At 45.3% G+C, this 144,179-nt stretch overlaps 1 protein-coding gene across 3 annotated transcripts; it reads right to left on the bottom strand.

Moving 5' to 3' along the window:
• Positions 1-73,393: 73,393 nt before the first annotated feature.
• On the bottom strand, positions 73,394-133,236 carry ATP6V1H (ATPase H+ transporting V1 subunit H). 3 transcript variants are annotated; one of them, XM_047783924.1, is made up of 14 exons: positions 133,098-133,236; positions 131,594-131,741; positions 127,233-127,335; positions 126,209-126,298; positions 123,650-123,763; positions 121,340-121,444; positions 118,076-118,129; positions 110,212-110,309; positions 107,121-107,313; positions 97,651-97,829; positions 94,041-94,166; positions 86,648-86,749; positions 80,744-80,857; positions 73,394-73,738 (listed from the first exon to the last, which is right to left on the bottom strand). In XM_047783924.1, the coding sequence occupies exons 2-14, from the start codon at positions 131,704-131,706 to the stop codon at positions 73,678-73,680; spliced, it is 1,452 nt and encodes a 483-aa protein (XP_047639880.1). In that variant the 5' UTR covers positions 131,707-131,741; positions 133,098-133,236; the 3' UTR covers positions 73,394-73,677. The 3 variants fall into 3 exon arrangements, with proteins under 3 accessions (XP_047639880.1, XP_047639881.1, XP_047639882.1); XM_047783925.1 differs by having other exon boundaries at positions 133,068-133,138; XM_047783926.1 differs by lacking the exon at positions 118,076-118,129.
• Between the last annotated feature and the right edge of the window lie 10,943 nt (positions 133,237-144,179).

Genomic DNA, 144,179 nt, shown 5'->3' with positions numbered 1-144,179 from the left:
AACTCTAAGGAAATTTTTTGCTAAAACTCATTCCCTTACCCTTTGGCTTAGAGGTTGTTCAGGACGAGACTCAGCAAGCACAGAACAGAAGGTTAAGCAGGTAACAAATGTTCACTTTCCCTCATTTCAGGGCCAAATATGGAAAATCAAGTTCATATTTGGCCAGGTGTTGGAAAACTCTAGACACAAAACTTTAATATACACCCTTGGCATACACCACATGATTTGTCTTTTAGAAGCTCTCCTAGTTTCTGGAAGCATTGGGGGTACATAAGGTCACTGTTTTTAAGAAGATTTTAGAAGAAAGACATTCCACTAAAAGTAGGTAAGAGAAGATCATCAGACAGGCTCGCAACGTACAGGCACCAAACAGAATTTCTGCTTCTATTTAGTGTGTGACTGTAGAGTAAATGACAATGACAAGAAATGTATGACATTTGCTTAATCAGGAGTGGCTTAAATGAGGAAAGTTTTGTTTAATCTCATTGTAATGACATGAAGAAAAGAGAGGTAAAGATTAAGGATAAATTTTATTTATTTATTTATTTTGTCTCTTTGCCTCTTCTAGGGCCACTCCCGCGGCATATGGAGGTTCCCAGGCTAGGGGTCTAATGGGAGCTGTAGCCGCCGGCCTACACCACAGCCACAACAAACCCTCAACCTCATGGTTCCTAGTTGGATTCGTTAACCACTGAGCCACAATGGGAACTCCAAGGGTAAATTTTAATGTCCAATTATTAAGGGTATAGTTGTTTTCATACTAGTTTGATGTACAGTGACAATAAACTAAATTTGTATTGTTCATCAGCTGATTATTACTGGTTTGGATTTCCCAGATTTTCCTTCAGGAGCTCATTTTTCTTTTGCTTTCCATGGATCCTAAAATAGCTAATGAATCCGCATGCCTAATTGGAGAGTAAGCGACATAATGGTAAAGATGAAACACAAATGAGATCAAGCCGGCCCATGACTAGACATAGATCAAAATGTTTTTGAAGAAAAAAGCAAACACAAACATTATAGAAAGACTAAGGAAGGCCTGAAATCTACTGGGAACATACAGAAACACAAATGTTTGTCCTGATTTCCTTAGACAACAATGTTTAGAAACATATTTGCTAGTGAATGAAACTGATATAAGATTTTCATCTCAGGAGTTCCCACTGTGGTTCAGCGATAACAAACCCGACTAGCATCCATGAGGATGCAGGTTCGATCCCTGGCCTCGTTCAGTGGGTTAAGAATCCAGCATTGCCGTGAGCTGTGGGGTAGGTCACAGATGCAGCTCGGATCCTGCATTGCTGTGGCTGTGGTGTAGGCAGGCAGCTATAGCTCCTATCCGACCCCTAGCCTGGGAACTTCTATATGCCGTGGGTGTGGCCCTAAAAAGACAGGGGGAAAAAAGTGTTGCTCTTTCAGATGGTGACATAACTCAAACTCGGAACCTCTCCCTGGCCTGAGATAAACTAAGAAGCTGTTCTGCAGCTCCAGAGTGTTTTTAACAACATATAAAGTCCGGCTGATATGAAATGTCTCCTAAATAGCATGATGCAAAAACTGACATCTGTTAACCCTTGGAAAGCTGGCCCTGCCAAGCCCCAACTTCACAGCTCAGCTCGTGGGTGTGCTGACGGGTGGATGGCAAGTGAGGACAGCCTCCTTTTAGAAATTTTTCATTTCAATAAAAAAAATAAATCCAGGAGTTCCCATCGTGGCTCAGTGGTTAACAAATCTGACTAGGAACCATGAGGATTCAGGTTCGATCCCCGGCCTTGCTCAGTGGGTTAAGGATCTGCCGTTGCTGTGAGCTGTGGTGTAGGTTGCAGATGCAGCTCGGATCCCGTGTTGCTGTGGCCCTGGCGTAGGCTGGCAGCTACAGCTCCAATTGGACCCCTGGCCTGGGAACCTCCACATGCCGCAGGAGCAGGAGTGGCCCTAGAAAAGGCAAAAAGGAAAAAAAAAAATCAATCCAATTTTCTAAAATAAAGGAAGCTCAGAAGGGCTGAACTGCTCTATGGTCCACCATGAACGTGGACAAGCCATCCATGGCTCTGACCACCGCATCCTCATCAGGTAAGTTAGGATGTTATTATTGGATGGAGGAAATAACAGGCCAGACACTGCAGGAATGGACCTGCGCCCAGGGTTGCAGAGGCAGACCAGCTGCTCCTGCCACGGTCGGTCTCAGTGGCCTTGGGTTGCTTTGCTGTCATTGTCATCCCCTGGGTGCGGAGCACAGGTCAGAGTCACAGGCACAACAAGAAAGGTGAGTGGGGGACACTGGCCCTGGGGTGGTCCTGCATCCAGACACCTCTTCCACCACCACCGGGGCTCAGGGGACAGCAGCTTCGCAGCAACATCCTATGCTAGTTTCCACCTTACCCTTCCATTTCCCTGAGCTTGCCCACATCTTCTACCCCTTCTTGCCCTTTTCTCTGACACAGCCTGGCTGTCTGGGCGCCTGGGAGTCCAGAACAGAGAGAAAAGACAGCGTGGACACGACAGCAGCCGTGTATGTTCCACGTATAAAGAAAGTTAGGGAGTTCCCGTCATGGCGCAGTGGTTAACAAATCTGACTAGGAACCATGAGGTTGCGGGTTCGATCCCCGCCCTTGCTCAGTGGGTTAATGATCCGGTATTGCTGTGAGCTGAGGTGTAGGTCGCAGACAGGGCTCAGATCCTGCGTTGCTGTGGCTCTGGCGTAGGCCGGCAGCTACAACTCTGATTAGACCCCTACCCTGGGAACCTCCATATGCAGCGGGAGCAGCCCAAGAAATGGCAAAAAGACCAAAAAAAAAGAAAGTTAGGTAACTTCTTATGGGAATAAAAATTTATTCACAACCGTCATCATAACAATACGGTACTGGCACAAAACAGTGCTAGAGAGCAATGGAACAGAATAGAGAACCCCAAAATAAACCCACGCATTTATGGTCAATTAATCTATGACAAAGTATGTAGGCACATAGGGTGGAGAAAAGAGAGTCTCATTTAGGTGGCACTGGGAAATGTGGAAAGGTATATGTGAAAAAGTAAATTAGAACATTTTCTAACACAATGTACAAAAATAAAATGGATTCAAGATTTTGTTAAGTTTATAAAAAAAATTTACTCAATATAAGAAAGGCATTTCAAACCTTCAGTCTGAACTATTTTATTCTGCTTAGAGTGGGGAGACAGAGATCTTTTACTTCTTTGAGTCTTAAAACGTTAAAAAAAAGGAAAAGAAAAGAATAAAAGGACGTAAAGGGAGAGAAAGAAAGAAAAGGAAGGAAGGAAGGAAGGAAGAAGGATGGAGGGAGGGAGGGAGGAGGGAAGGAGGGAAGGGAGGGAGGGCAGGAGAAGAAAAGCCAAGAAAAAATTGACCATAAAAAATGAGCCAACGCCCAGCAAGGAGAAATTTGCCAAAAGAGCCAACTGAAGAGATTGTATTTGCTTGCCATTGGCTTTTGTTTGCTTCCATTTACCATTTTTAATTTAATTTAATTTTTATACAATTCTTAAAAGTTATCCTCCCTTTACAGTTCCTAGAAAATACTGGCTAGGTTCCCAGCGTTATACCGCACATCCTTGGAGCCTATCCCACACCAAAAGAATCTGCACGTCCCACCTTCCCGCCCCTCCCCCACCACCGTGACCTCTCACTTGTTGTCTGCGTCTGTGAGTCTGGCTCGCCACTGGCTTTTGGAAACAGAGTGGCCACTTGCGATCTGGGCGGAGGTGGAACCGCAGAGCACGCCCCCGCCCCCGCCCCCACTCCCACCAAAAGGAGAACGAAGGCTGCGCCTTCCCCTGCCTGCGGGCATCTTCCTAAGTCTTCCTCACCAATCAGACTGGCACAGCCAGAGCTCAGCAATCTTTCCAATTAAAAAAAAAAAAAAACCTACTGTACCATGTTTTTGCCAAACTAGCATCTGTTCCCATGGAAACATACAAGACTGGAGTCGGTATAGCAGAAAACACCGGGGTCCGGATCCACTTTGCCTTTGGTGTCACCTGATGTCATCACAGGATCTGGACGTGTCTGGACCACTGGGCCCTGCTTGTTATTAGACAGAAACAGTTCACGACTTTTATACTTGGATCTAGAAAAGCCAACACGTTTGTTTAGGCTGAATGCTAAGCACACGGGGTTCTAACATAGAACACGCAGGGAAAGGGAGCCAGGACAGACTTGTGGTTGCCAAGGAGGTGGGGGGAGAGGGGAAGGAGAGAGATGGACGGGTAGTTTGGAGTGAGTACATGCAAATGATGACATTGAGAATTGATAAGCAATGAGGTCCTGCTGTACAGCACAGGGAACTATGTCCAGTCTCCTGGAATAGACCATGATGGAAAAGAATATAGAAGAATGTATATATACATATTAAAAATTGAAGTGTGGTTTCTATTAAATATTTATGACTCCCACACTATGTCAAAAATGCTGAGTCAAAGCATGTCAATCGGGGCATCTGTGCAAGTCTCTTCTTGTCCTGCTCCTGTGGCTCCAGGGATGGTTCCCTCCACCCCTTTCAGCTCGTCGGCCCTCCTCTGAGCTCTCTTCCAGGGCAAGATGAGGTCTCACGCGTGCACAGCTGTCTCCTTAGACCCTGGTCCATCCTGGTCCCTCCCGAGACTCCCCAGGCACCCTCCCGAGACACCTGTGCCCCCAGTGGTTGGCCTGCCCTCACCTCCCAACCCCCCCCAACCCTCCCTCTCCTGAGGGCTTCCCCCAACCCAGCTCCTCCCTGCCCTAATCCATCTGCCAGAATGATTTCTTCAAAGTGAAATCTAATGACTGCTACACGTCGGCTTAAAATCTTTCAATGGCTTTAAAATTTTTGAGTCTGTTTCTGTTACCAAAGGGGAAACTCAGGGGGAGGGATAAACGAGGAGGCTGGGACTGACGTATACACGTCGACATATAAGCTAGATAAGGAAAAAGGACCCGCTGCCTAGCACGGGGGACCATTCTCAGTACTCTGTAATAATCTGTATGGGAGGAGTTCCCGTCGTGGCACAGTGGTTAACGAATCCGACTAGGAACCATGAGGTTGCGGGTTCGGTCCCTGCCCTTGCTCAGTGGGTTAATGATCCGGCATTGCCGTGAGCTGTGGTATAGGTTGCAGACGCGGTTTGGATCCCGAGTTGCTGTGGCTCTGGCTTAGGCCGGTGGCTACAGCTCCGATTCGACCCCTAGCCTGGGAAACTCCATATGCCGCGGGAGCGGCCCAAGAAATAGCAACAACAACAACAAAAAAAAAGACAAAAGACAAAAAAAAATAATCTGTATGGGAAAAAAATCTGAAAAGGAATAGATATATGTGTATGTATAACTGATCACTTTGCTGTATACCTGACATGACATTGTTAAGTCAACTATACTCCAATAAAACTTTTTAAAAAAATCTTTCAGGAGTTCCCATTGTGGTGCAACAGAAAAGAATCCCACTAGTAACCATGAGGTTGCAGGTTCGATCCCTGACCTCACTCAGTGGGGTAAGGATCAGGTGTTGCCGTGAGCTATGGCTCAGGTCACAGATATGGCTCCAGTCCCTCATTGCTGGGCTGTGGCATAGGCCTGCAGCTACAGCCCCAATTCAACCCCTAGCCTGGGAACGTCCATGTGCCATAGGTATGGCCCTAAAACAACAACAACAAAAAAATATTAAATCCAAATCCAAGCTTGAAACACAAAGAATTTCTCATCTCATCTCAAGCTGCTGACATCTCTGGGCTCATTCTTTCATGACCTTTACAAAGTCTCAGCTTCAAAGAATTCTCCCTGCCCCAGAACTGCCCAGGCCTCACCTGTGTTCAAGGTGCCTCCATACTAATCACACTGCCTTAATTACACATCAATCTCTACCGCCAAGTTCTTACCCTCCTGTGGACAGAGGGCGTTATGCTATTCACCTTCCAACCTCCAAGGCCTGTAACAGCATCTGCTACTTAGCAACCCCTCCCTGAGTGTTAACTAAATGAGGGGGGAAATCAAGTATTTGTTTTTGAACCTTTATAGAAGAGGAAAGTGGTATCTTGGAAAAGGATCTTGAACAGAAAAGATAATCCCTATTTCATCACAGTCTCAGGAAACAAACTTGTGTTTCCATTAAAACACCAACACAAGTAATGACACTTTCTTAATGGCTTTACTAGACAGCTTATGTGGCTCAGAAATATTCAAGGTCCTACTGTCCCTCAGACCTCTTCCTATATTTCCCCTGAATAACATAAAATAAATAAACTTCTCCCCATGCACCAGGTACTTCCAGAGCATAATCACTGAGATGCTCTAAAAACAGCATCTGGCTTTTCCATCCACTGAGATGTTATTTAGAACTTTGACATTGCTGAGGGTCCTCAGCCCTGAAAAACACCTCCTTACTTCCAAAAGACACCACCATTCTTCGGGATTTGCCTGTGAGTCAGGATAACTTGGTCTATTCTGTACAGCCAACCAAGAACAGCTTGGTCTGTAAAATTTCCATCACAGGCTGAATGTGACTCTGTTCCAGTTGACCTCAAAGTTGACTTTAATTTAGATGGTGCAGAAACAACGTATTGACCAGCCGGGCACTCGGTTGGACAGGACTCACCAGGAGACATCCGTTAAACCTGGCACTGTCTCCAGCAGATTATGAATTGAACGGAGCTTATTAAAGAGGAAGAATAACTGGAATGAGAAATTGAATCGAAGGTGTTTTGGGCGCAAGACAGGAACACAAATCCTACAAATGGATATTTCGGCCCAGCACGAAAGTCATTTAATTTGGAGACTCTAGTTTGCTAGAAAGTCTGCAGGTGGAACACGCAGCTCACCCGTCTCAGCCTGACGCTAAGAGCTAGAGCGATCCTGGCGGGTACCACGTTCAGACCCAGAAAACAAGCCCAATTGCGCGGCGATGCTCAAAAGGCCCGCAGACACCTCCGGTTGGATAAAAAAGGAAAGGGGAAAAGAACATCAAGTCAAACGATTTGATCTAAAACTTAAAACTTAGGCGTAGAAAGTGCATTTTTTAAGTGAAGAGGGCCCATCCCACTGTAATTCCTGATGAGCTACACCACGTCAGAAACGCAGGAAGCAGGTGATAACCAGCTCTGCTCGATGCCAACGGGTAGGACGCGGGGTCCGTGGGCACATGGTGCTGAGAAGAGGTGCACGTGTGCCTCGAAGCTGGGGCAGGGGGGCCACCGGGGAGGGCACAGAGCTGCAGTACCCCAGTGTTCCAAGACTGGGCAGGTGGAACCCCCCACCAGGCAGGTGCAGAGGGCTGAGAGAGGTGGTGGGGGCGGGGTGAGGCAGCTGGAGGTGGTGGCCAGCGGTGCAGTAGGGCAGGAAGGGTGCCGGCTCCAGGATTTCTCCTATCCCAGCAGGGTACCACTGGTGCTGTGGGGGAGGGGCAGCCCAGGCCCGCAGAGGAGGAAGCAGCCAGGCAGGGCCAGGAGAGTTCTGGCAGGACTGGGAATTCAGGGATTGAGACGCTCTCTGCTGCACAGGCCCCCAGGGCTTCCTCCTGCCCTCGGGGGACCAGGTCTGCTTCCTGGCCAGGCGAAAGAGTTGCCTTCTCATCCAGGCAGACAGCCAGGCAGGACCCTCAGGAGCCTGGAGGACTGATGAGGAGGACACACCAGGCATGGCTGGCCCACACCAGGAAGAGTGGATGTCACTTTGGGAGAGAGAAAGGCCCCCGCAGAGCTGAGCCAGGACTGCGTTCAAAGAAGCTTTCTGACTGGGCCAGAGGTTTGGTTGGTAAGGAGAGGGGAGGCTTGGGAAGAGTGAAAGCATCAGAAATACAACATCCAGGAGTTTCTGTTGTAGCTCAGAGGTAAAGAATCCCGCTAGTATCCGTGAGGATATGGGTTCAATCCCTAGCCTCGCTCAGTGAGTTAAGGATCCAGCGTTGCTGAGAGCTGTGGTGTAGATCTCAGTTTGAGGACAGAGTCACCAGACGGAGCCACCGAGGGGTCCCGCCCAGATCTGGTAGGCTGGCAGTAGATGCACCTCCGATTCAGCCACTAGCTTGGGAACTTCCATATGCCACAGGTGTGGCCCTAAAAATGAAGCATAAAATAAAATACAGCATCCGATCATAGTTCTGAAAGATCATTTCAATATGGGTCGTGGATTGTAAGGAGGAGAAAGCCATTGCTAACTCTCAGAGCAACTGTTACACAAGAAATAGTCGGAGGTAGTCTATCTGTTGGGGAAGTTGGGTGATAATTCGTCGAGTGTGTTTCGAGCCTCATGACCGTGCACTGCTAGGTGTTACCCTGACGAAACAAAGGAAGGAGATCAACTCAAGTTTCCTTTGTGCTGGACAGTGTCATGATGAGCACAGTGGAGTCCACGGCAGGTCACAGAGACACAAGCACATCCTCTGAAATGGCCCCATCTGGGAAGATTGGCTTTGTTTACTTAAGGCTCTTGAGGCTGCATGTGTTCAGTGAAACAGGCAGCAGGAAGCAAGACAGCAAACTCCCAGCGCTTGGGGTTTTGATTCTTTGCAAAATGTAGAAAATTCATCTGAGAATAGAATTAAAAGCATACAACAAATGTCATCCAAACTCCACAAAGGCCTGAGTAGGGCAAAAATATGGGGGGGGGGGGGTGTAAGGAAGGATTGTGTGTCCTCCTAAAACCACAATACTTTCACTATAAATAAAACCATAAATAGGCTTACCTAATTTTTGGTTGTCTGTATCACTTCCGGTTGTCCTGCAAGTCCTTTCTGTTTCATCAGCATGCTCAGAAGTCCTCACACCCTGCACCCCATCGCTTGATTTCAGGCTTAGCCCAGGCCCAGGGTGAGCATGCAGGGCCCCGCCAGTGAGGCATTGGTGCTCCACGAGGTCTGGAGAGAGGGGTCTGCCTCCAGCACCACTGGACATTTTCACAGGATCGCACACTCAGGAGTCGCTTAGAAAAGGGCACAAACAAATATGACGCTGGGTTACTCTTCATGCTGCTGAAGCACTTGAGGCACCTGTTATTTGCTGACCCAGAGGGTTAGCTTTCTAAAGACAGGGATGGGAGCCTTCATGTCCACATCTCCGGGTCCAGTGCAAGCAGGCACCCAGCAACGCCTGATGACTGGATAAAGGAATTCTCTCAACAATGTCTCAGATCCATCTCTGCAAACCTAACTTAGAAATCCTTTTCAGACCTGTCAGTGGCTACCAGGGATTCCACAGGAGTCAGAGTTCACTGTATCAATGAATATATTCTATATATTTACAAATGTTTTATTTAAATGGCCAGACGATTATGCAGGCAGAAACTGACGTAGAGCCTTTTTTAAAAGATATCATTATGTTCTTGGAGTTCACTTTGGAGTTTTATTTGGAATCTATGAGCTCTGATCAGTGGACCCTTCTCTAGCATCACAGTAAGCACATATCATGGTGCAGTGGTTAATGAATCCGACTAGGAACCATGAGGATGTGGGCTCAATCCCTGGCCTTGCTCAGTGGGTTAAGGATCCGGCGTTGCCGTGAGCTGTGGTGTAGGTTGAAGACATGGCTCGGATCCCGAGTTGCTGTGGCTCTGGCGTAGGCCGGTGGCTACAGCTCCAATTCGACCCCTAGCCTGGGAACCTCACATATGCTGCGGAGCAGCCCAAAAAAAGGCAAAAAGACAAAAAAAAGAAAGAAAGAAAGAAAAAAAAAGATATCATTATGTTCTAGCTTGACACTAATCAAAAAGGCTTTTAAAGTGAACATTTTTATTTTCCTGAAGTTTCTTTTGAACATCTTTTTAGTGACAGTCTCATTTATATGTCAACTGATTCAACCTCTTCCTGACATTGTCATTAAACCAATTTGGATTCTCCCTTTCTTTCTCTGTAGACAGAATATACACTTAAAACTTAAAGAGAACGCATCCTTAAGCTAGGTTTATTTGGAATCTATGAGCTCTGATCAGTGGACCCTTCTCTAGCATCATAGTAAGCACAGATCATATATTTTGTTTTCTAACCATATGCTGAAGATATATATAAATGTTAAAAAAAATTATATATCAGATCGGCCTTTATGATTTCACTGCCATTCATTGTTATTCTTTAGAAATCTAGGTTTTCCTGCAAATTAATGCAGAAATTCCAAAGGTTATTTCTCCTGTTCCCCACTCAGATAAACAGAAAGGATGGCATTCTGGACTAGAGGCAAACTTTAAAGCCCTTTCTAATAAGCCAGGCACCGTGTAACAAGAATCTAACCCTTAGAGGCTCAGGTGGTAATGATGAAAGAGCCCTTAGAAACAGACAAAGCACTATGCAAATGCCAGTCCCAGGAAAACCCACTTCTCCTGGGCTGTTCCCTGGAGTGCTTGTCTTGCTGGTTTACACGGCTGCCTTCGTGTCCTAGATGTTACCCCCAGAGAGTTCTACCCTGACCCCCAGTCTACCCCCTTATTTTACCCTCCGCGTTGTTTGGGTCACTCTCTGGGATTTTGTTCATCAGTTACTAGCTGGTGCCAAGCTTCCCATCGGAATGTCAGCAGGGTCACTAGATTCCCATTTCCTGAAGGATCATCTCCAACTGTGAAGTCTTTCCAGAAATACCTGCCGGGTGACTGAATACACCCACCAAACAGATGATGTTGAAGAGGTTTTGTTTTTTTTTTTTTTATCGCGCCACTCCCTGCACTTGTTGATTCTTCAATAAATACTTATTGAGTGTCTAACCCCCAAGAACCATTCTAGGTTTTACATTAAACAAAATGGAAAACCGAAATCCCTTCTCTCGTAGGATTTGCATTTTGGTGCAGTGACAGACAATAAATTAACGCAATGAGTAAATAAAGAATGTTAGCAGACGAGGTCTCCAGAGAACAAGAGAGCAGAATAAAGAGCCAGGGACCGAGACAGAGCACGATGGTCCAGCTCTGATGTTATAAGCTTATTTTATGTCTTGCTTTCAGCTTCCTGAGGGATGTTTAAACTTACCTCATTTGAATCTCAGTGACTCTGTGTCTTCACGAAATTTATGAGAACAGTCCTGAGTGTCAAGAACCCTCCGGCCTGGGTTGTCCTTGACTTTTTTTTTTTTTTGTCTTTTTGCCTCTTCTAGGGCCGCTTCCTGCGGCATATGGAGGTTCCCAGGCTAGGGGTCCAGTCGGAGCTGTAGCCACTGGCCTACGCCAGAGCCACAGCAACTCGGGATCCGAGCCGCATCTGCAACCTACACCACAGCTCACGGCAGCGCCAGATCCTTAACCCACTGAGCAAGGCCAGGGACTGAACCCGCAACCTCATGGTTCCTAGTCGGATTCCTTAACCACTGCGCCACGACGGGAACTCCCCCTTTTTTTTTTTTTTTTTTTTTGGCGCTTGACCTAACCACTCTTATGAGATTGGTGGAAAAATCTTTCTGGGCCCTAGTGTCTTCATTTGTAAAAATGAGAGGTGAAACCAAACTCTCAAATCCTTTCATGCCTGGAAGTATTTTGATGACAAGGTGCAACTTTACTTGGGTCCTGTGATCCTGGAAAACAAAGTCCGCCTCTTTTGTGTTCCTCTTTTGAGGAAATGGCTTTACCTCAAAGACCCCCCCCACCCATGTGACTTCGATAAGATTCGTAAATGCCGGCCTTGTTTTCCTATGATGGGCACGGCCAGACAGACCCTCCAAATGCCCATCTTTGCCTCATAAATGATTAGCTGAACATTTGTCCTCCCTGATCCATCAGAACAGAATGCCTGTTGCCCAAACTTGGGTTCAGACCCTGGACTCTGGCTCGTCCACAGCCTGAGCAGCAGGCAGACTCTGTGAAAGTGGGCTGGGCTCCAGAGAAGACCCCCTCTCATCTGCTATCCAACCAAGCCCCCTCCCACATGCCCCGAGACTGGCTCTGTCTAGCCTTGTTTCCTCCCCCTTATGAAGGAAAAATCCCCTGTCTAACCCTTGAGACACTTGCAGACTCATGCTCAGAACGTTGTCCCTGTTGCAACAGCCCTCTCCGGCAATTGCAGCAACCCCCTGCCCCGTTACAGCGCCCACCCCTCCCCCTGCCCAAAGCAGATGGGAAATAGAGGGGCTGTTCACATCACAAGACACAGAACAAAGTGTCCTAAAATCCTCCTCCCCAGATTTGCTCCCCAGATCACATTTTCCAGGTCTCTCATCCCCCCAACAAACGCCCAGTCCTCTGTCTACTGTTCTCTTACGAAAATCAATTCCTGCCTTTTATAAAGTCAGACATTTGTTCCACCTAAGCTTCTTCTCCACATGCCTCTCCACCCCTTACCCATCAGCTGAACTTAAGACTCAGTGAAGGAAAGCGTCCTGGGAGCCAAGCAGCAAAACCTGGAAGCTCCCAGGAAGGTGGGGAGGGAGGAGGGGCCGTGAGGCTGTGTGAGCGGCAGGTGCAGCTGCTTCAGCTCTCACCTGGGTGAAGGGGCTGCCTGTTCACCCACTGAACATAGACACCCCCCCCCCCAGACCCTCCCACAACCTCAGCTCCTCGACTGTGATTCTGCTGTTGGAAGACCTGTTGTTCTGTCAACATCCTCCATAATCCCGAAACGATTCCATCAGACGATCAACTGGATAAAAAGATACAAAAACCCCCACAGGGCTGGACCTTGAGAGGCAGCATTGGTCCCCAACACAGCTCTTCCTCAGAGATTTCAAGGGCAATCTGTCTCCTGAGACCTTGAGTAATTTTATATGCAGATTTGAGGATCTAATCTCCAAATGAGAAGATAGGACATCTTTGTAAATTAACTGAAATTTCTGTTCTATCACTATAATATACAGAAACCGCCAGGTGGGCTTTTTGGATTTGAGGGGTATTTTTAAACTAAATTTGGAGGGTTCCTTTGCATCAACGTGGGCATGGCAGAGGGCTCTGAGGGGGTCATTACCCTCAAAGCAGAAGCCAGCACAAGTAGGGGGAACATGGCATAAGCATTAAGAAGTTACAGCCAAAGACAAGCCACAGGGGCTTTCAATACTAAGCTCAAGTCCAAAGTCACAAGAGCTGATGGTCTGTGTTGCAGCTGTTAGTTTGCTGCTGGGCAGCTTTCACCGTAGTGACCACACAGCGACCTGCTCCCCTGCCTTGGAGCAGAGGCATTTATCTGTGTGCAGACAGCCCCTCAGTGTCCCAGCAACCCAGCCAGGACAGCCGCCAAGGCAGCGTCACACCAGGACCACCTGGGAATTGCTGCAGACCTGTGAGTGGCCGTTTGCCTTGAACTTCACAGCTCATAGAGCATCGCAAGCTCCATTAAGCTCCAGGAAGGCAGAAACTGTGTCCATTTTTTCCAATGTCATATCTCCAGTGCCTAGAACAGAAACCAACGTGAGAGGTGATGCTCCATAAATGTGCTGAGGGAATCTCAGCCCAGTCCACTGAGACAGTGTCCCTACTCCAGAGTCAGGAACATACGGAGCTTTGGGACTTGGTGCTGCTGGTCCCAGGCGACTGTAGCAGAGACGGACAAGTTTGGAGGGCTGTGGATGGGTCACTTCGGGTCATGTGGAATTCAGGGTACCTTAGATACTTCCGGTTGGAGATAGGCTTCCCTGTATCCAGGAGGGGATTTTCCTCTCTCACCAAGTCCTAAAAGCCTTTTTGATATCATTTTCCCACTTTGGGCAATTAACACGAAGTGCCTGCTTTCAGGATGATCTCTGTGTGGGTCCTCTTCTACCTAGCTTGTAAACGTGGTGATCAGATGAATAGTGTGGAATTCTTTTTGTTACCATTACAGGACCTGCCCCACACAAAGGCTATCGCAAGTGCCAGGTGCTTAACCCAGGCAACTGACCCAAGACCCCTCTAGCAGTGACCATCCGTATACTTGCCAACCCATTTCCTTTTCTCCCTGGACACACAGCACAGATACTTCCTAATCTCCTTGGATGTTAGCTGTGATCATGGGACTGAGTTTGGGATAGAAAGTGGGCAGAAGAGACACTCAGATCTCCCGGCCATAAAAGTCCTGCTTAATCCTCTATGTTCAGTTTTCCCTTGTCCTCCCCAATCAGATTCAGTGCATCCAGGGGTGAACTTCAAGGCCTGGAGGGATGGCAGAGACTGAAGAAGCGCAGCCTTGCCAGGAGCATATCTGAGCCTCTGTGGATTATGACATGAACAAAAAATACATCTTTCATTGTTAAGCCAGCGAGATTTGGGGATTGTTTGTTACAGCAGCTAGGCTTTCCTGACTAATACGGTTACCAAACCAGGAAATCCCAGATCTGGGTTCATATTTTGTGATTCCTGGGCAACTGTTCCTTCCTCTTTTTTTTTTTTGTCTTTTTGCCTTTTCTAGGGCCGCTTCTGCAGCAAATGGAGGTTCTCAGGCTAAGAGTCTAATCGGAGCTGTAGCCACCAGCCTACACCAGAGCCACAGCAACGCAGAATCCAAGCCGCGTCTGCAACCTACACCACAGCTGACGGCAATGCCAGATCCTTAACCCACTGAGTGAGGCCAGGGATTGAACCTGCAACCTCATGATTCCTAGTCGGATTCATTAACCACTGAGCCACGACAGGAACTCCCAAGTGTCCCTTTCTATCAGTTGTCGTGGCAGCTTTGCATGTAAGTGGAGACCCCGCTGGTTGCATATGCAGTTGGAGCAGGAAGGACTTGACATTAGGAGCTGGACTCCTAAGGCACATGCAGCTCTGCTTGTAAACAGCCTTTTCAGTCACGTTAGATGGTAAATGCCTTAACGCAGGATCCTTCCCTGCTTCCTCTTGTACCTTAGCTCTGGCACAGTGGAGTCAAGAGATGTGTGTTGGATCAGTTAACCCACCTTTACTGTCTTCCAACCCATTATTTGGAATAACTGGAAATTTAAAGCAGTTTGGAAAAAAACATGCTTTGTTCCCTCCCTCCAAGTAGCAACAGCACTTACATTTAGGGGAAAAAATCTTCATGCACCTGATGAAAATGAATTTTCCAAGAGTCTTTTTTTTTTAAAGGCTGCACCCACAGCACATGGAAGTTTCTGGGCCAGGGATTGAATCCAAGCCGCAGATGTGACCCACGCCACAGCTGAAGCAATGACGGCCCTTTGAGCCACTGTGGCTGGCTGGAGATTGAACCCATCTCCTCCACAGCAACCTGAGCCATTGCGGTCTCATTCTTTTTTTTTCTTTTTTTTTTTTTTTTTTTTGGCTTTTTGCCATTTCTTGGGCCACTCCCATGGCATATGGAGGTTCCCAAGCTAAGGGTCCAATTGGAGCTGTAGCCACCGGCCTACGCCAGAGCCACAGCAACTAGGGACCCGAGCCGTGTCTGCGACCTACACCACAGCTCACGGCAACGCCGGATCATTAACCCACTGAGCTAGGGCAGGGATCGAACCGGCAACCTCATGGTTCCTAGTTGGATTCGTTAACCACTGCACCACGACGGGAACTCCACGGTCTCATTCTTATCCCATGCACCACATTCAGGAACTCCAATTTTCCAAGTCTTTCGTGTGCCTTGGCCAGCAGAAGGTCCAGCCCTGCTTCCATCTGCAAGCTCTCCCCTCGCCGGTGGCAGAGGCTCTAGCTGCAGTGTCTGATCTGCATTCCACTGTGCAAAGCCAAGAGTGGTTTTGGTCTCCAGGTGAAGCCAGACAATTAAGACTTAAGAATAAAATTGATCAGTTAGCATCAGTGTCTGTGAGTTTCATTATCAGCCCAAACCAGGCATGTGTGTGAACAGGAAAACATTTCAATCCCTGAGACCAGAAAAGAACTCTCAGTGGCCACTTGATCACTCCCTCCGGAAATGAGGTGGCGGGAATGCAGCTGAGAAGGTGAGGACTATTTGAGGGGCCGTCTGCTGGCACCTCAGCTCCATCGGAGACTGCCTTTAGCACAAGGCACTGTCCTCACTCTGAGAAAGGTCAGAAAAGCACCATTATCCCCTAAAGGGAAGGAAGCGCCGCCCCCATGGTCTGCATAGCCACGCAGCCTGGCCCCCTCCTGAGGTCAAGTGGCTTGTGATACCTTCTGATGTGAACGTCCTGCCTCATTGTCACACTGCCCGTCCTAAGATCCAAAGGAGCAGCAACGTTATCACCTCTCCAGCACGTAGATCGGTGCCAATAGGTACTCAATAAATACATTTTGAGTGAACCAGTTCATAAGTGAATGAATTTGCTCACCAGCCTTTGACACTCTGGCTCAGAGCTGAAGGGGCCTGTTTCTGACGTCTGCCCTCCTGTTTTTACTCCCTGGTGTTGTTATCCCACAACACATTAAGCAACCGTGTCACAATCCACGACTTTATTAGGCAGCTGGAATCCACCACCCTATTTCAACACGCTGCCCAGCTTTGAAACTGTCATCACGGAAAGATGTTGGAACTCCAGGGAGAGGGGAAGAAACAATTAGGTCCTTAGTCTGTACAGCGTGTGAGGTTGTCTGTGAAGCGCCCCACAACTCCAAGGAGCCCAGCTCATGCTGATGGAGCCATAGGGGGGATGGTCCCCCAAACCCCCAACCCGATGCGTGATCAGGACAGGAACACATACTCCGGATGAGGCAGATGTTTTCAAGATTTGGGGGCCGCTGTTTTAATTCTGCCCACACCCAGGAGAGACGTCTCATAAATGATGAGGTTTCTCTGTCACAAGACTTTAAAACAAAACTCTCCTGTGATGTTCTAAGACAGATAGGAGAAATTAAAGGATCAAATAGTCTTGGGGAAGCTGCAGTTCCGTTAAGCTCATTGTTCTTTTGTTCCTGTTTTTAGCAGCCCTGTGAGTCTAGATGTTTTATGATAAGTTACTGATTTCTCTCCAGGTCAAGTCCTTACCGAACAGGGGGCCCGTCTGTACCCTGGGAGCCCCTGGGGAGGGGTTGAATACAGACTACATTCCCAGTTCCATCAAAACGGAATGATCCTGATGTCCACATCTATCAGCCCCAGTGCAGTTGGAAGAGGCAGAGAAGAGGGTGATCAGGAGAAAGAAACGCCTGCCCCCTTGTGTGGGAAGTGCTCTGAGGTCCATCCTAAATCCCGCTGCCACCTGGCACTATCACTAGGACCCATCATCACCTGCACCTTTGGCTCAATGATTCTTCCCCAGGACCTGAGACTGACATCAGCAAAGATGCGGTATTAACTGAAACAGAAAAAGAAGGAGACAACCTGAACATCCATCGCCATGGGAACGGTTAGGTTAGATGGTGTGCCCACCTTAGGCCATATCATTCGGTCACGAATATCTACAATCATGGGAGTTTATTTTAATCGTGTTGAAGAGCTTGTGGGAGAAAAACTCTGGTGTAGGTGTGTGTGTTTGGAGAAACACAAATCAGATTGTGATTTCCTTCTGAGAGTGAAAGGTTGGGGATGAAATTAAAATGGAGAACTTTTATTTTTCACTTTAAATAAACCTATATTGCCAGAATTTTTCACATAGGTGTATATCATTTATTATTAAATTGAAATTAAAATGTAGGAGTTCCCGTCGTGGCGCAGTGGTTAACGAATCCGACTAGGAACCATGAGGTTGCGGGTTCGGTCCTTGCCCTTGCTCAGTGGGTTAACGATCCAGCGTTGCCGTGAGCTGTGGTGTAGGTTGCAGATGCGGCTCGGATCCAGCGTTGCTGTGGCTCTGGCGTAGGTCGGAGGCTACAGCTCTGGTTCGACCCCTAGCCTGGGAACCTCCATATGCCGAGGGAGTGGCCCTAGAAGAGGCCCTAGAAGAGGCAAAAAGACAAAAAAATAAAATAAAATTAAAATGTAAAACTATGTAAGTGGTAAGTGTTCCCCAAAAAAATCCCTAAATGTAGATAGATAGACAGATGGATGGATAGGTAGATAGATAGATAGATAGATAGATAGATAGATAGATAGATAGATAGATAGATAGATAGATAGATAATAGATAATAGATAGATAACTTTGTATTCATTCCTAAGATGAATCTACTGAGAGCTGGAAGTTCAGGATTTGACTGTCATCACAAGGACTCAAAGAAAACTGTTCCCTTAGGATTAAAAGAAAAAAGCCACTGGTCCTACCTCCTCTGGGGTACAGTGACCTAATACACCCAGTGGAAGCCTTCTCCAATGTCACATTGACCCAGGGTTTAGCTCCCCTCTAATTAAAAACGTACAAGCCTTTCAGCGACAGAGAAATTTTGCAGAGCCTGGATTTCAAGAACAGCTGGGACAAAATTTCAGCATCAAGCAATCGCTCCCTGCCGCCTCTGGACACATGGATGCGAAAGGCGATCAATAGTCTCAAGGCACAAAACTCTGCCCTTTGTTCAAAACTGAGTCTGAGCCAGGAAACATCTAGACTGGGACCTCAGGCTGCAGCTTTCGGCACCACAAGACTGTTTCTCCTCGGGACTCAATTTCCACACGCCCTCCACAGACCAGGCAGACAACTTCTGGTTGCACCTCTTCTCTCTTTCTCTCTTTTTGTCTTTTTAGGGCCACACCCTCAGCACTTGATCTGATCTGTGTCCCAGGCTAGGGGTCCAATTGGAGCTATAGCTGCTGGCCTACACCACAGCCACAGCAACACCAGATCCGAGGCACATCTGCAACCTACACCACAGCTCACGGCAACGCCGGATCCTGCCACGGAGTGAGGCCAGGGATCGAACCCACAACCTCATGGTCACTAGTCAGATTTGTTTCTGCTGCGCCATGACGGGAACTCCAAAAGTGATTTTCAATTTCAGAAATTCTAACTTATACAAAGGCTTGAATGAAGAAATCCAGGAGTTATCAAAATAGAGCATAACTTTACATGCAGTAAGTTTTGCGTATTTATTGTTATAACACAACTGTATTCTAAAGGACAATTTATGAAAAAGAACAAGAAGTTCCCATTGTAGCAAAGTGGTTAACGAATCTGACTAGGAACCATGAGGTTTCGGGTTCGATCCCTGGCCTTGCTCAGTGGGTTAAGGATCCAGTGTTGCCGTGAGCTGTGGTGTAGGTTGCAGACTCGGCTCGGATCCTGCGTTGCTGTGGCTCCGGTATAGGCTGGCAGCTACAGCTCTGATTAGACCCCTAGCCTGGGAATCTCCATATGCCACGGGAGCCGCCCTAGAGAAGGCAAAAAGATTTTAAAAATTAAAAGAAATAAAAAATAAATAAATAAAAAAGAACTAAATCTGGCCAGCCCTTCAAAGGCTGGGATGCATTCATCTATGTCATTCTCCTTCTTTCCCCTCAGAAATGGCACTTCGGGTCCTTCGCTATGAACGTGCTCCTGTTTCTTGAGGAGTGACTGGCATCAGGTCCTTACTCCTTGTCATTCTCCAGCACAGACATTTCCAGTGGATCCACAGTGTCATCAGGCTTCATGCCTAGTCTGTAGCGCTGGGGAGCACCAGTCACGCTACTGAAATGTCCCCTGCTACCTATTCAATTAAAACCGTAAGCAACGTGGTAGAATTATTTTCATATGGTCTGAGGTTAAAATTCTTTCGGAGGTCAGATGTCATTCTGGTTCTCAGGGCTGCTGCCCTAACAAGGACCGCAGGCTGCTTGGTCAATGGCAGATACTTAACTTTCTCACAATTCCGGAGGCTCCAAGTGAGCAGTTAGGACGCGGGCAGGGCCGGTTTCTTCCGGGGCTGCTCCCTTTGGCTTGAAGATGTTCCTCACAGGATCTTCCCTCTGTGGGTTTCAGGTCCGAATTCCTCTTCTTATAAGGACACCAGTCCTGTTGGATTAGGATGCACCCTAGTGACCTCATTTTAACATAGCGACCTCTTTGGGTCTTCAAATACAGTCATATTCTGAGTTCCCGTGTTGAAGACGTCAGTGCGGACTTGGGGGGAGAGGGGATGCAGTTCCCATCATAACAGACGGAATATAGTTCATGAGTGTTGGGGTTAAAACTCAAAAGATGAGGGTTCTGATCCAGCTCAGACACTTAAAACGATGTCAGCTTGGACAAGTCCCTTTGCTTCCCAGGGTTTGGGTTTCTGTTTGGCTTTCCTTTGTGCTGAGAAAAGCCCATACCAGCCTCCAGGGGGTGGAGGGAGCCACTGAACCCTGAGGCCACCACGACCTGCGCCAGGGGAGCTTTCCTTCCCCCCCCCCAACCCCCTGCCGCCCGGGAGGGGCGGGGGAGGAAGACAACCTCATAGTGCCCTGTCCAGGACTTGCCCACCTGATCCCTTTGAGATTCCGGCTGGTCAGCATTCTCAGGAACAGTGGTGTGGCTGGACTCAGAGAGACTGACGTATAAAAACCAGAAGAGGCCCTGGGCACAGGGAGGCCAGCCCACTGGGCACACTCACCCGGTGCTCAGCTCCACGCAGAATCAATGAGCCATGAGGAAGACCTGCGGGGTGTTAATGTCAGAGCAAAGGGATGTTGCAGGAGCTGCCAGAGTGTCCCTCAGCTCTGCTGTTGGACACACTCCTATTCATAATATGGATGCTCCTGCTAAGGAGGTAAGGAGTCTGTGCTCTGGCTAGAAAACCCCAGCGAACAGGTCCAGGACACAGGGAGTAAATTCAGGACATCACAGGACATTTAAGCCGGTCATAATTCAATACAATTTAAAAGTCAGTTCATCAGTCACACTAGGCACGTTTCAATTGTTCAGTGACCACGTGTGGCTGGTGGCTACCGTTTTGGACATTTCCATCACTGTTGAAAGTTCCGTTGGGCAGAGCTGTTATAGCCTATACAGAAGTCCAGTTGTTAGAGCTTCTACTTTTTCTTTGCCATGACTTTGAACATGACCATTGACTAATAATCATATTTCCCTAAAACACATCTTTGTCACTCATGTATTAAGTTAATGAGCAGATAACATTAGCATTAACTTCCATAGTACTTAGAAACACTTCATATATGCAATTCATTTCTTTATTACAAAGGCATTCGTGTTATTACTGTCTCAGGTTTACAGAGAAGTGAATGGATGCTCAGAGAGGTTAGACTTCTCTCCACAAGAGGTCACATAGCTATTAAGAGACAGAGTTGGGGGTTCCCATGGCGGCTCAGCAGTAATAAACCTGACTAGCATCCATGAGGACGCAGGTTCAATCCCTGGCCTCACTCAGTGCATTAAGGATCCAGCATTGCCATGAGCTGTGGTGTAGGTTGCATCCAAGACTCAGATCCCACGTTGCTGTGGCTGTGGTGTAGGCTGGCAGCTGCAACTCCTATTGGACCCCTAGCCTGGGAACTTCCATATGCTGCAGGTGTGGCCCTAAAAAGAAAAAAAAGAAAAAAGAAAAGAAAGAGTTGGTTTGAAACCCAGGATCTCTCCGCTGCTCTTACTGTGCTTAAGCAGACCAACAGCTGGGCAAGTGCACAATGACTCAGTTTCTTTAGTTAACAGTCACCTCCATAATCCGTCACTGCCACCTACAAGTATGCAGCAACATAAGCTGAAAATGCTGCAGAACTTGGTTGGACTCTCTCAGACCAGGGCTTATAGCTACACAGCGTCATGAAATCTACCACAGACACCTGGAGTCAGATCATGGAAATTAGAAAATCGGATTCTGGATTTGCAGATTCACTTTTTTTTTTTTTTGGCTTTTTGGCTTTTTAGGGCCACACCCACAACATATGGAGGTTCCCAGGCTAGGGGTCTATTTGGAGCTGTAGATGCCGGCTTACACCACAGCCACAGCAATGCCAGATCTGAGCCTCATCTGCAACCTACACCACAGCTCACAGCAACACCGGATCCTCGACTGGCTGAGTGAGGTCAGGAATCAAACCCACAACCTCATGGTTCTTAGCCAGATTCATTTCTGCTGCACCACAATGGGAACTCCCCAGATTCACCTTCTTGCTAACTTCTGTTTGTCCCTCCAACATCAGCCCTCCCAGAGCCCTCAAGTTCTTTAGCAGACATGCCCAGATAGGGGAAGAATTTGTCACTCCTATAGCATGTGCTCCCAGCAGAGGAGGAGCAAGGCGACACTGCCTTCCCAGTTCAGCTCCTATACTGTCAACAAGTGTCTTTTCCAAGCTCTCTTTAGCCCTCTTTTCACATGTTTGTGTTTCTTGCTGATGTCACTGTTAAAAAGGCCTCCAGCGCAGTGCCCAAGGCTGTCTCAAGTTTCTCCGTGCAAGATGGCAGTGGCGGCCATGACCATAGATAATGCCGAGGCTTTACCTTTTCCCTGTTAAGTATGACACATCCAGGTGGAATTGCTGGCATCTGTCCAGTAGTGATTTCTTTCTCTCAATAAACATTTTACATATATACCCTGCGGTAGTTACCAAAAACTTGCATCTGTTTCATACTTACACATAATGTATATGTTATCTTTGTTTTATTGCTAGATTGCAAATTTGCAAACTTGATGATAGGAGGTATAGTTTGTAATTTATTTTTATAAGCCCTATAGTGCCTGTTGAGCACAAAGCCTTGTGTGTAGTTGGTGCTTAATTCATGCAATGCATTAAAGAGTGCATGGATGGATAGATGGATGGATGGACGGAAAACATGGGTTCTGCTATGTTTTATGTTTGCTTAAACATACAAGCTGAGTGTCTTTCAGAGAATTTACTTTATCAAAGACATAGAAAAGGAGTTCCCGTTATGGCTCATCGGTTAATGAGTCTGACTAGGAACCATGAGGTTGCGGGTTCGATCCTGGCCTTGCTCAGTGGGTTAAGAATCCAGCATTGCCGTGACTCTGGCGTAGGCAGGTGGCTACAGCTCCGATTGGACCCCTAGCCTGGGAACTTCCATATGCCATGGGAGCGGCCCTAGAAAAGTCAAAAAAGCCAAAAAAAAAAAAAAGACATAGAAAGAAGAAAAGGAGTCAAATCATGAAGTAACATAGATTAATGTTGCTGCTAGGAAACATTTCTACTTGTGAAACACGTTAAAGCGGATGCAACATAATTAGCAGTGGTAACAGGGCTAAAGGTGATTTCTATGGAAACTCAGCACATCAATTCTGTGCACATGATTAATTCAGGAGATAAATTTTTCAAACTACAAACCCATAGCTTGTAAAACTTAAAATATCCATGAAGCAAGTCCATTGCCTGTGCTGTGTTATCAGTAGCCAGGCATCCTGAAGGCTGGATGTCCACCTTGCTCTTCCTGATGGCCCTCCTCTTGCCCTTCACCCTTCCAGCAGCTTCAGGTCACACTCAGGATGAGCCCCTCCCCCATATGCATCTACATTTCATCCTAAGGATCTTAACAGACATGATGTTTGAGCTGATTGATCTGTAGGAAATGAATTGCTCATCTTTGGGAATCAATCACCACTTAATACATCAGACAAGCAATTAACCAAATAGCAGCCTAATATCCTGTGACTGCTCATCCACCTCTAAAAGGCAGGTAATTTCTTCCTTTTGACTAATGAAATGAGCCCTAGGGTTATTGCTAAGTATTATTTACAAAGAGAAATGCTTAAATTAAATACAATTAAATGCAATTAAATTAATTAAATGCAATTGTCCCAGCAATTAAATACAACTTGCTGCCCTTGAATGTCGAAGACAATATTTCAAATTAAAATGTTCCTCCCCAATCCCAGACTCTCTTATCTCCTTTTCCAGACACCACATTCAGAACAACTGGGCTTGAATTTTTCAGTCTTTGATCTTAAAAAATTCCCTAACTTCTCTGAACCTCTATTCACATTAAAAAAATAAGCATCCCAGGATACTGCATGTCAATGAGGCAATACGTGCAAAGGCCAACATATAGGTTATCAATAAATGTTACCTCGCTAACAGATTATGAGATTAAATATATGATTTGGCTTGGTTTGGGGGCTTTGGTTTTTTATTTAAAATTTTTATCAAAGTACAGTTGATTTACAACATTTCAGGTGTCCATCAAAGTGATTCGGGTTTTTCAGATTCTTTTCCAGTATAGGTTATTACAATGTATTGAATATAGTTCCCTGTGCTATGCAGTATGTCCTTGCTATTTATCTATTTTATGTATAACAGTCTGTATATGTTAATCCCAAAATCCTAATTTATCCCTCCACCCCCCCTCCTCTTTAGTAACTATATGTTTGTTTTCTATGTCTGTGGGTCTATTTCTGTTTTGTATATAAGCTCGTTTGTATCATTTTTCAGATTCCCATGTAAGTGATATTATATGATATTTGTCTTTCTCTGTCTGACTGACTTCACTTCATATGATAATCTCTAGTTGCATCCGTGTTGCTTCAAATGGCATTATTTCATTCTTTATGGCTGAGTAATATTCCATTGTGTATATGTACCACATCTTCTTTATCCATTCTTCTGTTGATGGACACCTAGGTTGCTTCTTGTCTTGGCTATTGGAAGTAGTTCTGCAATGAACATTGGGGTGCAGGTATCTTTTCAAATTAGAGTCAGATGTTCCTTCATGGATGCTATGCCATATGATTTTTCCACATGGAGCACAATTTCTACATGAAGCACAAAAATGAAGTCTTCAAGCATCCGTTGGTTCTCTGAGGATCAACTAGATTTCCTCATTTGGAATCAACAGCCCCCCTCCCTCCTACGGTGAACACGTAAAACACCAAGTCAGCTATAAAGGGTGAGAAAACTGCAGGCAGTGGCCCAGGAAATGGGCTGAGGGAAGGTCGGAAGGTGGGAGCTGCTCTGCGGGACCCCTTTGCAGATGCTGCATTGCCAGTCTCTGCCAGAACCTAGTCTACTTCATTATTCTTTAATATCCAGTCCCATGACTCTGGTCTTATCACATTTTCTAATAAACCATGTTGTGTTTATCTGCTCTGAAAATGTTTAGCAAGCAGCTGCTTTGGGCCAGGCCCTGAGTAGCTCTGATCCTGCCCTCTAGCTGCTCCCTGTCAGAGGGAGGAGCATCTGAGTAAATAGATCAACAGCACACAGTCTAGACTGCCAGAGGTGCTTCCGGCTGAGGGCTCACGCATCCCCAACCTGAATTACTAGCCAACTTCATAAGTAATCTTGCCTGCCCCCACCCAGCTTGTCCTCACAGAGCTCTGCCCTCCTCAACACCCGAAGCCTCTTGCATCAGCTCTTCAGGGGCCCCTCTCAGCTGTACCACCAGGCCTGGACCACATGGCCTGCTTGTGCTGTCAGTGCCGGTGCTCGGGTCAGAGTTCAGAGCCCTCCTCTCGAGCATCCCCACATGTCTCCCCCCTCCGCCCCGGACCCCGACCCTTTCCTCTGGGTGGAGGGTCTCAAAGATAGCCCACAAATACTGAGGGGTCCCGGAGACCCTTCCAGGTGGGCACCAGATCAAAACGTTTCATGATAACGCTTAGCCCTTTCCCACGCACGGCGTGGGCATCCACAGTGACGGTGCAAAGCCATGCTGGGCAAAATTGCAGTGTTTAGCATGATCCAGGCAGAGGAACCAAACTCTACCGGGAGCCTCATCACCGCAGCTTTTTTAAAAAGCTAGCTTCACTTAAGCACTTCGATTCACTAATGAAGCAGTAACAGCAATGAACTTTATTAAAGCTCAACCCTTGGGTACACACACATCTTTTTACTATTCAGTAGGCTAGAGCTAGGAAGTAGAAAAAGAAATTTGTGCTGCTTCCCAAGTATGATGATTGCCTTAAGGACAAACACTCGTGCAATCATTTGAGTTCTATGCCGAACTAACTGGCTTCATCACAGAAGAGCATTCTTACTGAGAGAAAGCTGGCACATCTTACCGAGAAAGCTGGCACATCAACTGTGGTGATGCAGAGCTATTTGAGAGACTTTTTTTCCCCAAATGAGCCAACTGAGCTAGCTTGTCACTTCAAGGAAAACAACTGGCAGTATTTGTTGCCAATGTAAAATCCGAGCTTTCAAGTGAAAATTAAAATTTTCAAACTTCCCAATACTTAAAAGATTTTTATGATGAGGTCAGTAGTAATAGTAACAAATATAACTTTTTTTTTTGTCTTTTTGCCACTTCATGGGCCGCTCCCTCAGCATATGGAGGTTCCCAGGCTAGGGGGTCTAATCCAAGCTGTAGCCGCCGGCCTACACCAGAGCCACAGCAACGCAGGATCTGAGCCGAGCCGCACCTGCAACCTACACCACAGCTCACGGCAACGTCGGATCCTTAACCCACTGAGCAAGGCCAGGGATCGAACCCGCAACCTCATGGTTCCTAGTCAGATTCGTTAACCACTGAGCCATGATGGGAACTCCAACAAATATAATTTTTATATTGTGTCATGAAATGTGTCAACATTTGAAAGATCTGCATAACATTACTCTCCATAAACCAATGCATAGATGGGTCATTTGGGAACTTACAATTACTTAAGCATCTGTAGTTATTGTCATTTAAGAAAATTTAATAAATGTACATTTTAAATTTTCTTGGGTTTAATTCCTGATCTGGAAAATATGAATAGAGATAACTCACATAAATAAAAGCTATTTGGGCCTCAACCATTTTTTATTTTTGTTGTTGTTTTTATGGCTGTATCCGAGGCATGTGGAAGTTTCCAGGTCAGGGACTGAATCTGAGCCACAGTTGCAGCAACACCAAATCCTTTTTTTTTTTTTTCCCCACTGTACAGCATGGAGACCAAGTTACACATACATATATACATAATTTTTCCTCCCATTGTTGGCAACACCTTTAACCCACTGTGCTGGGAAGGGGATTGAGCCGGTGCCTCTACAGTGACCCAGGCCACCGTGGTTGGATTCTTAACCCACTGTGCCACAGGGCAACTCCCGTCTCAACCATTTTTAAGAATATAAATTGTTTTAAGAAACACTTTTAATGAGTATAAAGAGACTGTGCAAGCAGGCAGGTTGAGAACAGCTGTGCCATGTGTTTCAAGCTTACCCTGCCTGTGAAAAGAGGACACGAGCCTTAATGGGAGCCCGAAGGATGCTGGAGCCTCACAGGAGTCAGGGGAGCCTTCCTAAAGGAGGCCACTTATGAGCTGTCCCCCGAAGGATGTGAAGGAGCTCATCAGTGTCCTCCTGGGAGGGACAGCTCTCTAAGACAGTATAAGGCATGAGAGTAGTGCAGTGGGAGAACCCTGGCCCAAGAATCAGGAAACAGAATTTAACTATTCTGTGATATTAAGCCATTGATTTATCATCTACGGACCTCACTTTCCCGACCTAAATGTGGACGTTAGGTAGGTCCACCCCTGACGTCCCTTTTACACATAGGTTGTACTAGTCAGCACTTAACAATGAATGGCTAAGCCTCGCTTTCAATGCATAGGAAAGTAAAAAGATTTTTTTTTAATTATTTAAAAAAAAAACAAACCTTGGGAGTTCTCATTGTGGTGCAGCAGAAACAAATCCCACTAGCATCCATGAGGACACAGGTTCAATCCCTAGCCTCACTCAGTGGGTTAAGGATCCAGTGTTGCCATGAGCTGTGGTGTATGTAGGTTGCAGACACGTCTCAGATCCCAGATTGCTGTGGCTGTGGCTGTAGCTCCAACTGGACCCCTATCCAGGAAATTTCCATATGCCACAGGTGCAGCCCTAAAAAGCAAAAATATTAAAAAATTTTTTTAAAATGGAAAACATTTATATTGAATGTCACTAAGAAAATCATATTTTCATAGAATTTCTCATGGTATGAATGAAGTTTATAACACAATATTAATGGAAAATGATATACAAAGTTGTAGGCATTGTATGATCTTCAATTTACTAGGAGACATACATGTACACATGTTTTTATTAAGACTGTAAAATAAGCTACCGTTTTCAACCCCCGGGCAAGCATGTTTGATGACAGCAGAACAAATTGCTCATTTTTCTAGCATGTTTCTAGCAGTTAGGGACAGAAGTCTAACTTTTTACGTTCACCCCACCGAGGCACATCACCTTTCCTGGTTGTTCAGCCTCTGAACTCCCAGTATCAGGATCCTCACAGCCTTTCTTAACTGTAAGAAAACAAATTACTTTTTTTTTTTTTTTGGCCGAATCAGCAGCATGCAGAAGTTCCCAGGCTAGGACTGCAGCCCTACACCACAGCAGTGACCTAAGCCACAGCAGAGACAACGCCAGCTCCTTAGGCCACCAGGAAATCCTTTTTCTCTTTCTCTCTTTCTCTCTTCCTTCTTCCTTCCCTTCCTTCCTTCCCTCTGTTTGTTTGTTGTTGTTGTTTTAATTTTTTTTTTGTCTTTTTGCCTTTTCTAGGGCTGCTCCTGCGGCATATAGAGGTTCCCAGGCTAGGGGTCTAATCCGAGCTGTAGCCACCAGCCTACACCAGAGCCACAGCAACGCAGGATCCGAGCCGCGTCTGCAACCTACACCACAGCTCACGGCAGCGCCAGATCCTTAACCCACTGAGCAAGGCCAGGGATCGAATCCACAACCTCATGGTTTCTAGTCGGATTCGTTAACCGCTGCGCCAAGACGGGAACTCCCCCTCTGTTTGTTTTTTAGGGCCGCACCTGCAGCATATGGAAGTTCCCAGGCTAGGGGTAGAAATTGACCTACACCACAGTTCATGGCAACACCAGATCCTTAAACCACTGAGCAGGGCCAGAGATTGAACCCACAATGTCTCGGATACTGGTCCGGTTCTCTTCCGCGGAGCCAAGCCGCAACGGGAGGTCCCATACATCCTTTCTTGATCAAGTTCTCAAAACGCTGTCCAGCTGCAGCAGAGCCTGGTCCCCTTGAGAAGCACGTTCCCTTTGTGGGCACTGATATGTGCAGTCAGGGATGGGTTTTCCAGGTCTGCGTGGAGGTGGGTGTGGCCGAATGACTCATTTAGCGACTGGAAGTCAGGCAGCAAGGCCGCCTGCCGCCCACCATTGGGCGCATCACACCAGGAAGCCACTCCCCACCCCCTTCCCACTTCCTCCCCTGGAAATTGGCAACCTGAAGAAGAAGGCGGCTCGGCCCCGCGGTGACATCTGTCAGCTGAGGATGCAGAGCCACCTCAGGAGCCTGGGTACTAAGACGGCCTCTTGGAGCAAAGCCACTTAATTTTTCCAGGGCCAACGGGCTAGGTCCGGACTGTTAAGTGGGAGAGAAAGAAACTTCTAGGTGAGTGAAACAACTCTCCCTGTGTCTTTTGTTACAATGTTCCTTGTACCAAAGCTAATGCATGGCTGAGGACAGTTTCTTAATAGCTGCATACTGTTTCTACTGTATTCTCCGGTAGGGCTCTCAGAATTTCGAGGGCTAATTCATCATCAGGAAGCAAAATCAATGACTCATTATACCCCATCTCAAAGTCCTGGGAGGCTGTGATCTGCCATTATTCTTCCCCAAGTTGGGAGTGTCAAGGCTCTGAGCCCACTATGTCTGCCATAAATAGACGGTTGCCAGGAGACCGCCCTCATGCCTCTCCCAGGCATCTTACTGCCAGTTTACCAAGTGCCTCAGGGAAGGTGAAATGGGAGTAAAAAGCTTTAGGAAGTCCTCAGAGTGTATCACAGTGAAGATATCCACAATGTTTTATCCATTTCTAAAACACCAAATTTGGGGCTTTGATTTAAGGAATTACATAATTGTTTTTTGTTTTTTAGTGCCACACCTGCAGCACATGGAAGTTCCTGGGCTAGGGGTCAAATCGGAGCTAGAGCTGCCAGCCTACACCACAGCCACAGCAATGTGGGATCTGAGCCACGCCTGCAACTGCACCACAACTCATGGCAACACCAACCCACTGAGCGAGATCAGGGATCAAACCTGAGTCCTCATGGATACTAGTTGGATTCGTTATCGCTGAGACACAATGGGAACTCCCAGGAATTACATAATTTTAAAAGTGGAAAAATTCTTTTACAGATACCTATATGCTATTTTATTTATTTTTTTTTTACTTTTTTTTTGCCTTTTTGCCTTTTTGCTTTTTTGCCTTTTCTAGGGCCGCTCTCACGGCACATGGAGGTTCCCAGGCTAGGGATCGAATCGGAGCTGTAGCCACCGACCTACACCACAGCCACAGCAACACAGGATCCGAGTCACATCTGCAACCTACACCACAGCTCACTGAAATGCCAGATCCTCAATCCACTGAGCAAGGCCAGGGACCAAACCTGCAACCCCATGGTTCCCAGTCGGACTCGTCAAACGCTGTGCCATGAAGGGAACTCCCACTATTTTATTTTTTTAAATAAAATATTTTTATTTAACTATATTTAACAGGGACAATCACAGTTTATGGGAATAGCATCAGCTTGCTGATCAGTACCACCCCTGTGGCCCCACACCCCCCTTCCCATCATCCCTTGCCTGGAGACCAGTCCACAGCCAGGTGGGACCATTCCAGGGCTCTCTCCATGTCCCCACAGTCAAAGCTCACCAGAGTCACATGCTAGGGAAGCTTTGTGGTTGGTATTAGTTCTTATACAAAAGGAAAAACACTCGATGATAACTGGATCACCTGCTATGTGTTTTTCTCACTTAAAGGCACATTCTTGATATCTCTGTAAAGCACTCATCTTTTAATAGCTGTAGAGTCATGTATTGACTATTTTGGAACAAAAATAAAAGAAAGGCATTGCCCTCCAATTACTCTTTTTGTCCCCTCACCCCTGCCACTGGCATCTTGAGCAAATTCCCCAAAGTGCACAGTCTCTTGACCTGCTCATGAACTTGGCAGTAATCACATCAGTAGTTTCATGCAGCTGGAGGACCGGGGTAACCAAGCGGGAATATCCAGCCCAGACATTGCGAGACTAAGGGCAGATTTTCCTTCTCCAGACCCCAGGGAGGGACATCCGCAAAATGTCCTCATGTGCTAACAAACTGTCGCTCTTCACTGTGACAGTTCTGCAGTAGCAGCATGCCAGCTGCCGACTGCATCTCTAGGACATCAGCATCATGTCACAGGCCTGCAGAGAATTTTCAAGGCATCAAAACTTATTTCTCTTTTATTCTTCCAGGTTAAGTAAAGGCCTTTGATAATCTGTGGATGGCAGGCAGTCCTTTAATCAAAATCAAATCATTCTCAAATCCAACTTTACAAACAAGTGATATGAGGTCATTAAAGAAAAATTATGAGATTCAGTTAATGCTTTTGACAGCTCAAACTTGGCCATCTCTAAAGATTTGCAATAGCTTTAGGAAATGATTCAAAATATGGTCTCTCAAGAATTTCACTTATGGGGAGGTTTTGTCCTTCTCCATCCCCTCGTCCATCGAAATTTATCAAGTCTTCAAACACACCTCCTCTGAACATTGCGCCTCCGTAGGATTATTTCCTTAGCCAGTAAAATAGCTGATTGGATTATAAAACACTTCTTGTTCTACTTGCTATCATCTATCCTTCTGAATTGATAGGATATGAGTTGATCGACTGGACGGATGTAAAGATGAGAGCCCAGAGAATTTAGACAATAGAGTAACCATTTTTTTTACAATTGGTTCACAAACTCAAAGGCTCTGGATAATGTATCTCGTGAAGTCACTTTCCTGAGACCAGTATGAACAGAGGCAAGGCTGGAGAAGTAGGACGGGGTACACGTGCACCATCCAGTCCCAAAGTAGAAAAAGACACAAAAGTTTTGACTAAAGGCTTTAAATTGCCTGGGCATGAATACCGATACTTTGAGATGTCACTGTGCCAGAAGAGAACTGACAGAGAATACAGAAGATTACAAAGTGTCCACGCAGTACAAGGAGATGCAGAGAACTATCTGGTTCATTGGATCCGCAGAGAACTCCACATAAGGAAAATCTAAGGGTTTTGGCCTTGGGAGGGAGGTAGCCCTTTAGCTTGCTTCTAACAAAAAGCACATGGCAAAGGGAAAGGGTTTTTACAGCTATATTTAAAACCATTAATCGGAGGTTGCTGTCGTGGTGCAGCGGAAACGAATCCGACTAGGAACCATGAGGGTTCAATTCCTGGCCTCGCTCAGTGGGTTAAGGATCCAGCATTGCTGTGAGCTGTGGTGTAGGTCGCAGATGCGGCTCGGATCTGGCATTGCTGTCACTGCGGTGTAAGCCGGCAGCTGTAGCTCTGATTAGACCCCTAGTCTGGGAACATCCATACGCCATGGGAGAGGCCCTAAAAAGACAAAAGAAAAAAAAAAAAGCACTAATCAGTTGACCAAGTTAATGAAAAGGGAGATGATTACCCTGGGTGGGCCTGAACTAATCAAGCGAGGAAGAGATTGCAGGGTGGGTAGTCACCTTCACCATCTTGATTGTGGGTTGAGATGATGCTGGAACAAGTGGTTACATATGTTAAGATGTAGCTCCTTGTAAACGTCAAATGCGTGCAGTTTGTTTATGTCAAGTATACCTCCAGAAGGTTGCTTTAAAAATTCTCCAGTGGAGTTCGCGTCGTGGCGCAGTGGTTAAAGAATCCGACTAGGAACCATGAGGTTGCGGGTTCGGTCCCTGCCCTTGCTCAGTGGGTTAACGATCCGGCGTTGCCCTGAGCTGTGGTGTAGGTTGCAGACGCGGCTCGGATCCTGCGTTGCTGTGGCTCTGGCGTAGGCCGGTGGCTACAGCTCCGATTTGACCCCTAGCCTGGGAACCTCCATATGCCGTGGGAGCGGCCCAAGAAATGGCAACAACAACAATAACAACAACAACAACAACAAAAAGACAAAAAAAAAAATTCTCCAGTGAGACCCCATCACACTCAGAATAAAATCCAGTCTCTCTCACTTGGCCCACAAAGACTACACAATGTTGTTCTCAAAGCTCGTCTCCTGGGGTTCCCTAGTGGCTCAGCATTATTAAGGATCTGGCATTGTCACTGCTGTGGTGTAGGTTCAATCCCTGGCCTGGGAATTTTTGCATGCTGCAGGCGCAGCCAAAAAAAAAAAGCTCAACCCCTACCACTTTCATCTTTGCTCATGCTTTTACAGCACAACAAAGAGTCCTTCTTCCAGTTATTCAGTAGATGAGATTATTCTCCCTTTTTTTTTTTTTTTTGCATTTGATTTTCTTTTGCCGGGATCACTCTGCCTCTGGCTCTGCTCCTTTCATTGTTCAAATCTCAGCTCAAATGTCCACTTCTCAGAGAAGGCGTCTCTCCATCTCATCTAAAGCAGCCTCCTAAACCACCCTCACTGTTTATCTCCTTTGCAACATGTGGTCCTACCTGTTCTGGTGGCTATAACATTGCCTCTAAGAGTGTTTAGGGAAGGGATCCACTGAGAGGAGTCTGGAAGGATTATTAGATTTTAAGCGTTAGCTGTGGAGGAGGTAAGGAGCGAGGAACTCCTTTTATTTACTTTTTTTTTTTTAGGGCCACACCCATGGCATGTGGAAATTCCCAAGCTAGAGGTCAGATCAGAGCTGCAGCTGATGGCCTACACCACAGCAACACCAGATCTGAGTGGGGTCTGTGACCTACACCACAGCTCACAGTGATGCCAGATCCTGAACCCACTGAGCAAGGCCAGGGATCAAACTCACAGCCTCATGGATACTAGTTGGGTTCGTTACCATTGAACCACCACAGGAACTCCTTTTCGGTAGAAAGAGCATAAGCAGAAAGGAACAAGAAGATCAGTATGGTGAATTTCTGGGACTAAAAGCACTATTTGCATTTGGGAAGCAATAAACATCCAACCTGGGGTGACAGGCATGAAGCAGCCACCAGATCATGCAGAGTCTTGTGGACTGTGCTTGGGAAACAAGACTTAACACTGCAGAGGGTGAAGCAGGACAGCGACAGACTAACTCTGGTTTTCAGTTATGTGCTGTGATGGCAGACAAAACAAGAACCCTGCCAGGCAGGACAGAGAAAAGTGGAATATTTCAAGATGTATTTTTAAGAGATGAAGTAAACAGCACACAGAGATGAACGTTATGAGAAAACGTCAAATCAGTTCCCCACGCGGTTAGATGGCTTGTCTAGACAGAGGCGGGAACAACCCAGCTGACAGACAGAGGAGCTGGTTTGGACAAGTTGTAGGCGTGTGTAATTTGAGGGTTGCCTGTCGTGGCCAGGAAGGGGTCCAGCAGTCAGAACGCACATGAAACAGGAAGCTTGGGGGAGCAGCTGATGTGAAATCACCAACTTGTGAGAGGCAGTTCCACACTATGAGGACAACTGAAATTATCCCAAGAGAGTTTGAGCAGAGGGGCAGTGAGCCAAGAGGGAACCATTGAGAACCCCACTGCCACCCCTAGTATTTATTGCCACTTACTGCATGACACGTACTGTGCTATGTACAAGTTTTAACTGTGTTACCTCATCTAATCTGATGTCATAAATCTGCCTGTCCATCCTTCTTACTGGAACCGTCTGCAACCAATTCATAATTTAAAAAAAAGAAAAACTGAAGAATCCTGAAATAAGTTAAAAGATGTAAGGATTGTTATAATTCTCTTATTTCTCAATGGCATGTTTCTCCTATATGTAAGCATTGAAGGTTTTCATAGGAAGGAACATAAGGATGAAAATATTTGATATTTTAAAAGTAAAGACAAGAGAGAATGCGGGAAAGGAGAGTGTCTAAAACACGAAGGAGATGGGCTGGAAGGTCAGCAGCGAATAATTTGGAACAGAGCCTCCAGGGGCTGTGTGGGTAGTGCCGCTGTCCAAGGTACTGACTGAAAGTGGGCTTATGGAATCTGATGCTTAAGGGACTGGGCAGGAAATAAAAGAATGTTTTGAATTAAGAGCATAACCTGGGGGTTTCAGGGTCAAGAAAATCACTATGATAACAGATCATTTTAATGAGAGAGTATTCAATTACAAAGAGATCCAATAAAACGAGAACTAGGAGGGAATGTTCATTGGAACGAGCAAGTTACCTAAGCAAATTTTAGTAGAAGAGTGGGTATAGTTTTATTTATGTAAAAAAGTATGAAATGTGTACATAAAAGATGCATACCAGCTCAGGGCAGTGGCTCTCTGTGGAGAAAGCGGAACAGGATGGGGAATGGATGTTTTGGCTATACTTAAATAAACTTTTCCTTTCAAAAAACTTGAATCAAGTTTCCCACTGTGGCACAGTGGGTTAATGACCCAGCTTATCTCTTGTGGCATTGCCATTCAATCCTCAGCCCACACAATGGGCTAAGGATCCCACATGGCTGCTGGCATAGGTCACAGATGCAGCTTGAATTGGATCCCTGGCTCAAGAATTTCCCTATGCCATGGATGTGGCCAAAAAAGAAAAGAGAAAGAAAAGAAGAAGAAGAAATGATGGTGAGAATAAATGATAGTGGATTTTGTTACTAAGTCTATATGGTGGGTACACAGATGCCTGGATTACGGTTTTCTACACATTTCTGTACTTTAAATATTTCATAATTTTAATAGTGAACAGGAAATAGGTACATTGAGTTTGAAATACTCCTGCGAGATGACTACTGGAACATGTCCCCAGAGAGAACAGGGAAAGAAAAGAAAGTCCTTGAAGAGCAGGCATCAGGTCACAGAACTGGATCCTAGATAAATCTAGGGCAATTGTGATTACGTCAACATATACATCAGAGAGCATGATATTCAGGCTCTAAAATGGGGCTCTATTCATCCCACAGTCTCCCCCGCTTCCAAAGCTTCCAAAGACATCCGCTAACATGACGGTGTAGTAATCGGAGCCCCCCGCCTGCATGTGTTCAATAGCAGCCTGGTCCTGAAGATGAAGCATTGGTTATCTCCATGGCTACACACTCCGCAATACCCAAACTTCGTTCCATCGCCTGAGCTCACACTCGTATCTGGTTAGGAACCGGCAGCTGCATCTTCTCAGAATATCCTTCTGGGCCTCTTGGCACCAGACCAAGCCAAACAAATGGAAATCTGCTCTACTTCTGACAGCCTGAGCTGGTGATTCCCTTTTTGAAGCAAACACTAAAGCCCTTGAAGAGACAGGTATTACAGTTAGTGGTCCGTGTACGTGGCCCACGTACACCCTGAGCTGAGTGAGAGCAGATCTCTTAGATCTTGGATCCGGGGGCCTGACACATGCCTGGTGTGTTCTAGGCTCTCAGGAGTATTCACTAAACTAACCAAGGAAAGAATGAAAGTACTTAGATTTCCATGAACATCGAGCTTTTATATTTAGTAAGGCAATTTAGGATTGGAATTTCTCCAAATCTTTTAAGCTCTGCAATATGATGCCCATCTTCTAGGATCAGAAATCTGATGCAGTATTAAAGAAATCTATCTTCTTTTTCAGCAACTGTATACATGTAACGAATCAAAACTCACCTTTGAAAATAAGTCTGCCTAGCCATGCTTCTTCTCTAAAACTACGATTTTCTTTCAGTGAGTAACCAGTTTTTAAGTCAACTACTCTATTAAATGATACACATTACAAGGGTTCCTGGGGCTCTGAAATTATGAAACTCATTCTAGTTGGCCTGCTTACTCGAAGAGAGTTATTTTCTTTGAGGGAGAAATTTATTTATACAAACTTAATATTTTACCATAATATTGAGCCTAATTCTGGAAATAGGAAATACTCTATTCCACTTACATGCATTTGTTTCTAGATCTAATTGTTCAGTGTTTAAAGAAGAACTGTTAATTGTATGGTAAGGACTGTTTTTTTCCTCTCAAATCATGACTTAATGAATTTAATTAAGAATGTTATGGCGGCCTGCTGCTTACAAGGACTTTTACAAATTACTCTGAGCTTTAACAAATTAAGAATTTGTTCCGTGAAGTCAGGTTATTACAGAAACATCAAATTAAATTTTGGATGGGTCTGTAGCTTAATCATTCAGGCTGAGTTTCATGATGCTTCTTTTCTCCCGAGTTTGTTTAATTATGAACTTCCAGTACATTTATAATCACCCTGAATCTTAACTTGGCAATTGTGCATATGCTGATTTCTTAAAATACATCATCACAAGACTGTAGCAGACACCCCATATATAGCCGTGCTCCCCTAATGGACTTTGTTGCTTCTTACATCTCAACCACTCTCTACAAAACTATACAAGGACTGGCTAGGTTCTACATTCTACTTTATTAGCACTGATCAAAAACATAAACTAACCAAAATGTCCCTCGGTAAATGGATGGATGAACAAACGGTGGAATCTCCATACCATGGAATAAAAAGAAACCAAATTTTCTAATACACCAGCTTGGGTATATTTCAAGAACGTTATGCTGTTAAAGGAAAAAACTAAAAGCCAATCCAAAAGGTCCTAAAAGGTATAAATCCATTTGTACAGCATTCTCAAAATAAAAAACTTCTAGAGCTAGAAAGCAGATCAGTGGTTGTCAGGGGGTAGGCACGGGGGCTGGGGGCAGTTAGGGTAGGGGGTATAATTATAAAGGGGTGGTGTGAGGGAGAGCTTTATGGATGAAATCATTCTGTACACTGTGGTTATACAAATCTATCCATGTGATAAAATAACCTTTACCAATGTCATATTCCTGCCTTTGATATTGTACTATGATTACATACAATGAAACTATTGGAGGAAACTGAATGATGGGTATATGAAACCTCCTTATACGATGTTTGTAAATTTCTGTGAATCTGTAATTATTTCAAAATAAAAATGTTTTAAAAACTAAAGGGAAAAAAGAAGATTTCTAAAAACTTAAAGCAAAATGAAATAAATGAACCTAGTTGCATGGCAAGTAAGTGACATAATCACACGTAGAGATTTTATTTCAAAGGACTTTACAATCATTCATTTGCATAGTCAAGGATACATCCTAAAGGTAAAAAGATTAGCCAAACAAAATCTCCAATTGTTTCCAATAATCATATTGTTGGTGATAAAGTTATTAAATAATAACTTTAATTATTTTAAAATTTCTGAGACAGAAATTATTTTAAAAATAATTATTTTAAATTATTTAAAAATTGTTTGAAAATTTGAGACAGTTCTGTTTGTATTGTGAAAAAAAAAGCAAATGTGTTATACCAGTAATGTCTTTGGGAATTGATATTTTTGGCATAGGAGAAGAGAAACGGACATTTAATATCAATGAGGTTGAATTAAAATATGTAGTTCTAAATTTGGGTTGGAAACATTTTGTCTTTGATATTATGCTAATAAAGGCATAGAAACAATGAATGAGTCAGTAGCAATAATCACCCCTAGATGCTATTGTGAGCATGAATTTTGGAAGCACTCTCTTCTTTTGGAGATATACCCTTAATTATTTGTGGATGAAATGACATGATGGCTGGGATTTGTTTCAAAAGCACATAGAGGAGGGAGGGGTGGAAGTAGGTAGGAAGGTAAGGGCAGAAGTGGGCGAGGGTATGAAAGAAACAGCCTTGACCAGGTGTTACTGGTTATTGAAGCTCATTTCCAGGTACATAAGGGTTCATGATGCTATTTTTTTCTTTTATATGCATATTTTTAATTTTATATGATGAAAAAAAATAAAAATAAATTGGGTCAATTTCAAAACTTTTTGGTAATAATTGTGTTACCAAAAGTGGAATCCAGCTGCTCGCTGTTCTAAAGGCAATAAAGAGGCAAAGTTGGTGGAAAGTCTGCCTTGTTTTGGATGTCAGCACCCAGGGGGGTGGGAGGTGGAGGGCGGACTCCTGTCCAAAGAGAGGACTCCCCCACTGACAGCCAGGGGGCAAGAGCTTTACGGGAGGGGGGGGGCGGGGGGCTACCTGCAAAAACAGCACGGTCAGCGCTGATCGTCGTCTTGAAATTGGTCATGGGTGGCTTGACCAGTGTCACCTCGATTGTTTTAAGTACAGATGGTTTCAGTTCCAAGGTTGGTTTGTTCCCATTTCCTTGACGCCAGTTCGAAGAACTGTGGCAGCTGATGTCACACCTACAGTGTGGTCGTGATGTCGTTAACTTCTTCCACCTGGCGGGGGTTTCAGTATCGATAACAGCTCAGAGGACATGGCTCAGAACACCATCTATAGCTCTTGAGGAGGACCTGAAGGTCCTTGACTTTTAATTCTTAAAAATGTAAACTGGACACCTGCCTTGTCTTCTACTGTGTAGAAGAGTCTAGCCTGGGGTCATTTAGTATTCCTGCCCTTGACTCAGCCCGTACTCTGTGCCAGAGGGAACAGCAGCACCTAGACCTGCAAAGCCCTGCTCGCCCACAGCACGTGTTCTGGCGATTAGAGCACAGACAAGTATGTCAAACTCCACATTGGCAAAATAACAGTTATGCGACTTAAGGACTGAGACCCTTAGTTCGCAGACTACAGTGTGTGGGAGACATCACACAGATTTGTTTCTCAATAAAAGCATTTCATGTCTACTTTGACCCCCATCCCTACCAAACAGGCAAAAGAAACTAACCTCGGTCACATGGGGGACTTTCCTCTCATCCCTCTGCCCGCCTGGAGTCAGGGGGCCATGAGCTGTCAGCCCCCTGCAGGCCCCCCCACACACGATTCTTCCATCCTTGTAAGTCCCCACTGGTGCACCCAGGGGTCCTGTTTCTTCACATTGATTCTGATTTTTTAAACACTGCATTAAAACAGGATTTATCTTGTGATGGGCGGGGCTTTCCTTAGGTTTCGGCCCTCAAGGCAAGTGCCTCACTCACCTCCCCGAAACCCGACCCTGGGGGGTGGGGAGCAGGCAAGCCAACCTTGGAAGCCCCCTCTGGCTTTGTGGGTGGCAGTGTCTCAGGCTCCCCAAGGCGCTGGTGGGGGAGCTTGGGTCATGAATTTCTGAGAGTTGTTATTTATTCCCACAGGAGAGTTCCTTTCCTTCCAACGGAGCAAAGTATTGTCTTCTTTTTCTCCACTATATGACAGTGACTTACAAAATCACTCCTCCTGAGACAGTGTTTTCTAATTTTTGATGAGGCATCTGGAAACAGGCTGTCTAGATTCTGGGGAGTCTGCCTGCGCCGGGCTCCAACCCTGCTGAGCGGATCCTGGGCGTCCGGCAGAGTCCAGGGCAACTTCATACTTTTCTGGCAAACTGAGTCCAGGGAGTAGCTTAGAGCCAAAATCAGCTGTGAATGACAATTTATTTTCATTCCTGATAAACTGCTAACTCCAATTAACTTCTTCATCCAGAAAATCCTTTTCTCCCAACTAACAGCTTCCTGACAGCAATAAAAAACATTAGAGCCCATCGGCTACACTGGCTGCCATTCAGGGTCACTGTTACTTGAAGTTTATGTTTAAAAGACTCATGGGGAAAAAAAAAATCACTCAAAAAGCACTTGGACCTTCAAATGTGTTCCAGCCTAAGAGGGCACTGCCTCTCATTACTCTGGCAACAGCTTCGCAAATAAAAACTTTTAAAACTCACAAACAGAAAATAAAAACAGGAAAGAGAACAGATAATAGCTTCTGCCATTCAATAGATGAAGCTAAAGAAATGATATGTTTAGAGGAGGATATATTCAAATACTGTATATTTGAAGGGAAAAAATACCCTTAATGAAGCAAGCTTTTTCTTAAGTGACCTGTCTTTTTTTTTTTTTCTGCAAGAAACTTGGAAAAATCCTTCCTAAACCCCTCTCTCAGGGGCATAAACATCCATGGCAGCAAGAGCGTGTGACAATACAATTAGCTTCAGAAACAGAAGAAATAAGAGGCCATTCAAGTACAGAGAGAGAGGTTAGGTGATGATTCAAGACACCGGGATCCCTACAAAACTTTTTAAAAATTATCACTTGCCAGAAAGGATTGAAGATGACCTTAAAAGGATGCATAAAATCTAACCAGTATAAATCAAAACAGGAGTCAAAAAGAGAAAGAAAAATAACATTCCAGACATAAACTAGAGGTAGGAAAGGAGCTAAAACAGGCCCGTGGAGTAACGGGTTATGAGCACAATTGTGTGTCGTGTGTGCGTCGGATCCCTGGTGGCGGAAATGTTGACACAGACTCTGAACGTGAGAGTCGGGGAGCCTGGGTGGCCACTCCACCTGCGGGGACAGATGAGAACCCTGGCGAGGCACCAGAGGAAGAGCCAGTTAAGAGCTGATCTTTCCTTCAAGCATCACCTCCTTTCTGCTTTTGCTGCTTCAACCTGAGACCTTGTCTCTTCTTCTTCCTCTGCCGGAATCCCGGATGGATGACCAACGACGAAGAGGATGAAGATTCAGATGCAAAACACTCACAGGTGCTGACAGAAGCTGGTTAACTGACTGTTCACCCGTCCCTGTGCTGCAGGCCGGAATTCAAACAATGCAAAGCATGTGAGCAGGAAAGTCAGACGCACCTTCACTTCGCTGCTGACGCCCATCTCACCAAACACACCAAATTTCTAAATCTTTACAGATCTATTGGTGTTTTTTAAATGCCATTAAGTGTTTCTTCTATAACCCTGGTAAGAAAACTAAAGGCTCGATCTAAGCATTAAAACTTTATCATCAGAACACATGTGTGCTTAGCACGTTTAGAAAGAGACTTATGCTGGATCTAGAAAAGGATGTTAACGTAACTTGCTCAAGCAGACCCCCTGACCATATCACATGATCCCCACCTGATGAAGGGGTGATGAAAATGCATTTTTTAAAGTTTCTTACTCTTTCCTTTGCACACATAGTCCCAAAATTGCGGTGTGGGGGGGTGCATCTTGCTTGTTTGTAGAAGAGGCAGCAGCCACCCATAAAAAAACAACCCCACTGTTACCATAGTGATCAAGAATAATGGAGCCATTCCGCCAGGAATCTCATTCACTTGAAAATTGAAGTCCCTAGGTGACAATGAGCTGAGGACACTGTCATATCAGGTGGGATGAGAAGAAAGGCGCACAGTCTAAGACACAGCAAGGCACCCAGACAAGAAATGAAGTCCTCCATTCACTTCACCACCAGTCACAGGAAGGGCGGCTGTGGACACAGCCCCAATAATCTAGTGATAGAGGTCAGATAGTCTCCGCAGCTGAAAAGGACACCCGCTACCTTAAAAAAAAAAAAAAAAAAAACTGAAAGAGAAACTAGGAGTTCTCATCGTGGCTCAGCATAACAAACCCACCTAGTATCCATGAGGACTCGGTTTTGATCCCTGGCCTCCCTCAGTGGATTAAGGAACCGGTGTTGCGCAGGTGAGCTGCAGTGGAGGTCACAGACGTGGCTCAGATCTGGCGTGGCTGTGGCTGTGGTGTAGGCTGGCAGCTGTAGCTTTGATTTGACCCCTAGCCTGGGAACCTCCATATGCCATGGGTGTGGCCCTGAAGACAAAAAAGAATAAAAGAAAAACTGTATATATATATATATACATAGAGAGAGAGAGAATATATAGTTTGTATATATATATATAAGTGTACACACACACTTCTAGGACTGTGACGAAACCATGAAGACATGAAGACAAAGGCATGTTGCCAAGACAATGAAGTTGATCTTCCATAGAATTGACCGGCTTACTCAAATGACTTTACCCCAAAAAAGCAATCTACTTAAGATGGTTAATTGTATATTGATTTAAACCCATACCGTCTGTAGATAAAGAGGCAGCGTTACACTCAGGAGGCACATGAGCAGGCCTCGATGGAGTGGTCCTTTCCACACAGCACATCTCCTCTAAGCCCTGGGGTTGGTTTCTCTCCACCATGTTGCTCTCCTGTGACTTCCACGCCCTTGGTGACTGCCTGGACTGAGAGAAGAATGTGAGAGTCACCAGCACGTGGCCATGGGAGCTGCTGTTGGCCACCTTCCTCCATCAAGTCAGCTGAAAAGAGGAGGCCTTTCTGCTGCGTGAGCATCCTGAACAAAAGCAGAGAGAGGAGCAGACCAGAGACAGAGAAAGCCACCCCCCACCGCCCCATCCCCTGTCGCGGCCTCCTGAGATGCAGCTGGATTCCCACCCTTGGGCTTCACAAGTCGTCCCCAATTTTTATAGTTGATTCCCTGTTTCATCTACACTAGCTGACACTTGAACTAAAACAACCATAAATAACAAACTCCATCATCACGGAGACAAGGGACGCCCCCAGTCCTTGTCAACTTCATCATGCTCTGAAGCCACCATCTCTTCCTCCTCCTTCCCTGGCACTCAGGAAAGTTCCATCAATACTGGCATTTTCTGTCACCTGGTCATATCTCATGATGGTTCCTGCCCTACAGAATACATGCCATCCCCTTTGTTGTTAAGCTGGTCGTCGGCTTTAAGCTTTGTCTCTTTGTACCGCCTGCCTGATCTTTCTCAGTAAAAATAATACTGTTAGCTTTTCATTCTGAGCACTAACTGTATGCCGCACACTGTATAAATACTTCATACTCATTAATGGATGCAGTCAATTAGTCCTCACAACAACCCTATTGGGGAGGTACTATAACATGCCCATTTGACATCTGGGGGAAGCGAGGAAGCGGGAGGATGAGCCATCTTCCCAAGGTCACGGTGCAAGTAAGTTGGTACCCGCTGGAGCGGGTGTGCAATTCCGGGCAGTCCGGCTCCCACACCCACCGGCCAGCAGCCTCCCTGGAAGATTCAAGTCCATAAGTACAATGAAACACAATCAGCCACAAGCCCCAGGAGGTGCCACAGTTTGAAAGTGTCCCTAGCTTTTTGGGGAGGCAGCTTTGGGCATCCACACACATAAATATACAAACACACATGTGCATGCAGGCAAAGACACACACAGGTATACACAGCTCAACTCGAGGCCAGAACTGAATTGGGTGATAGCGTCAGCCTGAGGACACTGGTAAAGGACCAGAGGGGAGGGGTGCCAGGGAAGCAGGGAGGGGCGGGAGGGATGGACCAGGGGTTCTGGGACTGGCACGTGCACACGCTGGTCTCTGGAATGGAGGGTCAGCGGGGAGCTGCTGTCTAGCAGGGGGACTCTATTCAGTATTCTGGGATAACCTATATGAGAATGTGTATGACTGAATGAGTTCGCCACACAGCAGAAATTAATACAACATCGTCAATCAACTCTACTTCAATACAATTCAATTTAAAAAATAATCATAGGGAAAAAAAAGAGCTCTGAGTCAGGAAAATGAGGTTTGCAGCCAGAAATGTGCAGCATTTATGGGGGCAGTTGAGGCATGGATGGAGCCGTGGTAGATTTTCTTCTTAGAATCACTGGAAATAAACAGCTTCCCATCTAATCCAGCCCCAGCCTCTCTACCATTACAGATGCTCCCCCCTGACCCCCACCCCTCCCCGGGCTCTCTTTTAGGTCAAAGCTGTTAACAGGCTAATTTTCGTATATTGTACAATCCTGAAAATAAGAACAAAATGTTTATCACCCACAAAATCTTCCTCTCTCTTGGCCTAAATACAGAGAGTTAGAGAAATGAAATATATGGGAGCTCCTGTTGTGGCTCAGTGGGTTAAGAACCCAACACAGTGTCTGTGAGGATGCAGGTTTGATCCCTAGCCTTGCTCTGTGGGTTAAGGATCCAGCATTGCTGTGGCTGTGGTGTAGGTCAGCAGCTGCAGCTCTGATTTGACCCCTAGCCTGGGATCTTCTATATGCCTTTGGTGTGGCCCTAAAAAGAAAAAAAAATTAATCCTTAACCCACTGAGTGAGGCCAGGGATCAAACCCAAATCCTCACAGACACTATGTCGGGTTCTTAACCACTGAGCCACAAAGAAAGATTCACCCGGGGCCACAGCCTCAGCCTCACGGACTGTATTGTTTCAGAAGAACCCTTCTCAGCTCCTGGGGGTGGTCAGGAGGGTATCTGGTCACGTGTGGTCACCACGTGGTCATGTCACATGTCTCATCCAGATGCCTTTGTCAGCTTGTGGCTTCCTGATCCCTGGGCCAAGACTGTCTTTGGTCATCACCCCTGCTCTCCATGAAACAGCATTAAACAGCTAAGCTCTCCTTGTGAGGATTTTGCAATAAAAGCACTACAGTTGCATTTTTAAATGATTATTATTAAAGTGTAGTTGATTTATAATGTTTTGCCAATTTCTGCTATACAGCAAAGTGACCCATTCATACATATACATACATTCCTTTTTTTTTTTTTAGGGCTGCACCCGAGGCATATGGAGGTTCCCAGGCTAGAGGTCTAGTCAGAGCTACAGTTGCCAACCTACACCACAGCCACAGCCACGCCAGATCCGAGCCATGTCTGCGACCTATACCACAGCTCACAGCAATGTTGGATCCTTAACCCACTGAACAAGCTCAGGGATCGAACCTGCAACCTCATGGTTCCTAGTCAGATTCATTTCCGCTGCACCACGACGGAAACTCCTACATTCCTTTCTTTTATTATCTTCCATCATGTTCTATCCCAAGAGATTGGATATAGTTCCCTGTGCTATACAGCAGGACCTCATTGCTTATCCATTCTAAATGGAATAGTTTGCATCTACTAACCCCAAATTCCCTGTCCATCCCACTCCCTCCCCCTTTGAAACCCCCAGTCTGTTATCAAGGTGTCTGTTTCTTCTTTTTTTTTTTTTTTTGGTCTTTTTCCCATTTCTTGGGCTGCTCCTATGGCATATGGAGGTTCCAGGCCAGGGGTCCAATTGGAGCTACAGCCGCCGGCCCACACCAGAGCCACAGCAACGCGGGATCCAAGCCGCGTCTGCAACCTACACCACAGCCCACGGCAACGCCGGATTGTCAACCCACTGAGCAAGGGGAGGGATCGAACCCGCAACCTCATGGTTCCTAGTCAGATTCCTTAACCACTGTGCCCACGACAGGAACTCCCAAGGTGTCTGTTTCTGTTGTGTACAGATAGGTCCATCTGTGCCATATTTTAGATTCCGCCCATAAGTGATGTCATATGGTATTTGTCTCTCTCTGACTTTCTAACTTCTACTACAGCCACTGTAAAAGGAGAAACAGTTGGAAAACAGTAATTTAGAGAAGATTTTTTAAGTTTAGAGGCTGTTTTGCACTTGGAGATGTTGGGGAAAGGAGGGCAGTGGGACGAGGAGGGGACCTGTGGGAAAGGACCCCCCCCAAGCCCTTTGTTTCTAACTCAGACACACACGTGAGCTGTCCTGGGGACACCGCCCTTCAGGGCACGTGACGATACTGCAGAATGCCACCGCAGCTACACAAAAGTCAAGCATGTAAAGGCCATCCATTCATTTTACTGATAGGGAAACTGAGGCCCAGTGAGGCCAGGGGACTTGTCCAAGGTCATAGAAGTAATTAGTACAGACCATGGACGTGGTTCCATCTGTACCAGAGTTGTTGGCAGTAGCTTCTAGCCGTCTAATCTTTGCCAAGTGGAGTTAATTTCAGTTGAGCGTCAGCCCAGCTAGATCTTTAGCAGCAATACAGTAGCACCAGGGAGAAATGGAGGGAAATGGGCAGAGACTCCAGTCACACCCTCGCCTGCCAAAGTCAGCCAGATTCTCAGAAAGCCAGAGGAGAACAGAGCCCAGAAGATCGCACCTGTTTCTTTTTTTTCGGACACCCACTGTTTGGCCTGCTGCTTTCCCGCTCTGTGCTGTATTTCACCTCTGTCCTGTTTGATTCTGCACAGTGGGGTCACGGAGGCGTCACCTGGATCACAGCATCTTTTTCCTGGACCAGTCAGTGTATGGAGGGAGGATGGGGGCCATGGCATCTGGGGCTCTGAGGCACCCTCGTGAGACCGGGAATCCAGAAGGCAGTGCCACCTGAGGCTTGCAGTGGCCCAGGAGAGGGACAGCCAGGACTGGAAAGAAGGGGCCAGGGACTCGGGGCTGGGAGAGCGCTGGGCTGTGCTGAGATATGGGGACTGAGGAGAGCCCAGAAAGCTCTCCAAGATGCTTCAGGTACTCACGAGAAGCTCCCTCCACAGAGAGACAGAGATGACAGGAAACATACCCGTCTCACTGGATGGCAGTCGGTTAAACATGGGATCCAAAGAAAGGGCTTGGAACAGAGTCTGGGGCATTGAAAGTGCTGGAGGCGGGTAGCTGAGGCTTGGTGGACATATCAGCGGAACAACCAGGAAGGAGGGGCTCTGAGCAGCACATGGAAGTTCCCAGGCTAGGGGGGAGTCAAATCAGAGCTGCAGCTGCAGGCCTACACCACAGCCCTGGCAACACCAGATCCGAGCTGCATCTGTGACATACAGGGCAGCTTTCAGCAACACTAGATCCTTAACCCACTGAGCAAGGCCAGGGATGGAACCCACATCCTCACAGACATTATGTTGGGTTCGTAACCTTCTGAGCCACAAGGAGAACTCCTCAACCAGTATCTTGACACTGATGGAATCCATGACCTTATTCCCCAGATTTATCTGTTTGCCGTGTGTGGACTGAGCTCTCTCTAGTTGTATCACCAGTGTATCAACAGCCAAGGTCAGGGTACCAAACAGCTCCAGCTCCACAAGCATCCCTCCCATTGTGCTTTAACAACCGCTGATCTGGTTTCCATTTCTAAAACTCTGCCGTTTCAGGTTCTCTGGTGGTCTAGTGGTTGGGATTCTGCGCTTTCACCCCTGCAGACTGAGTTCAATCCCTGGTCTGGGAACTGAGATCCCATATCAAGCTGCTGCACACCATGGCCAAAAATGAAAACAAAATAAAATTCAGCCATCTCAAAAAAGTTATATAAATGGACTGTTACAGTAGGTAACTTTTGGAGACTGGACTTTTGCTCTCTGTAATTCTGGGTGGGTCATCCGTGCCATTGAATGTATCTGCACTTTGTCCCTTTTCCCTGTGGGACAACATCCCATGGTGTGGCTGTACCACCAGGCACCTAGACATTCCCCCGCTGAAGGACATCCAGGCTGATTCCAGTTTGGGCGCTTACAAATAAAGCTGCTGTAAACACTCGTGTGTAGGCTTTCGTGTAAAAAATGGGCTTCCTTTCTCTGCAATAAAAGCCCAGACATGTAATCGCTGAGTCAGATGGTAGTTGCATGTCTAGTTTGTTAAGAAGCTGCCAAATTGTTTTCCAGGGTGGCTGTACCATTTCACACACCCCGCCCCCCCAGCAGCGGGGGTGACCCAGTTCCTCCTGCTACTGATTTTTATTACCCAGATTCCCGTTTTGACTGACTGAAGACGGTCCTTACAAGACACCTCCAAGCCATGTTACACATCTTGACAACTTGCCTAAGTGGTTAGAAATCTGCCTCTAAAGAGGTTAAACTCCATTTAAAGCACACTATAGTCTTTCTCCCTCCTTGCCTGGTGCAAACACCATCTGCCCATCTCCTGTCCACAAAGCTTCAACCATTGCCTCCTACAGGGAGCTGCCCAGGACCCCCCACCCCCGCCCCCACCGCAGTCCCCTGCCCACCCCTGTCCTCCCACAGCACTGCCATGCCCACTGGAATCAAGGCTTGGACTCCCTCACTAGGCTCTCAGTTCCCCAAGACAGGAACGGGGACAGTCTTACCTGCCATCCCATCCTCAGTATCTGACACACTACCTGCCCATAGTGCAGATGCTCAATTCAACACTTGCTGTTAAACAAGCAATCCTAGTCTCAAAAGCCCATCCAATACAGTAGTCTATGCAGCCTTTCCCAGTCCGTTCAGGCTGAAGGAGTAGCTGAAATCTCTCTACCACTGGGAGTTAGGAAGCCTAAGTCAATGAGGAGGCAGCCCTCACTAACTGTGCTTGACGGAAATTCACATCTTTTAAGTATTTCCAAATAATACACATGCTGATGAATTCACTTGTTCTAGAAGAGCAAATGGTTTATTGTCCATCTCATTTTGCTTGCCATGAGAAAACCAACTCTTTTTTTTTTTTTTTCTTTTTATGGCTGCACCTGCAGCATATGGAAGTTCCCAGACTGGGGGTCGAATCAGAGCTGCAGTTTCTGGCCTACACCATAGCCACAGCCACACCAGATCCAAGCCACATCTGTGACCTACAGCATCTTGCAGCAACACTGGGTTCTTAACCCATGGATCGAGGCTAGGGATCAAATCCACATCCTCATGGATACTAGTTGGGTTCTTAACCCATTGAGCCACAACAGGAACTCCCAGGAAACCCACTCTTTATTACAGTTGTAGATGCAGAGATAAGGTAAATCCATTCACAGGTTCCCCTGTAATATTTAACCACCAGACACAGGTTCTAACTCATAACCTGGTTTAACGGCTTATTAAAAGTGTCTAGAATTACTAATTTCTAATACAAGGACTGCCTGGACTTTCAAATCCTGCTTTATGCTACTAAATTCCTTTAAATGGTAGGAGACATTTTCATATTTCCAAAGAAAAAATTCAATACTACCATCTAGCCAATACCACTCCATACATACATGTGGAGGAAGGTGTACTTAAAAATTATTCAAATTTGGGGGAGGGGCTGACTGGGGGCTGGGATCGGCACATGCGCACTGGGGTCTATGGGATGACTGGCCAACCAGGACCTGCCGTATCGCACAGGCACCTCTACCCGATATTCTGTGATCACTTATATGGGAAAAGACTCTGAGAGCAAATGCATGTGTGTGCATGTATAACTGAACCACTTCCACAGCAGAAATGATCGCAACATTGTAAACCAACTCTCCTTCCATAAAACTTTTTTAAATGGTTAAAATGGTAAATTTAAAATTATTCGCCTCAAGGGAAAAAGCAGACTCTGGGCAGAAGAGTTCAGCATCCGTTCAGTCTGCCTTGTTGCCTAAATCGGAGTCCAGTCCTGTGAAAACCTAGAGCCTCTGTTCCTTCCTCGGTAAGCCGCTCACCCTCGTGCCAGACTCACAGCTGAGGGGAGATTATGTAATTGGATGCACGATCTGATTTTTGCCCAGGGACTTGGGCTTCTGATGAATCTGGCGGCTCCTCCCAGGGCCAGGAATTCCTCTAATACGGGAGCGTCCCAGGAAGCTGCGTCCTCCAGTTCCCCACCCGTCCCGGGTTTCAGAGCCCCGTGAAAGTAACACGAGTTAGTAGGCAGAAACCCCTTAGGAAAACGCCTGGAAAATAGTCCACCTGTGCATTAGTCAGGGTTCCCAAGAAAAACAGAACCTATAGGTTGTATTTCCAGGTAAATACAGGTGCTGAGGGGGCAGGGGGCAGACTTTAAGGAGAGGATTCAGGAGATCACAGGGTGTAAGTCTGAAATCTACAAGGCAGGCCAGCGGGCGGGGACCCAGGACAGCGCTGAGTCCAAGGGTCGTCTGCTGGCTGAATTCCTTCCTCCTCAGGCACCTCTGTCTTTGCCCTTAAGGCTTCAACGCATGGGACGGGGCTCACACTCGCTGTGAAGGGCCATCTGTTTTACTCAAAAATCTACTGATTTAAGTGTGAATCTCATCCAAAAATTACCTTCCCAGTGACACCAAGACTGATGTTTGACCAAAAGCTGGGTGCCACAGCCTGGCTAAGTTAACATAAGCTTGACTGTCCCCACATGGTACAGGTGGAGGCAGCTGCTATGAGTCCTGGTGGGATTCACTGGACCTAAGCTTTGCTATGGGGCTCAGAAATCCTGACACTTATCCCACTAACTCAGCCTCCCCCAGTCCCTTCATCTCCAAGACCCTTCCACTGAGCTCTGCCCTGCTCCATGGCAAACAAACCTCAATAAATCTGTTCTCCGGACTCTGGCATCCACACTCCGTTTCTACCAGACAAGTCTTCCGGGACTTCACTCCAGCTGGGACACTCTTGAGTCACTTTTGCTTGTGCTCTGGCGCCCTGTACACCTCGGGGAGTCAGGGGGAGGGTGCAAGCCTGGGTCCCTTCTCCCTGATTCCTGTCCCAAATATAGCTCCCCACCCTCAGGGGAAAACTTCATTTCTTTTAGGTCCCTGCCCTTCAGCAATGCCACCTCTGGTCCCACCCCAAAGAGAGAGACACTTTCTGTCCACCCCAGCCCCACCATCACCCTGGTGTGTGGCGTGGGCATGAGGCTGGCCACCCAACACTCTGGCTTCTCAGAACCTAACCTCCTACTTCCCATGCCCTTCGCCCTTCCTCCCCACTCACCTTCACACCTGTGCAGGTGCCTCAGCACTGCACGGCTTGAAGCCTAAGTTGGACCATGCCTCCCTCTGACTGTGTGGACCCTCCATTATTTCCACTCCCCAACTGGATTATCACCTTCCAACCTGCAGGCTGTTAAGCACTTTGACTTGATTCACGCTATGAACCCCCTCCCAGCTCTGCCTCCTTCTCAGGCTGTCTGCATCCATATCTCCATCCTTCTGTGGAACCTCCTCCCACTCCTCCTCCCCTCCTTTCCTCACCACTGCTGGAGAAAACCACAGCTGCCTACCTCCTCCACCTGCCAAGATGGAGCCATGACAGTGACACATTCTCACCTCACTTGACCAAAACACTGCCTGTTTGGGCTGCTATGATGCCCCTGTTTTCATAATGACTTGTTCAAACGCTTGCCTCTGGCTTCATTCTCCATTTGCAAAGACTCTTTGTTGATGTATTGTTTAAAAGTCCTGTTATTCTCATTCTGAAAAGTTTGATTTATCTGGTTATCAGTGTCTATTGTTTATTGATGGGTTTTGTGCCCAACAGAAACAGTTGACAATTCTAAGTTAATTATCAATCCCACATGAGAGGTGACAAACATCTGCCACGCTCCATGGGCAAGTTTTCATTTTAATGCAGGATTGAGTTACCACATAGGCTTGGACAGCTGGCACTTTCTCTGATTGACCCCACTTGTGAAAAATGAAGTTCTCTATGGAAATTGGAAGGAAGAGAGAGCAAAATGCATTGCAAAGTTGCATGAGATACAAAGCACGGGGCTGTCCCAAGCATTACAGTTATTCTTCTGCTGTTGTCTCCATTGACCTCACTGTGGTCTTTGGAGAAATAATTAACCTTGTGAACTCAAATAAACTCACAAAAGATGGAAAAGCTCACAGTTGGTATATCAAGCAGCACGGGTATTTAAAGATAAGCACTGCAGAACTATTGTAACTACAGCTATCAAAAGAGAAAACCATCTGCAGGGAGAAAGAATGATCCTGTATGCTTCAAGTGCATTGGAAATATTCAGCTAATCGATTGTAAGAGGAGCCCCCCACCCTGGATTTTTCAGCCTAAAATCACATCTTCTTTGTGCAGAAGCCAAAGGAACTTGCACCTGCTAAAGTTTTCTCTCCACTCTTTCTGTTAAAATGGGTGCACAATTTACTCCCAATGTAGGAAGTCACCTGTCCTGAATCAAGAGGTTGCTGAGAGGATGCAGAATTCTCATGTGTCCCCCTAACTGGAGACCAGACTCCTGCCTTTACATTTCAGTTATAAATCACTCCCAGCAGCCAGGCTCTCTTCTCCATAACCACATTCACCCCCCTCTGTGTGGCTCCCCAGCTGCATTTTCATCAGCTCATACTTCAGTCTTTGTCTATGGGTTCTGTGTCTAATACACAGACACCCATAGAAGCAAGTTCAATATATCACCAACAATTTTCAGGCTCACTTTCATATGACCTCCTGAATCAGTTGGAAATTATGGAAATAAATGTTCACTAATTCAGTGGGAATTTAGCAAACGATATTGAGTTATTTGAAGTTATCTCTTGGGGCTGGAGAACCAGTGGTTGAGGTCACACAGCTGAACAATTCAAAATTATGCCACAAACTGGTCCTGCAGACACCTCCCCTCTGCCACTGCCTTCCTAGCTGCTCTAGACCCTCTGCTGGGGCCACCCCCCCTCCCGTATCACCACTGCCCATGCTGATGCCCTCACCAGGAAGAAGTCTGTTGACCCTGCTTCTTTGGGACACCAGATTCTGAACCAAATGTTGGCTCAAGTGTTTGTGATGCAAAGAGCCAAAGTCATGCGATGGTTAATTTTGTTTGTAACTTAGGTAGGCAACAGTGCCAAGTTGTTTGATCCAACACCAATCTAGTTGTTTCTCTGAAGTTATTTGTTAGATGTGACTAACACTGAAATCAGTAGACTGTGAATAAAGCAGATTACCCTCACAATGGTGGGCCTCGTCCAATCAGGTGAAGGTCTGGTTCCCTAAGGAAGGGAGATTTGGTCTCCAGGCTACAACACATGAATCCTGCCTAAGTTTCTAGCCTTTGGGCTCAAGACTGTAACATCAACTCTTATGTGAATCTCTGACCAGTCTGAGAATTTGGAGCTCACCAACCTCCACCATCCCATGAACCAATCACTTAAATTAATGACTTTCTGCTTCTCTCTCTTTCTCTCCCCTTCCTTTTCTCCCTCCCTCTCTTTCTATCTCTTTATCTCTCTATCTCCTCCTGCACTCTCTCCCTCTTGCCCCACCTGCAGCATGTGGAAGCTCCTGGGCCAGGGATCAAACCTGCGCCAAAGCAGCAACCAGTTGTTGTCAACTGCTGCAGTGACAACATCAGATCCTTAACCCACTGTGCCACCAGAGAACTCTTCCCTTCTATTTTCCTCTTTTTTCTCTCTCTCTTTCTTCCTCTCTCTTCATCATTTCTCTCTCCCCCCTCTGTGTACACATGCATATGTATATATGGATTCTCCCACCAAGATTCTAGAAGAATGTGCTAAGCAGCCAGAGGAAATAGCAAATTACATTTTTATTTCTCATATACATTTTATAGCAAAAAAAAAGACCTAATTATCTTCCACTTTGAAAAGTTTGCAGCTGTAACTATTTTTTAATTTTGTATTGAACAATATAGTTGATTTACAGTGTTGTGTTAGTTTCAGATGTATAGCAAAGTGACTGAGTTCCTTTTAAGATTATATATATATTTATATAATCTTTTTAAGGTTTTGAATATGGCTCCCTGTGCTGTGTCATAGGCCTTATTGTGCATCTATTTTATATATAGTAGAATGTATGTATTAGTCCCAAATTCCTAATTTACCTCTCCCCTCTTTTTCCCTTTGGTAACCATAAGGTTTTTTCCTACATCAGTGAGTCTAATTCTGTTTTTTAAATTAGTTCATTTATATCATTTTTTTTTTAGATTCCACCAATAATTGATATTATATATTCGTCTTTGTCTGACTTCACTTAGTGTGATGATTTCTAGGCTGCAGCTATAACTATTAACAAAGCTTCCTGAGTATCCAAAAATGGCGAATTGTCATCTTTTTTGAAGCTGGGTTTAAACTGCCACAAGGCTGCAGGACTCACTCCTCTAGTGACAGCATGGACCTGGCCCATGAGGACACCCCCATCGCTCTTTGCAAGTCACCAGATTTAGCAATTTTTGTGAAGGGAGATTTGGTTTCCTTGTGAAATAGCCTCCAAAGAAAGTCAGCTTTTAGGCCATTGATGAAAAAGATGAGGTCTAGTAGTGAGATGACTCATAGTTTGGAGCCAAAACATGGAAGGCTTAGTTTAAAAAAAAAATTGTTTATTCAAAAAAATCACTGCTATCCAAGTTAACATCAAAGCTAATTAGTTGAGCTTTGATCCCAAGTCATGTGTGGTTTCTGCAGAACATCTCAGCATGTGACAAAGCATACTCTGCTGCCAAAGGTTTCTACTGTTATAGGTAGAGCTTATTATTTACAGAGAGATATGCCTTCACTACATGGATGGATAGATGGGAGGCAGATAAACATTCCCTCCGAAATGGGCTATTTTTAAAATGCCACTCATTTGTGTATCAGGATAGAAGATGCAATTTATCCCTGAGGGGACTTGACCCTGGGAGAGGCTATTTTTCTCTACAGATGCAGGCTGGGTCTTGAACGTTGGTGAAGGGATCCAAACACAGATGCTTCCAATTATGGTCACTTTATTATAATTAAATGTGGGAAAAGTGAGCTCTGTGGTGGTGGACTGCATCTCTGTAGGGATGATGACAAGCTAAGAGATTGGGTTCCCACTGCCAGGCCTGTAATCAGGGATCCGGGGCCCTGGTGGTCTGTGGGGGGAAGACATGGTTAGGAGAGCTGTCACCATCCCTGCTGCCCCTGAGGAGGCGTTGGAGGAACTGGGGGGGTGGGGTGGGGGGGTGCATAGGGAAGGAAGGATTCCAAGATGCAGCAGTGACTGAGGGGACAGAAGCATACACTGCCTCCTGTTCCGGGTTATTGTTGAGCTGTGTCCCTCCCGGCTCCACACAGGCCTGATGCTCACCTGCTCTGTTTTGGGGACTAAGAGGGTGGGACCGGACCGGTTCAGCATTTGGGGTGGGGTGGGTATAAAATGCATGGAGGATTCAGAGATAGTGACCGGAGATGGAAGGCAAACAACCACAAGCCACCGGAAGTAAGAGGGAATAGGTAACAAATAGGAAAAATCCCAACAACTAGGAAAAATCCCAGCAAATAGGTAACGACTAGGAAAAATCCCAGCCGCAACCCAGGACCTTCGGTGACACACCCACCAGGACCTCGGGATGGAGCTTGCTGCCATCGTGTTAGACAAAGGTTCAGTCATTTCATGTGGACACTAAAGGCGAAAGTCCTTCCCGAGGGCTGAAGAGGCCAAGGACAGAGACACCAGGTATGTAAGAAGCACACGTTTTAGGGAGAAGGCCAATAATAGCAATAATTAAAAGCTGATGACCAAATTGGAGAAAAAAAGCAATAAGGATAAACATATTTTCAGATATGTGAATGAGAAACAAGATTTTTAGAACTGAATTTTCTCTAAAGCAATAATACTACAGCAAAATTCAGCGCCATAACAAATGCTCATAAGTTACTGCTTCATTAAAGCATCATGTGTACCCCCGAGGAACTCGACAATGGGATTATGTTGAAAATCCCCATTTAGCCCTCATTTCATTTGGCATTAATGACTACAGCTATGAGATATATACTTTATAACGTGCAAAGATTATGATTCGTCACTCTGGACTGGTTTATTGACGTGCCAGGACGCTGGGTCCTTGAAGCTGATTGGCTCTTTGCCTTATCTCCTCCCAACCCCAGATCCCTCAAGGCCCGGGGCTTTGCCAGAAAGAGCACGATTTAAATGATGGACAGCTCACCCCACATCCTCCTAGAGCCAGAGGCTGTGAGTATGAAAGCACAGCAAAGGGAGAGAAAAAGAATCCGAAGCCAACACCATGTTTTCAGACGGCAAGGCATGCATGCCTGAGAAAACAGACAAATGTCCCTCACACTGTGACCGTGCAGTCACTTGGAACACACCATATGGCTTTTGGAAAAGAGCTAAATCTTCATTCAGGAAGGTCTTTGAAGCCAGGACAGGAAAGGTCTTGGAGGATGACTGATCTAGGATTTTAAATGGAAGAAGACAGCGTTGCCATTTTCCTGTTTGCTGCTTATCTACACATCAGTCTCCGAGGCCCCTATTCTCCTGGTCTCTCCCGCTCTGCCTGCCCTGCTGAAGGCAGACATGCTGAAGGTCCCTGGTCCAAGCCCTAGTTTAAAATAGTTCTCCCCCAGAAGTTCCTGTTGTGGTTCATTGGGTTAAAAACCCAACGTGATCTCCCTGAGGATGCGGGTTTGATCCCTGGCTTCACTCAGCAGGTTAAGGATCCGGTAGAGGGGTTCTGTTGGTTCTCAGCATTTTGGCTACATTATTGGGAAGGCAGAAACCTTGACTGTGGATACTTCTGGCCGCTAGTTCACAGGAGAGGGACGGGTCAGGCGGGGCTCCAAGAACAAGGTCAGCCCTGGGGATGCAAACCCATCTTCCCTGGAACCGAGGATGCTGAGTGAGTCCCCGGGGGAGCTCCTGATAGGGAAGACAAACCTTAGAACAGTTCTGACCTCTAGCAGCCTGTTTTGGCAGAAAAGCAGTCCTGCCATGCCCTGAAAAGAGGAGCTGGCTCGCCTGCAGGTGGAGGCTGGCGAGTGCAGGATGGGAGGCTCAGAGCTGGGACAGAACCAGGAGGAAATGATTGTCTTGAGGTATCTGAGCTGAGGCCACACCAGTTCCCTGGGCCAAAAAGCTTTTCACACATTAATCAAATGACCCTTACCTCACTCGCAACTGGGGCCCAGGACAGGAGAGGAGGTGGTGGAGGGGACGGACAAATGGACGGAGAAGGGCTACAACAGCTGTGGGCATCGCAGGGCGACGGGCAGCTGTCCGCCTGGGCATTCTCAGCTGGATGTTGTCTGGACACGCAGAAGCTCAGGGCCTCCCAGTGGGGCCTGCACAGCTCACTCCCCGGCCTCTTTTATTTGCTTTTGTGAATGAACTTTGCTGTACTAGGTTCAGAGCTCCTTACAGAGGCTGATGGGGAGGAACAGAAAGGACATAGGGAAGCGTTGCCTAGCAGCAAGAATCCAAACTGGCCCTGTGATGAGAATAAATTCCCAGGGAGAAAGCGGAGCATCCTTCCGAGATTAAGGAGGCAGATAATGGTGTGGACCCCGGCGGAGGCAGGCGGGCTTAAAAGCAGGGGACTGAATGAAATGGCTGACGAGAATTGAGCCCTGTGTCCTGGGACTGAATGAAAAAAGAACAGAGCCTTATCTCCTGGTTCAAGTCCTCAGATTTTCAGTCCCAGGCTCTCCACAACAAGCATGATGCAAGTGACAGAATATTAAGGACCTTGTGTGTTTGGTGATGCTTCAAAGAACCCCCAAACTGGCAGGGGCATCAAGCACTAACGGAAGGGGTTTAACACAGGCTCTATTGAGGGGCATGCGACTATCATTGCACGTGTTCCCAATAATAGCCCTGTCAGCTGTTCTTAACACCGTTTTGCAGAAACAGGGACACCGAGAAGTTAAGTCACTTGCCCAAGGTCCCAGAGCTCGTGAGGGGCAGATCCAGGACACAGGTCCAGGCTGCCAGGCTCCACGCCCACTTTGGGAAAGGATAGAAAGTGTGAGGGGGGACGGGGAGAAAATTCCCTGTGCAACAGCCCTGGGGTTGTTACTATTGTGGGAACTCAGCCTCTGTCCACCGGTGCCCAGTAGAAATGCAGAGGCAGAATTTTAGGAAAGGGAGGAAAACAGCATTACTGCTTTGCCAGGTAAAGGGAATTACAGCAGGCTAATGCCCTACAGGCTGTGTCCTCCCTTGGCAGAGAACAGGAGGTGGTTTCATAGCTTGGGGAGTGGAAACCAGAGCCACAGATAAGGATCAAGGTAGAGGCAAGCTTGCATTCTTTTTCAAAGCTGGTGTCTGGTGGTCCCAGGATGAGTTCTGGTGCCCCTTGAGGCTATGACACCGAGCCCTCCCTAAGTCGTTTTAACATCTTCCCATGTATGGGGCAGGGAGGGGGTTAGTTCAGCAGAAGAGCTAAAAGATTTTGTTCTGTGTGTCTCTGAGGGGGGACCTGCCCCCAGGCTGCCCTCTGGTCTCCTGCCGGCTCCTCCCTGGTCTCTGCATCCCCTCCCTTTCCTGATCCACACCTGTTTGAACCTACCCTTTGGAAATCAGGGAAGGTCATGGAGGCTGAATGAGGCCTATTTCTTGAAAAAAATAAATAGATGGAGTTCCCGTCATGGCTCAGTGGTTAACGAATCTGACTAGGAACCATGAGGTTGTGAGTACCATCCCTGGCCTCGCTCATTGGGTTAAGGCCCCACCCTGGCTTTGACCATAGCACACTCACCCCCACCCCCCTCGCTGCTGGGAGCCTGAAGCAACCCCCACAGGCAACGCCGGATCCCAGGCTCCTGTGTCTCCATCCTGGTTCTCACTCAGTCTCTTGGCTTCAGAACTTGAATTTTCTATATGTCCTCCTGGCCTTTTATTTTAAAGATCCATTTAGACTTCCCTACCTTTTGTGATCTGTCTCCCTCCACACACACACACACACACACACACACACACCCCAACTTTACATAATCTCCTGACCGAGGCAGCACCTACCAAACCAGGTAGCACACACCCATCCACACCTCCAGCTCAGCCACTGCTGGCCTGGGCTCCCCACCCAAGGGAGCAGGTAGGAGGACCACCAGCTACCAGTGACATGTCATCCAGACTGCCCAGTGTCAAGCATGGGTGTGATGGCCTAGTTTTGCTTAGGCTAGAAATTGTCACTAAAATGCAATGTGTGCTTACTAATTGGCCCTAAGTATTTATCAGCACAAATCATTTGTCTCCATGAGTGGTTTGTTTATTTGTGAAACTGAAGAATGGGGAGTGGTAAGAACTTAATCAAGAGTCACAAGCCAGGGATGGAAGTTCCATCCTGGCTCAGTGGTAATAAACCCAACGAGCATCCAGGAGGACTCGGGTTCGATCCCTGGCCTCACTCACTGGGTTAAGGATCCAGTGATGCCGTGAGCTGTGGTGTAGGTCGCAGATGCAGCTCGGATCTGGTGTTGCTGTGGCTGTGGTATTATAGGCTGGCAATGTGGTGCAGCTCAGCTCTGATTCGACCCCTAGTCTGGGAACTTCCATGTGCCTCAGGTGTGGCCCTAAAAAGACCAAAAAAAAAAAAAGAGTCACAAGCCAGAAACTCAGGATTGGACCCAGAACCTGCGGTCTTTACCTCCACTTTGTCTGCCCTCGTGCTTTTCACATGAGAACCCGGAAGCGGAGACAGGACTCAGCCACACACACGCTCTCGTCTGTTTGCTCCAGCTTTCCCCCTGCACTGCTCACAATTTCTCTCCCTCTATGTGAAGACTGACTTGACAATCCAAATGCCGTGTATCTTCACTGCACCTTTGAAAAGCCTAAGAAAGTGCTGCTTCCTGCTTTCCATTTGACCAGACATGCACAAAAAAGCAAGCAAGCAGGAGCACAGAGTGTCACTCCTATTGTCGCCCTCCCTGAAAGGAAGAGCAGCAGCTTCACTATGGGCCAAGGTTCCAGAAAAAAAAAAAAACAAAAAAAAAACCTGCTATTAGAAAGGACACCTCACCACATTAGCCCGTGAACCAGTGACCAAAACAAGGCCATGATACTCACCTTGCAAAGGGACCTATTTGCATTAATGGAAATTTTTAAGAGAACCCATCTGTTTTATTCACCTAAATTCGTGCAGCCGTGGTAACTGCTGAGTGATATTCAAACAGCAGATATTGGCAGGTAACTAGAAAAATAACCACTCAGCTTGAAAATTTAGGTCATGAGAAACTATAGGACAGACAATTACAGGCCAGTGAGTGCTTCAGATAAAGGCTCCCAAGTGCAATTCTAAACTGGATTGTACGGTGGTGGAGGGCATCCAACATGGCAAGCCTCGCTCTTACCAGGAGTCCATCCCACAGACTTGTTCCCAGTTACCGGAGTAAGTAATTAGCATCAACTCTGTGTCAGGACCCCTCATAAGCCCTTAGCGCAAATCCCTGGCCTCGAGCCAGCCTCATAACAACACTATCAAACAGGCGCTATTTTTTTATTTTTATTTTTTTAATTTTTTAAAATTTTTTTTATTTTTTTGTCCTTTTGCCTTTTCTAGGGCCGCTTCCCGCAGCATATGGAGGTTTCCAGGCTAGGGGTCTAATCAGAGCTGTGAGCCACCGGCCTACACCACAGCCACAGCAATGCCAAATCCAAGCCTCAGCTCACGGCAACACCGGATCCTTAACCCACTAAGCAAGGCCAGGGATCGAACCTGCAAACTCACGGTTTCTAGTCGGATTCGTTAACCACTGCACCATGACGGGAACTCCTCAAACAGGCACTATTAACATCACACTATTGACAGAAAACTGCTGCTCTAAAAAGTGCTGTGCCCCTCGACATGCAAGGCCAACTATTACTTTTACAGGAGGCCCCCACCCCCCAGCCCTCCTCAGGTACCCCCAGCCCTCCTGCCTGAGGAAGGAAGACAGCCACTCATTTCCAACCTCTGGACCACTTAAAAAAGAGGCTGATTTCATCCTGAAATGTCCCTTCTTTTCACGGCTCAAATTCTGCCATTCAACAGCTGAACACAACCTGCTCACCAAGGCCAAGGGCTGGGGCCAGCGAGGTGGCCCAGCACAGCCCCTCGTGTCACCCCACACTGCACCTTCAAGTCTCACCCTCCAGGGACCCACCCCCACCAAGGCCTTTCCCTGTCCCCTCAAGTAAATGCTGCGGAACATGGGTTTCTTTTACTGGATATTATTCCACTTGCAAATTGAGGACCTCCTGTTTACTGGGCGCTGCTGCGTGAGGGGCTGAGTGCAGGGCAGTGAGTCAGACGCCCCCTGCTTTGGGGAGAGACCAGAAAAGACCACAACAAAAACATGATTATAAACTGGCCTCATGTTCCTGAAGGAAAGCAGACATTCTGGGAACGAGAGCAAAGAGGGGATCCTAATGCATCTGAGTCAGGGAGCCTCTTGGAGGAAACCCCGAGGCACTGAGGAGTCAGTTAGGAGCCGAGGGACACAACAGTTGTCAAGGGGGGAAGACAGAGCACCAGGGGGAAGCTCTGGGGACCAGGCTGGGAAGGGAGGCCAGTGTCGGGCCAACTCAGCTTTGGAACTGGACCCCGTGAAGCAGGGGATGGGCGTGGCCTCAGGAGAGGCTAGGATCCGGGATGCCCTGTGTAGGTAAAGGCAGGAGAGACGCAGACCTGTGTACCGATGGGGGGCATGGCCACTACACTCTTATTCAGCCTTCAAGTCATCATTTAAATCTGTAAATTAATCAAAAAAAGGAGCCATCAGACTTGAAGATGTGCTAGTGCCCTAGCGGCCTAGGAAAGCAAACCCAGACCTAGGCCTGCCATGCCTCATAGGAAATCACACCTAAGGACCAGCAGGTTGAGCTCCCACCAGTGAACAGCGTCTGTTCTCTGCTGCTACTGCAGCCTTCTTTCCAAGTGCTTTTTTTTTTTTTTTTGGTCTTTTTGCCATTTCTTGGGCAGATCCTGCAGCATATGGAGGTTCCCAGGCTAGGGGTCCTATCGGAGCTGTGGCCGCCGGCCTACGCCACAGCCACAGCAACGCGGGATCTGACCAAGTCTGCAACCTACACCACAGCTCACGGCAAGGCCAGATCCTCAACCCACTGAGAAAGGCCAGGGATCAAACCCGCAACCTCATGGTTCCTAGTTGGATTCGTTAACCACTGAGCCACGAGGGGAACTTCTCCAGGTGCGATTTTTAACAGGTGCATCCTGGCAAGACGCTCTCAAGCGCGGGGGTGCGTGGCCACACCCTGAGATGGTGACTCTCTCTCTCCTGAGTGGGTGGGAAAGGTCTCACACCTCGGGGACAAGCCAGCGCTGAGAACCGATCATTATCGGAGACAGCAGCGCTGGCTAAGAACCACCTGCGCGGTGAAGTGGGCTAGGTAAGAACGGACAGGTGCCTCTCCATCCAGCGACAAGGATGGCAGCAGTAAGGTGTGGATTGAGAGCAGTCACTCTGGGGGTGGGGAGGGAGCCAAGAGGCTGTGAGCCGAGAAAAGGAAAAGCTGCACAGACCTCAAGTCTCATCTTTTCCTCTGCAATTCTTTTTCCCTTTAATACATCACTCCCACAACCAGAAGAAACATTTTTCTTATAGTACGCATCACATGTGCCTTACATTAAAGCTGTGATTCCACTCTCTCCCTACGTTACAAACTCTTCAAAGACAGGAAGTGGCATCTCTTACACAGCCCCTTATATGCACACCTGGGCACACATACCTAGACACACACTCACACCTGGACACAATAAGTCCTTAGGTCAGTCTTACACACAATAGTTTTTTTTAATAACTTAGTTGATTTGAATTGAATTAGTTTATTATACATCAAAACATTTGCTAAGATTATTTAAAATAAATATTCTATTTCACTGATGGATGGTCAGATTATAGAGCAATGATACAGGAACTCTGTTAATCATTTGATTTATTTCCATCTCAGTGTCCTATTTTCCCACTTCAAAATAAAACTTCATTGGAGTAAATCTGCACAGACATTAATCATATGTTTATTAAATATCCCTTTGAAGCTTGGCTATGCATGACATGTCTTTTATAGCTCCGCACTTGGGTTAGTTTTCACTGGGGACGTCGGCTGAATTTTAATATGCTTGGCAGAGAGAGCTTCCAGATGCAACAGAAGATTCATCCTGCGTGGCTCGGCTCAAAGCTGTGCTGGTCCAGGCAGAAGGGAGAAGGCACAGCCATAGCCCGAAGGAGCGCCTCTCAGGCCCCACGTTCCAAACCCCTCCTAGACCTTTCAGCACAGACCCCAACTTTTTACCAAAACGGAGGAAGCTGCTCAGTCTATGGATACTCGGCAAACAGAGAACCGCCTGCAGGCAGATGACTAAATCGCCAGGGGAGGCCCAGGGTGGTGTCCAGGGCCCAGATGTCTCAGTGCCTGAGCAGACTCTGGTGTGACTTGAACTCAGACTCCAGGATGATCAACCCAGCAGCAAGCACACCCTGAACTTAGAGGGGGCTGAGGGCCCTGTCAGCAGACACCCCTGAAGGCAGAGGGGCTGGAGTCCCCATCAGCAGACTGCAAAGTGGACCAGTGTCCAGCCGGCTGGTGAAGCCTCACCTCCCTGGCTGTGCAGGAAAGAAACCAGACAGAGGGCATCCATTGCTTCAGACGTTGCTAGGAGGGTCCTGTCTCAGTGCCCCTGTCTGTCTAGCCTTCCCCTGGATGCCTTGGAGGACCCTGATGAGTAGGGGACCCTACTCCCTTTCCCCACCGATTCTAGAGAGGCCATGTGGAGTCTTTATGACAAACACAGCTGCCCCTGGACGGTTCCGCAACATAAGCCCAGCCCCTGGCAGACCCACCCATCCACCCGCACGGCAGGGACAAGGACGGGCACCGGCCAGGTGCCCCCCTACCCCTTCGACCACGCAGACCTCCTGCACTCCCTGCGGAAACAGAGGAGGGACAGTGATCCTCGTCCCCAGGTCACCACCAGCACTGTCACTCCCCATCCTGGACAAAGTGAGAGAGGGCCCGAGAGGCCAGGTGGGCTGCATGCCGGGGATCTCTGCACCTAAGGGCACATGGGGACACAGAGGGAACGTGCAGGACACGCTCCTTTCATTTTCCTCCAGCGCTTTGCAAAACTAGCACCAACCTTCACCCAACGCCAGCTCTCATCTCTCCCTGAACTGAGAGCTGTGTGAAGACGGGGCCCGCTGTCCAGTACAGGACACGCGGAGCAGAGGTTGGTAAAAATGGGCTGAGTGGATTCACTCCCTGTGAGAGGGTCCACCCTCAACTCACAGACACCCACTGACCAGGGACATAAGCCCGGGACCCTGGGTTTTACATTTAGGTCTATGATCCAGTTTGCAATCCCCTTTTAATATGGTGCAGGCTGTAGACAGACATCTGTTTTCCGCACATGGAAATCCAGTTACTCCGGTAACAGTTGCTGAAAGGACGATTCTTTCTCCACTGAACTGCCTTTGCACATTGACATATCAGGAACCAGTTGTTACAGACGTGGAGTTAGTTTTGAACTTGAAGGACAAAGATTCGTACACCCATTGATTTACATGTTTGTTCTTACACCAGCACCAGCCTGACTTGATTATGGCATCTTTAGAGCGACTCTTTAAACCGGGAGCTAGAAGTCTCCAACTCTGTGCTTTCTTTTCAAAACAGCTTGGACTGTTCGAGAGCCTCTGCATTTTCATATAAATTTTAGAATCTGGTAGTCACGAGTTTACTGGAATTCTTTTCCTAACCTCACCTATTGTGTGTGAGCCCTGCCTTTCTCACAGTCTGCAGGTTCATTGATTGCTAGGACATTGGCATTGACGGCTCAGATGTTGTCATGAGTTATGTCAAGGAGCTGACGCACTCCGAGGCCATGTGCCATGATTCAAAATGCTGCAAGCACAGTATTTATCTTTTAAATGCCTGGTATTCAAAATCCAATTCGCCAAGCATGTATCGGGGATCGATCGATTCTATGCCGGACATTCTGCATATACTTTATCTCCTCAATCTTCAGAATAACCTTGAGAAGCTAGCTTGATGGACTGTTGTTCAGAGGTTGTGCCACAAATCCACCTGCAGCATGGCTGTGGCAGTGACTGGTTCAGAGCCAGTGTCTGCAGTTGTCCGTGTGCTCAAGGCAGAGCCGGCTTGTGCTCTGTGGCTACACTCACAGCCCCACGTCTCTTCTTGTGCCCCTGAACCTGCTGCCAGTCATGACCAGCCAGGACATTTTAAAAAACAAAACAAAACAAACCCCCACGATTTCGTAGGCCTCAGGCCAAATCTACTAAATCTGCATTTCTGAAGATGGGATCTGGGACTTTGTTTTATAAAGCCCAGAAAGTCCTTCAGGAATGACTGTTCTAATCACAGCGCCATAGAGAATCGCGCCTGTCACTCTTTTCATCACCTGCAAGCTTGTTTTCTCATGTTCTAATCCCTTTTTAGGCCAAACAGCACACTTCAGAGAGGTCTCACTGCCCCCAAACTGATTATCAGGGATGCAATTTTTAAATCAAACACCAACACCACTCATCTGGTTCCTTCCATGACTTTTTAACATTACATGTTGACGTGACAACTAAGTGTAATTCCTGATCTAATCTAGATCCTGTACCAAAGGGGGAAATGTTGCTATAAAGGACAGTAAACCAACTAGAAAAAGCTGGAATATGAGTAATAAATCAGATAAAAGTAAATGCACCCCTATGTGGGTGATAATTGTACTGAGGCTGTATAAGAACATCTCCATTAGGGAGTTCCCGTCATGGTGCAGCAAAAACGAATCCGACTAGGATCCATGAGGATGCAGGTTCCATCCCTGGCCTCATTCAGGGGGTCAGGGATCTGGCATTGCCATGAGCTGTGGTGTAGGTCACAGATGTGGTTCAGATCTGGCATTGCTGTGGCTGTGGTGTAGGCCGGCAGCTGTAGCTCCAACTCAACCCCTAGCCTGGGAACTTCCATATGCTGTGGGTGTGGCTCTAAAAAGGAATAAGGTGGGGGGGGTAAAATATCAGCAAAAGGTGAATTTGTCTATACATTTTTTTTACCATTTTTGTTTTTGCAACTTTTTGTAAATATGAAATTATTTCCAAACTAAAATTAAGGGGAAACGTTTTAAGCATACGTTGACTTTTCACAGCCTTTGTATCAGACAGGCTGATGCAGACTGGTCGTCCGGCACTTTCGAGGCCCCAAAGGATACGACTGACCCGTGGATTCCTGCACAACTTGCCAGGTACACGAACAGTGCGAGGTTACCAGCAACCCCGGGGCCTTTGCAGACTCTATTTAAAGAGTCAGATATTCCTTTTTAAAACCTATTTAAAGAGAAATGGAACTGCTTCACGCACTTCCATTCCTTTTTTTCTTTTCTACTTCTTAGCCAGGTGCTGTGCTGCCTGTGACCCGGGGCAGCTCGATGCCTCCTCCAGCGGGGTATATTCTGAGTTCCAGCCTAATCCTTACAAGAGACTACCCCTCCAGGACCTATAGTGGGGAGGGGGCAGGGCCCTCAAAGGGAAGGCAACACACACTGGTGGCATCTGTGTGCCAATGCGCAGTTCTGCAGTAATGTAGCATAACCTACATCCATGGGCGGAGGCGCATCTATAGCTGTCTGTTCAAAATTTATAGTGTACCTGATAAGAGGGACAAAGAAACTTAGGAAAACAAGTGGGATGTGTAAGGCAGAGGCCCGCTGCGTCCTGGGCTTAGCCTCCAGATACCAATCCGCTAAGCCAGTGCTGTCCCGAATAAACGCTGCTTCCTGGTAAAAAGCCTTGGTGTCCACACATTTGTTCTGTGCTGAGTCCTGCAGCAGAATGAAAACACAGACAATGCCAGAGCAATCACTGCCACTGAGAGGGAGAGAGGTAAATGACCAGAGAAGAAGGTCGCACAGCAATTTCAAGGAGCAGGATTATTAATCTGGTGCAGAGCTAACAGATGGAATCTGTGTGAAAGCACATTTGCTCTCTTCTTTGAAACCAAGTCCATTGACCTTGAGCTTGAGAAACTGATGAGTCTTACCTGATTAAATGAATCTCCTTAACAACAAACAACCCAAGATCCTTCAACTCTTTTTCTTACATTCAAATCCTCCAAAATCCTTAGCGAGGGTTGATTTACAGAGAAGCATCTCAAAAAAGCCACCAGTACTTAACCAGTGACTACTCTGTAGGAGGCAGCTAGGCACTGGGAACAGAGGCCTGTTGGTGGTACCACTGCGCCAAGGGGTTGGGAGCACAGGCTGCTGCCTGCAGAAGGCACCCGTCCCACCTGGAGGACAGGAGCACGCATGTGCACATGCACACACACACACACGCACACGCACACATGCACACACACATTGCATCTGAGAGCACACTTGTGTGCTCTCCTTTCTTTCACTAAAGATCCTGGAAGGAACTTGGCAACTCAGAAAGCAGCCCTGGGCCTGTGCAGAAAATAGCAGGTGACATGGGGACACTGCCTGGCGATCTGTCTTCACTGAGTCTGAGCCAGGTTCTGAGCCACTCTTGTTGATCTCACTGACCCTTTCAACAACCTCAAAACAGGCATCATTACACTTCTGGAAACTAAGCACAAGCCGTGAGTGGTGGACCTGAGATGGCAGCTGCTGACCTGAACAGTCAGTCAGTCAGACAGTCATTTATCCAGCAAAGATGGGTGTACTTGGGATTAGCAGAGAATTGCAATTCTAGGTCTGCAACCACGGCAGCCACAGCCTGTCCCCACAGGGCAAGAGGAGCCGCTTTTATAGATGGAAAAGGAAGTGGGAGGCATGTAGTGACAGAGCCCAAGGCTTGTCATTGGCTAAGTCCTGGCCAGGGACAAGGGGCTGTCATTCCTGGAAAGCTTGAGAGCGCCTTCTGCTGGCCTCCTGGCTCTACTGCATGGGGTTTGTGTTCATAAATTTTTTTAGTTTATGCCTCTCTCACCTCTACAGCCATGGCTTGTTGCTAATATAATTTTGAGTTACCTTTAAATATATCACCATGAATATCTGACTTATAAAACTTGAAAGTTGGAGTTCCCGTCGTGGCTCAGTGGTTAACGAACCCGACTAGGAACCCTGAGGTTGTGGGTTCAATCCCTGGCCTTGCTCAGTGGGTTAAGGATCTGGTGTTGCTCTGAGCTGTGGTGTAGGTCGCAGACGCGGCTCAGATCCCGCGTTGCTGTGGCTCTGGCGTAGGCCAGCAGCTACAGCTCTGATTCAACCCCTAGCCTGGAAACCTCCACATGCCACGAGTGCGGTCCTAAAAAGCAAAGAAAAAATAAAAATAAAAAACTTCAAAGCTAAGCAATATATTTTTCCTCCTCCCAAGTAAAGCAAGGACCTAAGAACACAAACTCTGATCACAATCCTCACAAATCACATGCTCTTATGTACAAAATTTTTGTTCTATTTTGTTTTCATTTTAACCCCTCAAATTAGGCCACATTTGTTGAGTTTTATTCCAACAAGCTCTATTTCTGGACAATCTTCTGTCCTGGTTTATACACTGATTTGTATACCAGTACACCCTGGCTCTATTTATGGCCAAGTACTGTTAAGGCCTCCTGCTTGCTTGCTTTCCTTCTTTCCTTTCTTTCATTTTTTGGCTCTTTAGGGCTGCACCTGCAGCATATGAAGTTCTCAGGCTAGGAGTTGAATCTGAGCTGCAGCTACCGACCTATACCACAGCTCACAGGAACGCAGGATCCTTAACTCACCGATCGAGGCCAGGGATCCAACCTGCGTCTTCATGGATACTAGTCAGCTTCATTACTGCTGAGCCACAACGGGAACTCCAAGGCCTCCAACTTCCAATTCTCTGAAAACTGTTTCAGCTCTGGGAGTTTCCTGGTGGCTCAGAGGGTTAAGGACCCAATGTTGTTGCTGCTGTGGCTGAGGTTTGATTCCTGGCCTGGGAAATTCCACATGTCGTGGGCATAGTCAAAAAAAAAAAAAAATCATTTCAGTTCTTCTAGATCTTTTGCATTCCCACAGCAAGGCCTGCCGGTGCTGCTGTTGGGACTATATGGATGCTATGGACCTAGTGGGGAGAAGTGACACTGTAAGCAGAGATCATGACCATCTCCGCATTAAGTTTATCTGCCTTCATTTGTCTCAGTGCTGTCATGGTTTTCAGTGAGCAGATCTTACACATTCTTTGTTAAATGTTTAAAGTAATTTTTGTAGTTTTTACCATTTTTTTTATGGCCATACCATGGCATATAGAAGTTCTCAAGCCAGGAATTGAACCTGAGCTGCAGGTGAGGCCCTGCCAGATCGTTTAACCCACTATATCGGGCTGGGATTGAGCCCGTGCTTCAGCAGTGACATGAACTGCTACAGTCAGATTCTTAACCCACTGGGCCACGGTGGGAACTCCATACACTATTTTAAATTTCAATTTCCAGTTGTTGGTTGCTAGCACAGAATTTTTTTTTTTTTTTTTGGTCTTTTGTCTTTTTTAGGGCCATGCCCGTGGGATATGGAGTTTCTCAGGCCAGAGCCCAATCAGAGCTATAGCCACCAGTCTACACCACAGCCACAGCAACATGGGATCTAAGCCACGTCTGCAACCTACTCCACAGCTCATGGCAACGCCAGATCCTTAACCCACTGAGCAAGGCCAAGGATCAAACCCGAGTCCTCATGGATACTAGTCAGGTTTGTTAACCACTGAGCTGTGACGGGAACTCCAAAACATGTTTTTATATATGGACCTTGTATTCTGTGATCACCCGGAACTCCCCACCTATTTGATCGTGGCAGCTTTGATCCTGGGCGGCCCAGTCCTCAGGGATGCTGGCCTCCCACGGGGCTGACAACTGCGCTCGGCTGGCCCAGCTCTTCCCCCGCTGCCGTCACCAGACTCGCGCCCCCTCTCCCCTGCTTCAGGGGTTCTTGCTGAGGGTTTATGACCTCTTCATCTCTCTAGGTATCTCTTCCAACGGTTGTCATCTCACTGCCCATTACTGTCATCTAAGCTTCATGCCAGCATCTCATCATCTCAAATGGGAGCTCTGGGTCAGCGTGACTGTCCTGCACCCACTCCTGGACTGGGCCTCCCCACCCAGGACTGGCTACCCCTGAGGTGCTGCCTGCGGGTGCCCCATGCCAGTTGCCAGCTGTGCTGGTGCAGAGGGTCACAGGGCGCCATGCAGGCAACTCCCTGCCCAAAGCCAAAGTAAGGACCTCTGCTTTGAGAGGGTCAAGGGCACGGCTACCTCTTAGAGAGCCGGCCCTCAGAGACCCATGTCTCATGTGAGCAATTGCCTTCTTTTAAAGCGGTTTTGTGACAACCAACCAACTTAAAACCTCACTTCTGCAACCCTTTCTCCCAACAGCTTCTCCTGATGGCTGGGCCACCAGGGAGGAGGGTCACAGCCTCACTGCTAACACATCACATGACACACTGGCTTCACCTTGCTCTAGCAAAACGTGCTCTGAGACGTTCAGCATTCAAACAGAAACATTTTCAATGACAAAAATAAGGAATCATTATTCTAGAATAAACTTTCTTTTTTTTGGTCTTTTCAGGACCACACCTGTGGCACACGTAAGTTCCCAGGCTAGGGGTTGAATCAGAGCTGCACCTGCCGGCCTACACCACAGCCACTCGGGATCCAAGCCACCTCTGGGAACTACACACCAGCTCAGGGCAACACCAGATCCTTAACCCGCCCTGACCAAGGCCAGGGATCAAACCCGTGTCTTCATTGATACTAGTCACATTCATAACCTGCTGAGCCACAATGGGAACTCCCTAACCAAACATTTGTAAAAGAAAGTAGAATCTTAAGGATAAGATTTGTTCTGCATGATTCCAAAAGCAGATCTTGGCCCCGCTATTGAAAATTACTAGAAACTGATACTGGCTCAAAGCAAGTAAATACTCTTAACTAGAGCTGTTTGCAATAAAACAGGTAGCCAATCCCTGGCATAAAGTGAGAAGAGGCAGGATATCTATCACACTACCTAAAATAATCACATGTAATAATTACAATCTGTTCTCAATCCTTCACATATACTAATTTCAATTCTCAAAACTTTAAACATTTGAATGGACAGACCCTAAAATCCTCCCAAGTTTCCTGATATTTTCTTCTTTCCTTTGAGAGGGTAAAGAGACAAAAGCATAAACAGTTACTGGAAGGTAAAATCATCTTAGACCCAGCATTCCTTCACTCACAGACGTGCTTCTTCCACTTTTATTCTATTTTTGGAAGAGTAATCAACACTCTTTCTCTTTTAAGAACGGAAAGAGAGGAATTCCCGTCATGGCGCAGCGGAAACAAATCCGACTAGGAACCATGAGGTTGTGGGTTCGATCCCTGGCCTTGCTCAGTGGGTCAAGGATCGGGCGTTGCTCTGAGCTGTGGTGTAGGCTGGTAGCTGCAGCTCCGATTAGACCCCTAGCCTGGAAACCTCCATATGGCATGGGTGTGGCCCTCAAAAGGCAAAAATGACAACAACAAAAAAAAAGACAAAAAAGAACAGAAAGAGAATGTGACCTCGGTATTGGATTTGCAGAAATGTTTAAGTAACATAACATTTGCAGCTCAGTCTTCTTTCCAACTGACTTTTCCACTGGAAACTTGCTCAGAAAGCTATTAAAGGAGCCACATTTTTAACCAGAACAGAACATTCTGTAACAGTAAAGTAAGGGAGAAATTTCTAACTAAAAGGTTCAGGTTTGGAAAGTAACTTTGACAACTACTAATGTCAGTGGTTTCAAATTTTAGTCTCAAATATTCTCAATTTCTAAAGGCAAAGACCGAGAACAGAGAACTTTCTAAGCAATTAGCAAATAAATCCAAAGCATCAAAACTGGGCTCTGTGTTTTCCAAGATTCGACAGCAAGAAGGTATGAAGTTATTTAAATTATATTTAAAAATAACCTCAATTACTCTGATGTGGCTAAATAAGAAGTGAGGTTTTTTTTCAATTGGATATATTCTATAAATCTGGTATTTGTTTCCAGCCAGGTGCAATGCGTGGGAACAAGCTTTACCTGCCAGTGGGAAAACCCAGTTCACACATCTTTTAAAATATGAGGGTTAATAGACTCAAAAAAGTTTTCCCAAAAAGCAAAATATGATTTCATTCTCCCTTTAATGTGAATGTATGTGCCACCCCAGATTTGAAAATCAGAATTTGGTAGGTTTGGTTTGTTTGTTTTTGTAAAATTACTAGGCATACCAACTCAGGTTAATTTGACTACAAGTGATTAACAGATATTTTAGAAATCGGTTTGTTTAATTGGGTCTTCTGTCCAACTTTGCAGAACCTATTATGCCCTCAACAAGAAAACCAATGAAGCAATACCTAAATTCTATACTGTTTTTTTCTAATATATTTCAATGTTTAGTGAAATTACTTCTGACAAACTGAGAACAGACTGAATGTCAAGAGGGTTTTTTAAAAGAAATATATAAAAATAAGTACAGAAAAAATGAAGTTATTCAGTCCTATAATGTTGATTTTGTGTAAATTGTTTATGTAGCTGCAGTAGCAAATTTTGTAATCATTGTGCTTTGTTTAGGCTGCTTTTTAAGATGCTTAAAATGCTTAACAAGATTTGTTCTACTAAATGCATGCTTAATTATATTTAAAAGTATTTACTTAGAATTTGTCAGATTTATAAGTTTACTCTGATAGTGTCAATCAATGTGGTACCCATATTAACAAACTGAGGAATAAAAATCCTATGATCATAGCAATAGATGTAAAAAAAGCTCTTTAGGAGTTTCCATCGTGGCTCAGTGGTTAACGAATCCAACTAGGAACCATGAGGTTGTGGGTTCGATCCCTGGCCTTGCTCAGTGGGTTGAGAATCTGGCATTGCCGTGAGCTGTGGTGTAGGTTGCAGACGCGGCTCGGATCCCCTGTTGCTGTGGCTGTGGTGTAGGCTGGCGGCTACAGCTTCGATTAGACCTCCATATGCCACGGAAGTGGCCCTAGAAAAGGCAAAAAGACAAAAAAAAAAAAAAGCTCTTTATAAAAATTTAGCATCCATTTACAATTATAAACACTCAACAAAGTGGGCATGAAGGGAACATACCTCAACTAATGAGGGCCACATACTCAATGGTGAAAAGCTGAAAGCATTTCCTCTACATTCAGGAACAAGGCAAGGATGACCACTCTCACCACTTTCATTCAACACAGTATTAGAAGTCCTTGCCAGAGCAATCAGACAAGAAAAAGAAATAAGAGAAATCCAAATTGGAAAGAAAGAAGTAAAACTGTCACTGTTTGCAGGTGACATGACCCTATATAGAGAAAATTCTGAAGATCTCAAACACTGATGAATTTGGTAAAGTTTCAGGACACAAAATTAATATATGTAAATCTGTTACACTGCCATACACTAACAATGAACTATCAGAAAGAGAACTTAAGAAAACAATCTCATTTACAATTGCATCAAAAAGAATGAAATACCTAGGAACAAACCTAATTAATTTTTAACTAACTTTTCCCTCAGGGTCTCCATACTGAAAATGAGACAATCTTTGATCCGTATGCAGGTGAAGGACCCTATGAGTGTCTTTCTACAGAAGAAAAACTTATCAAATACATTGTTTATTAGCTTTACCACCTTGACTCAACAACTCAAACTTGGGAACTTCTAGGAATGAAAAGGGAAAATAAAAAAGTGAATGAAAAATGAGACTTAGATCAGGCAATGAGGTTAAAAACAAAAGGCTCAGATCTGAAGGTACGGGGTGAACCTAGATCGCTGAAGGCCTGGGTTCCAGCATAAAGGGAGGGGGAGGAAATATAATATCTACTGACAACAGTTAAACCAAAAACTATTAAAAGAAAATAGACTTGAGGTGCTAAAAAGCCAATGAAAATAATCTAAAGCTAAATTTCTTCAGCAAACCTTCTGGGCCATAGGATCACGTGAAAGGTAATTTAACAATCTTAAGTTCTCTAAATACTAGCAGGAGAAAGCTGCAATGCATATGTGTGGATGAAGGGATGGAGGGATGGAAGACAGATACAGATATATATATAATTTCAAAACACTTATTTACCATTCGCTACTTTGCAAATACAATTCTCCCAATTTGTTGGGGACAACAGGTATTTTTGACAAAGTTCCAGTAAGGAACAAGGAAAGAGAAAAAAGTATTGGGAGTGAGAATCCTTTAATAACTCTATATTCATTTCCAGAGAACAATAAATAAGAAATTACAAGCAGCGTATGTAACAGTATTATTTTCTTTAGATACGGAAAGCATCTATTTTAATACAACTTAACAGGCAAACACTTGTATGGGAAATCAGTACTAGGAAAAGCTACACAACAGAAGAAAATGACACGTAACATGAGAAATCATTTGTTCTCGACCCCAACTGCTGAGATTCACACTCTAGGTTTTCAGCCCCAGGGAGGGGAGGGCTGGGGGGCCCATTCAGCTCCGGGCAGCTGCTGTCTGAGGTTGCTCGGATTGGAGCTGTTTACCGAGATACTCCCTAAAAAACAGGAATGCAAAAGCAAGGGAGTTAGAATTTAATCAACAAAGAATCCCTTTCAAAAATGAAGCACAAAACACAGTCATTTATACTTACTTTACTTTTTAAAAACTAGTAAGAGAGCCCCAGAAGAGTCCTCTTGTTCCAATTTCCAAAGTATCTGTACTGTATGAATTTCAAACACTCTATTTACCTCGTACAAACAGGACATGACATATAAACGAGCACTTCTGCGTCTGATCACGGGCAAGGTCTGCTTCCCCATTTAAATAAAAGTCTTTGCTGTGGTTGCACTTCTGCAACCTAAGACGTTCAAACCCAACCTATGTATGATTCCCAGGAAGGGGATGCATAAGTGGTGCTGGAGAAACAAAGTCCGTGACGTTCCTGAGGAGGAGTGTCTCTATCCCTAGGCGTGAACACGTGACCTTGAAAACTATCCCTGACACGAACATCACAACACTGAACTGGGGTCACGTGTTCTGCGGCACCTGTTCTGGCTGTACTGGTGCAGTCTGAAACCTTCACCAAGACGCTCCCACCAAATCCAGAACTTCACAAGAGCCGAGAAGCAGTGTCCTCATCCTACAGATGCGGCAACTGGGGCCTGGAGCCATGGTCGCGAAAGGTTTTAGATGATGTGCTCCTTCAGAAAGTTACCTAAACGGGGACCCAGGTCTGTGTGTACTTGGCTCCAGACGGAATGCAGGCACCACTGCTGATTCCAGGACAGAAAAAAAAAAACCCTGTCTCTATTCTCCGATGAAGGATTTGCCTAAACTTTTGTTTCTGAACTACCTAATAAGGACAAGAAAAAGAGATTTGTACAGAATATTTAAAAGATTGCCTCCTATAAAAAGGGAAAAGCTTGAGTCTGGGAACAGACTTGGGTTCACATTCCAGCTGCACCACATGGCAGATGTGTGAGTTCAGGCTGTTACCTCAAGGGCTGATGGGACCGAGCATGAAGGCATCTGGCTGGGGCGGAGCGGCAGGGGCATGGGCAGGTCCTCTCCTGCCTGGTCCTGGCACCTCAGGAAAGGGCCAGCAAACGTGCCCTGACTTTCTGCCCCCGCAGAAGCCAGGGCAGAGGGATGAGCTCAGGGCTTCACTGCCCTGCTCTCCACCACCATCTCAGCCTTGGCCCAAAGCCATCAAGCTCGTGAAGAAGCCTGAGAAACAACACAGCACCTGCAAGAGGAAAGTGCGGGAGGCCCAGGAACCAGTCGGTGAGGCTCATGAGTGCGATGGTTTAAACACCGTGAGACTGACCGAGCTCCCTGCGGCGTGAGAAACTTATCCTGCAAGGAAAGTTCTGGTCACTGACTCACTTGTCTTGGGTGTCACATTAAAGCATATGACATGTTCCTGTGTTAATGACGAACTACTCTGGGGTCTTATTTTCAATTTTCAGTAAGTGAATAGTTCTAACGTATGCAGAGGCCAAAACAGAAGCCTATGAATTTTATTAGACAGAAAAAGAAGAGTTCATGGCCACTGCCAAGGCCACCACTCTGGGGAGGCCACCGACTAGGGAGCATTTATGACGGTGCAGCTGTGTTCCATCTGGGTGGAGGGGGGTGGGGAGTACAAGGTCTGTCACCAAATTTCCATTCTCATCTGCAGAGTCAACCACCTGCGAAGGAAAGCACATGCTCGGCAATCCTCACTGGCTGAACCCCAGATGTGGGCCTGCGTGGAAGCACCAGGGATTTCTTAACCACTGTGGGTCTTATGACCGACACCCTGAGACACAGTGGAGCCACTGTGTGTGCATTTCCCACACACCTAAGAAATCAAGCCTGAAGGGGGATGTGCTTCTGTCCATCAGGCCTTGAAATACTCCCATTGCGAGCGCTCGACTGCTTAGCGTCAAGGGCAGTGGAATGTGCCACCTCGACAATGTCCCTGCAGCGTACTATTCTGAGCTGCAGGCACTTGAGAAACAGCAGATGCAGGGAGAGGCTTTCCCTGAAGTCATTTACCTAAAGACAGACTGCCCAAAAAAGAGCCCAGCCGTCACACATCCCACGTCATGCATCCCCTCATCGGCATCCAGGTGGGCACTCTTGCTCCAGTAAAAAGCCGTGTGCCCGGAGTCCCCCCCGACTCCTATGGACCCCAGAAGAGTTGTCTATTCTTCAGGCTGTTCAGCTTTTTACTTGTTATTCGGATGAAGTGGCAACTTCCAAGCTCCTTACATGCAGAACCGGAACAAGAAGTCCCCCTTCTCCTTTTAAATTCTGGTTCCAGATCAGCAAGCAGTGATGCCACAGCCATCCGTACAAGACAGAGCACGCCCCGAAAGCCCACAGCACCACCAACCAGCACATAACCTGCTGTGTGGGAGAAACATCTGGGCTATTACGAGGACTCTTAAGAAGAAAGTTTATTTTTTTATTAGTTACAAAGACAGCACGTAAGCAAAGTCCACATTTAAGGTCACTATGGACTCCTTTCTTTGAATTATATTTGGAACGTAAGATTTTTACGTGAGAATTCCTCCACTAAAAATGTCATAAGAATAACGTGGAAAACTCCAAGCACCCAAAGAGACTGTAATCTTCTACACTAATTTTGGAAAATGTTAAATCTGGAAATGTGTTTACTTTTAATCACATGGAATGTTTTAGAAACATGATAATGCTAAAAAGTTAAAATTACATAGGAGTTTTTTTTCCTTCAACTCCGTTTATGAGTCACTGTTTTAATCACTACACTCACTGCTGGGCCCTTCCAGAAGCGCTAAAACATCCCAGGTAGACACAAACATCAGAGGGAGGAGAACGCAGTGTCACCGGTACCCTTGGCTTGGTGAGCTCCTCTCTGTAACCTTATCACCTCCACATAAAAGATCTAGAGACGGGAGCACGCATAACTTATTATTCTGCTGGAAAATAGGTTGAAAAAGAGTCTAGAAACAAAGAAAAAATTCTACACGAGATCCTCTACCTACAAAATTCAGTGTTTCTTTCCTGAAGTCCTGAGCTGTCCACATGCACATTTTGCTGCTTCTGAATTAGAGGCTGACTACATTCAAAGTCATTCTGTAGGAGAAAAATGATGACATCTTATGATGTTAAACTATAAACTGAGGGTCTATATAAAAGTTCTCTAGAATAAGTTGTCATTGTTTATATATTTTGCCAAATTAATGCATGTAAAAGTCCAGCCCTGCTCAAGAGAACGAGGGACACAGCAGGAATGGCCCAGAGGGTCTGGGGAGGTCTGGGGAGGTCAGAGGCCACACAGGCTGTCAGGAGGCTGCAGGGGGGACCCGAGGCCCCTGAACTGCAGAGACCCCAGTGTGTGGCCACTGGCCTCTCACCCCAGCAACTCCAACATGCCCCCCATCCCTGCCCACATCAGCCAGGGTTCCAGATAAACACAGGTGTCAAGAAGAGGAAGAAACACCAGCGAATCCAAGTCCTGCAATTCACGGAAATAATTCTGCAATCAGTCATAAAACCATGAGAAAGAATGAAGCAGTATTTGCACATGATACATAACTCTATACTCCATGTTACATAAACCAGGGATAAATCCATCTCTGCATTAACAAGCATTGTAATGTTTAAGTCCTTGGAGCAGAATCTAAATCAAGACCTGCCGACAATCCGGTCCATGATTTTGTACGCATGCAATTTACACTTAAAATGTAATTTTAAACTTAAAACCCATTCCCTGCAACTTTACTATATCCAAAATTATGATTTAGTCTAATCAACAGAAACCTTGGGATTAATGCCACACCAAAAAAGCTAAAAATCACTTGTGGTGGAAAAGTAAAAGAAAACCAAGAGTGTGCTGGCAATCTGGAGCAGGGCCTCGGAGCGAAACGGCGACAGAGAAGATGAGCAAACTGTCAGGAAACGGTGCTGCTGCTGCTCGGACTGTTACTCTACTTCCACCCAGGGCTGTATTTGAATGATTTTCAATGATTTGTTTCACTGTGTAGTAATAAAATAGACCGATTCTAAAAATTCATTTTAGTTAAATCAAAACAAAATGCTGAAAGGAAACCAAGTCAACTGTGTTTGCAGGTTTTCTCTGGTGTGAAACATCTTTTGGAACCAGTACCATAGTTTAGGTTAAAAAACCTCTATTTTAAGGAAGAAGAAAGGCAAAGTTTACCAGCATGATTTACTAAAGATGACTTGGTTACCTATATAAATATACTGATTTAAAATCCTTTTACATTTGGGGATAACTCTGCTGAAGACTTACTTGCCAAATGGCATTCTAGTTGGTCTCACACTAATCTGATGGTGAAATAAAGTGCTACTACTTGAACAATTTTCATTCTCTGGCACAAACAGCCACAGAAATGAATATGCCACAACAAAAAGATATAGGTCACATATGAAATCTAACCTGTCTTCACACAAAAATTCCTTTATAAAGACAGGGCAGGAAAAGAATGACAGCACGCTTCTCCATTAAAGAGGGCTTATCATAATTAGATATTAAAGCTGAAACAGCTTGGCACATAATTAGACCAGAGGAGGAAAAGATCTTCTCTCGTGCTGGTCAGTGATAAAGAGCAAATAACCCTTTTGTGGCGATACAGACACCACTGACTTTTCCTTTTGTAATCATACACCAACAATTTACTCTGAGACTAAATCCAAAGGAAATTTTTCAAATTTTAAATGTTTCATCTTTAATGCATGATCATTTGAATAACAGAAATTCTCAACCAAAAAATTTTCTCCACTGACAAAGGGAAAATTCCAGGTCAACCTCCTATTCCATAGCCAGCTTTTTTTGCTTCACATGAGAAATACACATTAAAAAAAAAAAAAAAAAGCTACACTATTAAGATGAAACTGTTTTCTATTAACAAAACAAAAACTATAGTTCAGTAACCCGACTTTTAACAAAAGAAGAAAATAAAACCGTTTAATAGAAACTTTACAAAAACATCTGTCACATAGAAGCTCATTGATTGCAACAGCTTCAAGCTCTATTAAATGCCCATATTCTATAAACTAATTTCATGCAAGAGGCAGAAACAAACCAGGAGATATAAAATTACTAAGTAATTCATTTTTGCTGAAAAACACGGCTCAGGGGTAAAGGGAAACAAGGAGGGAGGGGCATGGGGTGCTAGCTCCTGACAGACCTGAAGACCCCTCTGCTGAGGGAGAGAAGACACCCCGAGGGCCCCCTGCCTGACCCTGTTCTTCTTGCACCGACAACAGGAACACAGGAAAACTGCCTTTGGTCCATCACAGGCTGTGGGCACCACTATGAAATCTGCCCCAAGTCTGTCTGCTTCTGGCATCTCTACTGTAACCTTTGTCATCTGAGCCGTGAGTGCCTTCCTCGAGGCCACCAGGAGAAGCTATGGAGATGGTCCTCCTGCTGCCCCATGCACCGTGAGCAGCCATTCTCCGGAGTCGCCTACGAGACCTTCTCAGATCATGAATCCAATCCGGCCAGCCCCGTAAACCCACAACACTCTCAGCTCCTCTTGTGAGAGGAAGAGCCCTCGGTGATCAGACCCTCAGTGATCAGAGGCCACCAACCTCTCCTGGCCCATCTCCTCACGCTGCCCTCATGTTATCCTCCAACCCTGGCACTGCCGACACGTCGGGTAGAATGGCCCTTGGTTGTGGGGACCATCTGTGCACTGTGGGGTGTTCAGCAGCATCCCTGACCTTGACTCACCAAGGGCTGGTAACACCCCCGCTCCCCCTGAGCCATCACAGCCAAGGACGTCTCCAGACACTGCTTTTAAAGAAGCCAAGCTCACTCCAGCCTCCTGGGCCTTTCCCGCCTCATTCCCTCCACCCGAAACGCTAAAGCGGGTGCTGGAGCTGCAGGACGGGTTCCTGGCTGGGGGCCTGCTCAGAGAGGCCACTTCCCATGGCCCATTTCCGTCACAACTGTCGTCCTACACCTAACGTAACAGGGCACAACGTAAGTGCTCAGAGGGCAGCTGGTGAAAGGATGCACAAGTGTCAGTATTTATGAGCAAAGTGCGTACGTGGAGGCAAGACCGTGACATTTAACAGAGGCCCAGAGGCTGCCACAGTGGATCCTGGGTACCACGCCCGCCTGCCGCTTCAGAGGCAAGCTCTCCAACGCACCATAAACTCTCTCCTCTCCAACTACTGCTCTAGCATTACCTTCAGCTACAGACAAAGAGCCTTAGCAAAAATGGTCCAACAGCAGAGCGTCCTTCCAGAGGGTGGGGAGGAGGGAGGCATCTGAGCTGTTCAGAAGAGCACTGAACACACCCCCCCCCCCAACCCCGCTGAAACCGCCTCTGCACAGGGAATCCAGGGCTGTCCAGGCGTGTACACAGATGGGTCACCATCACTTCTAAGCAATCACTTTAACCTCTCTTGTTTTAAGTTAGTACAAAAAGCAAGAGAAAAATCTGACTTTGGTTACTGTTTCAAAAGCAAAAGGCTCTCATGAATGAAATGTGAGAACTAGATCCTTTTTGGAGCGGGGCGGGGTGAGGCTCACCCGTGGCATGCAGAAGTTCCAGGGCCAGGGATCAAACTCAAGCCACAGCAGTGACAGTGCCGGATCCTTAACCCCCTGCACCAACAGGGAACTCCCTGAGAGCTGAAACTTAATTGATCAGTCAGCTTCTAGTGTTTTTGGGTGAAATGGTAAAAATCCATTCCCGTTAACCAGATGCTGAATAGTTAAAACCTTGCAAAACTGTAGCGTCTCTAATCAACAGTCCAGCTGAATTCTATCCAACTCTCAAAATACAGATTCATCTGTTACACTGGTCCTTGTGGTTATTTCTGGAGTTATTTTTGATACTAGTACTTTGAATATACATTTCTTCAGAACATTTATGCAGCTGTTTTTTCTAAATTATCATGTCACTGCTCTGAACTGCTAAAATCTATTTCTAGGTATTAATCAAAACCAGGACTTTTAAAAACTAACACTCATGGGAGCCTTTCCATAAGAGCCTTTAAATGGGAACAGGAGGCCTGCGGGGGTCAAGGGTGTGCAAGGGGCGCGGGCACCTACCAGTTGTGCACCATGAGCTTCTGCACAGCCAGGAGGGCGTTGTAGCGCACCTGCTGGTCCTCGTGGTGCATGTGGTTCATCACCAGCTGCTTCCCGCCCAGCTGCTCGATGACCCTGCAGAACAGAAGCCACGTGGTGAAGACCCTGCAGGCACTTTCAAACTCATGCTGTTCCTACCAAAAGCCCCAACTCCAAGTGTCCAGGGCCTTTAATTCGAGTTATCACTCAAGAAAGGAAATCGACTCAATTGCCTTTTTTTAATATCACTTTCTCCAAATCACAGATTTAAAGTATTCATAGACTTTCTCTAGAATTCCTAACGATAAATCTGTTAGTGTCATCTGCTAACCAGGAAATGTCATCCACCTGGACTGCTGCAGTAATCTAGATCACAGTGCTCCAGGTGGTTGAGTATTAACGTCTTTATTACCAGTATTTGCAGCTTGCTGCAAATCAGTAGACTGAACACCATCTAACATCTGAAATAATATCAGATCAGTATCAACTCCAGCAGTTGCCAGGCTGTGAGACAGATGGGGCTCAGAGGCAGACAGCAGGAAACACAAGGTTAAATATCACCTAACAGGAGTCATGTTAATTTCCCAGAAAAGACCTGTTTTTAAGATACCTGCCCTTTTTTTTTTTGTCTTTTTTGTCTTTTTGTCTTTTCTAGGGCTGCACCCACAGCATATGGAGGTTCCCAGGCTAGGGGTCTAATCGGAGCTGTGGCCGCCGGCCTATGCCAGAGCCACAGCAACGCAGGATCCGAGCTGCAACTGAGACCTACACCACAGCTCATGGCAACGCTGGATCCTTAACCCACTGAGCGAGGCCAGGGATTGAACCTGCAACCTCATGGTTCCTAGTTGGATTTGTTAACCACTGAGCCATGACAGGAACTCTATGCCCTTTCTTGTACTGATGGAATAGCCACATGACCTCCTAGGCAGTGAACCAGAGGAAAAAAACCTGTTTTCAAGAGTGCCAAGAGGACAGATGCCTGTCACTGCTTTCTGTCACTGCCCCCTACACACACTGCCCCCTAGCACTCCCCCCATCACTGTACCTCCAACACTGTCCCCTAACATGGCCCCTCAACAACGCCCCCCATGCTGCCTCCAGCACTGTACCCCTTAACACTGCACCCCAACAATGCCCCAACAAAGCCCCCAACACACTGAAAAATTCAGCTACCACAGACACAAAAGCAAAGTGCAAATGGTTATTTGTGTGGCCAATGGAAAGTGGGTCTCTGTTCCTCGGTGAGGGTGAGGGCATGTGTGCAAAGAGCTGGGGAGCCTCTAACTCCAGCCCCACAGCGTGGACGCTCTGCCTGGATTACGTACTGGACCCCATGGGTACTGACCTCCAACACAAAAGTAAAGCCAAGGTAATTCTTAAGTTTTGCTATTAATAATTTACTATTATATTTATTTATTAAGCATCCATTTTCAAACTATACAGGTTACCTCCTTCCACACCAGAGATGCCAGCAGTTCTCACTGAAGGCCAGACAAGCTCCACACACTGAAACTCACGGCTCTAAAATAAACAGTCATTTCCCATCTTCTAGACTTAAGATGCAACTGAGCCACTGATTACTTTTGGATTATAAAGATGTCCAAAATCACACACACTTGAAAAAAAAATGGTGAGAACAGATTCTTTCCAGTTGGCAGATTAACTCATCATCAAAAAAAGACAGGCTATTTGGACGGTTTAACTTAGATTTAAGTACTCTGTTTATTACCTACTGTCTAATGAGGAAACCACACTAACCGCATCTCAAGATCAGTTGGGTCAGTAGTGCTTTAGGCATTAAAGACTTGGAATATTAACACACGATTAACAAACTCAATACTGTGAGGACATCCAAGCAACGTACCAGCTGGTAAAACAGGGAGATTTATCTTTAGGGTAAACTTCAAATGTCCTAAAAAACACGGCACTATCTTTGCTTGTCCTAAAGGTTTTCTTATCTCTTAATGTAGTTCTTTACTAGAATATAAAATAAAGTTACTTAAACGGCTGGATAAAGATGTTACTATTTAGCATTCTATTCATGGCTAACGAAATGACATCACAGTGTAATACACTGTTTCCACACCTATGGCTAAAGTTACAAGTTTATGTGTAAATCCATTCCTAGTAGACTCTTTCACAGCTATGTAGCAATATACCCTCTAGAGTCTGTAAGTTCAATAAATACAAAAATCATGTCAATTTTGTTTCCCTTATAATTAGGAAGAAGGTCACTAACATTTTGCAAAACAAAAAGATAATTTAGGAGAATATTTATCGGATTTCTAAATGGGAAAGTTCTTTCTAAGCATAAAAGTAGTGGAAGAAACCACAAACACTTTCGCTGGAATGCAGCTCCACAGGGCAACACTCAGGATGGTGCCGGGCACACAGTAGGTGCTCAATAAAACACTAAGGCCTAGTGAATGAGTGAATTTCACTACACATGAAACGTAGTATGATAACAACTCCATAAACAAAATAATGATGTAAATAGTCAGCATTTAAGATGTCTTAGAGGTCCCACTGTGTGTGACGGGATCGGCCATGTCTTGGCAGCTCTGGGACACAGGTTCCATCCCCGGCCCAGCACAGTAGCTTAAGGATCCCACATTGTCACAGCTGCAGCTTAGGTTGTGACTACAGCTTGGATCTGATCCCTGGCCCAGGAACTCCATATGCAGCCAAGAAAGAAAAAAAAAATGTGTATCTTAAAAATGGCAACTAACATTCCTAATAAACCATGTAAGCAATCAAAACACAAATTAAAAGTGCCAGATGCCTTTTCCCTGGTGAGACGTTAGAGAGAAACAACAGCACCCGGGCAGCTGAGAGGGCAGTGGGGTCTGAGCTGGGCTGCACTCAGTGCTTTCAGAGCCTCAGAGCACTGCACACTCCATCTCATTAAACCTATTTCAGGGGACCAGCAAAGAGAAAACAAGCACAAGTGTCTGCAAGGTGTCTGTTCTGTTTCCATAATAATGAGAAACTGGGACGCACAAGATACCCACTAGTGAGGTTTACGGAACTGGGTTATTACATTTATCTCTAGGGAGCATGAAATTATATATTCTAAAAAAAAATTATAGATGAGCAGGTAACCATACATAGGAGATATCATATGATCACAGTTTTGGAAGAAAAATCTATATACCTGCATTGAGGGGAAAAACTGAAAATAAATAAGCTGTCATTTTATCTCAGAGGTGCAGTATTATGGGCCTTGTTTTTTCTTCCTTATTCTTTGCTGTGTTTTTCAAGCTGTCTGTATTCATGTTTGTTATGTTTCACCATAACTGTAATTTAGAAAAGGGAACTGAGTTTGGTTGATAGAAGATTTGTGCCACCATCAAAACTATTTACTACTTTTTATTTGCATATGCTGGGTTAGGCTTTTGTACAAAGGAAAATAAAAATGTTTACCTCATGTCAAAGTCTGCGGCAGTGCCAGACGCTTTAACCCACTGTGCTGGGCCACGGATGGAACCAGAGCCGCCGCAGTCAGAGTCCTAACCCACTGTGCACGGCAGGGACTCCTCACTTTCTAAATACTTCATTTCCTCATTTTTAGAATAGAACCCCTGGGGCCAATTCCTGTTGTGTTATGACCCTGTGTGTTCCCGAAGCCTGAGGTGTTTCTACAGGTGCTGAAGCTCTTCTTAACCATCCATGGCTGCAGAATCAGTGTGTCCTGTTCCACAATGTCCCTCATACGCGTGGTGCACGGATGTGCAGGAAGCACACATTAATTCTTCACTCACGTTCGGATAGGGAAGCAACAAGAGATCTCAGAAGTGGCCCAAAGGACCCCACCCACCGGACAAGAGCCTCCCTCCCCCACTTATGATAAGGAAATGAGGCATCTACAGAGAAAAATCCAGAAATCGTCTCTAATCCTACAGACCAGAAAGGGGCACTGTTAATACTCCTATTGATCTGTTTCATGCAGTACATGTATGCGCCTATCTAATGCCTGAGGTTGTACCGGGCTCAGCTTATAATAAGCATTTGCTCATGTCATCTTCCAAAATTCCCATTAACATTATATATGAATGTACCTCAGTGTCTACTGATGTCATTAACACTGCATGTTTTCAGTTATTTTCCATTTTTTTGCCATTATAAACAATGCTGCAAGAAATGATGTTGAATATTTAAATGCTTTCTTTTATGGAGTGAGGCATGAATCCAATTTTTTGTTACTTTTGTTAGATAACAAAATTCATTTTCTAGTTATTTCTGAAGCTTCTTCTGAGGTACTCCACTCTTCTTCACACGCGGACTTAGGTAACTGTATCTCTTCCAGCTGCCTTCTGAAATGCACCCCACACAGAGTTTTCTGGAGACCAGGAACAGGGTTTGCTGGGCAGAAGCAAAACGGCCCACAGTTCACCCACCGATGATTCAGTGCCTGAACTAAATCTCTACTCTCCCTGAAGCAGGAGCCAGGATCCCAGGGAGTTTCCCATACGCCACTTGCCCCCAGTTTCTTCTCACTGGACCTCAACTAGAGCTCCAAGTGTGGAGTGCCCCCCCCGCTCCCCCCATGCTCCCACCAAGCCTGGAGGTTACCAGGCTGCACTTGGCCCACTTACCCATCGCGGGGGTCCACAGACGTGCACGGTCATCATTCCAGCCCAGAAGGAATGCGAGACGAACAGCCCCCCGAACTCAAGAGGATGTATGCCCCATTGTATCTGAACCCCACATGGCTGCATCTTTGTTCTCCAAGCCCAGGTCTCCACACAAAAGTGTTGCCCCTGACAGCTCAGCATGTGTGCCCCACCTGACACTCCCCAGCACTGACCAGTTCTGCCCCACATGAAACAGCCGTGATTCTGGAGTCGGGGCAAAGCCACCAACACAAGGCAGCCTCAGCTACTACAAGCCAGGCACGAAAAACAAGGTAGCCATCAAAGGCAACACAACCCAGAGACATGGGGGTAGAAAATAATTTCTTTGCCTGTAAGGAAGCGTCTCTCTGCAGGCACAGGCAGGAGGCTCCACAATGTTCAAGATTTGTGCACAAGAAACTCAAAGCAGTCACTGTAGACTGTTTGTGTGTGCAACCACGACTGTGGCCCTGCTCATGTCCCCACATTCTAAGAGGTTCTGGGTTTACAGGACACGATTTCATGATAAATAAGATAAATACTGTTGCGTCTTTCTTAAAAATAGCTTTGATGAATAGACTATAAAATGATGACATGAATAATAAGTACCCAATACTGTTATCATCCCAATTATGAGATTAGGAAACCAGTTAGCAAGTGGAATAGCAACAACTCAAACAAGGCTTTTCTGCTTTTCCAGACAACCTTCCCCAGCACTCAGGCTCATGTAGTGCTTGCTCCCTCCGTCAGCCTGTCTGTTCACTGTTAATGGATCTAAGCAACTCGGGCTACGTGGTGGCACTGCTCCCTATAAAGCCTCCCTGTTTCCTCCAGGGAGCCCCACGCCTCTTCCACAACACACAACCCCATCACTATATGGCCACTGGAACTTCCCCTATAGTTGTCACCGCTCCTTTTCCACTTGGAAACTGCCCACTTCAGTAACAATGGAACCACAAATAATAACTGGAAAATCACCAGTGCGAACAAAATGGCTTTTGAATTAAATCATACAAACCAAAGAAAATGCTGAAGGTGAAAATCCTAGCATGATCTCTACTGGCTACTGCACAGCTGTGCTTATATTTTTACACCACCCATTTAATCAGGCTTATCAGTTATCATAATTCCCAATATCACAATCACCCTGGTTCCGCTCACACATCGCTTCCTCAGCTAAAAGCCTCTACCTGAGAGAAATACACAGTCCGGAGCTGCACTGGACACCCAGAAACCCCAGGTGAGAGCAATACCCACCCTGCCTGCTTACCGCTTGCCTCGGGGGTAATGTCGCACATACTCGCCAACATCGTGAGCAGCGACAGCTAAGACTTGTGGGTCATCCGACACCTCCAGGAGTTTTGTCAAAATTCTGAAATAAATTTAAACGAAGAGAGATTGATTTCTGATTCCTCTGGAGAGCACGGCAGACCAAGGTACGATGCCAATATCTTCCTGAAAACAGACATTTACGAATAGAACTGTACTTTCTGCAGGTTGCACTACGACACACCATACACTACACAGAATTTATCGCGCGTTAAGTTAGCAGTTTTCAAACCACGGTGCATCCCTAACAGGTCACTTTCAGATTCCCACGTTGATTCCCACAACAGCAGGGGCTCCGTCGACTGTGCTCCCAAGAAAGACAACCAGAAGGTGAGCGAATGTGATTTTCATGTGTTTTAACGACTCCCTGTGGATCCGCCGCAGCCCTCTTGTGAGTGGCAGTAACAAAGCCCCCTCACTGTGGCCGAGATGGAGCCAAGTGCCCCCATCCCTCCAGCGCGTCCTTGGGAGGGAAGCCCTGTCAGCTGCGAAAGGATGGCCCCTCCCAAGGGCAGGTGGATACCTTTCAAGGAAGAGAAAACGATGTTATTGAAGCTGCTCGGGGCACAGACATGGATAGAAAACTCAACTCATTCTACAAACAGCATAACTGTGATACCCACGCGGGATGAGTGGTGTTTTTAACTGGCTAGGCAGAAGACGAACATGAAAAACTGCCCTCTAACAGGCCAGAAACCGCCCCTGGCTTCACAGGGTCACATGAATACCTTACAGAATTACATTTAGTTGTCTGTTTACATCCAAACTAGTCATTACAAAATCTATCTATTCTTACAATCTTTACTAGAAAGCAACTTGAATCACAACTAGCTTTGTTTTGCTCATTGCATTAAAGCAAATGCTTAATGTGACAAAACTGCACTTCGTTCAATGTCTGTAGGTGTGTGTGTGGAAGCTTCCTACCTTAGTTTCTGGAGCACATTTATGCTCAAGCTTTCCCTGCCTTTTCTAGCACCACTACAGCCCATCAACAAGCTAAACTCTATAAACAGCAATGAGTGCTGATAAGGAATCATTTCAGTAGGAAATAACTACACCTATTTTCTGAATACTGTGATACTCAAATGTGGTAGAGGGAAAAATGAACTAATATCACATAATGGCTAAGTTTGGAATTACCTGGAAAACAGGTCAGAGCCTGACAGAAGTGCAGAGATAAAAAGCCAGTATGCGCTATGCTTGTTTAATAGCAGAATAAAAGAGAGAAAAAAAAAAAAGGTTCTATTTGTATCTATTTTGTCAGCTGGTTTAAAGGGCAGCACTAGCAGCCCCTTCCAAAAATCCCCATGCAGATAATTAATAGGACTAAAACTAAAAACAATGACTTCAAATTTCTTCTCACATAAGCATAAACTAAAGTACCACAGGCCATTGTTTCTGGTTATTCCAAAAAAATCACAGGGGCCATAGAGAGGTCAAGGGAGTAACGAGAAGGAGCCACAAACATTGAAACCTAATGTCAGAATCTTAATAAAAATATACGTAAGTCCTTGGCAATAACTTGTAAAAGCTCCCTCCATCGTATTCAAGTGTTCCAAAAACTAGATTTTTCAAAAAACATTGTTTTACCTCATTTTGTTGTTAAAAACGCAGAGTGGAAAACAATGCTGAAAAGATAAGCCACTCTTTCCCTCTTACTTATTCTCCATCAGTCCTACCAGTAAATTTTTGTAAAATAAAGTCGAAGCAACAGAAATAGATCTCTGTAAAAATGACTGTTGAACACATATATTCCTCCTCTTCTCCTTCTAGAAGTATCTTATTTAAAGGACAGTAAAAGAGAATTCCTGTCGTGGCTCAGTGGTTAACAAATCCGAATGGGAACCATGGGGCTGCAGGTTCAATCCCTGGCCTTGCTCAGTGGGTTGGGGATCCAGTGTTGCCATGGGCTGTGGTGTAGGTTGCAGACACAGCTCAGATCCCACATTGCTGTGGCTGTGGTGTAGGCCAGCAGCTACAGCTCTGATGAGACCCCTAGCCTGGGAACCTCCATATGACACGGCTGTAGAAAAGACAAAATAAATGAATAAATAAAGGACAGTAAAAGGGTTTTTCTTTTTAAAACATAAACCTGTAAGAAAAAACAATGTGTCAAATTAAACAATGGTAACAAAATAACAAAGGAACAAACACTAAATGACTTAAGAAAAATAGCAAGCTGAAGGTGAAGGTGAGGCTGAGCAGCAACCTGATCTGTAACACGGAACTGTCTCTTACCAGTATTTCTACAACCAGACTCAAACTGTGCTGTCCAATATGACAGCCACTACCCACATTGCTATTTAAAGTTAGGTTGACTGAAATTAAGTTAAAATTTAGTCTCTCGGTCACATCAGCAAGAAACATTTCAGCCACTGACTACAGTACTGAAGAACATTATTTCTATCATTAAAAAAAAAGTTCTATTGGAGTTCCCATTGCGGCTCAGTGGGTTAAGAACATGACTAGTATCCATGAGGATGTGGGTTCAATCCCTGACCTCACTCAGTGGGTTAAGGATCCATCGTTGCTGAAAGCTGTGGCGTAGGTCACAGACAAAGCTTAATCTTGCAATACAGTGGCTGTGGTGTAGGCCAGTGGCTGTGGCTTAGATTTGACCCCTAGCCTGGGACCCTCCATATGCTGCAGGTGTGACCCTAAAAAAAGATCCCAAAGAAAAGTTCTATTGCAGCTGAAAGAGAAAACAAAAAAATTTTAATGGCACATGGAAACAACCCAAATGTCCATCGACAGATGACTGGATTAGGAAGATGAGGTATATATACACAATGAAATACTACTCAGCCATAAAAAAGAACAAATAATGCCATTTGCAGCAACACAGATGGAACTAGAGATTCTCATACTGAGTGAAGTAAGTCAGAGAGAGAAAGACAAATACCATATGATATCACATATCTGGAATCTAACATATGGCAAAAAAGGAACTTTCCACAGAAAAGAAATTCATGGACTTGGAGAATAGACTTGTCGTTGCCAAGGGGGAGGGAGTGGGATGGATTGGGAGCTTGGGGTTAATAGATGCAAACTACTGTCTTTGGAATGGATTAGCAATGAGATCCTGCTGTGTAGCAATGAGATTCTGCAGTATAGCACTGGGAACTATGTTTAGACACTTATGATGGAGCATGATAATGTGAGAAAAAAAAATGTACACATGTATGTGTAACTGGGTCACCATGCTGTATAGTAGAAAAAAAAGACAAATAAAAGATGGAGCAGAATAAAGAATTCAGGAGGACATTTCTACAACAGAGATTCTAGGCATGGAAATTAGGCAAAAAGGGAAAAAAATGGTATCCAGACTGGAAAATCAGAAGTAAAACTATCTCTACTCAGATAACATGATCTTGTATATAGAAAATGGAAAATTCACACACACAAAAAAACAAAAAAACCTATCAGAACTAATAAAAATAGTTCAGAATAACTACAGAATATAGGAGCAATATACAAAAACCGAAGGTATTTCTATAAACTTATAACAAACAACTGAAAACTAAGAAAACAATTCCATTTATAACCGTATGAAAAGAAACTACTTTTTAATAAATTTGGCAAAAAATGTAAAACTTACACTCTGAAAACTACAAAACACTGTTTCAAAGAAATTAAATATGATCTAATAAAGGGTAAAGTATCCCATGTTCATGCATCTGAACAATAAACGTTGTTAAGATGCAATACTCCCCAAACTGATTTACAGCTTCGACAATATCCCTAATGGAATTCCAACTGGCTTCTTTGTAGAATTTAATAAAGTGATTCTAAAATTCATATGAAATGACAAGGGATCCAGAATAGCCAAAACCATCTTGAAAAAGAAAAAACAGACTTCCAGTTTCCAGTTCAACATGTAAAGAGCTTGGAAGTTATCACAAGAAGAAACTACTGAACAAATTGAAAATCAACACCTCTTCTTAGATCCAAAAGAGAATAAGGTCCCAGGGCAAACCACTGCCCCAGAAGCTAGAGAGAAGGACAACACAGAGATGCAGAACTAGGTGCAGGGAGAGAGAGGATGGGAGAACCACAGGTAGAGCACAAGGACTTGTTAGAGCAGTGAAACTATTCTGCATGATACCATAAAAGAGAAGGAACTGTACCACACAACGCTGTGAACCCTAATAAAAACTATGGAGTTTAGTTTAAACAATACATAAATATTGGTTCATAAACATACCACACTTAGGCAAAATGCTAAAAATAGGGGAAATTATGCTGGTGGGGGAAGGCACAGGAGGATTTATCAGTACTCTCTGTGCTTTTGCTTCAATTTTTCTGTAAACCTGAAATTATTCTAAAAATTAAAGTCTACCAATTTTAGTTACAGTAAGATATTGATATATATTCTCGTGTCGCTTATAACAGCAACATCTGGCCACAGTATTAAATATCCATCAACCAGAGACTAAGGTACACCTCACCCAAAAGAAAAAAGAAAGCGGAAGACTCACACATTCGGAGTTCAAAACACACTCTGAAGTCAGAGTCGTCAAGGTTGTGTGGTCCTGGGGTCAGGACAATCATACAGATCAACAGAACAGGATTGAGAGGCCAGAAATAAGCCCATGTGTCTAGAGTCAAATGGCTTTCATTAAGAATACCAAGGAGTTCTGGCTGTGGCACAGTGTGTTAAGAGCCTGACTGCAGCAGTTTGGCCGTGGAGGTGCAGGTTCAAATCTCCCTGGCACGTTAAAGGATCCACATTGCCACAGCAGCACTTTGGATTCAATCTCTGGCCCAGGAGCTTCCAGATGCCATTAATGTGTGTGGCCATTAAAAAAAAAAAAAAAAAGAATACAAGCGCTCTTAATGAGTAGAGAATAGTCTTTTCAACAAACGCTGAAGTCTACTGGGACACTGCATGACCCATGCCGAAGAATGAACGGTGACCCTTACCTCACATCAGAAACGAACTCACAATGGATCAAACCTAAAAGGAGGTGCTAAAGCTACAAAAAAAAACTTTAGGGAACACACAGGAATACATCTTCATAACCTTGGATTTTGCCATGGATTCTTAGGAATGACACCAAAAGCAAAGGGAACCAAAGAAAAAATAAATTCGACTTCCTCAAAATTTTTAAATGTTTGTGCTTCAGAGGACTGATCAAAAAAGTGAGAAGAGGGAGTTCCCGTCGTGGCGCAGTGGTTAACGAATCCGACTAGGAGCCACGAGGTTGCGGGTTCGGTCCCTGCCCTTGCTCAGTGGGTTAACGATCCGGCGTTGCCCTGAGCTGTGGTGTAGGTTGCAGATGCGGCTCGGATCCCCCGTTGCTGTGGCTCTGGCGTAGGCCAGTGGCTACAGCTCCGATTCAACCCCTAGCCTGGGAACCTCCATATTCCGAGGGAGCGGCCCAAGAAATAGCAACAACAACAACAAAAAGACAAAAGACAAAAAAAAGTGAGAAGATAACCTGGGAGATAATATTTGCAAATCATATTATCTGATCAGGGACTTATATCCAAAATATATAAAGAATTCTTTCACTAAACAATAAAAAGACAACTCACTTAAAAAATGAACTAAGAATCTGCATAGACATTTCTCCAAAGATATAAAGCGGCCAATAAGCACATGCAAAGGTGCCTGACTCATCAGCCATCAAGGAAATACAAAGCAAAACCACAAAGCTACATCACTTCACACTCACAAAGATGGCTAGAATGAACAAGTCAGACAGTGCTGACACAGATGTGGAGAAATTAGAACCCTCTTACACAGCTGGAGGGAATATAAAATTGTGCAGCCACTTTGGAAAAGCCTAGTAGTTTCTCAAATGGTTAAACACAGTTACCATGGGACTCAGCAATTCTACTCCTAGATATTATCTACCCCAGCAAGAGAAACATATGTCCACACAAGACTTTAGACACAAATGCTTATTACCAGCATTTTCCATAATAACCCAAATGCCCATCAACTAATGAGCAGATGAAGTGTAATATATCCATATAATAAAATAATACATGACTTAAAAAAGGAACAATACTAATAAATGCTGCGACATGAATGAACCTTGAACTCACTATGGTAAATGAAAGAAGCCAGTCACAAAAGGACAAATATTATACAATTCCACTCATAAGAAATTATCCTCGTAAGCAAATCCATTGAGACAAGTTGCTTAGGGATGGGCAGATGGGTGGACAGAGAAGTGACGGCCAAGTGGTTTCCTTGTGAAGTGATGGAAAGGCCCTACAATGTCTGTGTTGATGGTTACAAACCTTTGTGAATGTACTAAAACCCACTGATTGTAAATTTTAAGTGAGTAAATTATGCGGAATGTGACATATCTCTACTAAAAAAGAAAGAAAGACACTTGCACATTTTAGGTCATCCTACATAACAAAGGAAGCCCTGCAAAGGAGTGGGGGGAAATGTCATTTTCAATATATGGTGTTAGTTCAATTCGATATCTATGTAATGAAAAAAAAAAATCCTGACCTACTTGTTACCTTACCCTAAAACCATTTCTACACAGAGTGGAAATCTAGATGTGGGATGTTAAACAATAAAGCTTCTATCGGGTAAGAGAGAAGCCTATCTTCATGATCTTGGGCAAGCAAAAACTTCTTAACCAGACACAAGAAAGCACCAGCTATAAAGTAGAAGACGGGTAAACTGAGCCACATTAAAATTAAAGAGTAAAACAGCGTGTGACACAGAAGAATAGTTGTGATGAATATATATGACAAAAAGAATACATATACAGCTCCTACATATACATATAGAACTATATATACGTGTGTATATATACATATATACATACACACATATATATGCCTATATATACATATAGAACTCCAATATATAGAATACATATAGAACTCCTATAAAATGGGAAGAAAAAAAAACTTGAACAAGCACTTCTCCCAGAAAAAAACCAAAATGGCCAATAAGCATATGAAAGATATTCAACGACATTAGTAAGCAAGAAAATACAAATTGAGGAGTTCCTGTTGTGGCTCAGTGGTTAATGAACCCAACTAGCATCCATGAGGATGCAGTTTCGATCCCTGGCCTTGCTCAGTGGGTTAAGGATCTGGCATTGCAGTGAGCTGTGGTGTGGGCCACACGAGTGGCTCGGATCCCACATTGCTATGGCTGTGGTGTAGGCCAGCAGCTACAGCTCCGATTGGACCCCTAGCCTGGGGACCTCCATACTGCAGGTGCAGCCCTAAAAAAAAAGAGGAGAAAATACAAATTGAAACCATGGAAAATCTAAAATTTTTAAGAGTGACAAAAACGTGTTCTTGAGTGTGCTGACAATGGGTTTATACAGTGTAAACTGGAATTTAAAACTTACTTCAAGAGCTCATAGTTTTTCTCATTCAGCCTCACAGCATTCTCTCTCCAAAACTTCTCAGATTTGTGCACAGGACTCCATTCCAATCTTCCAGATTTAAGTTCTGAACTATACTCATCAAATGAGCTATAAAAATGTTTAAAAAATTCAAAGTTTATAAGAATCCAAGAGATAGCCCAAAATTTTAAAAAACAAAACATCTTAACTGATGGTTTAACTGCAAAGACTGATGATCCTTTGTACGTTCACAAATTACCTCTAAACAGTGTAAACAGCTTAAGTAATCTTCAATAAATCAGGTGAAGTTTATTTAGGATAATAAGGTCCTGTCAAATCTGAATGTTCATCGTGAGACATTAAAAGGAGCACCTGCTTTCAAAATCCTTACACTAATATATACATAAATGTGCATCACTAAAATTCTAATAATATAGCATTGTTTTTACCATGCCACTTAAAATATTGTTATTTGCCAGACCACTAGACACATTAATGTAAACTTATGTCAAAGTATATTTCTTTAACACAAAATAGAACAGTATTTCTATTATAATATAAAAATCATAAACTATGATACCACACTACAAAAATAAAAACACATATATCAGTACAATATTTTTAAATATGATTACCAACAATGTTGGGGTAATTCATTATTTGAATTCATTATGAATAAATTAAAAACAAAAACCTCTGTACCTGTAACAAACTACAATGTACTTCAATTCAAAAATTATTCACTATTGGAGTTCCCGTCGTGGCGCAGTGGTTAACGAATCCGACTAGGAACCAAGGAACCATGAGGTCGCAGGTTCGATCCCTGGCCTTGCTCAGTGGGTTAAGGATCTGGCGTTGCTGTGAGCTGTGGTGTAGGTCACAGATGCGGCTCAGATCCTGTGCTGCTGTGGCTGTGATGTAGGCCGGTTACACCTCCGATTAGACCCTTAGCCTGGGAACCTCCATATGCCGCAGGAGCGGCCCTAGAAAAGGCAAAAAGACAACAACAACAAAAAAATTATTTGCGGAGTTCCCATCGTGGCGCAGTGGTTAACGAGTCCGACTAGGAACCATGAGGTTGCCGGTTTGGTCCCTGCCCTTGCTCAATGGGTTAATGATCCGGCGTTGCTGTGAGCTGTGGTGTAGGTCGCAGACGCAGCTCGGATCCCGAGTTGCTGTGGCTCTGGCGTAGGCCGGTGGCTACAGCTCCAATTCAACCCCTAGCCTGGGAACCTCCATATGCCACGGGAGCGGCCCAAGAAATAGCAACAACAACTACAACAACAACAACAACAAAAAAAAAAAGACAAAAAGACAAAAAAAATTATTTGCTATATATCAAATAACAATTACGCAAAGCTTCATAATACAAAAGTGTTCTAATGTGGTTAGCCAGTGGACAAACATAGTGACAGGCTTCTACTTTCTTCCAAGTAAAATTTTTAAAAAGAAGTCGCCATTTAAATATTGATTGGTCATTCAGTATAACAAGGATTCACTGGCTAAGTTGATCAGAGTATCCTGTTAAAGTAGTGATTTACTTCAATGTAAGGCTAGTCAGCATAAGTTAACTAATATTGTTCAACATGAATATCCTAATAGAGACAAATCTATTTCAACTGCACCTAGCACCTTATTAGTTTTATATAAATAGTAATATTTTTCAAATTACCAAATTCAAAACATGAAAAAATCGGTAAGTAATAACAACTGGCTAACATGGATTAAATAATTAGAAAGTTATCGCTAATCCTATTTATTTTTAAAAAGGCCCTGGGAGTTTCCTGGCGGCCTATGGTTAAAAATATGCCATTGTCACTGCTGTGGTGCAGGTTCAATCCCTGGCCTGGTCACAGCAGTGACAGGGGCATATTTTTAACCACAGGGAACTTCCACATGCTGTGGGTACAACCGATAAATAAATAAATACATAAATAAAAGGGTCTCAAGTCATTAGTACAGAAGAACTAATGATAAATTTTTTTAAATAAACATCATAAAACATAATCTGGGAGTTCCCGTCGTGGCGCAGTGGTTAACGAATCCGACTAGGAACCATGAGGTTGCGGGTTCGATCCCTGCCCTTGCTTAGTGGGTTAACGATCCGGCGTTGCCCTGAGCTGTGGTGTAGGTTGCAGACGCGGCTCGGATCCCGCATTGCTGTGGCTCTAGCGTAGGCTGGCAGCTACAGCTCCGATTCAACCCCTAGCCTGGGAACCTCCACATGCCGTGGGAGCGGCCCAAGAAATGGCAAAAAGATAAAAAAATTAAAAAAAATAATCTCTATAAAGCGCAAGTGTACTACTGACCTATTGTATTATAACCATCATACTCACATTTGAAATTATAGAAAAGGACAAAACTCATTTGCCTTCCTCCACAAAACTCATACAAACTACAGCTAAGGGTGACATCTCCCATCTCTAAAAAAGCTTCTAGGCCTTGCGATTATGGACTGCACTGAATCACATAATAAATACATCTCTGGAACACAGGCTATACTGAAGGCATTTGCCAGACACCTCACAGCAAACCCTACACGGTTAGAACTTTTATCACTATTTCACCAAAAGGAAGTAGTGAGACTTTTCTTTTTTCTTTTTATGCCTGCACCCGCAGCATATGGAAGTTCCCAGGCTAGGGGTTGAATCGGAGCTACAGCTGCTGGCCTGCACCACAGCCACAGCAACGCCAGATCTGGGCCATGTCTGCGACCTACACCACAGGTCAAGGCAATGCCAGATCCTTAATCCAGTGAGCAAAGCCAAGGATCAAACCCACATCCTAATGGATACTAGTTGGGTTCATTACCACTGAGCTACAATGGGAACTCCTAGAAAACTGAGCCTTTAAAACATTAAGAAGCTTGTCCAAGGCCACACGTGGAGGAAATAGCCAAACAATTCCCACTAGAGTGAGCCTGGCTCCCAAACCCAATCCATCCAAAAGAGAACAAGATCCGGGAGAACACGTAGAGCCCCATTTGTGTGTGTCTGTGTGTGTGTCGGTGGGTGTGTGCATGTGTGCACGTGTGTGCGGAGGGGTGGGAAGTTTTTGGGAAGTAAACACAAGAAACCGGGGGGGAAAGGGGGTGCAAGGAAGGAGTGGGGAAGACAGGGTAGCCTGGAGTCACTCCTGCACTGCCAAAGGGATTGTCTTCTTTACTGTATGTACGTCATTTGCATAATTTTTAATATGAAAAATAAATAAAGCCAACAGAAACTTCAAAGAAGCAGAAAAAAAATACTCTTTCCAAATATGAGCAGATCTCCTCCACTGATTAATGACTCCTGCCTAAAAATATTTTAAAATAGGGGGAGACCCTCAAAGGCATCCATAACCTACGTAGAACAGGGGGTCGGATTTCAGACAACACTGAACGGGGGGTGGGGAGGCTCCCCCCAAAAGAGAAACACCACACAGCTCTAGTCAACTGTTGCCATGGTGATGAGCCAATTTTTCCATATCCCCTAATTGTTAATAGAAGATAGAATGTTTCAGTACAATCCTTTGAGTGTATAGTTAGTAACAAATTTAGATTTCCTTAAAACATGAGGCAAGGCAAACAAGGCCCACTGTACGCAGTCTATGAGAACTATAAAGAACACCTTACCTAAGATCCTGGACACTCTCACCAAGTTTTTCCAAAAGAAACTTTATATCCTCACTGATATCTTCATCGTCATACTTCTGCTGCTCCAAGTTCTCCAGCTGTTTGAGGACTTTGCACTGAATCAGAGCCAAGGCATACTCCTGGCGAGTTTCTCTTTCAGTTGATTTTTCTAAGAAGTTCTGGGTTAGACAAAGACACGATGAGGAATGAGGTAACTTGTTCTGTGATGTTCTCGGCACCTGCCTTCACTCCCTCTCCCCTCCTAGTCCCGGGTTAACTACCATCTGTAAGTGGAGGCCTGTATCGCAAATCCTTACTTCTTCCCGAGCATCGGCCCCATATCAGAAGCAGCCTGCTGATTCCTTGCTTACTAGTCCACTAGGCATTTTACTGAGCCAGACAAGCCTCAAAACACTGAGCACACTTACAACCACAATCCCTCTCACAGCCCTGCTCCTGAGCACACCACATGAATGCCCCTCTAGCTGGCCAGAGAGGGCGCTTAGGATGCTATGAAAGGCTGTTTCTGCAAATCTCTAATTCCTACTCAGTGACCCTTTTCCCGTCCAAGCAACCTAAAAGTGCACAAAGGAGAGAGAGCAATGTAAAAAACTCTTTTGCTTCAAAAATTATCAGGAAAAAGTAAGTAAAAATAAAAAACCCAATTATCAGAAAAGTTGTGTGACATTCGAGCAAAGTCCTTAGTTTTCTTCTGTGATTTCTGTTTTTAACAGTACTTATAAAAAGAGCAAAAGAGGGAGTGCCTGTTGTGGCACAGCAGAAACAAAGTCGACTAGTATCCATGAGGATGTGGGTTCGATCCCTGGCCTCACTATGTGAGTTAAGGAACCAGTGTTGCTGTAAGCTGTGGTGTAGGTCGCAGATGCAGCTCAGACCCTACGTTGCTGTGGCCGTGGCATAGGCCAGCAGCTGTAGCTCTGACTGGACCCCTAGCCTGGGAACCTCCATATGCCGTGGGTGCAGCCCTAAAAAGACAAAAAAAAAAAAAGAGCCAAAGAATCTAAGTATTTCTAAAGATAAACTGTTCACTCAATTAACCAGTATTTATGAGCAGTGCTCAGAATGCTCACACTCGGGTCCAGAACAGGAACAATGAAGGTCTCAAGAAAGCCACCCTCACGAAGCTGGTGAGAAAGGCCCGTCAATGCCCCCACCTCAACAAATCCCGGAATATTTAGAATAAGAATTCCAAGTCATTTCTTTACTTTTGCAAGAAATTATATTTCTTATAATTCCACTAAATAAATGCATAAAGACACTTAGCATATGGAAATTAGTGAGATCAATCTCTACTGAAATTCCAGTGACATTTTTCACAGAAATAAAAAAGCAATCCTAACGTTTGCACAGAAATACAAAAGAGCCCAAATATCCAAAGCAATCTTGAGAAAGAAGAACACAGCTGGAGACATCACACTTCCTGGTTTCAAACTGAAGTACAAAGCTACAGTGATCAAAACAGCTTGGTAATGGCATAAAACAGACACAAAGACCAATGTAAAAGAACTGAGAGCCCAGAAATAAGCCCATACATACATGGTCACCTAGTATTTGACAAGGGAGCCAAAAATCCCCAGTGGGGAAAGGACAGTCTCTTCAATAACGCCATTAGGGACACTGGATAACCACATGCAGAAAAATGAAAGTGGATCCCTATCTTATACCAATCACAAAAACTATCAAAACTATCAAAATGGATTAGACACTTAATCTTAAGACCTGAAACTGTCCCTGACTTAGCCAACATTTATATAAAATGAAACAAACCTCCAACACTCACATTCCTTTCAAATACACATGGTACAGTGTCACCATGTGGGACCATAAGATGAACATAAAACAAATCTCTAATCTCAAAGAATTGGAACTGTACAGTACATGTTCTCTGACCATAATGGAATTCCATTAAAGACCTTAAACTATGTGAGCCCTGAATTCTGACATCTCCCTTGATGAAACTCCTTCCTTCACCCCTCTTTGTGAGATTTTCCTTAAAATTTTACTCAGTTTTTCTCTGTTACCTTTTCCAGTTACTTTTCTTACTGTAACTCCTCTAGTTTATCAAAGATATCAACTCTCTTCCTCTCATATGGTCCTTTGTTATTTTTATTTTCACTACATATCTGTCGAATGGAGAGTGACACTTCATATTTAAGATGCTATCATAACTAATGGTTCCAACTAAAACCTCAACCGAGTCAATAGAACGAGTCAAGAAGAGCCTGATGGTGTTGTGAAATCACCTCTCCTCTCAACTTTCTAAGGGAACAGCACTTCCAAACCCAGTCATACCTGACTCTCCCCTTTCCTTCAACCCTGCGTCAACTCAATTGATAAGACCCATGTATTTTTCCCACAAAACATCATCTCTCTTTCTCATTATAAAAAATAAAAAGGTTATGAAAAATCCTTGAGAAAATGAATTTGCCAGAAGCAAATCTAGATAATGTGGCAGCAGCATACTCTTTAAAGATACTAAGCCTCAGTGGCATCTTCACCTTTACGAAATGAAAAGCACAAATATCACTCTGGCCTTTGTCCAAGTAACGGTGCAAAGCGGTCCTGACTTCCTGAGCACGAGGTGGACCAAAGCGACAATTCAGATCCTTCCTCCACCATGACCGCCGTGAAATGCATGGTGAAGCAGTGCTTCTCCAACCGTCTGAGGTGAAGACCAGTTCCGTCAGATTTTTAATTTCCAATTAGTCATGAACACATACTTTTAATACAAGACAATAAAAAAGAATTTTATTTAAACAACATGAAAAACATAGGCTCAAATTTTATGTTATTAAATTTGACAGACATGTCAAGTTACTGTAAGTTGCTAAATGTTAACCCTCACTTGTCCATCGCAGGCTGCTAGCCTGTAGCTGACAGCGTTGCCCTGACACGCAGACCACAGTGGGAGTGGCACTGTGTCACAGGATGCGCCCAGAGATTAAAAATGTCTCCGTCTTACCTGACCTCATCTAAACCTAGGATCTAATGAGCAAGAAAAGAAATTCCTGAAACAAGGATTGAGGGACAGACGTAGAAGTAAAACTCCTCCATGGCAAGACTTCTATGTCACAGCAGAGGGCAAAATAGTCCCCACACACCCAAACCAGAGTCGGCCTCTGTCACAGGGTTATGACTGAACTGCCTGCAGAGGAAGATGCAGGTCTGTACACATCTGTGTCTGTGTGTGCAAATGTGTGCGGGTGTGATCTAAACATCACGGTTAGCACAGCTAATGTAAAGCCAAATTCAATTTGGTGGTTATTTCTTCCTAAGCCTTTCTGCCGAAAACCATGCAGCTGTAAAATATAATTTATCTTATTATCTGACATATTATGTGGGCTCCTGACTAAGCAGAGCCAAAAAGAGAAATAAAAGTCACAACAAATGTAAGACTCTAGACAACAAATATGGTCTTGAATGTCTTTCTCAGTCACAGCCTCCTAACACCCTAATTTATTTTAGAAACTGAAGACTGACACATCAAGTTAGCCAACGGAATAACATTTATGGAGACCTGGGGTCCAGCACCTGCTATGAATAAGTGAGACTGACATTTTCAAAAATAAAATTCCCCAGCCAAATGGAAAGAAAAGAATTAACAGCTGCTAGATTTCTTCAGCTCACAGCAGCTCAGCAAGCTTCCTAAAGCCTTCAGCACAAAAATTTCCTTCTAAGTTTCAAGATGTGGAAAAAAATGCATAACTAGATGATCCTCAAACAACCTCATTGGTGAAATCTTTATGAAAGGTTACCGGAATTTGAGAATGATAAAGGAGGAAGAGGACACATTATTTTTTCATCTACTGATTGGTCTAAACCAAATGGCTTTATCATTCCTTACTCATGGCTCGACTTGTAACTCAACTGTGGACATCAAAGTTGTGGATGTCTAGAGATATTCTCCTGATATTATTCATGTAATGATTATACTGTCCCAACTTAGCACAAGAGGAGTCCAAAAAACAAATATACCTGTCAACAGATGGGGTCTATTTCGAATAATCCAAAATCCAAATTAGACAACAGAAGTCTAGAAATAAGTTCCATGCCTTGTAGGTAAAAATTTGAAACTGCAAATAAAGTTTAGACAAGACTTTTAAACCTTGAAGAACATCAGTAAAATGTTCATGGCGTCTCTTCTAAATCAAACAGAACAGCCCTCGACCTCTGCTGGCTTAACCGACAAGGATACAGTTTACAGCAGTGATGGGTAAAGAGGCAAAGGTCTGTACTGTGTGATGTGCTTTTACAAAATAAATGGATTATGTATTCACTACTGCGGGACGCTTTGTCAGGCACCTGGAGGAATCCTTACCCAATCCTGAAGTGAGTGAAGTCTCAAAAACCACCTTTCACAGATGGAGAAACTGGCTGAGAGTTCAAGCCACCCAGGTCCAAGATTCACCCGAGCCCTATCCACTTTGCACTTCTCCATCTTCCATAAAAAGCAGATATCAATCTGCAGAGCTCCCAAATCAGGTCAAAGGAAAACTAAGAATCTCAGTATGGCTCTACATATCTTGTGACTTTTTAAACTTTGTATATTGTAAACATTCTTCATGGTGACATCATGGAGTCACTCCCTCAAAGACAAAGATTCAAACAAAATACAAGCTTCTGAGAAAGAGAATTCTGTCATATTCGTCCTTCCATACCCTCAGTGACTAAAAACACACTGCCTGTCACATAACTGGTCTTTGGTAAACGTCCCACGCATTGAGAGGTGATCAGATAACCCATGAAATGGGGGCTGGGGGAAGAACAGGAGCAGGAAGAAGAAAGGATAGGATAGGACAGGAAAGGGGGAGAGAGAGCAAAGGAAGAGCTTGAAGGTAGGATCCAACCAGTATCAGCTACCTCCTGTCATCTGTTATACATGATATTAGGGATACCTGCCTGTATTTGACATAACAATGATCTAAAATGAAAACCCATGGGAGTTCGTGGCAGAGACAACATGCTCAGCAGGGTCTGGGGATGTTCAGTTAGAACAGCTCCACATACATTATATTCAAAGCAGCTTATGCTGGTGGAGGCAGGGCAGCAAGAGGGGAGGGACTAACAGATAGAAGCTACTATGCCCAGAACAGATGAGTGACAACGGTCTACTGCACGGCACAGAGAGATACAGCCACTGTCTTGCAGTACCTTTAAATGGAGCCTGTAAAAACACTGCATCAATATGTTGCTCACCTGAAACTAATGTAATATTGTAAATAAACTTTACTGCAACAGTAAATTAATTAATTGTTTTGATAAAATAAATGTCCTAAGTTTCCAAAAAATAAAATAAAGCAGCTTATGCTGAGCTTTAGATTAAACCTCAAGTCATTACTATAAATTATTAGCATTGTCATTTCTCCCTAAAATTCACAGCACTTACTATATTATCTAAATAACACTTCAAAAAATCCAGGTAGGCCTAGAGAAGCTGAAGGAGAAAGATCAAGTGTAGAGATGCAGTCTTTGAGACAACAAGTGAAATAAGACTCTGCCGTCTGCAGCATCTCTCCCACACCCATATTTTATCTTAAACAAGTTGCATTATTAACAAGTTATCCAAAGAAATAACTTTTTGATAAATTTTTATGATCTTCAATATTTGGAAAGATCGACATTTTAATGTAAAAAATATGTAACAGACAAAGACAGGTAGATATAAGCAGAAAAAATCCTCTTCACCTCCAAGTTCATTACTTTGGCAACTGTTGATCATTCTATTACCCAGAAGTGAAAGGCATACAAAGGGAAAAACGATATCTTCCCAGGATAATCTAATTGCAAGACGGAATCAAGGGTGACGGCATGGAAATCAGTCAATAAATTACAACATTTCCATTCTCAGCGTCAAAGACAGGTCAGCATGGGGGTTATTAGAACATGAGTCATCAGGCCTGGTCTGAATTCCTCCTCTGCCACTTCCTGGCTCTTTGGGCAAATTACTTAACCTCTTGTGGCCTAACACCCACTGCCTGGAGTTCCTGGGATATTTAATGCAGAACACATTAAAAACAATTAGGACGGTGCCTGACATAGAATAAGCTTCCAATAAACATTAGTTATGATTATTACTAACTACAAACATCAAGAAGAATTCCTTCATGTCAAATATCAAAATTTAAAAGGTGACAAATGCTATGAATAAGCAATGTATGCAAGGTATATAAATGGATGATAAAATATTAAAAGATGCTCAGCTTCATTCATTATTAACAAAAATTCTCAATAATGAGTTCATCTTCACGTAATTTTCTGTAACAATGAAGAGATAATATAAAATGCAAGAGAAAGAATGGAAAAATATGCACTCCCAACATAATTAATGGAAGTGTATGTTTGCACATTTTGAAAGGTGATTTGATACTATCTATCAAAACTGTAAACAAGTATGTTCTCTGACTCACCAACTTCGTCTCAAGAACTCATCCAACAGAAATGCTCATCCACAAAGCCACAGTCATCAAAACAGTGTGGTACTGGTATCAAAACAGACAGACAGACCAATGGAACAGAAGAGAGAACCCGGAAATAAACCCTGACACCTATGGTCAATTAATCTTTGACAAGGGAGGCAAGAACATCAAATGGGAAAAAGAAAGTCTATTCAGCAAGCATTGCTGGGAAACCTGGACAGCTGCATGCAAAGCAATGAAACTAGAACACACCCTCACACCATGCACAAAAATAAACTCCAAATGGCTGAAAGACTTAAATATAAGACAGGACACCATCAAACTCCTAGAAGAAAACATAGGCAAAACACTCTCTGACATCAACATCATGAATATTTTCTCAGGTCAGTCTCCCAAAGCAATAGAAATTAGAGCAAAAATAAACCCAAGGGACCTCATCAAACTGAAAAGCTTTTGCACAGCAAAGGAAACCCAAAAGAAAACAAAAAGACAACTTACAGAATGGGAGAAAATAGTTTCAAATGATGCAACTGACAAGGGCTTAATCTCTAGAATATATAAACAACTTATACAACCCAACAGCAAAAAAGCCAATCAATCAATGGAAAAATGGGCAAAAGACCTGAATAGACTGTTCTCCAAGGAAGATATACAGATGGCCAACAAACACATGAAAAAATGCTCAACATCGCTGGTTATAAGAGAAATGCAAATCAAAACTACCATGAGATATCACCTCACACCAGTCAGAATGGCCATCATCAATAATTCCACAAATAACAAGTGCTGGAGGGGCTGTGGAGAAAAGGGAACCCTCCTGCACTGTTGGTGGGAATGTAAACTGCTACAGCCACTATGGAGAACAGTTTGGAGATACCTTAGAAATCTATACATAGAACTTCCATATGACCCCGCAATCCCACTCTTGGGCATCTATCCGGACAAAACTCTACTCAAAAGAGACACGTGCACCCGCATGTTCATTGCAGCACTATTCACAATTGCCAAGACGTGGAAACAACCCAAATGTCCATCGACAGAGGATTGGATTCGGAAGATGTGGTATATATACACAATGGAATACGACTCAGCCATAAAAACGAATGACATAATGCCATTTGCAGCAACATGGATGGAGCTAGAGAATCTCATACTGAGTGAAATGAGCCAGAAAGACAAAGACAAATACCATATGATATCACTTATAACTGGAATCTAATAACCAGCACAAATGAACATCTCCTCAGAAAAGAAAATCATGGACTTGGAGAAGAGACTTGTGGCTGCCTGATGGGAGGGGGAGGGAGTGGGAGGGATCGGGAGCTTGGGCTTATCAGACACAACTTAGAATAGATTTACAAGGAGATCCTGCTGAATAGCATTGAGAACTTTGTCTAGATACTCATGTTGCAACAGAACAAATGGTGGGGGAAAAATGTAATTGTAATGTATACATGTAAGGATAACCTGACCCCCTTGCTGTACAGTGGGAAAATAAAAAAAATTAAAAAAATAAAAAAAGAAATGCTCATCCAAGAGGGCAGAGATATGTAAAAGAAATGGGAATGGCCTCCCATTTCCATCAACAGAACACGGGTTAAATAAACCACCTCACATCCACACAGTAGAATAGAGACATTAAAAAGAATATTGAAGATCTTCTGCATGAAAATGAAACTACTGGTCACTTATGATGGAGCAGGACAATGTGAAAAAAAAGAATGTATACATGTATGTGTAACTGGGTCAGCATGCTGTACAGCAGAAAACTGACAGAACACTGTGAACCAGCTATGATGGAAAAAATAAAAATCATTATAGAAAAAAAAGAATATGAAACTATATTCATTACGTATTAAGGATAAAGTTATAGAACAGAATTTATATATGATACCACTTTTATTTTTAAATACAAAACAAAATTATACACCTATTTAGATATTTCCCTCTATTTGCTTAAAAAATCCAAAAGATGTTAGTGACTCTATTTGGCCAATGTGATGTTTATACTATTTACATTTTTGCAATCCATCTGCAGTATTTGGCATTTTTGATTTGTCACTGTTGTTTACTTAAAGACAGTCTAAGAACAAACAACAGTGATAAGCACAAATTCCAAAGCCAGTAACTTGGATTTGTATGTTGACCATCTACCAGCAATGTGCCATTTGCCCCAGTACCCCTGTTCATAAAACGAGAGAAGCCCAACACTGAACGGGAGATACCCACAGGCTGGCACCAACCATGTGACTGCCAGGGGCGGGGGGAGGGGCACCAGGGAGCCCTGAGCACAGAGCACAGAGCCAAGTCCACCATCGCTGCTGCCCTACCTGAATCCTTGCAACACACAGACGCCACCCAGCAGGCCTGCAGGGGCCCATTCAGATGCTAAGGCACCCCAAATTATGAGCAGACAGCTATGACAGCAAATACCCTGGCCCTGGGGAACCACGTGTCAATAGTCTGGGCTACAACTGCCTGGCAACCAGAAGGCTGGGGTTGAGATTCCAGCTTGGCTTCCCCTTGTCTTCAATCTTCTCTGTTCGCAGGAACGTGCTGAGTTAAGTAATCGCCAAATTCTAATATCCTACCAGGATAACTTTCCTGCTCAAAATAATTACACACCATTAATAGTATACTGCTCAGAGGTACACTGCTGGTCCACAGACCCAGGATCTGGACCACAGGCCCATCCTAAAATAAGGGACCTGTGAGGAAACACCTCAGTAACAGCCTCTTGGAACACAAGGCAACGAAAAGGGCCCCCTCCATCTGAACTTAATACAGTCACACTCCCTACAAGGGCCTGCGGCTCTCACATGGCCCCTCCCTGCCATCAACACAAACTGTGGGGGTTTAAGTTCACCAGGATCCACGCATCATAACTACATGGAGAACAAAGAACTTTTGCCCACTTCCCATCTGCTAAAGGATCTCAACAGTAAAAATGCTACATACTCACTCATACACCCACACACACTCACTCACACCCACTCACACACACCCCCACAGAAAGACAGCACAAATGCTTACCCGGAATGCTGCGAGAATGATTCTCGTCACTTTCTCTTTGACGGATTCTTGCAGAATGTCGGACAGTACGGGAATGATGTTGTAGCGTCGCAGGTGTTCACACATCTGAGGACTGAAGGCCAGGAGCCATATGGAAAAGATCATCTGATACTGGAGCTGAAAGCCACACTTGTTGCTCAGAACCCCCATGATGCTGAAAAGAAGCACGCATTGGGAATACACTTAGTAGAACAGCAAGAAAGAACAAATAACTGACGGTCCTTCTCACGCTAATGGAACAGTCTCTCTGCATCTCACTCTGCCTGCAGGAACAGGCAAGCTGCCCCTGCTCACAGAGGCCAGCCCTGCATAGCTGCTTGTGAGCCTCTTCCCAGAGTCTCAGGACTCAGACCCTGCTACAGGGAGCACAGCCCGTGGAGGGACAGCAGCAGCCTGACTTCACCTGCAGCGGCACTGCCCCCAAGATCTCTGAGCACAGGGACACAGGCCGGGCTGAGCCATATACTCCCCAAGGTCTGAGTTTCACTCCAGGCAGGCCTCCTCCAATCTGTCAATCTCAGTGACTCCAGCCTCTTACCCCCACCCCCCAGCCCCAGCTGCTGGGGTAGCACCTCAGACATTGAGAGCCTTTTGTTTTCACAAACCTAGTTCGCAAATTTATGGCTGACATGCTGTCAGCTGAAACCAAGACAGAAAGGTTTCGAGGGAGGAGTGCTTAGCAGTGAGGATGCTGCAGAGAAGCTGAAGGGTTTGACTCTGTCCACACCACACAGGATTCCAGTGTAGGGATAAGGCAGTCTTTAAACCCAAATACCTACCCAGAAATAGCACTGAAGAAAAGCTAAGTCAAGTAAGGCCCTTGTTGAGGGGAACAGACAGGGACTCTTCCTTAAGGACAAGAACTGATCCAGCGGGCAGGAAGCGCATGCTCAGGGCAAAGGGACAGAGAGGCCCCCCGTAAACCCAAGCATCCTCATGAAACAACATCTGTGATGGCCTATGTATGGCAGGTCTACAGAGCAAGGCACAGGGACATCATGGGCAAAAACAGCAGCTGTCCACACTCTCAAGGACACAGAGCAGATCTGAGCCGCATCTGTGACCTACGGCACAGCTCATGGCAACACTGGATCCTCAATCCACTGAGCAAGGCGAGAGATCAAACCCGCATCCTCATGTTACTAGTTGGGTTCTTAACTCTCTGAGCCATAACAGGAACTCCTACTGTTACTTTTTTTTTTTTGGTCTTTTTTTGCTATTTCTTGGGCCGCTCCTGCGGCATATGGAGGTTCCCAGGCTAGGGGTTGAATCGGAGCTGTAGCCACCGGCCTACGCCAGAGCCACAGCAACACTGGATCCGAGCCGCATCTGCAACCTACACCGCAGCTCACAGCAACGCCGGATCGTTAACCCACTAAGCAAGGCCAGGGACGGAACCCGCAACCTCATGGTTCCTAGTCGGATTCGTTAACCACTGCACTACGACGGGAACTCCCCTACTGTTACTTTTACTGTTACTTTTACTGTTACTGTTACTGTCACTGGAAAAGTTACTGAAAGATGCTGTGAGACCCTAAGTGCTACTTTTGTTAGCTATTTAATATTTTCCAGTTAGGCTGTACATTTCTTAAAGGAAAGGACCATATGTGTTTCTTTTACTCCCCATAATATACAGTACAGGAGTTCCCACTGTGGCACAGTGGGTTAAGAATCCTGACTGCTGCAGATCAGGTCTCTGAGGAGGCACAGGTTCAATCCCTGGCCTGGGAATTTTCCATAGGCCACAGGTACAACCATAAACATACACGCACACACACAATGTCACACATACACACAACGTCACACAAAGAGCATGACAAACACAAACAACTGTCAAATCCAAGATGAGAAAGGAGGTCCATGGCACCAAAGTGACTACTTGATGTTCTGTTCTGTTTTTTAACCCTGACTTTTTCTTAAAAATCAAGCCAGTGCAGGGAAGTAAGGAGACAAACAGCTGGTCACAGGCTCACATGCACACCTCCGGCTCCTTGTCAGACCTACGAGCCTCTCACAGCTCATCATGCAATGTTTCTTTACAAAAAGATCTTACCTTTCATGTGTACATACTGCTTTATACTTTGAAAATACTTCAAATATGGGTAGGAATGTTCCTAAATGGCAACTGAATTTGTGGAGACTATCACCCCAGCAAAACCCCTTCAGCTCCAGTATTTTAAAAATCAGTGCTAAACTTCCAAGTTTCTAGTAAAGTCAAAGTACACAGTATCTGTACAAACTGCTGTTTCATGACTTTTAGTCTCTCTTCTAGGTCTGCCAAGAACACAGAAAAAAAAAAATCTACTTTTTGTTTAATAGGGTAAAACTAAATTTCTCGTGCAATTACCACACAGATCTATAGGACCATTTATAAACCTAAGCTTTGATTCTGCTAACTATAATTTGAAGAATCACACTATTTCATCATCCCAGATCTTCTTTCATCATTATTCATTCATTATTCTCAACCAAGCTAAAAAATGTTATAGATCAAGATTATAAGAAAATTGGAGAATGATGGAGTCACCTAAGAAGATGACAGAATAGTGAAATAAATCATCCTTTCTCACTGTACTGCCAAAAATATTTCATCACACTTAAAAAGGTGAAAAGCCTGGAAACACCATCTGTGTAGTCAGAAAAGAGTGAATCTCCCGGTCCTGAGACGTCTGTCCTGAGAAGGGCTGCTTGCAGAGCTGGCCCTCGGCTGACGTGCGGGAACTTGACCAGTGAACGGTTCCCTCATGGGAACAACTTTCCCTAAACAACAGGGTGGCTCACTGGCCCTGAGCATGTGCACAGATCACATGCATGTGTGTATGCGGGACCCCTGCTCCCTGGGGTCTAGGATGTGCTGCTCGCCAGGCAGAGGGGCCCACCTGCCACGCCGCCAGTGAAAACAGGGGTCTCTAGGGAGTTTCCTATGCAGAAATCCCACACAAGACATTTTTTTAAAAAACCTTCCTTTGGATGATTAAGTGTATTGATTTCTTTGAGAATGTCAAGGAGAGACCTTTCAAATGCTACTCTACGTCACAAGCAAAGGGCTCACCAGTTGACTCCGTCTGCTTCCACCCAGGCGAAGCGGTACTCGTTGACCCGGAGCATCAGCTGCAGACACCCGGCCACACACTGCACGTACTGGGAGCTCTGCGGGGACAAGCACAGGCTGACACTGGAAGCACTTCGCGCCACGAGGTCATTTTCTTTACTAGAGTTTCTTATCATCTGAACATCCAAAAGTCTTGATTATTTTTTCAAAAGTCAATCCTCCTATTTGTTTCTCTCTCCTCCTCTTAAAAACAAAGCTGACTTCTTCTGCCCAATTAGGCCAACACAGTTCAAGCCTACTGGACATGCCCAGTCAGGGAAGTCAAGGAACAAAGTAGTTCTGTCTTGGATAAGGTTTGATAAACAGCTTATTATCTTACAATGTTTCACTTACCCTTTGAGCAGAGGCACTACACAGAGAATACTGCTCTTTAGAATTACACAGACATCAAAGAGCAACAATAAAATGAAAACAACACAAGTGTACACTTTGAGACAGGCCTATATTTGAATGGCCTTGAGCACGTTTCTGAACGTTTTCAATACTCACTTCATCCTTAATGAGGATGATCCCTCCCCAGCACCCTGAAAGGGTGTTGTTAGGATTAACTAAGATAATTCATTTGGCATAGAGCTAGACATTTCATAGAAACTTGACAAATAAGAAGTTTAAAAAACTATACAGCATATAAAAGTCTAATTAAACACTTGAGAAAGATGATGATTTTTGTCAATCAGTTCAACGGCACTGACTTAGAGAAGTTGAGGTTAAATCTGAAGGTTGAAACCGGAATAACAACTGCCAGGATGTTGCAGGCACCACAGGGTTAGCAGAGCTGGTAACCCACAGCTGGCCTGGGCTCCTCCTCCCTAAACATCTGCCACGAGCCTTACATCTCTAAGAAATGGAAGGGCAAGAGGAAATTTCACACCCCAGCCTTAAAGACGACACTAACACCAAGAGAAAAGAAAGTCGAGGACCATGGAGGTTACATAAATTCACAAAACCTAATACACACGATGCTACTTAAACTTTATGTTTTAATCTAAACTAGGTTTGCCAAATTCCAGGCCTAAAATACAGAAACACAATGATATAAGTATATTTGGTGGAATAATACAAAGTTATCCTACAAAGGTTATCTTAGCAAATTTTACCTAGAAAGGAGTGAACACAGTTGCCCAAAAGTACAATATGTCCAGTAATATAATTTGCTGGAAAATGCAAAACATGAGCAGAAATTAATGACCAAAAAAAGGTGAGTTTTCAGCTCTAAAACAAACTTCCACAATGGGAAATATACAAGGACTTTTCCAATCTGGTCGGCAGGTAAGCATCCCCTGTGAAGGAAGGTCTTCACCCTTCTTGTTTAGAGAGTATAAGCCTTGTCCCTGAGGGTACTGAACGGAGGCACCCAGGGCAAGCCCTCCTCTGCTACTGATCGTCAGCTTCCTCAACACAAACACTTCTCGGTTCTCCGTCTTTTTCTGTCCATGTCTGTTTACCATACTAGCTGAAATATGTGACACATTCTAACGATGAATTCTTCCTTGCTAGTTATGGCTCAGGATTCGTGTTAGAAATGTGCATGTGAAAGATGTTCTTCTAAACCTGGGCTCTCTCCTATGACATGGGAAGCGGCCCAAGACCAGAGCACACAGGGACGGCGACACTGGTACAAGACGGAATGGTTGACTTCAATTAAACGGGATCAACTGGACATCTCCTTATCTTTCACCCACACTGTGCTCTGGGTCTCACTATAAAACTCAATGATTTTTTTTTTTTAATGTCTTGTCTTTTTAGGACCCCATATGTGGCACATGGAGGTTGCCAGGCTAGGGATCGAATCGGAGCTGTAGCCACCAGCCTACACCAGAGCCACAGCAATGCAGGATCCGAGCTGCATCTTCGACCTACACCACAGCTCATGGCAACGCCAGATCATTAACCCACTGAGCGAGGCCAGAGATTGAATCTGCAACCTCATTGTTCATAGTGGGATTCATTTCCGCTGTGCCACAACGGGAACTCCCTCGATGATTTTTTTTTTTTTTTTCCTATTTCTTGGGCCGCTCCCGCAGCATATGGAGGTTGAATCGGAGCTGTAGCCACCGGCCTATGCCAGAGACACAGCAACGCGGGATCCGAGCTGCGTCTGCAACCTACACCACAGCTCACGGCAACGCCGGATTCTTAACCCACTGAGCAAGGGCAGGGACCAAACCCGCAACCTCATGGTTCCTAGTCGGATTTGTTAACCACTGCGCCACGACGGGAACTCCTTGATGATTTTTTTAAAAGAAGATAAGCAAGCCTTTGAACTCAACCAGCTCTAACCCCACCCAGAGAACACGCACAGCCACGCAGAACCATCCAACAGCTCTGCTCAGTCCTCCCCGCCACCTCGGAGCCACGCTCCACGCCCATCCTCTAGGCCAACTCACCTCCCCCTCTCTCTCCAGAGTATGAGGGCAATGGAGACCATGAGTGAGTCACTCGGCCACCCTGACACCTCACCCCCATGCTGACGCCATCTGCCCCCCTCACCTCTCTCACTGAGCAGACGCAGCTCTTCCTGGCCAGGACCCCAGCCCTGGCAAGGTCTGAATCCCACTCCCACACAGAGCGCCTTCACTCTGCAACTCTCTCTCCAATCTCTGACTGGCTTCCTCTGCTCAGCCCCTAAACAGACTCAATCTTTCCGATCTTAAAATGATCCTCACACCTTGTCCCAACGTCCGCGTCCTCCTTTCTCCCAGCACGTGGAGGTTTCCTGCACCCTCTCACACCCGATCAGGCCCCCCACACAGCCAGCGCTGGATCACCAGCCCCCCACATAGCCAGCACTGGGGTCATCACCCACCCCTCCCCCACGGCCAGCGCTGGGGTCACCAGGCTGCAGTCACCTGCTTACGGCAAGACCAGGCTTCTCCCCAGCTACTCCCTGGGAGGCTCTCTCCCCCACTCTCTCTCGCTGAACTGACCCACCAGCCACAAGTCCAAGGCTGAATGTCAACTCCTCACCAGGAAAGAAAGGCAGTGACATAGCATCATGGTTGCAGACAAGGGCCCTGGAACCAGCCTGCCAGGCTCAGCCACTTCCAAGCTAAGTGACCTTGAGTTAGCCTCCTACCTCCAGAATGGGGATTAACAGGACAAATTCCAGGGTTGTGGGGATAATTCCATCAGCGAATACATAAGTTCTCAGCACTACATGTCATAAAGAATATTCAGGAGTTCCCATGGTGGCGCAGTGGTTAACGAGTCCGACTAGGAACCATGAGGTTGCGGGTTCCGTCCCTGCCCTTGCTCAGTGGGTTGACGATCTGGCGTTGCCGTGAGCTGTGGTGTAGGTTGCAGACGCGGCTCGGATCCCGCGTTGCTGTGTCTCTGGCTTAGGCCGGTGGCTATGGCTCCAATTCGACCCCTAGCCTGGGAACCTCCATGTGCTGCGGGAGCGGCCCAAGAAATAGCAAAAAAGACAAAAAAAAAAAAAAGAATATTCAACAAATGTCTGCTGCTGCAGGCGCCGTTGTATTCTGATTTCTCCAGATGGAATTAATGGCTTCCACATATAAATTTCTATCCTTGTTGTGTGTGTGTGAGTGATCCCCATTACATCAGAGAGTAAAAGATGAGTCTGTTTTTTTTTTTACTTTATTTAAAAAAAAAATTTTTTAGGGCCACACCCCCAGCACATGGAAGTTTCCAGGCTGGGGGTAGAATCAGAGCTGTAGCCGCTGGCCTATACCACAGCCATGCAGGATCTGAGTCGTACCTGCGACCTACACCATAGCTCACGGCAGCAACACCGGGTACTTAACCCAGTGAGCGAGATCAGGGCTTGAACCCGCGTCCTCATGGATACTAGTCAGGTTCATTACCACTGAGCCACGACGAGAACTCCAAACATGAAGTCTTAAGACATATTTTGTTCAAATGAAGTCTTTTTTTATTTTTTTTTTACCTTGCTCAGCAGGAAAGGACAAAATATAGCAGCCCTCATATTCCATGCTATCATTTCTCTCAAGCTGATTTCCACCCAGATAACAGAGAAATGAACTCCCATCCTCCACACTGTTCAGTGCAAACAATGAACTTGATCTTTTCTTGCTGTATACATTTTCCTCTTTGCTACAATTTCCTATTCTATCAGCAGACATTAGGACATCTGAAAATTAGTCCTGAAATAGCTGTAACTACTAAAAGAAAATCCTGAAATCTTTCGAGATTTCCAACAAAGGCAAAGTGAGCAAGAACTGAAAGGCAGAGAAATGGTCCCTCCTACAAGACGAGGCTGAGAATCACCACCACAGATGAGGTGGTGTCTGTGGAAATCAAGCACTGCTCCTTCCAAACAGAAAAGCCACGAGGAGGAAGGAAGGGCACAGAAGGAAGGGAATCTTGGGGCCCAGAGCTGCACATACCTCACCACTCCCGGTGCCCCCCAGCTCCCCGACCCCTCTGCTCAAAGCACCCCACAAGGGGCTGGCATGATCAGCATCCGAGTGCTAAGAACAATTATAAATCAGAAGTATGGCTTGTGAGTAGGAAGGAGCCTTTATTGTAACAGTTGTGTGCGTGACTTTTACTGACCTGAGTTCTACAAGAGATGCTCCATACATGTTTATGATAAAATAGCCAATCAGTGTAAGACGGCACAAAAACAGGTCACTCTTCCCGCCCCCAGTACCCCTCCTAGATTACCCACTATTAATAGATCCCTATGTTACCTTGCTGAAATTTTCCACATGTTCTATGTATGTCTTTAAAAAACAAAACAAAACAAGAAAAACTTTGATTTGCAACTTTGTTTTCCTTTAATAAATCTTACAGAGGTCTACTGCACTTTTAACAACTCAATCTATATAAAGGTTTTAAGTCCATGATGCTCTTCACTTCAAAGAAGTATTCCTTAATGCTACACCATTCACTGGGCTGGTTACGCCGCCTGGAATGCAGAAGACACTCCACCTTACTTTCAAATCCATTGCACCTGCTATCCAATCCAGGTCGCAGAAGCCATCTGTCCTTGCAGTGCTGGGAAGCAGCCGGACAGCACCACCCTGGACCGCCTGCACTGTCAGAAAGGAACCTTGGCTCTCACCTGTACCTCAAAGGCTCCACAAATCTATGCTCAATATTCATTCCACAGGTGTTCATGCTTGCATACAAGCTCCAACAAGGCAGACCTCGGTTCCTGCCACCAAGGCCACTGTGCATGTGCATGAGTGAAGCTGGATCAAGGGAAGAGAATGCCCAGATTCTCCCGCATCCTCCAAAGTTTGGGAGCACAGTATGCCTGCTGAGGTCAGGGCAGCAGCACAACAATCAACTTGCAAGGCTGCGCGGCTTCCACGAAAGAACAGGACTGATAATTCCCACGCAAGAGCCAACAGAGAACTGAGCAGTCTGAGGTGCGAGAGGGTTAGTACATGTACTCTGATGTTCGTTATTTTTACATTTGGGTAAAAACAACACAATGCGTTTCAAGAAAATTTAATTTACATACTATCCTCTAAAGCAGAACAACTGTAATGACTCACTCATAACGGATCCCAATGCAGCCATGCCATCTGAAAAGTCAAGACTGCGGCATGACGGCTGATTTCTCATTCTGCAGCCTCCAACTTGTTTCACTCGTTTTACAGTGACCCCAAGTGGCGACAACATGGAATGCAGTTTACCAACTGCTTGTCTGCTCTGAAGACCCGAAGGGATCTGAAGACCCGATGTCAGTACATTTTAACAGTCTGGGGAGCCTAGGCAACATGGAGGACCCCTGAGGGTCCCGGTCCCAGCCACGTGCCTCGGTGTGCACCTGGGGTGGGGCAGGTTTGGCTGCTCACGAGCCTGTGTGCCCCTCCTGTGGCCTCTGCTCAGCCCTGAAGCATGGCTTCTGCAAAGACCTACATCAAAGACGGAGTGTGGTTACTCGAGGAGAGGTGACAAAGTGAGCAAACAGGGCCTACACATGGCGAGGGCTCCAAAACCACCCGGTACCGATTCAGAGCCCTGCTGAAATGTGGCGTCAAAGGAAGGGCTGATGCCCACTCTCAACATGTTAAAGTCTGCTTCCAAGTTGTAGCCTTCTGGAAATGCAGGCATCTTCCAGAAGAGACAGACTATGTTCAGGTTTGAGGAGCACTAAAAAGCCCTTCAAAGGCCAAACGCCAAACTACCCCGATGCTAATTCCGGTTGAGGTGCAGGGGTCTGTGTCTACCAGACAAACCCCTTCATGAAACCCTGCCAAGTCAACAGATCAGTTCTGCTTTTCCCACACACTGGACAGAAAAGAGCAAACGACAAATGTCACATCACCAAAGCCTGTACCTCATGACTGAGCTTTAAACCTTAACAACTGCTTACATGTACAAGACATATGTTGCTGAAAACACCTTTTTAAAAATTTACAAACAAGCCTATAACTTTTCGAATAAATGATTTTTCAAAATTCAAACTGGTGGAAATAAAAAGTCATATAAAGATTCCCAATTATATACCTGCTCATGGCTGAATGTCTAGACTCCCTGCCTACCACCTCCTTCCCCACCCTGACCCCAAGATCACCTGCTTCTACACCTCATTCTGTCCCATTTCAGAAGGCTGATGGCCATCTTCTGGCCTAACACACTACTTGGCAAATCCTTCACTCCATGCCCCACAAAAAGCCCCATTATCTGCTCTGAAATGGACTCAACACACACAGGGATGTTCCCTGCAGGTTACAGAAGCACCAGTGATGAAGGCAGACACTGAAAGGCTTCGATGGAGCTCTGTTTAGGTGTGTTACAGGCAGGTAGGAGACACCATCCCCTAAAGATGCTTTCCAGTTTCCCAGAGATATTCCAGCAAAGGAAGCCAGGCAGACCTCACCTACATTTTTTTTTTTTTTGGTCTTTTTTGTCTTTTCAGGGCCACACCCGCGGCACAGGGAGATTCCCAGGCTATGGGTCCAATAGGAGCTGTAGCCGCCGGCTTACACCACAGCCACAGTAATGCGGGATCTGAGACATGTCTGCGACCCACACCACAGCTCATGGCAACACTGGATCCTTAACCCACTGCGTGAGGCCAGGGATCGAACCTGCGGCCTCATGGTTCCTAGTCTGATTCGTTTCCACTGTGCCACGATGGGAACTCCTTCACCTACATTTTGAGCTTTTACCCCTACCTCTCTCAACTGGCACCAATCACGCCAATCTCTACATGTCCAAATTTATTGCCAATTCCTGAACTATTTTGAATACAGCAACGTTAAACCACTCCCAATTCGGGGAGATAACTCTAACCAGGAAAGGGACTTGAAGAGACATGATTAGTTTTAACCTTTAATCTTCTGACTCTACATAAATACTGGGTGAAATTGGCCCAAAAAGTGGTGGGGGGATGGGGTGGCTCTGGCTACTACTAAAGCCTGAGCAACACAGGCAAGTAACAGGTTTCAGGGCCGCGGGCAACTGGACTATCTTCAGCTTCCCGGCCCAGTGCTTACGCATCTGGCCGACGGCATTAGAGAGGTTATCAGACGGCTGAAGTCTGAGGCGAGTAACCGATTATTCACTGACTTGAGCATCTGAGTTCAGACACTCGCTCTGGGTCTCAGGCTGAGATTCAGCTTACTGAAGAGAAGAGCAGAAGGACAAGGACGTCCCACATCACCGAGAGCAGGAAGGGACCGCACAGCCCAGAAGCGCCTCCACACAGCTTCCACACCATTAACCAACCAGAGGAGACACCAAATCCAAGCACTTACACCCGGCCCCCAGTGGATATCTTGAAAATGTTAAATGTCTATGACTCAAAATAACTTATATTCAGGGTGTTAGAGGCCAGTGAATGAAGAAGGAATGTACTTACATCGCTTGAAGAGACTGTTCCTGTTTCAACAGCGACACCGCTACCACGCAGTTTCTATTACGAAATAAATAACTTATTACTTAGTTTTGTTTTTAATTTTATCTTAATTTATCAGCTTATGAAAGGGAGCTAAGCAAATTTTATAACTGTTCTAATCCTACTTAACAGTGTAACATCAACTAATAAAAAGCACAGGGACGACATGACATATTCTAAACACCATTACACTCTTCCAGATAATACTGTAATCAATAAATTCTTTAAAATGGAATAATAATAATCTGAATATACTACGTTCCAACTAAATTTCATTAAGTGAAGCTACTACAAGTTTCCAGGCCTCAGGATTTACTTCCTGGGCTGTTTATCGGATACAACTCTCTTAAGCTGAACTATTTATTCTACACAATACGCTGTGGCAAAGCTTTCACAACAGGTGCCTGATGGTGGGAAGATACTACACGGAACTTAAAAATTAGGTTATTCACAGCAATGCCAACAGGTTATGATGACAATCAAATCCTCACATGTTATACAGAAATGACCAAACAAAATTTAAGGTAGAAAGTCAGAAACTGAAGATGCGAGAGAACAGAGATCGTGAATTTCTAAAAGGAAATTTTTATTTTGTTTTATTCACTAACTATTATCTAAGTGCCAGGCATGAGCCCCTATAACCCAGATATAATGCTTAAACTACCCAAAAAAGGCTCCCAGATGTCACTATAAAGTCGAAGAACAAAATAACCAAATTTGCAACTAATCTGGACTTTTGAAAGTTTATTTCTATGAGAATCATGAAAATGTGCTCCTTTCTATGAGGGATAAAACAGCTACAATAGAGAAAAAGAGTCCTTCCAGATAAAGTGCTATCACATGACATTTCAGCAAATCAGAAAATAAAATCCCCCAAACAAAACTATCATTCATTCCTTAAACAAGAAATGGTGATATAATCCTGACCAAAGGCTTGGAAGAAGTGTCTGCCCACAGCGAGAGAGGCAGCAGAAGCAGAGACAGACTGAGGCAAGGCAGAGGCCCGGGGGGCCTGAGGTGCAGCACTTGCAGAGCAGAAAGGCCAGGCCATACCTGAACACGGCACGGACTTGGTGATAAAGAGAACGTGCTGGAAAGACACAGAAAGGTCTTTAAGAGCATTTATCTCACACCAAGAAGCTCAATCCTAATGAAAACTGTTCTAGACATTGGAAGATCCACTTCCACTAATGACCAGAGAAATATCCCAACTGCTAGATATGGTCACCACCCCAGTTCCCCATTCTACAAGTGACCGATCACCCATGAGGCACAACCTAACGTTACTGCTACGAGGAAAAGCCTACGATGAAACAACCCAAAATGTCAGTGGCACACTGCAGCGTGCACTTTCCTGCCAGCTCTGGGTTTTAGGACCCCGGCTACCATAGAGCCTCATTTCCACTAAACCATACAGCTAACACCAAAGCAGAGCAAGGTCTGTGCAAAGGGAGAACTAATCTCAAAATAGGGAAAAAAAGGGAGATGACCTATTTAACTAAAGCATTCTGATCCCAAACGACACACATTTAGAAATTTAAAATCTCATTTCCACATACCCATTTTCACATTCTAAATATCTTATTTTTTAAATAACCCACAAGCTCAGCAAAATCTGCAAACTTGTGGCTCTTGTAAAAATAACCTTAAAATCTAAGCCAATGCAGGGGAAATTGACCCAACATTGTAAATCAACTACACTTTAATTTTTTAAAAAATTTACAGGGGTTCCCGCTATGGTGCAATGGGATCAGGTGGCACCTTGGGAGCGCTGGGATACAGGTTCGATCCTAGGCCCAGCACAGTGGGTTAAAGAGCCAGCACTGCCACAGCTGTGGCTTAGGTCGCAACTGTGGCTCAGATCGGATCCCTGGCCATGTGCCTCGGGAGGGCAAAAAAAAACAAATAAAATAAAATAAAATAGAACTATGCCAAAAAGAGTGTTAAAATGTAAACAGTTGACAGAAGAAATAATTAGTTTTGTTCACAACACTTCAAAATCTCTCTATCCAAATATAAAAGGCCATTAGGCTCCCCTCAAAGGCAGGCAACGATAAGACAAAAAATAAACCTAAACAAAATATCATGGTATCTATCTCACACTTCAAATTAAAATCTATCAAAAATAATAAAGTCACCTGAAATCTAAATTATAGATTTGTATTTCCCATAGACACTCATCTGTAATCTAACACGACAACACCGGAAACACCAACACAGTGCCTCCCACACCCATGCCAAAGCCACTCTCTCCTGCCTTTGTTCTGCCAGCTCCCGCTCAGCCTCTGCGGAGGCTCCTTCCCTCTGAGGCCCCTCAGCACCTCACACTTGGTTACTGAGAGCCTAAAGGAAAGACCCCGGCTGGGCCATCAGAAGGGCCGGGCCATCAGAAGGGCCAGGCCATCAGAAGCTTCACCTGGACTGCTCTGGGGAACCTGGCACCTGGCAGCCATCACCACCCCCTCACCCCCCAGGGAGAGATGCCCAGATAGCCGGTTTCATGTCCCACGAAGACATGGTGACACCCTGAGGAGGGGTCACTGGGGGAGACATCGCCTTGTAGCTGCAATGGCAGCCCCAGGCCTGGCACAGAGCCCAGGCCAGGACTGGACAAAGCAGGCTGGCTAACAGTCCCGAATGTTCTGTTTGAAGCTCTCCAGGTGGCAGCCAGAGAGGGCCAGTCTGTTTACTGGTGCAACTGGTTAGACCATCTGGCCTGGTTATGTGAGCAGAGGGCATGAGGGTCCCACTGGAAAAACTCAGAGAATACCCCCCCCAACTGCCCCACAAGATTCTGGCCCAGATCTGGGTGGCGCAGGGACCCAGGCAGCTGGGGAACTGCACTCAGAGGCTGGTGGCCTGAGGCCGCCCACACGCTGGCCTGCAGCACTGGCCCTCCTCCCCACTCAAGGGTGCGTGTCCCTCCGATCCTCCAACCCGTGGGCTCCAGCAGCGCCCTCCTGGAAGGAAAAGATGACCTGCCGCAGAAATGCGCGGAGGGAAAGAGCAGAGCGGCAGCAGAGACAGGAAAGTCCAGCTGAAGCGTCAGAGGATCAGAGGAAGAAGGGCAGAGCCCTGCCCGGCCCCGAGCAGCGAATGCGGCTGGCTTCTCAAGTGCAAAAGCACCACTGTTGCACAGCAGCTTCAAAAGTTCACATAATTACCATAAACAGTTTAAGAGAACATGGGTGTTACCTTCCTTTCAGAGGCATTAAAGGAAGGTCTTACCTGGGAGCTCAGCTGGGTTTTTATCCAGTTGAAATAGTAATTTAGGTCACTGCCTTCCATCAGCTCTTTTCCCCAAGCTGCTAACTTGGCAATGATCCTTGCTGCCTGAAAAATAAGAAACTCAGGTGAGTACAACACCAATCCTAAAAATCACATCATGTGCCTTAAAACCCAGAACCATAACCATTTTCTTGCATGATTTTTTTCAACACTCAACTCCTCCAAAAATAACAGATCATATTTCATTTTTCAAAAGATTTTAATAGGGTCAATATGTAGTTTTAAGTATTTCCATTAAACTGAACCAAAATTAGTTGTATTTTAAGAATTTCAGGACATTCCCTGCATTATTCTGAGTTTCAAAAGGCTGGAATTCATTAGAAGACCAGCAAAAATCACCTGCCAGAGTTCTGAACAATCTCTACAACAAACTGCCCACAGCTAACTCGCTCAGCCAAGGCCTGTGAGTCCTCATACCTAACGCTTGTATCTTCCTATGAAATATAGCCTGGGGATTAAAAAGCCATTTCTCTAGATGGAAACAAATATTCATTGCTCCTCATTCAAAAACTTCTCAATTTTCTTCAAGCTATAAAACAATCATGATTTTTATTAAATAGGTAGCATATGTTTATCAAATCATCATGTCGTACATTTTAAATATCTTCCAAGTTTGTCAATTACACTGCAATAAATCTGTAAGAGTGTATGGGAGAGAGAGTGTGTGTGTGTGTATGTGTAGAGAGAGACAGACATATGGGGGAAAGGCAGTATAAAATACTGATTCTCCACACATAATCCCAATTTAATAAATATTCTTTTAGTACTTTCTGTTAGCAAGTGAATGTTTCAAATCTGCAATCATTCAGCACGAGTTAATCCTAGTAGAGATGGAAGGCTGAGGTTAACTAAGCCCACAAACATGGACTTTGTTCCCACACATGCACACAGCTGAGCCAGTAACAGAAGGTGGCACCTGCCATGGCACATGTGGGACCCTGCCCGTGGGAAGCACGGCCCAGCACCTCGATCACTGGCTGCCTACTGGCTGGCAGACGCTTTCATGTGCCCAGCTGAGGGAGTTTACAGCCACCTCATCTAGCTCACACTGACCTAACTCTCCCCACATACGTAAATGACACGAAAGGGCTCCTGTAAGGAAACCAGGGTTGGAAAGCTGACCAGAGGTGCAAGCACAGGCAAAGGGGAAGGACAGAGGAGCACAGGCCTGCCAGCACGAGCTCTTCATCAGCACAGGGCACACCACTGACAATCTGACCCTCCAAATCTCAAAGGTTAGCCAAAAGTAACTGAAATCACGAAGAAATCAGAACATGGCTTTGGCAACAGGATGAATAATGATGACTCTTACCCTAAATGTCTATGTGTCAATTGTCTTATGAAACCATCAAAATTAGGAAGATATTTAAACTATGTTTCTAGACAATGAAAATAAGCCTCTACAATTTGAAAGGAGAAAATACATTATTTGGCTTTTTTTAAAGTATTCCTTAAAATATTATTTCTTTCATAAGACCTCCTTTCTTATTTCCTTTCATAAATGCTTTATAATATATACAAACACATAAAGGCACTGGCACATAAATGCAGACAAATCTACAGGGAAAGAAAGAGAGCACATGCTCAATGCTGTCACTGGGTGGCTCCTGATGTGAAAATGCAGCCTCAGGGGCTCCCTCAGAAGCCTCCAACTGCTGGGGTCAGAAAAGGCCTAAGGAGTTCCCGTTGTGGCGCAGTGGTTAACGAATCCAACTAGGAACCATGAGGTTGCGGGTTCGGTCCCTGCCCTTGCTCAGTGGGTTAACGATCCGGCATTGCCGTGAGCTGTGGTGTAGGTTGCAGACGCGGCTCGGATCCTGCGTTGCTGTGGCTCTGGCGTAGGCTGGCAACTACAGCTCCGATTCGACCCCTAGCCTGGGAACCTCCATATGCCACGGCAGCGGCCCAAGAAATAGCAAAAAAGACAAAAAAAAAAGAAAAGAAAAGAAAGAAAAGGCCTGAACTAAGATTTTTCTTCTCCGAACCATCCTCTCATACCTTCTCTAAACTCCATCAAAGACTGCTCAGTGTTAAGCCTTCCAAAGACAGCCTTTCAGGTATCAGAGTGGCCCCACCTCCTCTGACTTCCCAACCCCCCCACGTGACTAAAGGCCAATAAGCAAGCACTGCTTTGAAAAGTCAGCATCAGAGCAGGGACGGCTTGGGCAACAGGGAGGCTGGTGTATCATCGTCAATGGCCCAGGTGCCCTTTCTTCCCTAAATCAGAAACATAATCAATGCAAAACTTACCATATGAACAGTGAAGAGATCCTGGCGATTCAACATTGGCAGAAAGTAGGACCAGGCGGTATTCTTGCTACGTTTTGCATAGTCAAAGAAAATGCTAACACGCTGGTGATTTTCCTAAAAGGGAAAAAAAAAAGAAATATCACTCATCAGAATGCATTTTCCTGTCCTGCCATATAGCACAGCGAACTACATGTTCACTATTCTGTCATAACCATAATGGAAAAGAATATAAAAAAAGAAGGTATATAGGTAAAACAATCACTTTCCTGTATAGCAGAAATTAACACTGCAAATCAACAATACTCCAAGAAAATATTTTTTTTGTCTTTTTTTTTTTTGCTATTTCTTTTTTTTTTTGTCTTTTTTGCTATTTCTTGGGCCGCTCCCGTGGCATATGGAGATTCCCAGGCTAGGGGTTGAATCGGAGCTGTAGCCACTAGCCTACGCCACAGCAACGCGGGATCCGAGCCGCGTCTGCAACCTACACCACAGCTCACGGCAACGCCGGATCCTTAACCCACTGAGCAGGGCCAGGGACCGAACCTGCAACCTCATGGTTTCCAGTCGGATTCATTAACCACTGCGCCATGACGGGAACTCCTTTTTTTTTTGCTATTTCTTTGGGCCGTTCTCACGGCATATGGAGGTTCCCAGGCTAGGGGTCGAATCGGAGCTGTAGCCACTGGCCTACACCAGAGCCACAGCAACGCGGGATCCGAGCCACGTCTGCAACCTACACCACAGCTCACGGCAATGCCGGATCGTTAACCCACTGAGCAAGGCCAGGGACCGAACCTGCAACCTCATGGTTCCTAGTCGGATTCGTTAACCACTGCGCCACGACGGGAACTCCAGAAAATAGTTTTTTAAAAGAATGCATTTACCTGACTATTTTTGCAATAAGACAGACAGAAAGAACAAACCAGAAATCCATGACATTGTGACCTATAAGGGTGGGTGGCAGCGGGTGCAGGGGGTGGAGTGAGGGCTGGGGACATTTCTCAGTGTGTACCTTTCTGTGCAGTTCAAACTTCTGGAAGCATGTTAATGCTTTACATAATCAAAAACAAAAATGAAATCAGCAGGAATGAGGAAAAAACTAAATATTACACACAAAAATAAATGAGTCTAGCTATCTCAGGAAAAATAATATTACCACACCAAAAGAAACTTGAACACAATATTCTTTGACTACACAGCCCTGCTTAAAGCCAACGTACTGCAGCAAATCCTGAACTCCAGGCAAAGGGTCCTTCTCCAGGCCTATGGGCCAGCAATTCTGAAACGAGTTCCTGGGCGTTAAGGTGGAGCAAGTGCATTAACAGGCAGAGGAGGAGAGGACTCGCCGCCTCGATGTCCAGCGCAAAGCTGGAGCTCCAGGGAACTGTGGGGCGTGGCAGAAGCCAGCCAGAGACAGTGCTTGTAAACCGAGGTTTGTAATAGATGAGTGTGTACGTTTGTATAAAATCTGAGGGTATCTGTGCATGTGTGAGTGGAGTGTGTGTGTGGGGGGGGTGCATATAAGTAAAGCCAGGGTCTGCAGCAGGCTCACAGCTCCTCACTGTGATAACACGACGACCCAGGCAGACACAGCCTGCCCCGCGCTCCGAGGCTCACTCCTCAGGGAAGAAAAAAGCTCTGCCCAGGCGGGACAGCAACCATCCCATGAGTAAAAGCACAACATCCTGATAAAGGACATGGTGGCCCCCAGACAGCACCCTTCCCCAACCCTGGGATCCTCCACACCAGGTGGCTCGGGGCTGTGCACAGCAGGCCACCGATGAGCTGCCTCTCTGTAAACGGGCGAGATGCCCTCCAGGCAGTTGGACCAGCTCTTTTCCCTGAGACGTGCGGACAGGCCCTGGATTTAGCAGCCAGACGGCCTGTGTCAAAAGGACTGCTCTCTATACCAACAATTGCAACCTGGATGACACTCAGGTGTGAAACACAAAACTGTGAAGGGGGGGAGGGGGCGCTCCGTGTTTAGGGACAACAAAGTAGTAAACAGAAACTTGACACCACTTTGTTCTCTTATGGCTCAGGTTCAATCCCTGGCCCGGGAACTTCTGCATGCCACCAAAAAAAAAAAAAATTTTTTAATTTAAAAAAAAAAAGGAACCTTATGCCATTCCAATCTCAGATGATAAGCAAAATGTTCTCAAAAGACATTATGCTTTTGCGGGTAAGCAGCTCACCCACAGTCAGCACTGAGCCTCCAGTGCTCTGAGATCTGCTGAAAGACTGAAAGAGAAGGAGTCGTGTCATCTGTTGAGTACGCAGCCATCCAGAACCCCTTCGGGACGCACCATGCATGGCTGGTGGCGCTGCAGGAGAGACACACTCGAGTGCTTGTCATCCTGAGAGCAGACACAGCCCGTACGGCAGCACTCCTGTTGGTATCACTATGAGCAAATGACACCTCATGTGATGGAGGAAGGTGGACTGTCACACTATGGAAAAGACCCACTGCCCCATGTGAAACAGCACAGAAATGTTACCATGAGAACCCAAAACGACGAGGCTGACCACCATGAGACCCCTGAGGCTGAATACACCCACCTGCAGCGTGTCATCCACCATGGTGAGTATGTACTGAACTGTCTGCTCTTTGGAGATATGAGTCATCAGATTTATAAACGTCTTGGCACACTAGGAAAATGAAATCAATGTTAATCATTGCTGTCAACTGCAAACACACCATTTTAATGAAATTGCAGTAAAACATTATTTCTCTCGCCTACTTTAGGATGCAATTATAGAAAATGCTTGTCTTTTACAAACACTGTGGTGAAGTCTGGGAGGACCATACTATGACTTGCATCGGATTTTTTTAATCATTTCTAGTAATAAATGTCAAAATGTTTTCCTTTTTTCTGGCTGCACCTGAGGTATGTGGAAGGTCCCAGGCCAGGGATTGAACCTGCACCACAGCAGTGACCTGAGCTGCTGCGATGGCAATGCCAGATCCTTAACCCACTGTGCCACAAGAGAACTTCAGTGTTTACTATTTTTAAATAGACAGATCTAGACAGACCTACACAACTCCTGATTACCCATGACAACATAAAGACTAAATGACATGGGAGTTCCCGTCATGGCTCAGCAGTTAACGAACCTGACTAGTATCAATGAGGATGCAGATATGACCCCTGGCCTCACTCAGTGGGTTAAGGATCTGGCGTTGCTGTGAGCTGTGGTGTAGGCCAGCAGATACAGCTCTGATTCAACCCCTAGCCTGGAAACCTCCATAAGCCTCAGGTACAGCCCTAAAAAGACAAAAGACAAAAAAAAAGTTAAGCCACGTTGAGAATAGCTTATACTTTGAAACATCTGCAAATCTGTTCTAATTCAAAAAAGCTTTGCAGAAATGCAGACAAGGATGGAGGAATAAACATACTCAATACAACATCTTTTCTAAAATTAACAAAGAAAACTAGAAATCGCTCAAATGTCTTCCAATAAAACGAGACTTTTGTGTTAAAGTATGCCGCCTACCTACACAGAATATCACAGTCATTGAGAAATGCCTAGAATGTCTAATGACTCAGGGCAGGGTTCATGGTCTCATATCTGAACAGATCACCTGACTGCCTTCAGTTTGAAGCATCTCCTGCTTCTCCTCGGGACTTCTCTTCATTTCAAATCTTTGAATGAATTCACAGTCTTCAGAAGAGATCATCTGCCCCCTGGAAAGTAAGAATAAGGTTTTTGTTCAGTAAGAGCTGCACAGGCCTGTGAGCAAGTGATGCAGAACGCCCCTCTCCTGCGTCCACAGCAGAAAACCCCCGGGGGGACACTCAGGCCCTGGCATCAGGCCACACCACCTACCGCTCAGGCCCTCCCTGGACCTGGTCGACTTTATCTGCAAAAGAGAACAATAACCACTTGGATTTAAGGGACTGAACTGAGGAGGAAATTAAGCAGTTCATATGAGGTGTTCAGCACCGTGCCTGGTTCATAGTAAACAACAAAATGCCACGTCTGGGCACCATTCACTTCTCAGCCCATCCCCCCTCCCAAGCCAAACTATTTACCCGGTCAGTGAATTTACCATGTTTATAGGACCTTCTATACAATCATTTTCTCCAGCACATTCTTTCCCTTCAGACTCAGAAAAATGTGATCCTCACCCTCTTTGGAAATACAACCTCTCCACCCTGAGCTCCATCCTCCAGCAGGCACCTACTCATTCGTGATTTAATCACCAGCATTCACGGGCAGCCTCCTGCATGCCAGACACCTTTAAGAACAGGTAACAGAGGCGTTCCCTTGTGGTGCAGTGGGTTAAGGATCCAGCATTGTCACTGCAGCAGCTTGGGTCTCTGTTGTGGTTTAGGTTCGATCCCTAGCCCAGGAACTTCCTCACGCTCCATGGAGGAAAACAAAATACACAAACACAAAAATATTTTTTAATACATACATGTATACATAATGCCAGGATTCTAAAAGCTTCAAAAAAAAAACAAAAACAAAAAACTAAAGCCAGGTAAGGAGACAAGGAATTATTAAATTGCCTTAGAGACGACCTCCTGTGGTCACCTACACAAACACCTGAATAAGTCAAGTGACAGGCAGGAACCCCAGAGACAGACAAGTCCAGGGACCCAGGGTGGCAGTGAGCCAGCTTCAAGGCAAGAGCAAGAGGCCAGAGCAGCTGGGGGCTGCGAGCAGTGTGGCGTGATCTGATCTGTGTTTTGCAAAGATTCTCAGAGCCTGCAAAGAACTATTCCTTCGGAGAGACAGTGACAACAGGGCTGTGAGGCCAGAGGCCGGAACCAAGGGCACGTGAGACCCTGGCAGCCTGCCCAGTGCAGCGGCGTCTGCCCCAGGACACACACCGTGGGTGGCTGAGAGGACCCGTGGATGGGCTGGAGGTGGACTATACAAGGGACAGAAAGAGTCCAGGCTCTGAGTGTGTGGCCTGCAAAGCTGGTGCCACGCCCAGCCTGCCGCAGCCTGGAGGAGCCACCACCGGCCGGAGCCCTGCACGTTCTCCCAGCTCTTAGCTCCGCCTGTAGGCTCCTTCCTGGAGGTTCCCCCGGACAGCCCCGCTCCTCTGCCCCCACTCCTGCTGGCATCTTCCTGAAGGCGTCCCAGTGCTCCCGGGTAATTATTTGTTACCTGGGAAAACTTAAAGTCTGTCTCCATTTTAACGCGTACTACAATTTATTGTTTAATTTTTTACTTAAAGGTCTGTTCCTTCGTTAAACTTTATTTATTTATTTATTTTGTCTTTTGTCTTTTTGCCATTTCTTGGGCCGCTCCTGCGGCACATGGAGGTTCCCAGGCTAGGGTTTGAATCGGAGCTGTAGCCACCGGCCTACACCAGAGCCACAGCAATGCGGGATCCAAGCCGCGTCTGTGACCTACACCACAGCTCACGGCAACGCCAGATCCTTAACCCACTGAGCAAGGGCAGGGACCAAACCCGCAACCCCGTGGTTCCTAGTCGGATTCGTTAACCACTGTGCCTGCGACGGGAACTCCTCCTTCGTTAAATTTTAAACTCAAAAGTCAGGGCACTCTTTCATGACCCTAGTATCCTCAGGCAGCTTTACTGGATTCCAGTTTGACCAGAACAGTGACGCCCATTCATTTATGGTGGGTCTAGCTGAATTACTGAACAAGGGTTTAAGCAAATGTAAACAGACCTAAAAGGCCAGCAGTACCATGTTAACAGAGAGGGGACTGGCCTCGGACACCTGGCCACTTGCCCGCAGCTCCTACCCTCTCAGGACACGATGTGCCATCAGATCCACTGCGGACTCACAGTCCCGTCCAGCCGCCAACAACCTGTGAGCTCTCTGTGGGGAGGGGCTCATCTCACACCCACCCACATCCCCACAACCACCTGCTCAGCAACAGGCGCACCACTAACAGGTGGTGAACATCTGTATGTAGACACACACAGAGTAGACGGGTTTTATAAAAGAAACCCATGAGCTGGACAACAGCATAAAGGGCAGAAATAGACAAAAAAGGGAAACCATGACTTAAGTAGTGTGGGGGTCTGGGAACAGGAGGAAGAGAAGAGAAAGCAATGAAAAATCTACATGTAACTACAAGTGTTCCAAACGCCAATGCTGGGGAACACCTGCCGATCAGCTGGCACATTGTGACCAATTTCAAAATTATCCCATTTAGGTTATAAACAGTGAAGCTTATAGCCATGAAACTCCTTGTCTTCCAATCTAAATTCACTGTGGACTAAAATTAGGAAACAGAGCTCAAAATCCTAATTTTGCAGGGGATTTAAGCAATTACACAGACAGAGACAACCAGAAAAGACATCAAAAAGTCCCTCTTCCTCCTGCTCTTGCATCGGGGGCTCACCACAATCCAGACCCTTAATCTGGGAACTGGAAGTCACCATACATCAAATCAATCACTAAGACTTTCTCAAACCTCTCCAGTTCTACCTATTCCGGCCACCTGAATGCGGCTGTAACTGTCCTAGCTCTAGGCTTATTATCCACGTATCTGCCACGTATCTTCACTGAGGGAAGAACAATGAGGCAAATCTGATCGAACTCCCACACAGAAACATCAGTCATTTCCAATTCCTACAACAGTCATTTTAAAACTGCTCCTCAGGCCCAGAAATGGACCTACATACATGGTCCAGCAGGTCTTCAAATGATGTGTTTATATACCTGACTTCCCAACTAGATTGAGTTATCTTTCTGTAGCCTCGAAGGCTGGGGAAACACCTCAGACTTGGCAAGTGGTCATTAAATGTTTGATGAGTAACACAGTTAACCGCAATAAATGGCATCATTTTTGTACACTGCAGATCCCTCCGAGGCTCAAAGCAAACTGCAAACTAAAGATTCCTCAATTTGTTTTTCAAAATATGTATGCAAATCCTACCTGAATTTCCAAATAACTGTTATAAACATACATGTTATAAACATACATGTTATATACATGCCATGTTATATACATGCCATGTTATAAACTAGACCTGAAGTCAAGTTAACACGGTCAAGTGTGGTCAAGAATAAATGAACACTCGCTTTACAGATAAACACAGAACACCTACAGGCTAAATCTTCATACACACAAGGAGGGGAAAGAACTAAAATTTATTGAGAGGGTATTCAACATACTACTGCTTTTTTTTTTTTTCTTTTTACAGCCGCACCTGCAGCATAATGGAACTTCCCGGGCTTGGGTTCAAATCAGAACTGCAGGGTTGGCCTACACCATAGCCATGCCAATACTGGATCTGAGCCACATCTGCAACCTACGCCATAGCCTGAGGCAACACCAAATCCTTAACCCACTGAGCGAGGCCAGGGATTGAACCCGTATCCTCACGGATACTAGTCCGGTTCTTAAGCCACTGAGCCACAATGGGAACTTCCAACATACTAGTGCTTTTAATCAACTGTGCTAATGCTTTAGATACACAATTTCTGCAAGGACCCTGTGGGATATGTATAACCATTTTACATTTACTTTAATGAACCTCAGAGAAGTTAAGGGATTTGCTAAGATCAGCAGACTAGGAGAACCAGAATTCAAACCCAGGTCTTGAAACTCAAACAGCCACACTCTTTCCTGGTTGTCTGAGCCCTTCTGCAAGACCATCTGTGTCCACACTGATGGCCAAGGCACCCTAACCTGGTCAGGCAGCCTCTAGCACCACCCCCCTCCCCCCTCCATAGTGCATGAACACTCTTCCTGCGTTTCCCACTCCTCCAACTTTCCAGAAAGTACAACCTTCCAGACAGAGAAGGTCAAAAGTACTGTGAGCAGCGCCACCTCCCCACCAGAGCCCCAAGCTGCTTCCACGCACTACAGCTAATTATTCTCAGGAGGAAGTGTTTTCTTCCACATTTATTAGTATTTTTCCAGTATTTCTCTCATGGAAGCATGACCATGAAACAGTCTGATGCAAAGGCACATGATCACCCATGATTCACAGCAAACGGTACTCACTGAAGGTAGGACTGCCAGTTCACTTTGTTTGCCCGAACCTCCGCAGCCTTGGCGGCAATGATGTTGGTTGGAACGGCAGCATCCACGGCACCCCGGATATCCATTTTGGTCATCTAAATGTTATGGTCTTGAATGCTTTTCTACAGATCTTCAAGGTAAACCAGATGCAAGGTAAACCAGAATACCAAGTGTTATTGTTTTAACAACAACTATTACTATTATCATTATCAACCTGTCCAGGCATTCAACTCAAATATTAAATACCCTAAATATTAAATACTAATAGCATCAGATCTCAAATCTTGCCCACTTATGTATGCCCTGCTCCATAAAGTGTTCTCTACAAGTTTTCACTTTTCCAGGAAAGGGTTTTTAATTATTGGAACTAATACTGCAGCAAGATTTTTAAAGTAACTAATTAAGATGTCGACACCACAAATCATGTTTAAATAGAACAGGCATACAAAATAGGAAAAATATTTTAAATATATACAATTGAGATCAACTTTCCTCTTCTGACAGAGAAAAAAATAAGAACCTGCACAGCACAGCTATGACCAATTATTTTATCTACATTTACCAAGCAGTGTTTTAAAGTGACATATGAAAAACCTACACGTCCATTCTAACATTATTCATTCAAATTAAAATATTCCAAGTAGGAATGTAATATCTTACAGGACGGAGCTTTCTTTTTTCAATCAAAATTCATGGTATTTTCAAAATTAATTACTGGAAGAATGTTTTGGAACAAACAGAGATTATAATTTAGACTCAGCCAACAATGAGAGTCTGGTCGGATGATAATGAACCTATCATGATAGACTTTAAGTAATTCTCACTCCTAAACTTAAAGACAAAAGCTTAAGCCTGGTTTCATCACGACAAAAAATACAGGGTACGGTTTACAAACTACAATAAGGTCATAGTTATGACCACAAAGAAGCTAAAACGACATCTCTGATTCTATTCCAGGATACCAATGACCTTAGTCAGTTTGGAACGTAATCGCCACATCTGAGGATTTGTTGTCTAATCAAACAAGGGCAATGCGGACTGGCTGGGCCCAGTAGCAACAGAATCCGACCGGGCCAAGCTGGAACCTGGAATCAAGCGGACAGCCCCAGCGGCACCTCCTGCAGCAGCTGAAAGGACCTCGGGTCGTCACCTAGGTCCCTGAACAACTCGAGCCCCAACGGCCAGGGCCGTGGCGCAGTCCTGGAAAAGCACACTTTTTGCGCGTCCACCCTCCCTCCCCTGCCCTTCCCTGCGGGGAAGGCACGGCAGTTTCGCAAACCCCGCTGCGGCCCGGAAGGAAAGAAATCTGGGGACCCGGGGCCGGAGTGGGGGCAGGAGGAGCCTGGGCGGCGAGAATCAAGCACGCGCCAGGGAAGCGGAGAAACCGCGGGGTCGCCTGGCTGGGGCCGGGGTCCGGGCAGGGGCCCGGGCAGGAACGACCCAAGTGCGGCCTCACCCCGCGAACCCGCCGGGCCCTCCAACGCACCCAGGGCGGCGGGGAGATACGGAGGTCCGGACAGCGGGGCCCCGCCGCGCTGGAGCGCCGAGGCAGAGCCGAGTCGGGTCTCCTGCCCGGTTGGGAGGCCGGGGCGGCGGCGAGGACGCGGCGCCAGAGAGCGAGCGTGTTTCGGAACGGAGGAGACGTCGAGGGCGGCGCAGGCAGGAGAAAGCCGGAGCGGCCGCGGTGGAATGACAGGAGCGTCGGTCACGTGAGCCAAGACACGTGACCGCCCGGAAGGCGGAAGCCGGGAGGGGCCAAAACAGTCCGCGGAGCGCCCTGCGCCTGCGCTCACGACGGTGGGTCCGCAATGAGCAGGGGGCACGGCGGCCGCTGCTGGAGACTCCCAGCCGCGCTCCCGGTCTCCAGTTCCTTCACCTCAATCACATGGGCAACCTTAGTCCGTTTGCACCTTGTCAGTTACGATATTCACAGGACATGGGCCTCTTGGAGGGACTAATATTCTGCACATCACATATAGAGAGATAAAGACACCCCACTAATTTAAGGTGAGTGGTGGAGTAGAAATACAAAGAGGTCCTAATAGTATCTCATGTTCCTGTTCTAAAGTAAAAATTTTGCAAGAACTCCCCCTAATATTGCACGTGTTAACCTTTTAAAATCTGAGTCATGGGTGCATAGATGTTCCTTATATTCTGTCTCTCCAGGGTCTTAAATATGTGTCTGTAGCCATCAGCAGTCCATCAGGGGGTGTGAGTTCGGAGAAGCAGAAACAGGCTGAACAATGAGAAGAGCAGCGAAACCCATCCAGGAACCTGACATCATAGCCACGGAGTTTCACAGGGAGGCAAAAGAAACTTCACCCTGGTGGTGACAGAGACAGACACTCCTACCAATTTCTGGTCTGTCTCTCGTGTTTGAGAATTGTTAGTAACACGAGAGAAAGTGGGGATTGTTAGCGACATCAGGAGGAGACTGTTAGTGGCTCTGATGCCTGGGTAGCCCTTGGAACCTAGAGTCAATTCCTGCAAATGCACTTGCACTCCAGAGGATGAAATTAAGGAGTTCCCTTGTGGCACAGTGGGTTAGAGATCCTGCATTGTCACTGCTCCGGTCACTGCTGTGACTTGGGCTCAATCCCTGGCCTGGGAACTTCTATATGCCATGAAAAAGGCCAAAAAAATAAATGAAGGTGGAGTTCCTGTTGTGGCTCAGTAGGTTAAAGAACCCCACATAGTGTCTTTGAGGATGCAGATTCAATCCCTGGCCTCGATTCTGTGTTGCCGAAAGCTGCGGCATAGATCACAGATGAGGCTTGATCTGGCGTTGCTGCGGCTGTGGCGTAGGCAGGCATCTCAGATTCGTCCCCTATGCCAGGAACTTCCGTATGCTGCAGGTGTGGCTGTAAAAAGAGAAAGAAAAAGAAGAGACCCCAGGGACAGCACTCTCCCTGGACACGCACAGGCCACACAAGGACACAGCAGGAAGGCAGGTGTGCAAGCCAGGAAGAGGGCTCTCTGCACGGCCCCACCATGCGGCACTCAGATTTCTAGACACCAGAACTGTGAGAAAATAAATTTCTTGTTCAGCGACCCAGTCCATGGTATTTTGTTCCGGCAGCCGGAGCAGATGAGTACACAGTGCAAATGAAGCCATTCAGTCACAGCACCAGCACAAAGTATGAGCAAACATCACTGACAACAGAGAGAGACTCGAGCCCCTGTGGGCAGGTGCAAAATGCAGGGCACGTTTATTGAGTGTCCCAGGTTTGCCAGGCACCCCACTTGTTTCATGGTTTCTTTGGACTTGCTCAGAGTCAAGCTCAGAAGCACAGTTATAGTCAGATAACTTCGGCAAGTGAAATAACAGGTGCATCTTCGACTACTTTGGGGACCTAGAAGAGGAAGCCAAGACTGCCCATCACAGGAGGTGGGGGCATTTAAGGCCAACACAGGCACCAATCCCAAATAAGACAGGCATGTCGGGAAACGGGCAGAGGGCCTCCCAGGCAAGAGGGTGTGGAGCCCAAGGTTGTCAAGCATCACACACTGTGAGTGCAGAATTCTGCCACAAAGCCGATTTTCTTCATCATTATACACTACACAGTGTATCACTTGAATCATTTCTAATCATTTCTCCATCATTTTGATTTAGGATTAAATTTAAATGAGGACTACGTTGCTACCTGTAGAGGGCAGTCATAACAAACCTGGACACTCTGAGTCAAAGGCTCTTCCTGGATGAGCACTAAGGGTCTGTGGATAAACTGCCCATCCACAGCACAGATAATCCTTTTGCTTTGACTGGTGTAACTGCAGGAAGCACTGATCTATCTGATCAAGGACCCAGCACCGGCCAAAGGAAGAGAAACAGAGTGGACCCGGGACTGGTGTTAAAATCAGGCCTCTGGACTCATTTGGAGCCTTCCTTGTAAAAACATGCCCAGGCTTTCCCAAGACAACCAGGAGTGCCTGCAGAAGCACTCCTCCAGGCCATCTATGTGGATGCACTCTCTGCCCCCACCCGGGGCTGCGGAACATCACACCAGCCTTCACCAAATGGTGAAAAATGAAGGAGGCACCACGGCCATGCACGATGTCAAGGTAAGACCTGACTTTTCTTTTGTTTTATTTGGGCCGCGCCCACAGCATGTGGAAGTTCCTGGGCCAGGGACTGAACCCGAGCCACAGCAGCAACCTAAGCTGCTACAGTGACAATGCCGGACCCTTTTTTTTTTTTTTTAAGTTTTATTGAAGTATAGTTGATTTAGAAGGTTGTGATCATTTCTGCTGTATGACAGTGTGATTCAGTTATACATGTACACACATCCATTCTCACTCAGATTCTTCTTTCACATAGATGATCAGAGAACATTGGGTAGAGTTCCCTGTGCTGTACAGCAGGTCCCTGTTGGCCAGTCATTCTTTATACCTGAGTATGCATACAGTAGTCCCAACCTGCAGTTGACAATGCCAGATCCTCAACCTGCTGCACCACACAGGATCTCCCTTTTTGGTTGTTTTTTGTTTTTGTTTTTGTTTTTCTGTGACTTTTCTTGACAAGCAAAGGCTTCATCCAGAAAGAATATAAAATTGCAAGCAAACTTTAGCACTGTTGCTCACTTTATCTTATTGATGATTTATTGACAGAAGCTCCCAGTGTGGCTCAGCGGGTTACAAACCCAGCTAGTATCCATGAGGATGCAGGTTTAATCCATGGCCTGGATCAGTGGATTAAGGGCCTGGTGTTGCCACAAACTATGGTGTAGGTCTCAGCTGCAGCTCCAATTAGACCCCTAGCCTGGAAACCTCCATATGCCGAGGGTGTGGCTGGCAAGCAAGCAAGGAAGAAAGAGAAAGAAGGAAGGGAGGAAGGGAGGAAGGGAGGAAGGGAATGCTTTCAAATCAAACCCAAGAGAAAACTAGGACCATCCAGTTTTCTCCAACTTAAACAGCTGTCGCTTACCATGGCAAATGATTATATTTTGTTTGTTTCTGTTTCAGGAGGTAAAATTTTTTTTTAATTGTACAGTTGTATTATTTAATTATAATTATCATAAATTCTTTGATGGAGAGGAAATCAGAATCAGATGTAAGAAGACTTCAGCATTCCAAGAATGATGTCAGATGACCCCCTTCATGGTGGATTATGCACTTATTTACTATGAGATATATTTCTTCTCCAGAGATTCCTTGTTTGTGTATCAATTTTGCAGTTATTCTGGTTTGCAGTTATTCTGAAGTTTTGATATAAAAGTCTATATGTATACAAGATTGTTTTAAATTGTGTTCTCTTAATTGCAAGTTCATCTCCAGTGTCCTGCATTTGTACCCACCTCTTCTCATGATTTCTGATTTTGGTGGTATAATCGTGCATGGATGATTTCGTATCTTTACTGCATATATACCTTTACTGGTGAGCCTCAGGAGGTAAAATTTTTAAAAACAGAAAACCTAGACATAGATTTTTGTGACTATCGATATTAACCCTTAGGTATCTTTCTCTGACATAAAAGTTATATCCCATATAGTTATAAAAAAATTATAGATTGCTTTCTACAAAATTTCTTTGTTGTTGTTGTTGTTGTTGTTGTTGTTGCTATTTCTTGGGCCGCTCCCGCGGCATATGGAGGTTCCCAGGCTAGGGGTCTAATCGGAGCTGCAGCCACCGGCCTACGCCAGAGCCACAGCAACGCGGGATCTGAGCCGCGTCTGCAACCTACACCACAGCTCACGGCAACGCCGGATCGTTAACCCACTAAGCAAGGGCAGGGACCGAACCCGCAACCTCATGGTTCCTAGTCGTATTCGTTAACCACTGCACCACGACGGGAACTCCTCTACAAAATTTCTTGAGAAAAAAGTTGATAACTAACATAGGCATGTGCAGACATGAGGAGCAATGAGATGTTTTTCCTAAATTCCTAGTTTCCTGGGTGGAGTTCTACCACCCAGATAACATTATTTCCCCAGAGTGGACCACTTGTTTGCTTAGTGTTGTGTCTCTGCGGAAAGTACAGCTTATGTCTCCAAATCCTCTTAACTATAAATAGAACCACCTCTTAAAAGGTTATTTGGTGTGGAGGAGGGATGGGTATGTGTTCACGCCGACGAATGATGATCAGAGCTCAGAATTAAATGCTGCAAAATCGCACAACGGCAAACCTGGCTGAAGACTGTAGCACTAGAAAATGTGTCTGCCCCAATGCTCAGGTCCTTGCAGGAATCATTGTCTATTTGCAGACTCTGCTTAATTATCTGGATTCGTCCCTTCTCCGATGTCATTTTAACTGGCTGGCACAAGGAGAAGAAAAGTTGTTTATTTTTAAGTCATGAGGAAGCTTTTTCTGTCAGAATGTACTGAGCTTTACTTTTGAGCCCTCAGACGATATGCAGACAAATAATACAGGAGTGTCCATACCCCTCTTATCACCTAAGCACTAGGTCTTTAGGAAACTAGAATAAAATGGGGTAGAATGACCGAAAGTCCTTAATTAATGAGCATCGAAATAGAGGCCACACAGAGAAGAGATTTCTAAAGGAAAAAATTTGGAGAATGTTCTGAGGAAAAAGAAAGCAACAATGAAGTACATGTGTTGTATATGTGCATATGGAATATATACTTATTATGTATATATATAGATATAATGTGTGCATATACACATATGACTTCCGTGGTTACACAGACCATCAGGTGTGATTAAGAGTGCATAGAACCCCACTCACCTACACAACACACACACACACACACAAGTGCATGTAGACTTATGAAATCTAGATAAGCTCTTAGAATTGTCCCAGTGTTGGAGTTCCCTGGTGACCCAGCAGGTTAAGGATCCAGCATTGTCGCTGCTATGCCTCAGGTTTGATCCTGGGCCCAGGAACTTCCTCATGCTGTGGGCAAGACCAAAAAGAAAAAAAAAGAACTGTGCCCATGTCGGCCTGCTGAGGAAGTCTCCACTGGGGAAAACTGGGTGGAGAGTGCATGGGACAGCTCTGGACCTTCTTTTTTGGAACTTCCTATGAATTTGTAATTATTTCAAAATTAAAAATTAAAAAAACCCTCCCAAAACAGACTGGTAGTAATAACCCAGCATTGCCCACGTTTATCATGGGTCTTCCTGCTGTTCTTTTCATTTAGATACTTAGCCGGTTTCATCAGGTCGGTAGCACTGATGTCCCTACATCTGTTTTAGAGATGAGAAAACGAGTTCGGAAACACTGTGGGTTCCATGTGTGACGTCAGCCGAGCAGTGATTTGAACCCAGGCTTTTCTGACGCTGGTTTCACTGATCTCGTGACGAATGCGATGGCTTCTGGCAGTGCTTTGGAAAGCAGGCTGTAACTTTGTGGGTTTGAAGCCAGTCTCCTCACTAGTGTTTTCTCTCTGCATTCTGCCCAGAGCACCCCAACATGGCCACTAATTTACTACAAAACAAATTCATATCCCCTCGTATATACATGCACACATACTCAGGAGCCTGGTTTCATCAGAATTTGTTTTTTCCACAAGGATTTTTTCCTCCTTCCGTTCAGGGCACAGGGTGCACGTGGGAGGCGGGCTGTTTCCTGGACTCGTCACTCTTCTCATAATAAATGTGAGAAAGAGAGAACTGCACAGCCAGGCTGGCAAGAAGGCAAACGACCTGCCCAGCCGTCCATCCATCCACCAGGTGTATATGTGTGTGCCTTCTTTCTCGGCAATAAAAGTGGCCAGAGCCTAGACCAGAAAGCTTTCTACACAAAACCATGACTCACATCCTTGCAATGTCGAGGCCCCTCTAAGAGTGCAAACGGCCAAGCGCTCCTCTGTTCCAAGTGTTTGATCCCTTGAGCAGTTGGTCAAAGCACTTGTGTGGAGACATGACACACTGAGAAGAGAAACATGAACCCCAAGGCCCCAAAGATGATGGAGATTTGTGAGGTGAGATGACTCATGAAAGGAATTCTGCCTCTAGTATCCAGCACGTTAACATTAATGTGTTTAGAAGACAAAAGTATTCTGCCCTGCCTCTAGTTGTGAAAGAGTAAGTTCACTAGCAAGGAGGACGTTGGTTCTTATATTTTCGGAGGCCCTCTGAAAAGAATTCTCTAGTCATTAGCTTAACACCTGAGAGGCTCACTACCTGTGTCCGGAAAGGCTCGTTGGAAAGTTGTTGTGGTTCCATCCCCTGTCCTGAGCATCAGGTACCTACTGCAGGTGTTTCCAGGTGAGCAAAGCAGGGAGGGCCACCAGGCTGCAGACTCAGGGGCTTTGAGTCTCAAGGACTGTAGGTACATTGTCTTCCTTGGATGGTTGACCATATGAAGGCCATGGTGTGGTCTTTGGAAAGATGTAAAAAATTCTTCAGTGACTCAGTCTCTGCCTCACAGAACCCAGGACAATCATGTGACATTAAGAGCCAAACTATTTTCAGCTCATCGTAAAGAGTTCCAGCATCATCCTAGAGTTTCACTTAGGTAGCAGATTTGGGCTTGCTCTTAAGTTGGTGAAGTATCTAAGATACCAGCTAATGCCTTTCAGAGCAATCAGTGAAATGATGATCAATGGTGAATGGCAAAAGGAAACTGCCAGAATCCCCCATACAATTTTCATACAACTTAAGAAATGAATGATGTTCTCATGATGAACAAATGTTTTACCTTGACTGAGCAAAACACCAGCCACCAAACGTTTGGTCCTCAACTGTGGACCAGCTGAAACTATCAGGAGGGTGGGCAGCTCGTGCTGCAGTAACAAATAAACCCCCATACTTTCAGCGGTTTACAAACAAAAGCGGGTTTTTGGCTCAGGCCACAGTAGATCAGGCCGTTTTCTCTAAGCAGTGTCCCAAGATCAGTGTTCTGTTGTGTTGGGGATCCCCAGTCGCCCTGGGGGCCTTCTCAGGATAGGAAGAGGCAGGAAGGGTAGACAGAAGGTGAACCCATGACTTCGCTCATGTTCACGTTTCTGCACAGGCCTGGCACGTGGCCAGTCTACTCGCTGAGGATCCTGAGAAACGTGGAGAAGCCCACGGTGCTGACTCCCACAAGCGCCCCCTGCTCAGCTCTAATCTCTACTTTCTTTTTTTTTTTTTTTTTTTTTTTAGCTATTTCTTTGGGCCGCTCCCACGGCATATGGAGGTTCCCGGGCTAGGGGTCGAATCGGAGCTGTAGCCACCGGCCTACGCCAGAGCCACAGCAACACGGGATCCGAGCCGCGTCTGCAACCTACACCACAGCTCACGGCAACGCCGGATCCTTAACCCACTGAGCAAGGGCAGGGACCGAACCCGCAACCTCATGGTTCCTAGTCGGATTCGTTAACCACTGCGCCATGACGGGAACTCCTCTAATCTCTACTTTCTGATAGGACACTCAGATGACTCCCAAAAAGAGAGAGAGAGTGTGTGTGAAGCATCCTTTATAAGTCAGAAAAGAACACATCCCTTTAAGATGTGTATATGGGCTCTCTGGTGGCTCAGCCGGTTAAAGATGCAGCGTTGTCACTGTAAATACAAGTTTTCATCATGCATGCCAATTTTTTAAATATTTAAATAATTGTCTTTCAGGGTTTTACATTAAAGATTGGGTTTTCGCCACTGGATTCTATTTTTAGTGGCAAATGTCTCCACCTGTACCACAAGTGGTTTATTTTAGCAAAGAAACTGTATTTCAATGGGTTTCTTTGTTCTTCTGAAGTTTTTCTGAAGGAGAACGGGTTAAAGAATATACAGCATTATATAATTTTCCTTCTTTTTGGCCACTATTTTAGTTATGTTAGCTTCAGTCATTTTTACCATATATGATTAAATAAAGGCTTTAACTTCAACTCTTAAAAAAAAGTAAAGCAAACCACAAGCTCCTGGGCCAGGAATGAACCCAAGCCACAGCAGTGACAACACTGAATCCATAACTGCTAGGCCACCAGAGAACTCCCAGTGTGAAATTTTCTAAATTAGCCTGGGTTTGCTTTTGTTTTTGAGAATGTAAACTTAGAACTTCTGAGCATAAACAAATGGTAGTGGTTCTAGAATTGATGACTCCATAGGATGTCGTGTATGTTACCAACCACGCCATGCCAAGGGCATTGGGTAAGAAGCCAGTTGTTGTCCCAGGATTCTCAGACACGTCTTAATTTCCGGACTCTGTGGCAGGAGCCTCCTGCGGCCACTCTGCAGCCCAGGTCAGCATCACTGCCTGGAGGTTCTGCCTACAGAGCCAGGAGCCTTCTGCTGCCACAGAGCTTTGTGGAAGGTTGCTGTTGACTGAGCCCCTGAGACACATTCCTGGAGGAAACAGAGGTGTGTCTGAATAACTCAGGCCTGTGTTATAGGCTTTATGTTATTCCAGCAGATGTTGCATCTCTGAAATAGTGAGGTGTTGTCCCCCCAAATGAAAAACTCTAGAAAATGAAGTTTTAAATGGAAATAAGACATTCTGTTATCAATTTTAAGGGGGGAAGGGCTTTTAAGGGCAGGTTGGATGGACACCATGAAAATTAAAATTATCAAAATAGAAAAATATGTTTGACGGGAGTATCTTTTGTGGCTCAGTGTGTTAAGAACTCGACTAGTAACCATGAGGTTGCGGTTTCCATCCCTGACCTTGCTCAGTGGGTTAACGATCCGGCGTTGCCATGAGCTGTGGTGTAGGTTGCAGACGCGGCTCGGATCCCGCGTTGCTGTGGCTCTGGCGTAGGCCGGTGGCTACAGCTCCGATTCGACCCCTGGCCTGGGAACCTCTACATGCCATAGGTGCGGGCACAAAGAGACAAAAAAGAAAAGAAGAGAAAAAAGAAAAATATGTTTGAGGAAGTCTATCAGAATGTAGAGGAGAAAGATAAGGAAATTTAAATCAGGAGATGAAGTAAGAGGTATGGAGAACAGATCTTGAAAACTCACCTTAGGGATGGATAAAAGGAATAGGTAAAAAGGAGGATCTGACCAGATAAAATAGAAATAATTACTTTTTGAAAAAACCCAACTTTATATTCCTATTATAAAAAGATTTCAGATAATAATTCAAGAATACATATTGTATTCCACGAAAATGGTGAAAATAGAACTAAACCTAGGAATATCTTCAGAGAATGTTCAAACTTCAAAAATTAAGATGCTCTTTCTATAAGTATCCCCAAAGGGAAAAATGAGATTACCTACAAGGAAACAAAAATAGAACCTTCAGGAGTTCCTGCTGTGGCAGATCAGATTAAGGATCCCGCTTTGCTGCATCTGTGGCATATGTCACAGCTTTTAGCTCAGATTTGATCCCTGGCCTGAGAATTTCCATATGCCACAAGTGTGGTCAAAAAAAAGAAAAAAATTAAATAACAAATTAAATACATCCATAAAGAAAACTTTCCATGTTCTATTTATATACCACAGTGGGAGCAGCTCCTATCGGCTTTAGACCTTGATTGGATAGCATGATTGGACTTGACCTTTCCGAAAAGCATTTTTAAATGGCAAAAGATCCTTCCTGGAAGTCTAAAAAGAATACTGTAAAAATCCTGGTTGGCTTCAGTGTACCGTTTGGATATTTGTTCAGAAATTTTATCACTCTCAGATTTTAAATTTATGGTTAGGATGAAACATACCTAAGTCTCATTTCCACTGGGCAAAGGTTTCATAAAATCATCTTGGCTTTCTAGCCTTCACAAAACCATAAAACCACTGCAGACACTTAGAAGACTGAAGGTTTTGCCTTCTTGCAGGATAAAGACATAGATGAACTTTACTGGGATCCTTAGATAGGAAACCTGAGTTACAGGTTCAGTATGAACCATTTATTTCTGTTCTGGGCATAAAGCAATTCTGATCAGGCTTGTATCATTTCAGCATTTATTGTTGAAACTTCCAGGATTTCTCGTCATGGTGCAGCAGAAATGCATCCAACTATGTCGCTGTGGCTGTGACATAGGCCGGCAGCTGTAGCTCCGATTAGACCCCTAGCCTGGGAACCTCCACATGCCCTGGTTGTGGCCCCAAAAAGACAAAAAAGAAGAAAGAAAGAAAGAAACTTCTACAGAATGGTTTTATAGGTACTGCATCTAGAATAACTGAAAAAAGTAAATGAAGCAAATATGTTGAAAGATAACAGTGTAAGCCATGTGGTGACAATTGGAATATATATTCAAGTATTCAAGAATAAAACCCAAATCATAGACCACCTGAGTAATTTACTTTGAATCGATGGTGTAACCAAACCTGTTTTTCCATAAGGATGTATTTCGCTTCTGTGATTTTGAATTCTCAGCACTAACAATTATAAGGACTCCTTTTCAAGTTAGAGACCACTCCAAGGACTGATATTCAAGGCCAGACTGAACAGGAACTAAGTATGATAAGCAGAGTCTCAGGAGTTTTGTAGCTGCCTGTTCAAATTGCATCTGATGCAAGGTGACAGCAGACAGCTCGGGAGGAGCCCAGCAGCCCAGAACCGGAGCCTGGGGTCCATGGAAGGTGCTGGAAAAGGTTCAGAACCACGAGTCTGCCGTCACTGCATCTCCACATCCTGCCAGCCAGTTCCCAGGAGAGAGTCCGGCCCAGTGGGGGCTGGTACCTACCTCTGGTCACCCAGCCCTAGCTGTTCTATGAGACAACCTTGGACGGTTGTCCAGTGTGCATTT

The sequence above is a fragment of the Phacochoerus africanus genome, chromosome 6, assembly GCF_016906955.1.
Source record: "Phacochoerus africanus isolate WHEZ1 chromosome 6, ROS_Pafr_v1, whole genome shotgun sequence".
Lineage (NCBI taxonomy): Eukaryota > Metazoa > Chordata > Mammalia > Artiodactyla > Suidae > Phacochoerus > Phacochoerus africanus.
Note: the sequence above shows the minus strand (reverse complement) of the source record. Positions and strands in the feature narration are given on the sequence as shown.

Bases quoted from the DNA above. Each gene is read 5' to 3' on its own strand.
- ATP6V1H (XM_047783924.1), bottom strand. From the start codon at position 131,706: ATGACCAAAATGGATATCCGGGGTGCCGTGGATGCTGCCGTTCCAACC. The intron at 110,310-118,075 runs GTAAGTACATTC...TTGTCCCCGCAG, and splicing joins GAACAGTCTCTTCAAGCGAT to AGCTCCCAGTACGTGCAGTG. The intron at 94,167-97,650 runs GTAAGGTGTTCT...ACATTTTTATAG, and splicing joins GAGAGTGTCCAGGATCTTAG to CTCATTTGATGAGTATAGTT.